Source organism: Heteronotia binoei, chromosome 1 (genome assembly GCF_032191835.1).
Source record: "Heteronotia binoei isolate CCM8104 ecotype False Entrance Well chromosome 1, APGP_CSIRO_Hbin_v1, whole genome shotgun sequence".
Classification (NCBI taxonomy): domain Eukaryota; kingdom Metazoa; phylum Chordata; class Lepidosauria; order Squamata; family Gekkonidae; genus Heteronotia; species Heteronotia binoei.
The window spans coordinates 54,867,244-55,011,422 of NC_083223.1; the positions used below are offsets into that span (position 1 = coordinate 54,867,244).

Consider the following 144,179-nt stretch of genomic DNA (forward strand, 5'->3'; position numbering starts at 1 on the left):
TAGGGCTACCTGCACCAATTGACTTAATTACTAGATTACTTAGCTATTAACTGCAGCTGATTTCTCAGTGTAGGTTAATTTTCATTACTAATTTTAAATTTTAATTAGTGGGCTTTGGATTTTGGGAACTCTTGATTTTGCTATGTGATCATAATCATAACAATCAGAATATTAAAGATAGCCTTTCCTTCCAAGAATGAATAGTAGTGTTTGTGTGCTAAATTGTAAGTTCATACCTCTTTCTACTAATATGCCACATATGTGGCTTTTTGGTAGCATGAAAATGTATTTGAAAGACAAAGGATTGCTCAGGTAACTATTCTTTTTTCAGATAACTATTTTTTAAACAAAAGACCCCCCCCCCTTGCAAAACTTGAAGACACTTAAATGAACAGGGACTTACAGTGCAATCCTAAAAACACTTTCCTGGGAGTAAACCCCACTGAACAAACTATGATAACTTCAAAGTAGACCTGCTTAGGATTGTTCTCTTAGTCACTCTCTTTCTCTGTCCTTCAAACATAAAGAATTGCAAACTAGAGGAAGCTACTGATTTTTTCTCCTGTCACGGTTTTATTAGATGCAAATGAATGCCACTGTAAATACCTTTTGTGAAAGGATAATTTTGTATATTCTTCTTCCCCTATAGATGGTGCTAAAATGTCTGTTGTTTCTTACAGAGAAAGGAAAATCCTTTCCTATGCAGACAAAAGAGATCACATCCATATGAGCAGAAATCATTCTGTGCACACGGCTAAGATGCAGCAAATTTGTGCTATTCTTCTATATTACTTAAAGTAGGGAAAGTGAGGCAGATTTTCTAAACTATTAGCATAATATATATTACAAAGTTTGAGCAACTGTTGCTGCAGGAAGCAACAGAAATATTAAAAACCCCTGATTTAAATAAAGTATCAACTCTTCCGCTTGTCATCCAAAATATGGACAGCTGTTCTATATAGCTTTGAAGGATACCAGCATAAAAATGATGATTGGAGGAGTGATGAATTTCAGTGGGTCTGTGACCAGTTTCAATGGATCCAAAAAGAAAAGCATCTTTTCCAAGAGAGCAATCTTTGATACAAAAGTTATACACTTCCAAACTGATAAATAGAGAGCAAGTGATGTTCCACTGATATGGTTATGAACATCCTGATGGAAGTGTGTAATTGTCCATTCTTGGCAAGATGAGAGACCTCAGCCATCTGTGCCTCATGGCAATATGAAAAAAAAAATCCACATCCATTTTCTGAAATTAGCAGGTGAGTTGAACCTTGTAGATGCCTGGAGAACCAGATTTCCTACATCAAGAGACTACTAGTGGTGGCGAACCTAGGGCACGCATGCAAGAGGGGGTACTCAGAGCCCTCTCTGTGGGCATGCGCACTGTCGCCCCAGCACAGAGTTCGCTACTAGAAAGCCAGAGAGACACGGGGCCAGGCTGCTCCCCTCCTCAAGCATGCCTGAGGACATTTCTCACCCGCTCCTCTGCACAGCAGCCCAATGGGAGCGCTTCCGCTCTTGATTGCTGAGAAACTTTAAAACTTTTCCGTTTTCCAGGAAGAATCCATCGGCCAAGTTGAAGTCAACTGAGGAGCCATGGTGCTTTTCTGGGCGCCCACCAAGTGTCTTGAGAAAGTGGGTGTCAGAGCCAGTTTGGTGTAACAGGCGGCTCACATGCGGTGTGAGGGTGCGGCGCAGACAGCAGCCTGTTGAGTCTGTGATGAAGATGATTCCCGTGGTAGGGTTGGAAAGGAGTTAGGTTGGAGGGGAGCATAGCTCACAGTGTGGCATAGCTGGAGGGAAGCAGAGCACACGGGCCACAGCACGGGCTTTGCGGCAACAGCCCTGCACATGCCACTGGCCCTGCCTTGTTGCTCGCTAGAGGCTTATCTGTAAGAACATCACACAAAACTATTTTTTCTATGATCTTAAAGATAAACCACAGAATTGCTTCTCCAATCCTACTGGAAAAGAAATGCATGCAGAATTTCACATAGCTGTGAGTGTTCATGAAATACTAGGATACTGCTGGCTTAATAAAAAAATAATACAATCTTGCACAGTATTACTATTATTGACAGTATTTATATTTCACTTTTCTAACTGTTCCCTGTCCCTAAGGGGCTCACATTGTAAAAAGAAGCAGAAGAACACTGTGGAGAAACGCTATCTTAGTTAATAGTGGTGCTTGGTTGGGAGGGAACATGAAACTGCTAAGGCAGGCTTTGTGGCCTAGCCTTCTCTTCACTCCCTCCTCCCTTCCGGAGTTAAACTATCAACTCTAGGGGGAAAGCCTCCTAGAGGGGCAGGAAGTTCTCTTTTTTTATTGGAGTGAGGCGGGTAAAGGTCAGTTCTCGGCTGGCCCTCAAGGAGAGAGGTTGTCAGTCTGTGGGCCCCTGACTGTGGGAAGGCCTTCTCAAGAGGGAGGGGACTCCAGGCAGTCAGACCAAGGAAGTCATCCACAAGGCAGGGCAAGTTTAAACCAGGGACGGAAGAATGCGTTTAAATCCACCTTTTATTTGTCCTTCAGGTCGCTGTTCAGGTGCTGTACTAAACTGTTACATGCAACTGCTTTTGTTTTTTCTTTTCTTTTTCTCTTCTAATTAAATATTTTAACTGTTTTGAATGCTGGCAGTCAAACTTTGTACCACATAGATCCCCAACCGCTTTAGACCACACTGCTTTATGAAGGGGGCCCCGGGCAAAGGGGGAAGGCATGTAGTTGGATAAGGCACCAATCCTCCAGGGGTTCCCCAAAGAAGTGCTGTGGTCTCTGTGATACCCAAGTACAGGGTGGCAGAGGACCTTGAGGCCTGGCCTCAGAGCTTGAGAGGGGGATTGGGAGTCCTGTTCCTCTCAATCCGAACCCCTAGACTGAGCAGGTGGTGGCAGCGAGCCCAAGTGGCCGGAGGAGAAATAGCTTCCTCCAAAAAGGGGAACGGGGTCTGGTAGGCAAACCAGGGCCGTTCCATCACAAACACCAGCAGACAGCCACCAGAAAAGATACTGCTGGGGTGAGGAGGATCAGTTACTCTCCCCCTGCTCAATGTACACAATGTACACAGTAAGCACAATTGCCCAGCGTGTAATTAGCCTGTGGAACTCCTTGCCACGGGATATGGTGATGGCATCTAGCCTAGATGCCTTTAAGAGGGGATTGGACAAATTTCTAGAGGAAAAGTCCATCACGGGTTACTAGCCCTGATAGGTATGTGCTACCTCCTTATTATAGATGTGGGCCACTGTGACATACAGAAGCTGGACTAGATAGGCCATTGGCCTGATCCAGCGAGCTCTTATGTTCCTACGTTCTAGCCACTCAAACAGCCAGCCAGCACTCTACACTGCACAGCACAGGCTGAGGGAAGCAGCACAGGACGTGTCATCAGTGAGGAAGAAGCTGGTGCTCATATACCTGGAAATAAGCAGGAGTGAGAAAGCCCAGAGGGAGTGAAGAATCCCGAGGGAGTGTAGGATCCTCAGAAAACTCAGGCTGTCACCCCATAGCAGCAGGTTGCGTTTTCCTGACATCACATGCTTAGTGTGCTGGGATAGATTGGTGTGCAGGGTTCAGCTCTCTATGGCCTTTGTTTGTGCTATATGAGAGGATAGAACAGACATGGCGCTCATTGTACTAGGATTGCCGGGGGAACTTTGTATTGGCTGCTGTCCATAGGAACCAACCTGGTCTCCTGCTAATGGGAAAATGAGAGCTTGTATGGATAATCAAGGCCTGCACGCCTCCTGTGTGTGGGAAATGTGCACTACACCTCCACTTCATCTTATTTATGCAAATTCCCCAAGAAGTAGGTCCAACGCATATACAGCAGAGGTGAATCAAAGGTAGGAAATGACTCAAATGCCTTTTTCAGAGCAGGCCAAAAGCTGGTGGTCAGTGGAACATAGTCCCCTTGCACTGGTGGTCAGCAAATTCAAAAAGAACACCTCAGCTGAGAATCACTGCCGTAGATTGTTGATTCAGGGAATATCCATTTCTTTAGTGCTAATTAATAGTGTTAGCTATTTTTGGTATAGGAATAGATTTGTATTGGGTGCTTCATTTTTTTTTATTTTGTGTTTTTGTAGACTCCAAGTCTTGAACACCCAAAAATAAGTACAGCAAAAAAAGCGAAAACAGATAGTGGAAGATCATTCCAAGAGGTCTGGACAGAGTCATTTGGAGTAATTGAACACAATGGAAAAGCATTACGTATTCTGTGTAATGAAAGTGTTGTGTGTCGCACATCAAGTGTCAGACAGCACTTTGACACCAACCACAAAAGTGTTGCCAAATGTGAAACTGACAGAAAAGAGTTTTTTGAAGTGAAATTGAGGAAATATCATTCCCAGTATCTGTTTTCGCAACTATCTTTCTAGAACAAATCATCTGACGGCTGCCAGTTTTCAAATTTCACTGTGCATAGCAAAACATGGTAAGCCCCTCTCTAATGGGGATATTATCAAAATGGCCATGTTGTCTAGGAGTAATTCCCTTTTTCATGATTTCCCAACCAAGGATAAAATTATTCAACGCATCTCTGAGATGCCACTTACAGAAATACTGTTAAAGACTGAGTCCGGCGCATGGCAAGTGATGTTAGCAGCTCACCACTGACTTACAAAAGGCAGCATGTTACTCCATGTACTTGGAGGAAAGCAAAGATATAAATAATCATGCAAGGCTAGCGGTAATTTTGTTATGCTGTTGGTGACATTATGAGAGAAGAGCTGGTGAAACTGGTGTCTTTGCCTAAAAGAACACAAGGGATAGATATCTACTACAATGCTGTGATGGAGGCTTTTTTGTCACAAGACATAAGACCAGAAAAAGTGGTTTCAATTACTAATGATGAGGCACCTTCTATGGTGGGGGCAACATCTGGTTTCATACAGTTCTTTGTTAAAGAAACAAAACATCAAGTCATTCAGTTCCATTGTATTATACATCAAAAAGCTCTTTGTGCCAGGGAAAGCAGCAAAAAAATTGACGATGTTCTCAAAGATGTCACAAAAATGGTGAATTACATAATGGCTCATGCTCTGAATATTCGACAGTTTCAAGCACTTCTTGAGGAGGTTCAGGCATAGTATAATTGTTTACTTATGTACAATAATATCTGGTGGCTGAGCAGAGGACAAGTCCTGGCGAGATTTATGTCAGCGTATGTGCAGGTGACAGACCACTGCTGACACCAAAGTATCTAATTGACATTAGATGATCTGGCTGACAGGGGCATCTGGAACACGGCCAGATTGCATCAGCCAGAGTGATGTGACCATGACTAAGCACTAAACTTGATTGGTCACTTACCTAGAGGACATGTATAAATGTACAGTAGTACTCTGCTGGATGGTGAATTGTGTGCGGAGAATTTTGCTAGTCTGTATTATAGTTATAAATAAATGTATATTGCTAGTCTAATCACAGCTGTGTACAAGACTTGATTCCTTTGCGTCTTCAGAAACCTCTCTCACTAAATGCGGAAGACCAACAGGGTTATGGGCCCAGCACGCTTCCTCTGCGCCTGAGTGCCGTGAGTAGAGGAGGTGTGTGTTGGAGAAAGATGCAGAAGTGCTTCAGAAGTGAAGAGAAAGCTGCATCAGTGGAGGAGAACAGCAGTAGCAGAGAAGCAGGTGCTGAGCAGGATGGCTACAGCGGCGGCTACGGTGCTGATAGATAAGCTGACTCCTACTAACTACAACATGTGGGCGTTGCATATAGAACATTTTCTTAAGCGAGAGGGGCTGTGGAACTGTGTATCAGCTCCTCCTGCGGACCCCACACCTGAAGATGCCATCCAGGACCAGAAGGCTCTCACAACCATAATACTAAGTATATCGGATGATCAGTTGGTGCCCGTCGGAGCAAAACAGCAGGCGAAGGAAGCCTGGGACGTGCTCAAGGCTGTCTACGTGCAGACAACAGCCGGCTCGCTGATAGCACTGATGAGGAAGCTGTATCGGAAGAGAATGCTGGCCGAAGAGACGTTGAGAGGCCATCTCAACAACTTATCTGCATGCTTCCAAGAGCTAGAACAGCAAGGTAAAACAATTCCGGAAGAAGATAAGGTGTATATAATCCCGAGCTGTCTGCATGAGAGTTTTGATATGTTGTTGATGGCATTCGAGGGCCAGGAAGCTGATAAACTTACTTTAAGCTACATAACTGGGAAGCTCCTGTCAGAAAACCAAAGGCAGCAAGAGTGCAGAGAGCAGGCAGCCCACGCTCGTCAAAGCCAGCAGAAGCCAGAACCTGAGAGCGTGGGAGGTGCCTCTAGCTGGCAGCAGTCACCGAAGGAGAGAGTGTTGCAAGTAAAGAAAAAATGTTTCTTTTGCAGCAGTGAAAAACACCTGAGAAGGAGTTGCCCTGAGCTATGGAGAGGCAGGCAGAAGTCTTCGCAGAACCAGCAAGCAACACCGGTGAGGACTGACTCAGGTCTGCAGAGAGCACCGTGGATTATCAACTCCGGGGCCACCCAAATGTTCTGCTGCAAGGAGAGACTGCTAGAGGATGCTGAGCCTGCAAGTCTTCGGTTCGTGAGTCTAGCTGATGGCAGAAAGGCTGAGGTCCTCTGCCAAGGAACTGTGTACTTTCCTGAACTAAAGCACAAATTTGTGAACGTGCTTTGTGTACCTAGTCTAGAGACAAGCCTACTAAGTGTCTCAGCATTAGCAAAGGCAGGCTTTACTGTATCCTTTGATTTAAGTAACTAAAATATTTAAGGCATGTAAACTATTGGCCAGAGGTGTATTGAGAGACAATGTGTACATGCTGGATCAGAAAGGAGTGAAAGCACAAGCTGTATGTAACAAGCAGCCTCATAACAAATGTATTCATAGGTTGCATAGAAGGCTGGGGCATGCAAGTTACAACACTATTAATAAGACCCTGGCCATTCTACAAGGTGAAGAGGTCGAGTCCTGCAGTGCCTATGTTGATTGTAATGTATGTAAGCAGGTAAAATCTAAGGCCTACACAGTGGCCAAAGTAAGCAAGAGTCTCTGAGAGGTCCTTACAGCTAATTCATGCCAACGTGATCGGCCCTTATGCCCCCAGTGTAACTAAAAACAAATATGCTTTAATCTTGGTTGACGACCACAGTTGCTTTACTTGGGTGTATGCCATGAAACAAAAAGAAGTGTGTTCAGCATTCAGATACTGGGTTAATCGTGTGCAAAGGCAGTTAAATTGTAAGATAAGTGCTTTGCAGACGGATATGGGGGGAGAGTTTGTAGGAAAACAATTTGTCTCCTGGCTCAGAGACCAGGGAATACATCACAGAATTGCTAATGTTTCTGCCCCAGCAGAAAATGGGGTGGCAGAGAGAAAAGGGGGAGTACTTCAGACAATGCTTCACGCTACGTTGAAGGATAGCGAGCTAAAAATAACTTACTGGGGAGAAGCACTGAAGACAGCATGCTTTATAACAAACAGGTTATGGACTCAAGCAATAAATGACATTCCATACAGGGTGCTGTATGGGAAGAAACCATGCTTAGATTTCTTTAGAATCTTTGGCTCCAAGGCTTGGGTCACTGTACCATTAGATAAAAGACAAAAGGGGGTGCCAGAACAAGGAAATTGCTATTCTTGGGATACCAAAATGGAATGAAGGCGTACAGATTCGCAGATGAGCATAATATGCTGCGATTTAGCAGATCTGCCTCATTCTGTGAAGACGAAAGTTGGAGCAGGGTACATGCAAATGAATTGCCCAGTGGTATAGAGTTACCGGTGTCTCAGCAGAGTGAGGAGGGGCATGTGAATATTAAACAAGAGACTTCCTCAACAGAGGAGCAGCTGAGAACTCAAAGCTCTGACAGTTCAGAGGATGTAAAACATGAAGGCTCTGATGGTTCACAGAGCACTCAGCCTAAAATCAGAGAGTCAACCAGAATAAATAATGGAGTGCCTCCGAAGAGGTATGGGTTTGACACAGCTATAAATTATGTGCACGCAACAGAGCCACAATGTTACGAGGACGTGTTAGTTCTAAACGATAAAGAGCGTGCCGGCTGGCTGCAAGCTATGCAGAAAGAGTTCAACTCACTAACTGATTATAACGTATTTACACCTGCCAAGCTGCCAGCTGGGAAAAATGTAAATGGCTGTATAAGCTTAAACAGCTTACAGATGGGACGCTTCAGAAAAAAGCTAGGCTAGTGGCTAGAGGATTTACCCAGCTAGAAGGAAGGGACTTCGATGAATGTTTTGCCCCCACAGTCAGACTCGAAACACTAAAAGCAACACTATGTAAGGCTGATATCAGTGGCATGGCAGTACATCATTTTGATGTGACCACAGCATACCTTAACGCCACCATAAAAGAGGAGCTGTACCTGCAGCCAATCCCCGGGTTCCCCAATAAAAATAATATGCCTGTACTTAAGATAAATAGAGCATTGTATGGCCTTCGACAGGCAGCCCATGAATGGAACAAGTGCCTGAGTACAGCACTCAAGGGCTTAGGGTTTAAGCAAAGTGTGGCAGATCCATGTCTGTTTAGCCACAAGGTACATGGGCAGGGATGCTATATATTATTTCATGTGGATGATTTGTGCCTCCTTTGTAAGAACAATAAACAGCTGGAATGGTTTATGGAGGAAACACAAACATTATTTAAAATCAAGTATTTGGGGGAAATACAACATTATCTTGTGATGGAAATTACCAAGAATACAGAAGGGCACTGTCAAGTAAGCCAAAAAGAAAAAAATACTGAAACTATTAGAGATATATGGAATGACTGAAGCCAAAGTAGTTCAGAGCCCCATGACTACTGGTTATGTAAAAGAGGAAGATGACGCTTTACTAGAAAATAAGCAGTCCTTAGTTGGGTCATTGCTCTATTTAGCTTGTTGGACTAGACCCGACATCTGTATGGCAGTCCACCTGTTAAGCCAGCACAGTGCAGAACCGAAGCAGAAGGATTGGATAGCTGCCAAGAGAGTACTCAGGTACCTGAAGGGTACAATAGATCATAAATTAGTAATGAGTACTGATAGCGATCAAGTCCTGGTGGCATACAGTGATTCTAGCTGGGGGGAAAGACCAGATGGAAGGTCCACCTCAGGTAGTGCAGTGTTCATGCACGGTGCACTAATAAAACAAACTCACATCGCCATGAGCAGCTGTGAAGCAGAATACTCGGCAATCAGTGACACCATTATACAACTAGAATGGTTAACTCAATTAATGAAAGATCTGAAGTTACCAGATCCAACACCTGTAGAAATGCATTGCGATAGCACAGCAGCTCAACATTTAGCAATGGCAAAGGGAACAAAATGCAGAAGTAAGCATATCAACATACGTTATCAGAATGTCAGAGAGGCAGTAAATAAAGAACTGGTGACGTTGACGCATTGTAAATCTGAATGTAATGTTGCTGACGTGTTCACTAAAAATGTCACTGTGGAAAAGTTTGTAACACTAAGGAATATGCTGAAACTAGTAATCTGCACCTGAAGAGGGGTGTCAGTGTATGTGCAGGCGACAAACCACTGCTGACACCAAAGGATCTAATTGATATTAGATGATCTGGCTGACAGGAGCATCTGGAACACAGCCAGATTGCATCAGCCAGAGTGATGTGACCATGACTCAGCACTAAACCTGATTGGTCACTTACCTAGAGGACATATATAAATGTACAGTAGTACTCTGCTACTTGTTGGAGGTTGGATGGTGAATTGTGTGCGGAGCATTTTGCTAGTCTGTATTATACTTGTAAATAAATGTATATAGCTAGTCTAATCGCAGCTGTGTACAAGACTTGATTCCTTTGCGTCTTCAGAAACCTCTCTCACTAAACGCGGAAGACCAACAATTTATAGCCTGCTTGGATGAAATCTGGCTGTTTATGAATAAAAAGGGCAGGAATATCCACAGCTCACTGATATAGCCTGGCTTACCAACCTCATGTTTTTTTACAGATTTTACACTACACTTCAATGTACTGAACAAACAACTACAAAGTGTAGGGAAAACAGCAGAAAGGATGTTTTGTGAGATCAAAACATTTGAGAGAAAATTGCAACTTTTTGAAAGAGACCCTGAAAGTGGGCAGCTGAAATATTTTCCAAATCTAAAAATGCACTTAGGAAATTCTACAACATTTGCAGACAATCCTACAAGCCATCAGGATAACTACAAGGAATTTTTCTACTATTGTAGCAGCTGCAAAGGTGAATTTTAGTAACAGATTTTTACAGTTCTGTAAAATGGAGACAACTCTGTGTTTTCTTACTTCTCCAGATAAAGCCAAATTTGAAGAACTTTATCTTTCTTGCTTACACTGGTTGAATTTAGGAAATCTGGAAATGGAGCTATTGGAATTTCAAGAAAGCTCTATCTGGAAAAATAAATTCTATGACCTGCGTGAAACACTTGAGAAGATAGAAGGGATGACAAAGGACAGCACAGTTCTGAAAATGAAATCCTTAAAGTGTGGAACTCTCTGCCAAATAATTTTAAGTCAATGAAAGCACTTGGGATTGCTTTCCTTATTTTGTTTGGATCATCTTATGCTTGTGAGCAGCTGTTTTCAGCTATGAATTATATCAAATCTGACACCAGAAACAAACAGATGACCTTAGTGCTGCATGTGTTGCTCTCAAATTTACAAACTATGAGCCAAGGTTAGACAAATTATCAGCATGCATACAACAGCAAAAATCAAATTAATTATTCAAAAGCATGCCAAATGCAAACTTTTACCTTTCAATAAAAAGTTGTTTGTATCATTGAAAGCTCTGTTATTGTGTAGTGGTGTAGGGAGGGGGGGGCGGGTCGCCCCAGGTCTGGGGGGTCCCCGCATTGCCAAGGAGGGTCCCAAAGAATGGCCGTGTTGCTGCGCTGCGTCATTTTGTCGCAGCAGGCTAAGGCTTTTCTGCCTCTCTCCATAGCTTTTTCTTCCTTCTCTGAAACCAGCAGACAGGCAGGCTTCAGCTGCCTCCCTGGCTCCGCCCCCTGCTGATCATTGGCTCGCTTGCCACTGTGGTGTGCAGGAGCAGTCTGCAACATCAGAGGGCGCCAGTTTCAGTTTGCGTTCTCTGTGCTGTGGAGCTTGACTGCTTGGAGAGCTAGAGAGAGAAAGAGAAAGTGAAACTACCGGCGAGGCCAGTAAGTTTTCGGGTCCCTATAATGGCTTTCACATGATTGGGAAAGCTTTTGTTGTGAGGGGGGGGGCATTTTCGGGTCCCTATAATGGCTTTCACATGGTTGGGAAAGCTTTTGTTGTGAGTGGGGGGGCATTTTCAGGTCCCTATAATGGCTTTCACATGGTTGGGAACGCTTTTGTTGTGAGGGGGGGGGGCATTTTCGGGTCCCTATAATGGCTTTCACATAGTTGGGAAAGCTTTTGTTGTGAGGGGGGGCATTTTCGGGTCCCTATATTGGCTTTCACATGGTTGGGAAAGCTTTTGTTGTGAGTGGGGGGGCATTTTCAGGTCCCTATAATGGCTTTCACATGGTTGGGAAAGCTTTTGTTGTGAGGGGGGGCATTTTCGGGTCCCTATAATGGCTTTCACATGGTTGGGAAAGCTTTAGTTGTGAGTGGGGGGGCATTTTCGGGTCCCTATAATGGCTTTCACATGGTTGGGAAAGCTTTTGTTGTGGAGGGGCATTTTCGGGTCCCTATAATGGCTTTCACATGGTTGGGAAAGCTTTTGTTGTGGGGGGGGCATTTTCGGCGTGGCTCAGCGTGGCTCGCCCTGGCTTGTCGCCGCCGAAGCAAGTAGAGAGCCGTTCGCCCCCCAGCCTGCCACAGCAGCGGGTCGGCGAAGGCGGCAATTTGCGCCGAGCTGCCCGCCGCCGAGAGCAGCGAGAGGATGGGGCCCCCTGCCTGCCGGGGCAGCGGGTCGACGGCGGCGACAGGCAACGGCAAGCCGCACTGAGCCCCGGTGGCGTCGAGCCGCTCGGCAATGGGTCAGCGGCGGCAGCGAGCCGCGCCTAGCCGTGGTGGGCTGCCCGCCGTGAGCAGAGAGCCGCTTGCCCCCCGCCTGCCACGGCATCGAGTCGTTGGCGGTGACAGGAAACGGAGAGCTGCGCCCATCTGCCCGCCGCCGTGAGCAGAGAGCCGCTCACCCCCCCGCCTGCCACGGCAGCAGGTCAGCGACAGGCGGCGGCGAGCCACAGCGGGCGGCCCAAGCTGCGCATGCGCCCGCTGTTGAGCGTGGTCTCATGCTCGGCGGCGGCACAGGCGTGGCGGTGGGCCACTCCTTGCCCCACCTGCGGCTCTGATTCACCATAACATGGATATTGCTTTTGGAACACCATTAAGAAACTGCCCCAGGAAGTTCCTGTTGCGCTGCATTATATTGATAATCCGCTTTTAGACTCCAATTGGTGGTAAACAGTGGGTGATCAAAAAACAAACCACTTAGCATATCTTTTTTTTTTTTTTGTAATGAAGCCCAGGCAATGTGGGGGGGAACAAAGAGCCAACAGGTTTAGTTGCTTTCCAGTACCTGTACCCAATCACCCAGTCCGGTTGTTCTTTTTTTAAAGGGGAAGCCAGCCTCCCTTTGCTTCTAGCATTAGACCACAAGAGTTGGTCTGGGAGATTCCTAAAGCTTTAGGAATGGAGCCTAGAGAGAGGGCAATTTGCACATGCTCAGATGAACAACAAGGTTAGACTTAGCAGTGAGATAAATCAAAAGCCTAGCAGCACATTATACACTTAATATAATTTATTTCCACATTGGATTCAGCAACTCACTTCATGAGACACATGAAATGTTCAACTCTTGGGCAGACATCACTTTTACTCAGAGTGACAGTGCCTGAATACTTACTGCATTTGGCAGCTCAACCCTACTGAGGCTCTGGCGCAAATCAAAACTTTCAGTTGTCAATTGTGAGAGTTTCAAAACCAATTCTTCTTTTATATTTGCAAAACAAAGCAGCGACACAAAAAAGTGATGCCTAGTTCTTGTTTTCTGTGTGTAGGCTATTTCATTATGTCACAGGAGGGACATAAGCGGCTCAGTGGTGCCCAGAAGAGGAAACAAAAAAGGAAAAGAGAAGAGGAGGAGCAACAGCAGAGAGGAGCTATCCATCAGTATTTCCCAATGGTCAGGCCCCCAACAGAAGACATGCCTCGTCTGTCCAAAGTTCATGCACCTGGGACATCTGAGAGTCCTGTTTATTTTGGGGAAGTTACATCACTGGCCATTTTGGGGAAGTTACATCACTTCCTGTTTCTAGCAGGGCTCCCTCGCAAGTGGTGGCCATCTTGCGGAAGTGACATCATATCCTGTTTCTGGCGGCGTGCACACACATAGGGGGGCCCACATAAATCTTGGGCCCCAGGCCCCCAAAGCCCTAGCTACGCCCCTGATTGTGTTTTTCTTTTAAGACAAAAGATGTTAATGTAGGAGTTGTTTTTTTCTAAACTAAAACCTCAAGTATTCAGGTTAAATTGCCATGTTGGCACTTTGTGATAAATAAGTGGGTTTTGGGTTGCAGTTTGGGTACTCAGTCTTCTAAAAGGTTCACCGTCACTGTTTATCTATCAATGTCTCTGGAATGTGTGCCCTGATGTGATTTATCCAAGAACAGTGAGACTGCTGCATATGACAGCTGAGGTAAACATGGCTAAAATCTGCTAATCCTAATCCGCTACCATCCTTTTTCATTCTTGTTTTCCTGTGTTTTCTTCCTTTCCTTCTGCCCTTCAGAATACAGAGCAACTCTCTCCCTTTCCTTTTTTCTTTCTTATCAGCTTAACCATTTAATGTGTTCCCTTGATGTTCACGCAATGGAAACACTGCATGTTAAAAATGCCTAACAAGTTTCCAATTGCAATTCTGTTCTGTCACCTATACTTCGTTACTTCACTAACCTACAAGTTATGATACCTTGGTAAAATTAATGTCCTATTTACAGCACTGTGTTCATAATGCTGGAATTGGTCACTATTTAATAAATATTCACCTATAAATCCTATGTTATGTGCAGCGGGCAGGTGGTATGATCGAGTACTGTCAATGGCTGGCTATTAATGATTTTATTTTGCTTGACATCCCTGTTAAAAGCCTATTTATGTGGCTTTTGGTGAGTGATGTCAGCATTTCATATTTTCCCTACGGTGTCCATACTCAACACAATATGCATGACATGAAAGGTAATGTGATATGTGCTTCCCTTACTTTCTCTGTTGTGACCAAATAAATGGTGCTTGTTTTCCATTTTTGATGGAGCAAAATACCTTGCCAATATTTCAGTCAGCTACAATCATTAGGGATCATTTGCCTTCAGCGTCCACTTTTTTCTTAGTGTTCAGGGGAGGAGCTGTATATTGCTGGTATACCTTTTGATACATTCAAGAGGTCACTGAACAGATCTAGATCCATGCACAAAATTCTGTGATTGTCATTGCTCAAAACAGACATAACAACATTCATTGCTAATTACAGGTCACTGAAGGATTTGTAGAACTTGGATTTTTTCTGATGCATTGGAGTGGTCCACAGGATTATGCTGCCAAGATTGTCATCACAACTTGGAAAATATGGACCTGATAAGACAAAGCTAATTCTTCTTGGAGTGGTCGATTCAAAGGGGAGACTTATTAATGTTGACTTAGCAGAGATTGACCAACATTGACCACTTAGGTCACCATTAAATTTTCCTTCAATCGTCTCTGAAACAGATTCCGACACCTTTGCTCCAGGGCTCCCAAATTTTGAAATTGACTGTGTTATTGTGTCACCTGTAATGTTGGCTGATTACTCCTAAGCATGTAGGCGTTGACTAATGAAACCTCTAGGCGTTGGCTAATAATGCCACTCTGAACACAATTTCAATGTTGTCCATTCATGTTGCTACAGTGTTGTTCATGCTGCTTTAGTCCAGTTAACTTCCTGCTGGAAGTGCCTATCATCATCTTTCTGTATGGAAAGAGAAGGCAGTGTTAATGGTAAAACCTTGAATTGCTCTCCATAACTTAGGTTTAGATTTTGGAGCTATTAGTGTTTGAAAGAGCACCTCTGTTCTGTCCAGTTTTCATGTACCAGTATGGTGCTGAACATCATTTGAGGTGACAAAAGAGGAGGTCCTACAACTGATAGACAAATCACTGGGCCTTCAGGCCGGACTTGCTGCCTTTGTTGTTCAAGGATAGAGCGGGTCCTCCTCAGGTTTTAATTGTTCACCTGGGAGGCAATGATCTGGGGTTATTGAAGGGCAAGGCCTTGGTGTGGCAGGCCTGGGACTCACTTTGTTGCCCATAGCTGCTGCTCTGCTGGCTGTACTGGCTTGGAGCCTGGCTGTATGATCCAGTTGGAGGTGGGTAACTAGTGGGGGGCTGCTGCATGAAGCTTGTCTGCTGCCCATAGCTGTTGACCGTAGCTGCTTTGCTAACCATAGCTGCTCTGCTGGAAGTAAAAGCTCTGCTCATAACTACTTGGCTGTGATGAGGAATAGCTGAAAAGACAATTCAAAGGAGGAGGAAACAGCTCTTAATAAAACACAGTTAAAACTATTTCAACATAGATAATGCTTTTCAATCATTGCTAAACATTTCTAAATACCTTACAATAGCCCTTCCCATTCTAAAATAATTGCATTAACTTAGAAAGCAATTTTATAAAATGGACAAAGTAGGAGAATGAGTGCTGAATTATTCCCCGAGTGCATCAGTTCACAGAACTCTGCAGTTTTGAGGTAACTTCCCATGGCAGACTGCAGCATCATTCTGAGAAGCAGGGGTCCAGCCGGGATGTCTTCCAGTGCCGGGCGGGGCGTTGCGCTTTAGACCCCGCAGCTATAGAAAGGGCCAGGTACAAAGCTAACAAGGAGATAAAAAAGACGCTTGAAAAGGGGTTGGGCCACTATTTGCCCCATCTGGACATTTCAGTGAAATGTCCTGGCCTCTACAGAGGGGACGGGGTCCATCTCTCAGAAAAGGGTAATATGCTTTTCCTGAGAGATTTGCAGCAAGGGTTGCGGGTGGCCTTGGGCCTCTCGGTGGGCGCTAAGCCCTAAGTAGAGACTTGGCCTTAGTTGTGGCAGGTTTTGGGGCTTTACGGCACTATGCGGCCAGGAGAGGACTGTGAAGCATCCCCCTTTTGGGGAATTTGGGGTCTGGCATGATCAATCTTGGGGTTAAAGACCCGGGTTTGGAGAATGCAGACTGCCGGGAGACTCAGCTAGAGGGTGCCTTGCTGCCGAGACGTGCGTCTGGGTTTGGGCCCTCTGGTGCGGGCCTCCCTGCTGGGCCTGCCTGGAGGGAGCTGAGTTCCTCAGCTCTGGCCGGGGGGCTGGGTCTCTCGCCCGTTATGGTAGGGGAGCGGTCGCGGTGATCTCTAGCCCTGACCAGGCCGCTGGTGGGGTACCCTTGTTGTTTATGAGGATATTTAATAAAGTGGCCCAATTTTATTCCAACGCTTTGTGTCTGACTCGTTATTTCATCTTTGGGGGGCAAAACAAAGATGCGAGCGTTGCACTTATATATGTGTGTGTATATATACACACACACTCATATATAATTATATTTACTTATGGGTTAATTTTTAGTTAGCTTTATCATTACATACTTTAGAACTTTCCATACTTTAGCGCTTCCATATTATAGTTTGCCTTGATACTACCCACTTAGGTGCTGACTGCCGGGAGACTCAGCTAGAGGGTGCCTTGCTGCCGAGACGTGCGTCTGGGTTTGGGCCCTCTGGTGCGGGCCTCCCTGCTGGGCCTGCCTGGAGGGAGCTGAGTTCCTCAGCTCTGGCCGGGGGGCTGGGTCTCTCGCCCGTTATGGTAGGGGAGCGGTCGCGGTGATCTCTAGCCCTGACCAGGCCGCTGGTGGGGTACCCTTGTTGTTTATGAGGATATTTAATAAAGTGGCCCAATTTTATTCCAACACTTTGTGTCTGACTCGTTATTTCATCTTTGGGGGGCAAAACAAAGATGCGAGCGTTGCACTTATATATGTGTGTGTATATATACACACACACTCATATATAATTATATTTACTTATGGGTTAATTTTTAGTTAGCTTTATCATTACATACTTTAGAACTTTCCATACTTTAGCGCTTCCATATTATAGTTTGCCTTGATACTACCCACTTAGGTGCTGATGAGGCGTTAAACACCAACTCTCTCTTTCCAGAACTGAATCCAGACAATTGATATTACTGCTCCAGCTTTTTAACCCTAATGATAATTAGACGATATGAAAGTGGTGCAAGTAAAAGAAAATGTTAAAAATAACAAAAAAATATATAGACAAACATTTAAAGCCAAACACATCATTTGACTTTGCATACCCGATGTATTGGAAACATGGGGAAGAGAACTGTAATCACGAGGAGTTAGGTTGAGGTGTCTCATTTCTCTCACATGCTTTCTGGAAAGTATGCAGATTTATGGTGGTATTTTGTTTATACAACGGGAATGTGTTATCTCTAAAACATAACTTTTTTTTCTGTTCTCCTTATGACTGCTGAGTACCAGGTGTAGGCATTTGGGAGGATCCCAGATTGATTAGGCTGTTTACGGCAGGCATTGGCTCAGGGGGCAAGTGATGGGAATGAAGGTGTTTAGCTTAATGATAAAAGCCAGTTGAAACCCTGAATTTGGAGCTTCAACACAGATCAGGCTGCCGGATGCTGTGTGACTGACTTGTCTCTCTTGCTGCTCTACCAGGTCTCCCAGCAGCTGAAGGGGAGATAGATACTTGTGAGGTATATGTTATTCTGTTTGCCTGCTGACTTTACCATTGCTGAATAAAGCACAGCTTTTCCTTTATCTGCTAGCGTGCTCATTCCCTCCAAATCTAAAAAGAACCCCTGCCCTTGGCAGGACACCCGAAACGAAAAAGTTCAACTGCAGATGCAGAAGATTCAGATGCATTACTTGGCACCCAGGAACATTTGTCAGGAACACTTAGTACCAGTGGCACCCAGGAACATTTTTTAGTAACTCTAAGTACCAGCGGCACCCCAGAACCTTCGTCTGTAAATCCAAGTACCAGTGCTACCCAGGAACATTTGTCAGTAACTCCAAGTACCAGTAGATCCACAGACACAGAAGCTTTAGTTTCCCCCACCAAATGTACAGAAGCGAGTGTTTGCTCTTCTACTGATTTCATTGTCAAGAATGATTTAGGTTTATGGACCACATTAAGAAATTTCATACTGGATAGAGAAAGGCCCTTTGGAATGTCAACACTGGGGTGGACCTTTCACAACTTCGAAGAGAACCTACAAAAACAAAACTCATTCTTGCTCAAGAAGTTTATTCTTCTCCACTAAAATAAATGGAGAAACATATGTCAGCATGTACAAATGCTCAGTAAGGCATTAGGCTAGTGACTCCAGAAATCATGCTGATCTGACAGTCAGTGTCAATATGACTTCAGTGCTTATCAGGTCTCAACAAGGTGAAACCAGTTCTGACTGGCATTTGGTAATGAGTGCAAAGGTCGAGTGACTCAGCACTTGTAACCCATTGGTGCATATCCTATGTAAAATATGTATATAAGCAATGACGTACTGTTCACTGTATCCTTCTCTAGATGGTTTGCTTGGCGAAGCACTTTGACGGTGGATGTAAATTATGTAAATAAATTGTATATAGTTAAGCACAGAGTGTCGTTAGACTGTTGCTTGCTATATTGACTCACCTACCAGGGCTAACAATAACAAAAAAAATGACAGGGTTATGGGCGCAGTCTGCTATGCTCTGGAGGCTTTAGGTGAGGCCAGCCTGCTGTGGTAAACCGAGCCAGAGTGCTGACATTTTTGAGAACGAGAGCGAGTTCAGTCAGACTTTGAACAGCAGTGCAGAGAAGACATCAGCATGGCTCATATTTCAACAGCCCAGCTTGTCAAACACAAGAAAGTGTTTGATAATGATACCTATGAGCAGAATGATATCTATGAGCATATAATCCCAGTGTGTATGATCCCACTACTTCTACTTTTGAGAAAGTCTTATTGAGAGACATTAAAATGACTGAAAGTAATTATAAAGGCAATTGGAGTAATTTGTCAAGGGCGGAGTCCAGCGCCTTAAGAACCTTGTCAGAAGATACTAATATAGTAGTAAAAGGGTGGGGGGATTGTTATTTTGAATAAAACCCATGCTGAAGCAGAATGACAATTATCAGATAGGGAAAATTATAAATTAATAACCTATGATCCCACTCAACAAATAGCGAGGTTGATTAAGGCTGATTTGATGGGGATTATTAGTAAGGATGTGTACAGTTTTCTTAAAAATGATCATCCAAGAACCCCTGTGATTTACATGCTTCCGAAGATACACAAACCTGGACATCCATCTCCAGGAAGACCAATCATTTCTGGCTCCAATTCAATTCTAGAGCCACTGTCGAAATAATATATTGACTTTTTTTAAAAACCCTATGTTATTAAGTTAGATTCATATATTAGGGACACCACAGTTTGTACAGCTAGTTGAGCATTTGCTTATCACAGAAGAAGCCATTCTCATTACTTTAGATGTGGAGTCCCTTTACACAAGTATTCCTCATGAGGAGGCGCGAGCGGTTGTTGAGAAGATCTTAGAAAAACGTAGTAACAAAACCTCACCTACTTATTTCCTTATTGAGTTAGTTGAAATCGCATTAGAAAAAAATTATTTCCAATACAAAGATTAATTTTATCTGCAGATGAGAGGTGTAACGATGGGTTCTAGCTTTGCTCCTAGCATTGCTAATCTTTTCATGGGGAAACTTGAGGATGAGTGGATCTGCAATAGAACTAATAATCCCTTTCGAGTGATTAAATTTTATAAAAGATACATTGATGATGTGCTTCTGATTATAGAAAATGACAATTGAGTAGAGGAATTTATAGAATGGATAAATGATACATCTCAATATAAAATTTTCAGGGACGTATGATAAGTGTCATGTAACCTTTTTAGATACGACTGTGTATAAACATTCAGCAAGGCATTTGGCAGTCCAGACTCACCATAAGGCTACAGAAAAAACATCACTTCTTCATTTTAGATCTTTTCACCCCATGAGATTATGGAATAATATCCTGTATAGTCAATTTCTTAGAATTAAACGGAATAGTACTGAAGATAAGGACTACCAGACAGATACAGTAAGCAGCTAGCAGACCAGTTTCAGAGCAGGGGCTATCCATGACAGATTGTTTGTAGAGCGAAATCTAGGGCGGATAGTGTTAACAGGCAATCTCTCTTTCAATTATGAGATAAGAGAATAGTAAACCAGATTACATGTGGTTTTGACAACACGCCATTATCAAAGAGCATTTGAAAAAGTATACGAATAGACTCCTCCAGCTTCCACACATGTAAAATGGTGTTTCTCAACAGAAGCAAACAGCCTTTAACTGGCATTCTTAACCTAAACATGTAAAAAAGATGGATGATGAAGACAGCCCTCAGCCAGGAAGCTGTTGCTGCAGAATAATGTCAGCTGTCAGCAAGATTTTGAATATAACAGCCACAAGCTATATCTATACAACCACAAACTGTACGATTCCCACCCCTGCCATCCTCAATTCCAGAACATAGCCCTTTGAAAAAGGGTCCAGCATTTGAGGGTGTTCCAAAAAAATCCATTGAAAACAGGCTAACCTTCAAAATTGTATTTGGACAACTACAGTTAATGGTTATCTTCAAAAAATTAAATAAAGGATCAGTTAAAAAAGAAAAGAAAAAGTGTATGTCTGGCTGTGAGCATCCTCTGTATATTGCTTTAAGATAGGCTGGTGCATTCAGAGATGGGCATGCCTGTTCCCTCTACGGAAGCTGTTAGAACATTTTGCGTTCCTGCTCCTCTCTCTCTTAGTAGCTATTGCTGCTCCTCTCTCTTGTGTCCTCCTTCTGGCTGAGTTGCACTGCTTCTACTGGGGAAGAGATCTCTGGGTCCCACCTGGAGGCTGACATCCCTGATGAGGGAATATATATATCTTCTTTAAAAAAAATGTTGTTTGGGGTGGGCAACAGCAGGGACCAGTGGACAGATGGAGCCACATGCACGGCCTGCTAGGCTGGCTCTGCACCGCTTTCTTGGCACAGCTTCACCATTTAGGCTTCTGAGCTCCTGCTGTCTGCCTCACTAAGGTCTCCGGGCAGAAATGGCATGCAGTTCGGGCTGGGGGAGGGAGCCAGAAGCTAAGCACCGGGTGACAGAATGGTCTGAAAGGGCTGAGGTGTCAAGTCTGCTGTATTTTGGTCAAACTGCATTATCCTAACTTTGGTTCAGAAGTAAAGGGTTCTGGGTAAAACACACTGAAAACCGAATGCTGCTAGCTAACTTCCCTCACCCCCTCTCCGGCCCTTTGTTGTGTAGCCTGCTTTGAAATGGTGATATGGGAACAAGATAGTGGAGCCTTCTCAGGCAGGGTGTCTGTGGGAGTGTGAAAGCACCAAGGCCTCAGCTTGGGAACAAAGTAGTAACATCCTGATGTGAATATACACTGCATAGAATGCCCCTCCCTCAGGAATCCTTTTGATCTATACCTTAAATGCTTGGTTAATGTCTATGTACCCCAGTCCTTCAATCTTTACCATGGTCTATAGTTCTGTCTTCAATAAACTAGTAACTTTGTTTCAACCAAAGACTCGTTATTGAATCCAGCCGACTTGACATGAGGCCCAAGGAGCAGCTTCCCAGGTGTTTGGGCAGTGACAGCAGCAACATGCAGTTCAGGCCAGGAGAGGGAGCCAGGAGCCAAGTGCAGGGCCTGTTGCCACTTGGGTGTGGTAGAGCAGGCTGGAGGGGACGAGGCCCACAGAGCAGGTGCTGGGCCATGGCCTGGCTAAGGTGTCTGGGTAGTAGCATGCAGTTTGGGCAGGGGGAGGGACCTGGTGGCTGGACTGGTCTTGTTTTGGGCTAGAGAAGCAAGGCCCAGAGCAGCTGCCCGTCCATTGGCTTGCCAAGGTCCCTTGGCAGCGGCTGCATGCAGTTGGGGCAGCCCGCGGTGCCTCTCTCCTGGCAGCATTATGAAACCCAGATAAGGACCCTTTTCTGTGCTTTTTAGTTGCTTTGGTTTGATGGCTGCAGGGAATAGAGGGGAGGACTTCCAAAGGACCTAGGCTAGCTTTGCAACTCTAGTAGACCAATGATGGCAGCCCCTTTGCTGCCCGGCATCTGTTCCAGTGGGAGTTTGACCCTCCCAGTTTAGTGAGGGTCTGCCCTCTGTCCTGCCCAGGGCCCTCTCCTTCCTCTTTGCGACTTCTTTCCGACCTGAAGAATATAATTTGTACAGGTAGAAAGGTATGCAGATGTACCCTGGCCTCTTTAGCAGGAGAGGAACAGACTGGAGACCCGGGGGCAGGGGAGTCAGCCTCACCTAGCAGTCATAAGAACCCATTATTTTTGTGCTTCGTTGCTGGAAGCACTTCGCAGACATGATCTCAGTCACCAACTGTTTGGTTCACACACTCAGATGTCTTAAATATAACAAGCAAACCTGGGCTTAATGGGGTAACTGTGACATAAGTGCTGCTTCCTAACACTCCAACATCCACATGGTGCCCAGACTGGGGTGCGGTGGAATCAGCCTTACCCAGCAGTCATAATAACCTAGCAGTCATAACAACCCAGTCTTTTGGCTCTCAGGGGATCCGTTATGGCTCATGAGAAGTACTTGAATGGGAAGGTCATCAAGGAAAGCTTGTGTGTAATAACAAACCTCCTCTGCTCATCTCTTGCCTTGAAAAACCCATGGTTCTGGGATTGCCATGAATCACTTGGAACACAATTAAGACAGTGGCAGCCTCAGGGGGATGTGCTTCCCCTTTGGCAAATCCAGTTACAGCTGGCTAGCATCAGAGTGCATACCTACTGCAACTCCTTTCTGCTCCTTTTGGGTTCCCAGTAATCTGGTAGTTAAGCAGAGAGTGGCTGGAATCATGTGAAGAGCTAATGGGGTGATTTTGGTCAGGGATCCTGGAAGGCTTCTTGGCAAGGAGCAGGGGTAACTGGGGGTTGGGCAGGTATTTGTGGATTTCCTGCATTGTGCAGACAGGGTATTAGAATAGATGGCCCTGGAGGTCCTTTCCAATTCTATGGTTCTTTGGTTGGCTGATGGAATGTTAGGAAACAGCACTTGTGTCACAGTTACCCCATTAAGCCCAGGCTTGCTTGTTGTATTTTTACAACTATTAAACTCCACCTAGGAGCTTGGCCATTGCCTGATTGCAGTTTAGGGAACCACTAAAAGGGACAGCCTTCCTCAAATGATAAAATGCCATGTGCAATTGAAGATAGGGGGAAAGCACTGTTACAGCTAAAATCGAATAACCTGGATTTGTTTGACACTTTTAAAAAACTATCCACTGCAGCATTGTCTTGGCAAGTATGTGGCTTGGTAAGACATTCGCAATTATGGCATCTTTGAAGAAGAGAAAAGTAAATGAAATGTCATGTTGTCCAAGAAAAATGGAGAAGTTTTTATTTTTTTGTAGAAAAGAATGGAAAACCAGCAATTTGATCTGTGCACAGCAAATATGTTTCCAAAGAGTACCATGTTCAGTGTCACTATGAAACCCATCATGGTGGAAAGTATGATAAATACAATACAGTGGAAAAGAACGAGAGGAAAAGGCTTCTGAATTGGAGCAGTCGCTGAAGAGACAGCAATCACTTTTCAAAAAGTCACATCAAATGAATGAAACTGCAGTTACAGCAAGCTAATGAAGCTGCAGTTAAGGCAGCCTCTTCCTCCTCCGTGCTCAGTTCTAAAGCAGACACAAATGGGATAATAATAATTGGGAAAGATTCTCCACCTACTGGAAATCCAAATGTATATTGTTTCTAAACTGTAGGATGAGCAGTTAATGGATAGTGCAAAATCATTACATGGCAGAACAAAGACAATGCATTCTCCCCACAGAATAATGCATCCCAGTCCACCTGTGCCCATGCAGTGGATTACTCCTTCCACTCCACCACCCCCAGCCTCAAGTCTTCCGTAGACTAGCAAATTAAAGGCCCCAAAAGTGCATGATTGCTGGACAAGAGAATGGTCAGGAGTACAATGAACAGAGAAACATGTTTTTGCAGGGGAAAAAAAATCAGTGACCTGCCAGACATTATAGTTGTGTCCTGTGTGGACTCTTCACCTCCTGTGATGTGCTCCAGTACCAGCATGAAAAGCTCCTCTGAACCTGGTGCAGGGGATAAAGGAGGATCCAGGTTGATGCTTGGGAGTTGAAGTGTGGTGATAGCTGTTGGGCAGTCTTCTTGGTTTAACGCCAGTGTCCCCTCACAAAATGCTATGAAGCTCATCATAGTAGGGCACATTGCCCTTTCATTGCCTGAGATGCTGTGGTGAAGAAGGGTGCGCTTGTAGTCAGAACACAGGCTCTTTGTCTTCGTAAGGCACTCAAGGGCTGATCACCTATGCCCCCTGGCTGCCATCCCTCTGTCAATTGCCCCATAGGTGCCATATTTCAGTGGCTCTGCTGGATGGCATCTTGGACTTTTTGCTCACCCCAAAGGACAAGTATGTCTCTTTGCCATGAGATTCCTCTAACCCGCCTACCACCATCTTGAGTGCTTCGCACCACAGGAACTGGGGATGAAATGAAGTCCTGGATCAAAATGGCTGCTGCAGTGGGAGAGCAGGGACTATTTAACAACTTTTTATACATGTCTTCTTGCTAGTGGGTATTCTGTGTAGAATACAAACATGCAGTACTGACCTCCATTGCCCTGATGAGCCACTCTCAAAATCAGGTGCTCAAACATCTGCACATTTAGAGTTAAACTGCAACATTGATCTGCTCATGCACATATTGCCACAAGATTTTTAAAAACTGGATGAAATACAGTATTGGGACTCCAAATAGCAATATGAAATTGGTCTGGGAGGAAACGGTGTACATAGGTAAGAGTGCATTCTGAAACCAGAAACAGCTGCAAAATACCATAATTTCCCAGAGAAAACCACCATGAAGGAGGGCTGATGGCGAAAGTGTTGCAAATTTGGGATGGGATACAGATGTCACTGTCTGATCATGCAAGTAAGATGCTGGGGTGAGTAGCCACAAAAATGACACAAAATGACTGTGTAACCACAACCCTAGTATACTTCCCCCCTTGGAATAAAGAGCAGCCATTATTAATGTATAACCTTTACATTTATTTTGAGAATATTTTAGTCAGAAAGAGAACTTGTTCTAAAGAAATAAGGAACAACAGGGGCCCAGACTGGTGTGGTAAACCTGATTTGCATTCTTCCATATCAAACTAAGAGACAGATATTTTTGACAGTCCTAGGGGAAAAGAATTATCCTCCCCATATGTGTCACTGGTTTCACTATATTAAGCATAACATCCCCACCAATCAGAATGCACAGCCAGTCCTCATATCTAGCTTGGGGGAAAAAAATACAAGAGAGCCAAAATAAAAAGTGGGCTACAAGATCACCTAAAGAAGCTTGCATTGCATATACATGTGTTAAGTGCTATCAATTCAATTTCCAACTTATGTTAATCCTATGAATTCATGATAGCCAAAACATCCCATCGTTAGCAGCTTTAGGTCATGGCTACCTTTATTAAGTCAATCCATCTCATGTTAGGTCTTCCTCTTTTCCTGCTGCCTTATCCTATTTACTATTTACACAATACAGGAAAGCACATAAATGACCCAGAGTGCAGATTTTCATACTGTTTGAGTATAAGAAATGTATGAACACAGAGAAGACCCTAGAAACTGTGGGAGGCATATATCTTATATTCATAGTTGATCTTTCCAGCATTAGAAGAACATAGAGCCAGCCATCTTTTTTTGTTTCCCTCATCACATTTTTAAAAGTATGAACCAAGCCTCACACAGACTCAACACCACCTTACTTTTACTATCGTATTTCTTTCCAAAAATGAAACAAGGCAAATTAAAATACTATGGGGAAAAACAAAAAGAAAAAGGGATGCCTCGAAAACCGATCTGTTCACCAAGTTTCCTCTTGCTTCATTTCATATCTTATTAATGATCACCATTGTCCATGCTCCAGATTTATACAAAATAATATCCCGGGGGTGGGGGGTAGATAGTGAACAGGTACTATCGTAAATTTTGGCAAGCAAGTCTATTAGCACACAATGCTAATTTGAGGTAGCAGATCTTACCAAATCTCTTCTCAAACAGTAAGAAATGCTGTCCAACAATTTATAAATGTGCCTGTAAAACTGATTCTACCAGCCAATGCCAAAATTGCTGGAGAATGAAGTACGGAGTTCCAGTTTTCCACACACTTTTTAGGAGTTTGAATTTAAAGTTTCTCTTTTTTTGCGGAAATTCTGTGGAGTCCAAGCCCCACATGGGCCTGTGGCATCTACTGCAGAATCAATAAGGTAGTCTGGGGTCAGCCACCTCAGGAACATCAGGAAAAGGAAGCTTAGCACAGATAGAAGAGCAAAAATGCAACCAGTCACAGGGCCACAATGTGAGATGAGTCTGTCAAGCCGTTTTCCCATTGGCAATACCATTTCACCTGCCACTCGGTCATACACCTAAGGGGGAAAAAATACACATACATACATATTAGATGTGTCGTCAGCACTTAGACTGTATTAAGTGATAGGACAGAATAATATTCTATGCTGATATGATTCTAATAGCAGCTAGAGGTGTGCATGTGAATCTTCAGGGCTTAATAGAGCCCTCAGCATAATTCTACAAGGACAATTCTTTCTTCCCCCAAAATGTGTCATTCAGGGAACTATATGCAGATGTTCCATCCTACAGAGCATAGTGCTGTGACATGACTGGCTCAGAAGTATGAAGTCAAAAATATCCAATTAAAGAATACCCACTTTAAAAAAATATACAAGGAGATTATATCAAAAAAGTTTAACTGTCTCAAAGTCACCCAGTGACGTAACTAATTAGGGGAACATTTTTAAATTATATAACACAACCAGGGGTCATTTTGTAGAAAAATAGGTGGTGGAGCTCATCCAGGGATTGTTATACAGCTGCACATACTATTCAATGGACAAGTTGGTGGAACTCTCAGAAGGAGGAGGTGGAACTCTCAGAAAGGTTCAGGAGCTATGCTGTGAGCTCCCACTGAATCTGAGGCCTGAACATAACAAGTCATCACATAAAATAGATAACATCATTTATAGTCCTGTCCCTACAGATCTCATCCCACTTAATACACTAACCTGGTCTGTGGAATTCACTAAAAATAAAGATCTAGAAGTAATAAAGGGCCATATAAATCACAGAGTATGTAAAGTTACCTACTTTTTCAGTTCTCTCTGCAACATTTCTCCAAGTATAAAAAGTTTTAACTTGGTTATGTATGATTTCTGGAGATGGCAGTGATCCTGACTTCAGCTGGGTTATAGCCTTTTCCAGTCCATTACTCAGAGACTTCACTGAAGGGTCACACAAGATGATAAGATTCTCTGGTAGCACTTCAGGAATCCCACCAACTTTTGTACTCACAACCTAAGCCAACAGAAGAAAAAAATCAGTCTTACACAGGTTTGGCAATTAATTTTTCAAAAACACAATTGCACTGTATGATTGATATAGTTATTAATTTTATTTACTTTGAAATTCCATTTCAAAGTAAAGGACATAATCCCACACTAATGAGAAGGAATGGCTCTCTTAATACAAGATTCATTTCTCATTTAAAAGTGGATATAAGTAGCAGTGACATAATTATACAATGATTTTAGATGTCTGCATGACAAAATATATTTTATTATGTTGTCTCTTACAAACAGCACGCATCACAGCATGTGTTAATCACTTCCATTTTAAAAAAAAATTCCATTCTACCATTCCCTATAAGTTAAAAAAAACCCTAATCAATGTTTTCCACATTCCTGGCCCTTCCCATCAATTTGACATTAATATGTTCAGGCTGTTTTAATAAGAGTATGACTGCCAGTCATCTTTGTAGTATAGTATCTTTGCAAAATGCTTGTTAAGTTCTCAGTTGTGTTCAAGTTCTTGTTTTTGTATTGCATCATTAGACAATGGTCCAACTACTTCTAAAGAAATTGTTAACTTTGTTTTTACCTGTAAACCACAACTGGCTGCTTCCACAATTGCCATGCAGAAAGCTTCTGTGAGGGAAGTGTTGAGAAAAATGTGTCCCCGGACTAAGACATTTCTGACATCCTGATGCTCTAAAGCTCCCAAGAGACAAACTCTGGATACAATTTGAAAACATATTTTTAAAAAGGTAATCTTTACAAAAACTTTCTTATTGTGATCCCAGTCAAAGTCAATTGTACAGTCCAATAATTGCAGTGAAACGGGTTTAAACACAGTGAAACAGATTTAATGATCTATATTTAAAAAGATAAATATGTTCAATTCTAGTCAGAATGCCACTGAGTGCGAGAACAAGCTGTCTACTCTTCTCTGAGGTTTTCAAGAAAAAGGAAGATGAGTGTGTACCAAAAGCTTCATTTATAGTCAGCTAGCCTCAGCAAAGAGGGCTGCCTTGGATGTCCAACAAGCTCTTAATCCAACTATGAAGACCTAAGAGATGGTTTACAAATCTATGTTCATCACTTATTACTGCAACCAAAGTTCCTTCTAAGCTTTGTAGTCTTGTGAGCAAAAATTCTATTTCGTGAGCTACTGGCATTAAATTTGTGAGCAAATGATTTGGCTACTGCATAAATTACTTTGCTCTGGGGCCATTTTTTCCTGAGCTAAGTCAAAAATTTGTGAGCCAGAGTCCAAAAAACTGTGAGCTAACTCAGCTTAGAGGGAACACTGACTGCAACACTCAAACAGAGCCATCTATAAGTGAGACTTCTTGGCTCTATTATCACTGATAGAAATTTCACCTCAACCACAATGCTTTCTAAATTGCACTACTGCATTTCATAATGTGTGAAATTCAGCCAACAGTATTCTTCTTCCAATTTCAATGGATGGGACACATGTTTAAATGCCTTACTGAAATTAAAGGAAATTCTGTGCAATCCTTTACAGTTATTTATCTAAATCCATTGATTTCAAAGATCAAAATAGGGTTGCACTGAAAATATGTTTAAATTTGGCTGGATCCCACTTAAATATGGCACAGCTGAAGCACACAAAAATGAACATAGCTGCATGAGTGAAAACAGTTCTGGGTGCACAGACTCTATTCCATAAACACTTTACCAAAACACCATGTTATAGCTTGGCTGACATTTTCAACCATGTGGTATCACATTTTAAATGATCAGAATTTCTTTTTACATGGTTTATAACGATTTTTATGCAATTCAGTTCATTGCTGTTGTCACTGCAGTCCCACATGGGTACCATCATGCAGGCCAGTGCTAAAAGATTTTTTCAAACTTAGCATGGCAACAGGGTGGGATGAATTTCCTCCAATCAGAGCCAGTATATCGCTTCCTGCCAAAATGGTCACATGCTCTAGGAGGGACTCTATACACTCCCTCAGTTATCTTTTTGGCATTGCTGAAAGAGAACTTCTGTTTGTTAGCTCATGACCACTAAAAAGAGAGAAAAGAAAATTAAGTCAAAAGGGCCCTTTACTCTCTAGTACAGTGACCGTGTCCTCCTTTTAAAACTACTCATCTTGTTCCATCAAGATGCTGTCTGATGAACATTCCCTCTGCCTGTTTTGCCTTGGTGAAGGGCATTCTGTAGAGAAGTGTTCCATCTTCTCTGAACCTAATTGTATCCACAGCTACTGAGGTATATGATCCCTTGTTGAGCCCTTCTAATGCTCAGCCTCACTTGGGAGAGTTCTCGTTCCTGGCAACTTCTTGATCATGATATAGACCCGTATAGTTCAGAGATGGATTAAGTCTTGATTACTCTGCATCAGTACGGGACAGAGATTACCAGGGTGATCACTGAACATATCCAGAGTGGGAACCTGAGGCTCTTCAACTCCCTTACGAATATGACGGCTGTGAGTGCAAGGGTCTTATCAGATCTATCCCGAGAATACATCTTGGGGAACCCTGAACTTGATTCACTCAATTAAGGTTTCCAACTGTATGTGGAACAAATGCTCTGTATGGCACAAGTTTTGGAGATTAAACCTGCTGCTACAGAATAAGATCTTGGGTCGCCTGTATAGCAACTCACCTGGTTCTACAGCTTTCCCTGATTGAGGGCTTTACTGAGATGGCTAAGGTGCCTGGGAAAAGCCTGCATCTATCCTGTCAGCTTCTTGTCAGGATAAGAATACATATAAAACCTTGTCTGAGGACTGTCCCTTCTAGTTCTCATATCCTTCACCTTCTTCACTCATTGCAGAGGAGATGCAGGCCAAACATCAGGTTGGACAAAACAGAGGAAAAGATAGATATGGTTGCCCTAAAGAACTATGCCTCTTCAGTGCTGACCCTAAAAATTCCAAATTATCAAGTGAAAATGTCAGCATATCAGCTGTTTTTATGGAAGAAGATGATACCATTTATAGACCAACTTCCAGATTACCAAAAGGTTATGCCAAACATTTTTGTCATTGAGACTCTAAAGCTGTCAAACAGCAACCAAATGCCAGCAAGACTGCAGCTGACGCCTCTGCATGTGCCATGGCTGCCTTGGTAGTCTAGTGCAGCATGCTTGACTACAGTCATCTGCTTTGCCAACAGAAATGCACTCCAGGGTTGAAGATTTGCCTTTTGAGGACTTGTGCCTGTTTTCAGAGAAAACTGATGATCTTCTGCACAAGATCAAGAAGAACAGACAGACTCCTAGATCTTATGGCTTGACTTGAGCTCCTGCCACTCAACAGCACCAGAGATACCAGTCCCATTATACACCTTCAATTTCAGGTCACCAATGCCGTTATTATCATAACTGGCAGTATCCTCCACAGCGTCCACCTCCTCAGGCCATTCAACAATCTCAGTGTGGGTCCCCCTCAAGCAGTGTTTAGGACAACGAACTTCTGTTGGTGTAAGTCTACTGTGAAGCATGCTTAGACTGGGAGCATCTAGAATGACAGGTCTGATCACATGACTGATATAATCTCTGCAATCAGGACAAGACAAATCTGGATATTCACAGTGAGTTGGAATGAGTCAGCAGTATGACCTGATTGGCTGACCGGACTATATCTACGGCTAAGTGTTCAGTGTGCTTATCTCTTGTTTTGGACGGAGGGCTTGCGAAGCACTTTGACTCTCAGGACTGTTTTTTGTAAATATTTCACCTCTGTATATATTTCTGTATAATACACCATTTGCACTAAAGAGGCTGGTGTGTGGCTCTTCTTACTGGCGTTCCTATCGAAGGAGACTTCATGCTGTGGTTTGAGAGTACTCTGCACATGCTCCAGCCGACAACTTCTGCCAGGAATGCTACATCTTCCCAGAAGCATAATTTGACTGTTGGTAACAAGTGAGCCTCAACTTTTGTTAGGATAAATGGTTAGCTGTGAATATAGTGTTATAGGATAGATTATAGTTTTAAATATGTGCTGTTTTTGATTTTTCACTAACCTTGTTATCTGCAAATAGTACTTTTAAAACAATTTAGTAATTTTTTTTTTAAAAAGCCTCAGCGTTTAATTTTTGCTGATGGGCTCTCTAAATTCTTGCCAACTTGGAAGTTGTTCAACTCTGTTCTCTGGGTACTAACGATCATTCAAGAGGATTTTTTCTTAGAATCTTTGTGTTTGCCTCCATTGCATTCCTCTTCTTCTGCTGCTGTTACCATTTTCCCTAAACTCTCAGGTGAAGTACTAACATTACTTAATAAAGGGATAGTAAAACACACTGTTTCTAATGTCTCAGTTTGGGTTTCAATTCTCATTTCTTTTTCACTGACAAAAAAGATAGTGATGTACATCCCATTTTAGATTCGAGAAATCTGAATGCTTCTCTGTGAAAAATTCAAAATGGCTACCCTGCAATTTATCTCCCATCTTCTGAGCCCAAGAGATTGGTTTGCTGTGTTAGATCTACCAGGATGCATACTTTCATATTCCCATCCATCCTGCTTGCAGATGCTACCTTTGATTCCACCACATCCCATGTTTTTATGAAATTTCCGGCAGTGGTGGTTTTCTATTTGAGGCTGCAGGATTGTTCCATTTTCCCACCCCTAAATGACTGGCTTTTTCCAGCCCCACCCGCTTCACTCTTGGTGGATCACATAGTATTGGCTCTTTAGACCTGTACAGACTCGCCTTAAGTGTCTCGCCAGAGGCAGAGGAGTCAGAATTCCACAAGCAACAGTGAGGAACAAGCTCGGCTGGTTACATCATCTGCAGCGTGTGCTGGGTCACCGTGGATACTAGACTCAGGAGGTATGAGTCATCTTTGCAATGAGAGAGGTCTGTTGCGGGACTCTAAAGATTCCAACTTCTCCCACGTGCGGCTGGCTGATGGGTCATCGGCTGCTGTGCAGTGTGAGGGAGTTGATTTTCCTTCACTGCGCTGTAAATTAAGAGATGCATTATGTGTACCCTCTCTGAGATTGAATTTACTGAGTGTCAGTGCTCTGAATGATGAAGGGCTTGAGGTTCTGTTCACTCAGAAATGCTGTAAAATTCTTGGAGGAGGGGGGAAGTTGCTGGCTACTGCCCACAGGATAGAAAATGTTTATATGCTGGCGAGTGAGTCTGTCAGGGCTGCTCAGGTTACAAATGCGCCTGAACATGACAGGTGTGTGCATTTACTCCACCGCAGGCTAGGGCACTGCGGCTTTCATGCTATAAATAAGACCCTGTCCTTGCTGCCAGATTTAAAAGTAAAGCCATGCAAATGCTTTTTGGATTGCCAGGTGTGCAAGAAGATTAAAAGCAAGGCTTGTGCTATAGCAAAGCAGAGCTCTAGGGTGACAAAGCAGGCTCTGGAATTGCTACACCTAGATGTGATGGGGCCTTTCCCCAAGAGCCATTCGGGGAACAGGTATTGCTTGGCCGTAACCGACAACCATTCCAGGTTCTGTTGGGTGTTCACAATGAAACACAAGTCCGACGTGTTCCAGTGTTTCACACAGTGGGCAAAGGCTGTGAAACGGCAGCTAGATTTAAAAATCAAGGCTGTTCAGTCAGACCGTGGGGGTGAGTTCACCTCAAATAGCTTTGAGAACTGGTTAAAGAGCAGAGGGATTAAGCACAGGCTGGCAAACCCTGCTACTCCTGAGGAAAACAGTCTGGCGGAGAGAAAGGGAGCCGTTCTCCAAAGTTACATGTATGCCATGGTGGAGGATGCTGGTCTACTGTTTACATACTGGGCTGAGGCTATACAGTCTGCAGCCTATATTTGTAACAAAGTGTGGACAAAAGCCACAAATGACATTCCCTACCGAAGGTTGTTTGGGAAACTGCCTAATTTGGGGATTCTGAAAGTATTTGGTATCCAGGCATGGGTGAATGTACCTTTAAAACACAGGAGGAAGGGGGGGTGACCGGGCGAAATGTTTAACTTTCCTGGGCTATGAGCCAGGCATGAATTCTTATCGCTTTTGTAACAAGCAGGCTAACATACAGCCAGTCAGCAAACTTTAATGAGCACTGCAGCTGGAAAAAGCTGCACGGCTCGGAAAATGAAAGTGTTATTTTACTGCCGTGCTCAGAGAGCAGCTCTGAGGCAGAGCAACGGGAGGTAAAACTGGAATCTGAATCTCCAGCTCAGGAGGTGGTATCAGGAGGGAGTGAGCCCAGTACTAGTCAGGGGCCACGGGTATCCTCCAGAATAACCAAAGGTATTCCTCCTGAGAGATATGGATTTCCAGAAGTAAATCTTGTTAGTGTGCCTGGGCCTGACTCCTATCAGGAGGTGTTAAAGCTGGAGAGCGAAGAGAGGCAGGCATGGTTTACAGCAATGGAGAGAGAGTATGCCTCCCTGCTGAAAAACCAAGTATTCTCAAAGGTGCCAAGGCCAGCCGATAAAAATGTTATAACATGCCGGTGGACCTACAGGGTCAAGAAAGCCGCTGACGGAGCTGTGCAGCGGAAGGCTAGGCTGGTGGCCAGGGGGGTTTCCCAAAGGAAAGGGTTTGACTATGAGCAGGTATACGCTCCAACCCTGAAAGCTGAGACTCTGAGAGCAGCACTGTGCAAAGCTGGGTGCTCGGGGCAAAAAGCTAAACATGTTGACTTTGAGACCGCATATTTGAACTCCCCATTGGACCAGGACTTATACATGGAACAGATCCCTGCGTTTGGGGAAGGGAATGAAGTATTAAAGCTGCACAAAGCTTAAAGCAAGCTGGGCATGCATGGTATAAATGCTTACATGCGGCTCTGGTGAGAGAAGGATTTAAGCAGCATCTAGCCGACCCCTGCCTGTTCAGCAGGGTGGTAGGAGGGTCTAAGATAGTCGTTCTTGTCTTTGTGGATGACTTGATCGTACTGGTGGAGACTGACCAACAGCTGCAGTGGGTTCCTGGAAACGGCTAGAAAACTCTTCACAATTAAGCATCTCGGCCCAGTAAGTTATTATCTGGGAGTTGAGATAACTAGAGATGCTGACGGGTATTTCGAGCTATGCCAGAGCAATAAAGTGAAAACACAGCTGGCCCGACATGGCATGGAAGGGGCAAACAGTGTGCAAACCCCTATGGCAACTGGGTACAGCAAGGAGCCAGAGGATGAGTTGTAATCGGTTCTCTGTTACATTTAGTGTGCTGGTCCAGGCCAGATATCAGTTATGCTGTACACCTTCTATGCCAGAACAATGCAGAGCCCCGCCACAAGGATTGGGTGGCAGCCAAAAGGGTGCTTCGCTATCTTAGTGGAACGGCAGAGCAGAAGCTGTCCCTCAGGGTGGGGGAGAGGCCAGAGGTATGTGCCTACGCCGATGCCAGCTGGGGCAATCGGCCCAAAGCAAAGTCAACCACTGGAATAGGAGTATTCCTAGGGAACGCATTGCTGCTATGGAAAGCCACAAAACAGACATTGGTGGCATGCAGCACTTGCGAAGCAGAGTACGGGGCACTAAACGATTGTGTTCTGAATATTGAATGGGTAGTGCAACTTATGAGGGACCTTGAGGTACCTGTCAGCCTACCGGTCACAGTATACAGTGACAACTCTGAAGTCAAGGAGCTGGCAGAGAACCAGGCTGCAAAAGGAAGAAGTAAGCACAAACTCATTAGATACCAGAATGTGAAAGAGGCAACAGCAAACAATCTGGTACAGTTGGCAAAGTGCAGATCTGAGGAAAACATTGCTGACGTATTTACAAAATGTTTAAATGTAAATGAACACTGTAAGGTTGCAAAGTTACTGGGCATGCTATGTTCATCGGACTAGGAGGTGTGTCAGTGTATTGAGTCCTCCTTCCACAGCATGACAGAAGCAAGAAGAAGAAGGTGGATCTATCTGACAGGTCAGGTCAGATCAACCTTGTGAGCAAGCCAGTTCTGGCTGGACTGTAACCAGGGGAAAGCACCTGAAGTCAGCAACTGTATGGACTGCCGTGATTGGCTGACATGTATATATAAGCACTACAGTGCCAGACTGTATTCCTCTCAGTCGAGAGTTGGTTCCTGGCGTAGCACTTTGTCACTCAGTTTAATGTTATTCACCGCACTAGTTGTATTGTATATAGTCTGTAAATACACTACTTTTATACTAGGTGCTGGTGTGTGGCTCTACTTCTTCCCGGAGTATACTCTTGAGCAGTTCTCTGTATTGCACTCTGCACATGCACTGCCAATAATTCCGCCATCATACATACTTGCATCTAATAGAATAGCACCAGAAATGTTAACTTTAAATTGGAATGTTTTATGTTGAATGTTGATTTTAAAATTGTTATATAACTTATTGTATAGATTGATTATGTTGTTAGCCGCCCTGAGCCTGCTTCGGCAGGGAGGGAGGGATATAAATAAAATGTTATTATTATTGTTATTATTATTACAGATCTGGGTCTACAGGTTGGTTTGAAAAAGTCTGCTTTACAACCAACACAAATACTACCCTCCTTCATTGGGGGCACTTTGGATTCCCGGTCGGCTATGATATTTCTACCTGAACATAAAGTTACAACAGATAGCTGCCTTGAGCCTAGCTTTTTCTGAAAATCATTTCAGATCTGCCTGGAAGAGTTTTAAAAATCATCATTTTGGGGGGGAGGGCATGGCAGCAGAACTTTTCAGCTGCCCACACTCTCCTCTCTCTCTTGATGCTCCCTTTGGATAATATACAATTGCACTATTGTTTTGCATGTACTGCACAAGGCCTGTGATGGGAAGAACTAAAGGGAAAAAAGGTGGTAAAAAAATCCCTTCTTGGAATTTCAGCAACTTTCCAGTATCTAGCATATAAAATTCTAGCCACAGTGGCAATGTATAGCAAACGTTTTTTTTCTAATTTGGGGAGTTTTTCTTTTATTATACCTAGCAAATAAAATTCTGGTGTATGCGGGAGATTTATTTTGAAGATTTTTTGGCACCAGATATTGACCTGGGCCCAGTATTTTTTGGCAAAGGTACACTGCCACCAGATGTGAAATAAAGTTCCCTTCACCTTGCCGCACTTCCAGCACTTATCAGAGTAGTTTGGGTAGATCTTGGCCAGTCTCTCTGGGGTCAAGTACCATCTATAGGCCATCTTATACAGATTTTCTTTAAATTCATTGGCCGAGGTTAGTTGGAGATTATGTTTCCAAATATTTTCCCATTCTTCCAGCTCCATATTATATCCAAAGTCACTCAGCCATCTGATCCAGCTCTCTTTGACTGTTTCGTCTTGCATTTTGTTCATTAAAAGCCAATTATAAATTTTAGATATCAGTTTCTGTCCGTCATATATTATCATGTCCAAGTCATTAGGCTTTTTATAGAAACCTATTTTTCTATCTGTCTGGAATCTGGAATTGATTTGTGTTTTGATCCACCAGTCCAGTTGGATGTTGTCTTCTAAAATCAAGTTATGAGTGGTGTCCAACAAGCCATTATAGTTATAATTGGTTTCCCATGAGTAAAGATTTGGATGCTGGGATGCCTCAACTGGGGAGAGCCAGAGAGGGGTCTGTGTATACGTCGTTTTCCTTATTTCGCTCCACGCCTTAAAAATCGGCTTTCTAATAACACGGCGAAAGAAGTTGTTATTTTCCGATGGGGGCTGGTACCATATGTATGAGTGCCAGCCCCTAATTAAGCCTGCCCCCTCTAACAACAGCAATCTCTTATTTTCCAGGAGTAACCATTCCTTTGCCCAGGCGAGGCAACTGGCTTTGTAGTAAATTCTCCATTCTGGCAAAGCTAAGCCTCCTCTAAGTTTGCTGTCTTGAAGAGTTTTAAGTTTTATTCTTGGTCTTTTGCTTTGCCAGATGAAGGCCGATGTCATCTTATCTAGCTGTTGAAAGAAAGTCTGGGGGAGTGAGATAGGAATCGTCTGGAATAGGAAAAGTATTCTAGGGAGTATGTTCATTTTGATGGAAGCTATTCTTTTCCCAGCAAGGAGATTTGTAAGTCCTTCCATCTGATCAAATCAGCCTGGATTTCCTTTAAAAATTTTTCATAGTTATCTTTTTGTAGTGTTCTCAGATCGCTTGTCACTCTAATACCCAGGTATTTCACTTTCTTCTCCCATCTGAAGCCTGATTTATTTTCCAAAGTTATAATTTGCTCTTTTGTTAAATTTTGTGTTAAGAATTGGGTTTTGATTTTGTTTACTTTGAAACCGGATACTGCTCCAAATTGTTCTAATCTCTCTTTAATATAGTCTATTGAATTTATAGGATCTTCTACTATAAGTAGAACATCGTCTGCGAAGGCTTGAATTTTATACTTTTCATCTTTGACTCCAGTTCCTTTAATTCGATGGTCTTCTCTTATGCTTTTAAGGAGAAATTCTAATGTTGTGATAAATAGCAGGGGGGATAGTGGGCAGCCTTGCCTCGTACCCTGTTTGATTTCAATCATATCCGATAACTGACCGTTGATGTTAATTTTTGCGTTTTGTCTAGTGTATATTGCTTCAACTAATTTGCAAAATTTTCTTCCGCATCCGATGGCTTCCAAAGATTTTAAAATAAAACTCCAATTAACGTTGTCGAAGGCTTTTTCTGCGTCCAACATAATGCCAGCGAATTGTTTATCCGGATGTTCACGGTAGTACTCTAGTACATTTAAAAGGTATCTTATATTCTGGCTCATCCTTCTCCCTGGAACGAACCCTGTTTGGTCTTCGTGTATTACCGAAGAAATAACTTTTTTGAATCGATTCGTCAGGATGGTAGCGTATATCTTGTAATCTACATTCAATAAAGAGATAGGTCGGTAGTTCTTTATTTCTTGTGGGTCCGTTCCTTCCTTATGTATCAGAGAAATCACTGCCTCTCTCCATGATGCAGGTATAACGGCCGAGTCTTGAATTGCTTCAATTACGTTTTTATATGGAATCAATAGGGATTCTTCGAATATTTTAAAGAATTCGGTTGGTAAACCATCTGGGCCAGGCATTTTATTGCTTTTCTGTTTTTTTTATTGCTTCACAAATTTCATGAGTGGAGATCGATTCCTCTAATGTTTTCTTCTGTGTTTCTGTTAATTGTTGTATTCGGGCTTCTTGAATGTATTCTGACTGGAGTTCTTCAGGAATCTTACGTTCATTGTAGAGGTTCTGGTAGAAATTTTGGATAATTACTTGCATTTGCGACATTTTAGAGACCTCCTCATTCGCCTCGTTCTTAAGCGATCTAATAAGTTTCTTCTCTCTTTCCTTTCTCAACCTGTATGCCAACCATCTACCAGGTTTATTTGCACTTTCAAAGTAATTTTGTTTCGCCCATTTCAGTTTTCTTTCCAATTCATCAGTAAGTAGGAGGTTGATTTCATGTTGTATGGCGTATACTCTTAATTTGGTTTCTTCTGAGCTTCTTGTTTTTTGCTGTTGCTCTTGTTTACTTAGTTCTGATATTAGATCATTATAGGCTTTCATTCTTTCCTTCTTTCTTTTTGCTAGATAGCCTATTGCGATTCCCCTAAAAAAGGCCTTGAAGGCGTCCAATATGATAGGCATCGGCGTGTCCTGCCTCCGATTAAGTTCAAAGAACGTTTTAATCTCATTCTTCGCTTTTTCTATAAAGGGTTCTTCTTTTAAGATTTGGAGATTCAACGTCCATCGGGTCTTGGGGCGAAGGTCGTCTAAAATTATTTGCACAGGATTGTGGTCTGCATAGGTTTTGGGTAGTATATGTGCTTGGGTTACCGACAACCCTAAGGTAGCAGACATCCAGCATGTATCTATCCGCGACCAACATTTGTGAACATGCGAAAAGTAGGTGAAGTCACTAGTTCGTGGGTTTTTTGTTCTCCAAATGTCGATTAAATTAAACTCATCCACAATTTTTAAAAAGGACCCAGGTAGCAAATTTCGAGGTTTCTTCGCTTTAGTGTTTTCATATTTTTTATCTTTGGTTGCATCTAGAACTGCATTGTAGTCCCCTACAATACAGAATTTCTCAGAGTCATATTCAAGCAGTTTGGAGTGCAATTTTGAGTAGAACTCTTCCTGAGCATTGTTTGGTGCATATATATTACCAAAAATTATTTTTTCTCCTTTTATTTCTATTTCTATAAGTACTATTCTGCCTTGATCATCACTATACAGCAACCTGGATTGCACGTTTTTTTGTACGTAGATAGCAACTCCTTTTTTTCCCAGATGCACATGAATGGTAAAGTTGGCCAAATTTCTTGTTATGCAGAAGTTTTAAATTCTCTTCTTTGATGTGGGTTTCCTGTAGGCATATTATTTGTGATTTGGTCTTTTGTAATTGTAGGAAGATCTTTCTCCTTTTTTTTGGTTCGTTCAGGCCGTTTACGTTGACCGAAATAATCTGTAGCCCAGATGTAGCCATCATTCAGTTTTTGAGTTTTTTCCAAGGCTCTGTTCTTTTAGCAATTGCAGTCTGGTCTTGATCCTTCCACCATTCCTTTTCTGCTCATCACTAGAGCCTGGAGCTCTGGAGCTTCAGAAATGAAAAATGAGTTCAGCCAAGGTACTGACTGTTTAAAGGGGGAGATTGAATACTTAAAAACAGAACTGGGAAACTCCAGGGAACTGCTGAACCAATGCAGAAGTAGTTTGAACAAATGATGACGACAAGGTCCGGCCCCTTCCTAGCCAAGCCGGCATTGCCGGCGTTTAGGCTGGGGGCCGTTTTGCCTGCCCGGAAGGAGGGAGCGGCAGGATTGACGGCCCTGGCGCATCTGTGTGCTTCAGCAAGGCGTGGTGTCGGGGCTATATAAGCCCCGACCCCGCCCAGAGGTGCGCAGTTTCTTTCGGGCTCTCTGAGGGAGAGCCACGTGCGGGGAACTGCGAAAGGAAAGCCTCAGAGCACCGTGGGACGTAGCGGAGAGGCTGCTTCGGGTCGAGCTCAACGTGGGCACGTGTGGTGGCTGGCAGGCGCAAGCAGCGGCGTACTCCGGCGTTTCCCGGCTTTGGGCGTGAGCGGGGCTTGAGGCGCCAGCGACGGCTGGCAGGCACAAGCGGCGGACAAATCCGGCGGTTCCCGGTTTTCTTGAGGAAGCAAGGGGTGGTGGTATTTTGGGGAAAGGGGTTGTGTGGGTGCTTGACTGGGTGTCGCCCCCCCCCCAGGACGGGCGTTTGGAGGAGTGCTCCGTCAGCCCAGTGTTTTAGTGGGCTCGGGAAGGGGCATTTGTGAATGTCGGCTTCAAATGCTCTCCTCAACTCCCCCCCCCCCCCACCTATACCCAGGGTGGAGCCTGGACTGGGGTATTGCAGTTGGGTGCTCAAGGGGCTTTGTGTGCCCGGCTTCTGCCTGCTGCTACCCCCCCCCTCCATTGTTGCTTTCTGCTTCATTTTGTATCAGCCTTCCCAGGACCCGCCCCCCCCCCCCGCTCACCACGTGGGAGGAGTGTGGCTGTGGTAATTTTGGTCCTGTTGGGAAGGTTTATTTGAAGGGGGTTGGCAGTGGGCGCACCCGGGTGTGCCAGTAGGACGACAGTATGGCACCAAAAAAAGGGCAGGGTAAACCCAAGGGCAAGCAACCTGCCCAACCCCCCCGGGGACGGGGACAGCAGCTTGGCCCCATTGAGGACCCGGGGCAAGAGACCCAAGTGAGACCCCAGCCATCTCATCTTTTGCCATCACCTCCTTCTTTTGCCTTCTGTCTTTCCCAGCATCAGGATCTTCTCCAGTGAGTGCTCCCTTCTCATTTGGTGGTCAAAGTATTTGAGGCTTCAGCTTCAGCATCTGACTTTCCAGGGAACAGTCTGGGTTAATTTCTTTTAGGATTGACCATCTCACTAAGAACTCCAAAATGCCACAGTGCAAAGTCCCCATCAATTAATGTGCAAGTGGCGGCTAAAACGTCAATGCCACCAACAGGCAGTTGAGCTCAGATGGTGTAAAAACCTGTTCATGGATTTCTCAACACGAAAATATGAACACTTGATCTAGTCTCTTCCTGGATCCATGTTGCTCTGGCATTTGCCTATGAGGAAATGTCCATTACAATTCTACTGCCTTCTTTTAATATACAGAGATTTGCATGCAAAAAAAGATACTAAAGACCAGATCCTGTGAATGAGTTTCATGTGCTTTAGAGAATCTCTACAGAACATTCTGCTGCTAAAACTTTAGTTCATACTGATCAACAGTTTTCAGTGGGTCCTTATGTAAATGGAAGCTTTAGCAGAAAAGGAAGCATGCAGAAAAGACTATATAGCACCCACAGAGCCTATTCACAGGATCCACACTGAAATAATCTTGGGGCATTTTAACTATATAATCAACACTTTCAGCAGCTGATTTGAGGCTCCTAAAGCTAAGAACACTGTTTTAGCATCTGGCAGCAGTGAAGATTATATACAAAGGACCTATCAAAGTTCTTCACATCATTGTTCCCTTGCCACTTCATTTAATCCAGCAGTATCAAAATGCACACAGGGGACATACCTGTCATGAAGCTGGTATCTTTCTCGTACTTCTTCCAATACAATTCTCTTTGGTCCTTCTCCCCCAACTATGAAGTGTAGGTTTGGATACTTCTGACAAAGCTCAGGAATTATACCACTAAGCAAATCTATACCTGAGAAATAATTTAAGAAACAGATTGTTGATTTAGTAAAACAGCCAGTCATCTTCCTAATAATGCAAAAAAAAAAAAAGAAGAACAGGAAACTGTAGGCTTTTAATAAGTGTTATTTTTTTTTTTTGCATTGTAAAATCTCGTAACCATAAACAAAGAATTATCATTAGTAAACACTGGATTTCAGATTTATGATTAATGTTCGCTGAAGTCTAAAATTTACCTGTTCTAAAGATACAGTCCGTAAGGGATATATTACTGACACAGTAGATTAGCACTGCACCATTACCAATATCTATTAAACTAGAAGTCCAATAGTGCAATCCTAAACAGACTAACACCCTTCTAAATCAATTGAAGTCAATGGGCTTGTGAAAAGGCTGAAATCCTGCTTGCAACAATACTGTAAGTACAACAGCTGTGGGTCAAGAAGCACAGAGCCATCCTACAGTATGACTTGCCCAGTGGCAGCGGCAAGTATATAGAGAGATGAAAGCAGATCACAGTATCAGAAATTAGTAGCAGTTGTACAAAAGAAAAATGGTTTGAATAATTGCTGCCAACCAGCACTTACCCATGCTTTGTTAACCTGAAAGGTAAGGATTACAACCTTCCAGTACACAGCATTGGATTATGCACCATGTCGTATCACTATCAACTGTCAGGAGAATAAAAGGAAGGACTGAAAAGAGATGTCTGGTCTAGTTGGAAAAGACACTAGCCTTACACAAATCACTGCAGGTACAGGTTCTAAATGGAGTTTCTAGATCTTATATATACACAAGGTCTAGCTAGATGCAGGTGTCTTCATTTTCAACTGATCTTTCCAATCTGAGAAATACACCCCTTGTTTGCTCTTGCTACTCTATTAAGGTGCCCAGCTATTGAAAGCATACATTTTAAAAAGTATCATTGTGATCAAGCAGCTGCCTCCCCACTCCACCCCCCCTTCAGGTTTGCCTGGTGTCTACCTTGCTGTCTTTTAGCCATCTAACCAAAACATTTTTCATCCAGGCTTTTAATCAGAGGTTTCCTCTTTCCAGTTCTTTCCGGTCTGTTTTATGCGTAACTTTATGCTGTTTTTATCTCCAATGGGCTTGATTTCATATAGGGTAACTTATTCTAATTATAAGCTACCATTGGCAGGGCTCTGGAAAGGACACACACAAAGTGTCCTAAATGAGCCACACAATCCTACCATGTTGCTTGCAAGCCTCCACCCCCCAGCACCTGTATCAGAACCAGGCTCTAGACTTGTAAGTAAAGTGGGGCACCTACTAGGATTTAATCACTGTTCTGTCATGCAATAAAGGTTAAATGGCATTTCAATATGCAACTAAATCTCCCCCCTCCCCCACCCAAAAATCTGATCATCTCCATAAATTGTGCAATACAGACATTTTTAAGAAAAACTCAGAATCTGGAAACAATTACCTTTTCTATATACAAGTCTGCTAACAACAACAATCGTTATTGTGTTGCTGTCCCGCTGAGATGGATCTGGAGTAAAGTCTGTGGGATCAACAGCATTAGGGATGACAGAAACTATCTCAGGATTCAGTGCTGCTCGCAACACAGTGTTCTCTTTGCTAGTGTAAGAAACACAAATGATGTGGTTTGTGTCACACAGAGACACAGTCAAGAGTTTATTTGTAAGCACCGAACTGACATCAGCAAATCCAAAAAGGGAATGGTCTGTAAAAACTGTTTGTAGTTGCATTGTCTTGGCGTGAAAGAGTGCATCGTGAGCCATAGCTGAAAATGAACTATGTGCATGGACAATGGTGACTCTCTCTCGTACAAATATATACCTGAGCAGAGGCATACTGTGGAAGAGAGTTGTTGCTGTAGATTGGTTGTACATTACTCTTAATGGCAAATAATAAACTTTTAGTCCATTGGTCAAGTAACGAATGCCTTTGCGGTCTTCATAAGCATGAGTGATAATGATAACTTTGTGTCCTCTTTCTATCAGGCACTGCGATAGTTGATAAATGTGGCTTTCTACTCCTCCCATATTTGGATAAAAAAAGTCAGACACCATGCATATTCTGTGAGCTCGATCTGTACATACAGGAGACTTATGACAGTTCAAAGTACAAGATGAAGTGGTAGAGAAACACTGCTTGTGATTCCCTCTTTTACAAGCCATATTAAGTTAGCTATCAGCACACTTGGAACCCATCCAATATAAGAATCGACCTGGTTCAGAACCTAGGAGAACAAAGAAAACATATGTCAGTCAAACTAAAAAAAAAAATGTAAGAGATATTAGTGTTTTCATTCCTTTAAGCCCAAAGAACGCTTAGCGGATTTTAGGCTGCATTTCTGCAATATATTATGGCCTCTAAATTCCTTCATACTTAAAAAAAAAAAAAAGTAGAAAGCAAAGACATCCTAGAACTATAACTTTCTACGCCCCTACTATAGTTGTGTAAGATACCACTGTGATAGTATTTTACAAAAGTTTTCTCCCAAACTTGTGTTACATTTCAGAGTAACATTCTCCCAAAGCAGAGTTCAGCAGTCATGGTTGCTCAATCTCAACAAGACAAATTCTCGATATTAAGGATCACAAGTTGCAAGTTAGTAAATGTGCCCTGGAGGTGCTATCAAGAGAACTGAGACTCATACATTTTGACTGAATATTAGGAAGACATCAAAGTTACTTTATAAGGTGTCTAATTACAATTTTCTTAAAAACAGGCTTGTGTTCCCTAGTTGGAGAGTGGCTACAGCAGGTGTCAGCGGCTCCCTCCACACCACCCAAGCCCAGCATCATCATGAGTGCTGCTGGTAGGTGTCCGAGCGTGGCCTCGCCTTGTTCCCTCCAGCTCCTACCACAGAAGGATGAAAAGGAGAGGGGGAGCTCCAGAGCCATTGAAGGGGCTGCAGTACAGGCCCCTCACTGAGAGGATGGAGGTCAAGGCAAGGGGAAGCAGAGCCAGGCTCAGACAGAGTTACTCCTCTCCTGCTTGCATTGATTGCCCCTGCCACTACTCACCATTTCAAGCAAGAGACCCTTTCCGTATCTGATTAGGCAATAGGGAATTTTTAAGGGAGGACGAGAGACCAACAATTGGGGGAGGGGTATGCATCTGTCTCCCATGAGCTTCAAGCACTTTGACCTGGATGTAGCTGGAGCAGAGATCTGGGCTCCATCTCCTCCTTGCCAGCTGCCCCTTCACTCTCCCCCCATCTCCCTTCTCACCTTTCTTTGCCCTCAGCTTCCCTGCTATTCCTCTCCTCTCTCCATCCCCAGTACAAAGGAATGGGAAATGCCAGATTTTTTGGCAAGGCAAGACTCAAGAGCAACAATCCAGGATGTGGGGGGGGAGCCGCCCAGAGCCCGCTTGCAGGATAGGGCAGGGTATAAATCAAAAAATTAAATTAAAATTAAAGGAAGAAATTGATCAAATCCCACAGGAACTGAATTTCTGAGCAAGTGCCCCTTTCTTCTCTTTTCCAAGACAATGCTATCTTAGTTTTGTTCCCGGGAAAACTGATTTATCTAAGGCACAGGGTGTTGAACTCATTTGTTAGGAGGGCTGGATCGGACACAAATAGGACGTTGTGGGGCCAGGCCATGTGTGTCTTAAAATATGTGAGGTAGCAGACATATAAACTTTATAAAGGACACTAACACAATTAAAGACATGTTTCAACTTAAATGCAAACATGCTTAAATCTTGCAATATTTTGTTTAAAATGGAAAAGTGGGGGAATAGTAAGATCTGGCAATGCAATTTTTAAAAGAAAACATCAAGAAAAACACATGGATCACAGCAGAAACTAAAAATATAAAATGCTCTGAGTCTGAGAAAACAATGAAATGTCATTGCAAGCTTCTCTCTCCTCCCACCGCCCCCACCAGGTCTACTCAGATTGGCAATGTCTCTCCAGTATAATATCCTCCTTTGGCTGTGGGTTCCTAGAGGCCAGGTCCATTCAGCAGAGGCAAGCTGGCTTAAAGCATCAACCCTTTATTCGCAAGCACATAACTCCAGGAAGCATGAGCTTCAGCTGTCTATATAAGAATGCTGAAAGTGAAATGATCTCCACTCCAGTGAAACACACTGCAGCACAGTTGCAAGGAAAATATGAAATGGATTTTCCATTAAGGTTTCTGGGCCCTATCTATCTGGGCAGGGACCTTAATGGAAAATCCATTCCATGTTTTCCTTGCAGCATTCCTTCCTGTGTAGCCTGCTAAGACAAAACAGAAAAGGCAGGGAACTGAAAGAGAGTTGGGTACTTTTGAGGACAGAAGGGAGAAGGGGAAGAAAAGAGCCTCAGAGGGCTGATTAAAGTTCTGGATGGGATGGTTCTGGCCCATGGGCCAGACATTTGACACCCCCTGATCTAAGGTCTTTAGAAAAAAAAATGTGATGGCTGGTCAATGGATACTGTCCCAAGTAAAGCATATGCTGGCTCAAAGCCTTTCATGGTTGTCATCCCGTCTCCTTCCCATTTTGTCCTTTTCTCTGCACCAACTTTTGTAAGCCCTTCATGGATTACATGTATGTCCCCCCCGCCCCCCCCCCCCCCCCCACATTTCATTACAAACACCATTGTAATTTCTTTATGGGGCTTTCCTCTGTGCTGGAGCTATGTATTCTGAGTGCTTTGGTTTTGAATGAGGGGAGAAAGAACGCTGGTCATTTGGCAATGGCAGTTTCTCAGAAATGTTGATTCGTGAACAGTTTTTTTTAAAAAAAACAACCGTATTTTTCGGTCCATAAGACGCTCCGGGCCATAGGACACACCTTCCTCCTGGGGGGCGATCTGCTGCCTCCACTTCCAATCCCGGCGCTTCCCCCGTGCCTGCCTGGCTCCAGCTCTGCTTCCAGCAAGCGCTGGGATCGCTCCACACTGCCCCCACCGCAAACCCAGCGCTTCGCGAGTGCCGGCTGCAGAGGGGGCAGCGTGCTTCCTCCGTGCCTGGATCCAGCTGACGCTTACAGCAAGTGCCAGGATCACTCCCTCCGCCCTCCAATCCCAGCGCTTGCTTTAAGTATCAAAGCTGGAGCCAGGCAGACAGGCACAGAGAAAGCACGACGCCCCCTCCGCAGCCGGCGCTCGCGAAGTGCTGGGTCTGCGGAGGGGGCGGGTGCTTCCTCCATGCCTGTCTGCCTGGTCCAACTGATGCTTAAAGCAAGCGTCGGGATCGGAGGGCACAATCCTGGCACTTGCTGTAAGCGTCAGAGCTGGAGCCAGGCAGACAGGCACGGAGGAAGCACGCTGCCCGCTCCGCAGCCGGCGCTCGCGAAGCGCTGGATTTGCGGTGGGGGCAGCATGGAGCAATCCCAGCACTTGCTGGCAGCAGAGCTGGAGCCAAGCAGGCAGGTGCGGGGGAAGCGCCGGGATCGGAGGCGGAGGCAGCGGATTGCCCCCCCCCCCGAGGAAGGTACGTCCTATCATCCCTTCGCTCCATAAGACGCACACACTTTCCCCACTTTTTTTGGGGGGGGGAGTGCATCTTATGGTCCGAAAAATACGGTAGATATCTGACGTTTTGTGTATTCCTGGTGTTGTTTCAGAGAGAGCACAATATGAAAGATTTATGGTTCCTAGGGAGACTATCGTTATAGTAAACCAAAAGTCTGTTTGGAAATGGAAAGAAAAACTGCCTTTCTCTTAAGTACTTTCTACATTAGCCATTTAATCTTCTCTTAGTGCACATTTCAAAGTGACCTACATTAACTAGCACCTTCAGTTCTGTCTTCCCTCACAGTTTCTTGTAGCTTCTACATTCATTTTGCGCAACTAGAACTCACACCGATTTCAGCTTCCTTTCTCCCTGTGGTTTCAAAAACTTCTTTTGGGGCAGACCTTTTGCCAGCTGTTTGATCTGGGCCTCTTTTTATTAGTAGAGTGTCTCTGGCAGATCTTTGAATCCCACCCATTGCCCTCCCCTGTAACGTCCTCTCTCTCTCTTTAGGTCTATGCTCTCTACCCATTCTGTTTTCTTTCCCTCCAACTCCAAAGACAAAAAAGAACGTGTCCTCCCGGACAGGCGAACTTTAAAATAGCCAGAGAGAGCATAAGAACGAATCAGTAAATACAAAAGACTACTCACTAGAGGATTCCCTCCTCCCTGCCCTTTCTTTTTGCAGAATCATGGAGGGGGGGTAGCTGAAAGATGCTTTCTCAGGGCATTAGAATGAGGATTCTCTTAAAGATATTCTGTCCTGTTCTTTCTTCTCATACCCTGTCAGAGGAAAAAGCCATCATGATTCAACCAACTTCCCCCTCCCTTACTAGTAGTTTTATTGATTTTTTTAAACGGGGGGGGGGGGGTTCCCCCTGGCTTCGCTTTCTGTGGTCTTGACTTTCTATTTGCTGCCATGGCAACGGGAACTTTTCCACACAGACTAGCCAGATGCAGATCCCCCACCATGGGGTAGAGAAAGCATAATCCACAGAGGCATAACAACTTCACTACTGAGATACTGTGGAGTAAAAACAGAATGTAGAAAGGCCCCTAAAATCTGTCTCTGATTAAAAGATGGGTAGTGTCAAGTGTGAAATGATGTCTTTGTGTTCTATGTTGTTAGATTTCTGTAGAGAGTATATAGCTTTACAGACGACCCTAGAGAAGGGGTTTAAACTTTAAATCTCCCCATTCTATCCTATGGGCCTACAGGAGACAATGGAGTCCATTCTGCCCTATGAGCCCATAGGGTAGAATGCACTCCATTGTCTCCTGTGGGCCCATAGAATAGAATGGGAAGACTGGGCGCTGCTGCATCTCAGTGGAGCCCAGGTATACCAATGGTGGGTGCTGCTGCACTGTTTTGATTCACTATAGCGCTTTAGAGCTCTTAGACAAATGTTCAAAAAAAAAATTGCAGAAATTGCATGCCAGCCGGCAAAAAAAGGGCACGGAAACCGCTGGTGCTCTCGGAAGTGCTATGGGGCATTTCTCACAACCTGCCGTAGTGATGCAGATCTGGGAGGAGGCACCACATGGAAGCAGTCTTTAATAATGACACCTCAGTGTCATTGCGCTTAGAGACCAAGAGGGTGATTCTTAGCGACGCAAGAATGAAGGCTGTACACAGTAGCTGTAAAACCACTATATACATTTATTTACAACACCACTCACTCTACTGACTGACAATATGCTCCGCTGCACTCCAACTCCTTAAACCCACAATCACCACAGTTACTCTGTACATTTATACATGGGACAGCCAATCAGCAACTTGCTGTGTCATGCTGACTCTGCTGGCTGATGCAAGACTTCTGGCAGCCAGCCACCTGCTGTCAGGTAGATCATCTAAGCCTCTAGATCTACTTTCAGTTCTGCAGCACGTGCTATAAGCTGTCTCTTTACACATAATAGTGACACTCAGGCACCGCCCACTACTGGGACAGTTCCGAGATAGTCTGAAAAGGTAAAAGTATTTCGCTGGCAGCCAATTACTATAATGGGTCTGTCTGAAATGACAGAAGAGAAACCTGTTACAGGGCAGTAACTGACCAGCTATCATTCCAGAATACTTAGGGTGTGCAAAAAAGACGTTTTTTGTCACTGAGCATTTTCGCACTTAGTGTTTGCTACCGATATTCCGTGGAGGAATTCTGTCCAGACCATTTCCCTCATTTTCGCACTATGGTCTCTTTTGCGCAGTTGGTTTCCATGTAGCCCCGAGTCAAATCGTTTTCGCACTAGCATCGACTTGACTTCGAGGCCCTGTCAATCATTTTTTTAAGCGCATGGCTGGTTGCGTTACTGCGTAACAACGTAACAGAGAGACGTCACCACTGTTCCTCCCCCTTTTTTTCGCAGGCAAACCGCATCACATGTGCCACTTATGCTTAAGTATTGGCTGCAGCTGTAGCATCCTCCACAGCCCTGTATTGGCAGAAGCATTCGCAATGGAGAATATGGATAACAAGACTGTGGCGTGTCTTTATTCCACAGTGGAGGTTCTGCTTTTGTGCCTGTACGCCGGACGCCAACTCATTAATGCACATGCAAGGAGATCCCGGAGACGAAATCTTAGGGCTCTGCTCTCTTCGGAAATGTCCGATGGCGGCCTTGGACTGAATGCAGGTGGCACTCGCTGCCATGAACTTAGATGGCACTATCTGGCAGGATTGCGGTTCTCACCCAGGTATTGGGTATTCCCCCGTGAAGTGGGTTGGTGGGAGAATTTTGTGCTTGTCTTCTGGGGTGACTAGCAATGGATTGAACACTTCTGGATGAGCAGAGGAACCTTCATGGAGATTTATGCCACTGTGAACGACAAAATGGACAGAAAGCACACAGATGAGGTCTCCAGTCCACTCTAAAAAACAGCTCGCGGCAGCACTCTGATACCTCGCAAACGGATGCACCTATCGGCTTTTGTCAGTACCCAATTTGGTATCGGTGTTTCCACCGTTCATGAAATTGTGATGGAGGTTTGCGAAGCCCTCGAGTCCCGTTTTCCAAGGTCGTATGCCTCAGTGACGATATTGGAAAGGTATGATTCTTTTTTTAAATTTCCTTCGTCAGTTTTGCGTTATAACACAATATCGATATGTCAGAACGTAATGCTGTTGATTTCCTATTGCTAATATATTGGTCGTTGCATTGCACTACGGTGATAATGGTGACCTGATCCACTGTGCTCCATTTCTCAACAGATTATGGATGGTTTCGGAAAACTTGGGGTGCCGCATACCATTGCTGCTTTGGATGGGTCGCACATTCCGATACGTGCGCCTGGGGGAAAAACTGAGGTGTTCTGCAACTGGAAGCAGTTCTGTTCGGTGATACTCCAAGGCACGGTCGATCACACCGGACGCTTCATTAATGCTGAGGTTGGGTTCAGCGGCAGGACCCACGATGCCTTCGTATTTGCCAACAGCAACCTATACCACAGCATGAATGCAGGAATCCTCGTTCCTGGGAACCCAAAGGTGACTTTTGGCAATGTAAGCATCCCCGTGCTTGTATTGGCAGATGGAGTGTACCCCCTTAGGCCTTGGTTGATGACTCCATTCAGGACACCGAGAGGGGCCATCCAGAAGCACTTTAATAGGAAACACTCCAAGGCCAGGAACGTTGTGGAGCGTGCTTTCAGAAGACTTAAGGGTCGCTGGCGTGTGCTGCAATCGAGACTCAACGCACAGTACGCCAACGTTTTCTCCATTGTGGTCGCATGCGTTATTCTGCGCAACATATGTGAGGAAAAGGGTCATGAGGTTGTACTTGATATTCTAGAGAAGGGGACAGCTTTCTGCCCAGACCCGGGAGAGGCAGACTACAGGGCTCTTAACAGGAGGCAGTTAGAAAGGGGGAGGATTGTGCGGGACGCTGTAGCGGAGTATACGTATCGAAGGAGATGATTTTGCAGCTTTCTGTCCATCACATCTCTCTAAGGAGTCCCGCTGCCGCCGTCTGTTCCTGAAAGCTGGACCTTGTATCTCGCGCTTGCTCGGGTGCGTTGTTGCGTAATTACGCCAATTCAAATAAGTGTTCCCTGTCTCCCAGACACTATATCAATGCAATAAAGTTATCCATGCAATAACTGCCCATTTATTAAAGTTATGGCATCATTCGTTCAGTGACAGCTTTTTCTTACAGCCTTAAAGTTTTTGGACGTATAAATGGAAGAGAACTATGTCTTTATTTTTATTTCTTTGGGGGGAGGGGAAGTAATATTTCCATACACAAGGGGTTCTTAAATGTGCTCCTGCCTCCCTTAGTTTGTCCTCTGTAGATCAGCATATGCATTGCTGCCTGATTGGATAACTCAAAAGAAAAAGGGGGGGCACAACCTCTCTAAATCGAAAGTGCATTATTACAAAATGGCGACCAGAAGAAGACGAGGCACATTTTGGCAGCGGGAGGAAGTGCTTGCGATGCTGGACATAGCTGAAAGGAGCGGGCATGTGGAGGAGCTTATGGCCAGCACGCACCTAGAAACAAGGCATATATATGAGGCGATAGCCAGGAGGTTGCAACGGAGGGAATATGACCAGACCGCAGCCCAGTGCCGGTCAAAATTCAAAAGGCTCCATTTTGACTTCATGGGCAGCCTGCAGGCCTGGGGTGGGATTCCAAGGGCGTCCGGGAGGACACCCTACCACGACGCAATGCTGCGTTTGTGGGAGCTCGCAGGCAGACCCCGTTAGGAGGATAGACACCATGATTGTGAGTATGATCACAACACACAAACGCCACCCCCCCTTTTTATTAATGCTGTAAGGCATGAGATGATTCCCCACCACCACCTCCATTTATGCTCTGATAAGGCTTCTTGAACCAAAAAAGGGGCCCTGCAAATTGCAGAGCAATTTTAAGCACAGAGTCAATGCCCGCATGGGCCAGCCTTACACTCAACAATGCAATGGTGTTGACTCTGAAAGTTTTCGTGCACACACAGGACTTCTAAAATGTATATTAAATGCACCACTGCTTATGGCACTGTCATTTTTTAAGCACTGATCAGCCTGTGTGCTTGTTATCCAATGAAGGCCCTCACACGTATCATGTGTTGTCATTCACATTAACTGCATGTATGAGTTGTATTCCTTGGTTTTTTCCATCACATACCACAGTCGACAACCGTCCACGAGATCGAGGGGAGCAGCCAGGCCAACCCTTGCAGGAGGAACACGAGGATCCGGAGGGTGATGGTGATCCCGACAGGAAGGGTCCCCAAGTGCCGGTGGAGGAGCAAGAAGGTACATTACCTGACAAAGCAGCCACTTCTTGGGTGCTGCACACTAAACACAATAAGCAGTGATGTGCGCAGGGGTTCCCAAACCTAATATGCATCTTAGCAAGCAGATGTGGAATTGAAATGGGCAGTAATGTGCCCTCACGTGCGGAAAATCAAGCATTGCGAATATTACTTCTCATGCATTCATTTATTGAGCAAGTGAGGGTTGGTGAGGGGGTGAGGAAGGCTTTAAGTAATGCATGCAGGAAGGAGGGAGTGTCTGAAGGATGGCAGGTACGTAGCTTGCCTGGGGAGGCATGAAGTGAGGCAGAGAGGGCGGTAGGCAGGAATGCATATATACGCGTGCAGATGAGTTCCAAGCTCAATCCACCTATGCTCATGCAATGCTTGAGGTATTCCTGCTTCTCCAGGATTAAATGATTTATGTGACACATCTTAGGTGGCAGTAGCCCAGGAGGCAGATCTGCAGAACGGAAGCTGTAGGGCCTGCAGCACACGAAGAAGAGGAAGCAGGTGGGTTTGCCGGGGCGTGCAGAGGAGCTGCAGATAGAAAGCAAAAGGCATGGTGGTCGAGGTGGAAATAAAAGTGATGTGCATCACATTGCAACCCTTCAAACCGCTCTGTGAGATGATTAAAGTAGTGCACTGCATGCTACAATACTAATGGTCCTTTATGGGCAATGCACAAGCACCACCTCCAATTTGCTATAAGTAATTGAAGTAGGCAAGGTTTACGTAGGAAGCGTTGTTACGCAATGCGTCGCATGTGGAAAATTTTTTAATATGCATGGTGTGCTTACGTTGCAGGGCCATCGGGAGGACCACTGCAAGCTGCGCCAGTGGTTCTAGATGAAACACCCCTAGCCGCCATCACACGCCTAGAGGCCCTTTGCAGGTCTACATGAGTGCTCAATATTTTGCATGATGGGTAGTTCTTGAGAGTGCTCTGCATGCATTTCTGAGGACGTTGCACCTACTAGGTTTTCTCCTAAATTAGTCAGCACCTTTACCAGACGCATCGACGCAATGGAGGCGGATGCGTTGCTTCGAAAGGGAGCCATGCGTATGTTTTTGAATGACCAGAGGGGGGAGGGTTGTTGGGGAATAGGGTTGTTTACATTGTTATAATAAATTAATTATTTTTATTAAATCTTAAGATATGGCTGTGCATTATTTAAGCACGAAAGTGGGACCTGTACAAAACATACCTTTATTACAAGTGCGGTAACAGTGTAGTATTGCTCCAGCTATATCAACCTGAGAAGAACATGACATCAGCTTTTCAGCTGTTGTATATTAAGAATTAAGATAGGAACACCCTGGCTGTGCAGGTATAACAAATGAAGTACCATCATCGATAACAGCAGTCATAACAAGTAAACAATGGCTGCAACTCATTGCCTCCCTTGATGGGCATTCCTTCTTGTACTCATAAAGTGGCAGTGCTGAAAAACGCAGCGAAATAAATCGGCAGAGCAGCAGGAACTGCATCTGTCATAGTTTAAGTATTGCATGCGTGAAGTAGCCAACCAATACTTAAGGGCGTTATCCTCAGATATCCCTAAGGAAATGGTTTTAGGGCTCAAAATACACCCTCTGCTTCCCTGTGCAAGATCTTTTCTTGCCCCTATGGGAAGCCACCACACTGCCACTTGAGCAGGGCGCAGGACACAGGAGGCTATGACTCTCAGGCATAGAGTCTTCTGCCGAAACTGGGTAAGCTATATCTGAGGGCAGTGCTCTCCGAATATTGCTGCAGTCGCAGGAGAGGTGTAGCTGCCTATGTGACAGATGGTGATGTTGCAGTGGCTAGTACCTCACCTACCCTTGCCTGTGTCCTACCTTCCCTGATAATTTGGGCAATATTGCCTAGCATCTCCACAGCTGCCCTCATAACATCCACAGCCTCCTTTGTGGCCTCTTTCAAAGCCTGCCTGTCATGCTCCCCCTCCCCCTCTAAGAAAGAGAACTTGCAGTCTTCATTCGATAGCAGTCTGTCAAAGCGCTCCATGGTGTCAGCATGATCCAGACAACTTTGACTCATCATCTTTGCAGCTACATTATTCAGCATGGCAACCCTTCCTTGACGTTGACCTTCGTTCTCCAGATTCTCATCCTTTCTTTGCTGTGCTGCTGATTCAGGCCGCTCCTCTCCTGAAGCATCTTAAAGCAGAAGGATGGAAAGATTACATTGCCTGAAGAACTGTTGCCATACACCCCATGTTTGAGTAACTATACAAGTTCCCATCACTGACATGTCCTACTCTACTGCAGCTATTGGCATCGCTGCTGTGGATTAAGCAGCAAGCGCACGAACATACCTCCTTCCCGTTCCGACAGGACAGCATCTCCAGATACTCGCCTTTCGATAGTGCACCCTTCTTCCTCATCGACATCATCTGAAATTGGGACATGACTCCTTCCTCAACCTGCTTAGTGGTCCAAAGCCCATGCTTAATTTAAAATACTTTCATGTGCCATCTCTTCAGGAACGCACATCAAGGAGTTCTGCTCATACATGAAGCAGTAACCGCAGCGTCCATGACATCTCCAACATGCACTGATCTTTGTATGCTAAATTGTGTTGGTAGGTTTATTGGTGTCAAGAGTTCAGCAATGAGCACATTGAATTTTAACCTGGGCAATGCTTCTAAGTTACACGAAAAGCTTTCATATGCCACATCACAGTTCTCCCAAGCACTGCATGCTGCACTTACCCCGCAATGACTCCTCAGCGCTGGCTGGATGTTCAGCAGTCAAATCCTGGTCCTGGAATGCATTGCTTGGGTTCACGCAGCTGGAGCCTATAGTAATGTTGCAAAATCAATGCTATTGCGCTAGTTCAGGGAGGGTAGACAGAAGCCAGAGAAGTGGAGCAAGTATAATAAGGCAAACAACCACGTTGCCCTTCATTAAAGTGTCCCCCATCCGCATCACGTGGGATTCTCCAGTCGCACGTTGGATAACAGTGCATCCGAAGCACTGGGAGGCGAGTTGTCATTCGACACCTCCACAGCATGGCTTCCTATCACCGGCCCCCCCACAGCAACCACTCTAGGTGTGGAATGTAGGGAATGCTGGACGCAAATGCAGAACTACGCTGGAGTTAAGGTTGGAGTACATGACTAAGTTATAGGAATCCCTAACGTGGGTTTCATTATGTGTAAAAAGGGAGCCTAAATCGTAAGCAGTACACAGCAGGGAGCACTGCATGGTCTGGATGCTCACCAGGAGTTGATTCAGTGGTGTGCGTCCCAAGATCAGCAGTGCTAATTGTTTGGAGGTCCGCGGAATAGATGTTCTCTGATCCTTGATTCGGCATGTTTTCCTTATTTGCCCTGTAAAACTGCATCTTCCAGCTTCTCTTGATGACTGGGGGACGCACGAATTTATCTTTCTTAAGGATGCGGTCCAGCACATCATAGTGAGGGCAGTAAACGGGATCTTCCAGTCTGCGCGTTGTGGCTAACGCATCTCCGGTAGTCCCCACGTAAGCCCTTCGTCTTAGTGCGGCACTCACGCGCCGACCTCTTGTGTCCCATGGCATGCATTTCCCTAGGTATTTCCTCATAGACATCTATGTTTTTGTGGTTAGCGGCCAGCGCCTTCTGGATCTTATCCTCAGTCCAAATGGACAGCAAGGCTTCTGTTTCCCTCTCACTCCAGGAAACCCCACGAGTGCCGATCGGCTTGCTGTTGGATGCCATTGCACGTAGCTGCTGTGCGGTGGTAGAGACAGCAAGCTGTGCAATGGCGCCCAGTAATACCGGTCCCTTCTTCCTCCCCGTGTTCTGTTCGGCTCACGCAAATTGTGACGATCGCAGCCACTCACATCCTGATTTGTCACTCCCATAAGAAGCCTCCCAGCATTGGCTAATTCACAGTGATGTGGGCGATTCCCTGATCCTCGTACAGCAGTCGCAATTCTCACGAAATTCCCCCCCCCAAAAAAAAACGTATGTCCGCAGGGATTGACCCTGATGTATGTTGCATTAAAGATATGATGAAATTCCGTAGTTGCGAAATATCGCAGTAACACAATCAAATAGAAGTCGAAAAAAACCAGCGTTTATATTTTCTATATTGATATAAATGTAAACTATGTGTCTCTCTCCCTTTTTTAAAAAAAATATGGTTTAGGCTTTTACTCAGCGCAAGAGCTCAAGGGAAAATGCAGGAGCTGTCTTGAGGAGATGTCTTGGCTTATATTTAAACCCTTATGGAAATGGCACTTGAGGCAGTTTAACATTCAAATAAATATATTAAAGACAGGGTATTGATTCCTTGAAATTTCGTGATTTCGTAGCTGTGAAGTATCCCTATTACGCAAGGAACTAAAATGAAGGGGGGAAAAATGGCCGGGCGGGCACGTTTCGGAAGCACCACGAACACACACTAGTAGGTTATACAGCTGATGATTGGCCAGCAGAGTACATGATTTGCATTGCATTGCACGTCCCAGGGGGATGGAGTGGGAGGACTGAAAGGCAGAGGAGGGTGCCGCCCCCAAAGCAGTCGATGCGGAACGGGATGAGTTTCCCACAACAAACTCCGCGGAGTGGATCCACAGGTTTTAGGAAACTCCGCTAACATGCGCATCCAGATACTGCGCAGTGAAAGTGCTGAAGCCGCGGATCAAACTGTGACTGCGGAGCAACACGTGCAAAATCAAGCAAAAGATCTGAAGGTAAATGGGATGCCACCCCGGGGTAAACGCTAATGCGAAAACGCTCACTAACACAAAAGTGAATTTTGGGGAACAGAAGTCAGTGTGCCACAAACTTAAAGCAGCTTAACAAGCGAGTGACAGATGTGGGATGCATCTGTACTTTCACAATTGCCTTAAATGGAGAAAAGAGCACTGGGTTTTAATGTGGAAGACTTTGTCACACAAATATACAGTGAGTTCTCATGCTCAGGCAAAGTACAGACTTCCTGAGGTCCTTCTTTGAGATTGTATAAGCACAGAAACATGATTTGGCATAGTCCAATGTAGACAGTGATTGTCTCTTGTGCCTGCTGTTGAACAGGTTCTTCAGTGCTGAGGGTATACTTCTTGTTGCTGTGTGAGGAAGAAGAATGTGAAAAAAATTGTATGGAAAGGATTCAGTCCAGAACAGGAGTAATCTTTTCCTCTGTTATATATACTTCCTACACAATTTAATGGAATTATTCAATTCCATTGTGAAAAAAACTGAGAAGTGTCTACATTAGCTGTGTAGAACTCCAGAAAATCCTGGATGATCTTTGTGAAAACCATAAGGGGAGGAGGCAGAAACAATTCTATGGAAGATCTCCTATAGCCATTCTGGTCAACTTCTCTGCATCTCAAGGTGCAAAATACCAAAGAGAAGCAGACCAGACATTATCAAGGTTCATTGACTACCTTGAGAAATGGTATAATTTTGATATAACAGACACTGAAAAGCTGTTAAATGATGTCGGCATTGTTTCAAAATGCCAAAGAGATTTCCTCACAGGAAAAGACAATAGACCGAAGATGAATAAAGATGTTCAGACAGGGATGACACCCATCTATTGAAGTTGATCTTGTGCTGTCTATCTCTGTATCCAATTACTACTGTGAGGGTGAGGTCAGATGTTCATTATATCCCGCAACCGGCATCAGTGGAGTCCGGAATCATGTTGGATTTTACCTGGTCGTTCATACGTCAGCATCTGTAAACGGTGCTTAGCTCGTGCGAGTCCCGCGCTGATGCGTCTTGCTCGCAGATTACCTTGATACCGCTTTAAATCCGGTTCATAACGCTTCCTGAGCAGATTTTCTGTGTTTGAACGTGCAATCGTTGATGAGTCATCTGATACGCAACAGCACTTCCCGCCACAAGCAAATACAAAGGATATCACTGCGCGATCGAATGAACGAACCTCGATAAATCGCTTATTAGCGGCTGTGTACGTAAATAAAAGTAAGTTTTGAAAATAGATGTTAACTGCATTAACTAAGGATGTGAGCAGCTTAGAAATATTGGAACATTTTCCGGCATGTGAGGCGAACATTTCCGATAAGTATTGCAAATGGAGTAACACATCTGTGAGTGAATCGACACATTTAAAAGCTATGCGTGCATCGCAGTCCTCTAGAACGAGATCATGGCTGGTGCACGAGGTCTCTCGTGGAGAAGGGAGGAGACGCTGGATCTGCTTGCCATCTGGGGCGAGCAAAGGATACAGAAAGCGTTACGGCAGTCGCACAGGAACATAGATCTTTATGAGGAGATTGCTGCCAGGATGCGTTCCCGCGGTCACAATAGGACTGCGCAGGAGTGCCGGAACAAGACTAAATCCCTGAGGCTAGAGTACAAGAAAGTGGTGGCACTTAATTCAAAAACCAGGCAAGACAGAAAGACTTGCCCATTTTATGAGGAAATAGATGCTATACTGCACGGAGACGCAGATGTGTGGCCCAAAAGGGTGACGCAGAGCTCAGAAAAAAATCCTCCGAGAAACCGCTGCCCCGAAGAACCCAAGGCGCCGAAGGAAACGCTACTACTTTTTGAAACAGAACCGAGTGGAGATGAGACGGTGCAATCCATAATCACGGAGGCTACCGATGGCGCAGGTGTGTCCTGAAGAATGAAGTTTTAATGGCTTTGCTTAATGGGGGGGCCTCCCCAGTTTTTTGCAGCACAGGAATTACATGGGAATGAATGCTTACTGCTGGCTATGCTTCAGCAATTGTGATCGGAACTGTGTATTATTTCCTTATTTTAGATGTTGTGTACCTGGTGTCGGACATTACAGAGGGAACGTTGGAAGATAGCGAGCAAACACAAATAGATGTTCTACTGCAGGAAGGTGAGTCTTAGCAAAGATTTTTCAATAGCTGCTTTATAAGTGGAAGTAATGCTGACTTCTGCTTCTCTGCCCAAGGATGGCTATCTGCCAAGCCAAGGAGAGCTTTCGCCCCAAAAACGCCACCCCGCCACCTCTCCGCGAGGTGGGATTACAGCAATCCACTGAGAGAGTCTTCAGTTTAATGACGCAGCTCTGGAGCAAGGAAAGAAACCAGCTGACTGATAGCCTTTTCAAAGAAGAACCTTAGGTGAAACTGAATTTCAGGATGCACTGTGAAGAATCCTGCAACTCTATACAATCAAGACCAGAGCTGCTGAAAGCAGCAAGGAATCAAGACAAATATCACTTTTTTTCCTGAAATCAGCAAGCAGCATAACCATGAGTTTCTCTTGTTTTGTTCATTTGTTCCTTATGTGCTGTTTTGCTTAGTTTTTTTGTTCTAATTGTTAAATGTTTGAAGTATTTTATCTTAACGTTCTTTGTTATTTTTGCACTGGAAAGAGACCTCAAGGCATAGAGGTAATGCAAAATGGGGGGAAAGTGGAGGTGGGAATATATGGCAATGTTATTTAAATCTGAATTTTGAAATAAGGAAATGACTTCAAAGAAGAGGGTTTGAGGGAGTGCCCTGGAAGAGACATCACAGAAAGAAGGGGTTTTGGTGCAGTGTGCTGAAAGTGGCAGCATCAGAAAAAGAGCTTACTCCATTGTTGAATACACCTTTACCTATAATAAAGAGGTTATTCCAAGGAAAAATACAAATGATGTATTTTTTTATTATTGTATATGATTTTAATACACGTATAGGATTGGAAGTGACATATGTTAGTGAACTGTGTCTTATTAGTTTTGCTTAGGTTGTATTATATAGTATACGTAACTTTGTAACTTATGTTTATTTTATTCCCTTTTAATCTATAAAGTTATATTTTTTGATAATAAAATGTTGAAATTACCAAATAAATAAAAAAAGGACATGAAATGTTTGTTCTCACAAAAATAAATGGATAAATTTACCCAGACCAAAAAAGAAAAAGAAAAAGTGGAGTTTGGGAAGTGACATCACTTGATCTTTGACCTGGAAATGACATAATAGTACATCACAAAGGTGATGCCACATCCTTGCTAGGTACCACCCCCTAAAGTCTCCAGGCTCCATTCCCAAAGTCTTCAGGTATTTCCCGACTTGGATCTGGCGACCCTACTTAAAAATGTAATGCAGCCTGCTTGATCCAGGGGAACCTTGTATTGCATAGCCCCATGCTACCAGACTAAAACCAAGGACAATGAAAAAGAAACTAAGTATTAGGATACTAACCTCCTTTGAGGAGAGCACTACAGAGACTACACTTTATCTCCTGCAGCCAAATTAGCTGTTAAGAAACTTATTAATAACAGAAATGTTGTCATGATAACAGATGGAACAACAGTAAATAAGGTACAAGAAAAGCTAAAAGATACTAATTCCCCCTGGGAAGTGACAGAACAGTCTACTGGTTTACTGTTCAGATCTTTATTTAACTGGAAATTGAGATCAGCAACATAGAACATCAGATTTGTATCCCAGAAACAGTTGTTATATTTCAAAGTATAGTGATCTACTGAAATCTAGAAACAAATGAGACGAAATTACCAAGTCGGCTATATGTAATATCTATTATGCAGTGCAGACACTTCAATGCATACACAGTAGACTATCTGTGTATTTTTCTGCTGGTGGCAGTTCTGAGAGGCTATGACCCTGTGTTTATATTGTCACAAGCAGGGGACCAGCAAGGACTCATGGGAGGGATTTCACTACCCCAATGGATTCTGATATCCCCATTCTTGAAACCATCAGTGAAACCTTTAATCAAGAAAAGATACTGATTTATAACAAGGGAAGAAAACTTGAGACTCCTTTATAAATTATACTATTGAAAACATGAAGGAACCACAATCTGCCCTTAAGCTGAAGACATGGCAACACAAATCAACTTATCAAGAAATTCTCTTTAAATGAGAAAATCTAGGCTTATGTTTTTATAGTACAATAAAATTATATAAACCAGTGTAAATGAGCACATTGCACACAATTACATACAGCAGTCTTTATAATTAACCTTGTGTTTTTTGATATTACTGTCCTTTAGTATTCACTTTATAAGTACAGAATTGAATTCTGTGCCTTGTTTCTGCTGCACTCCGGTGCTAGGTGTTTTGGGCTCATTTAAAGATACTGATCTCCTGTGAGTGGAAGCAGCAGGGGAGGACCTGCAATGGAAAAGGCTGGGGTACATGCAGAAGCAAGGCTTTGGGTCTAAGCCATACCACTGCCTAGCAAATAAAATAGAGAGACATAATGGCAAATCCTTATCAAATGAGCTGTACCAAATGCAACAGAAAAGCTTCGCACGATTTGTCTCTTGTGAGACAAATATATTGGCTTCAGAAACATTTAAAGCAAGAGGTTTTGAATGATGTCTTAACATAAACTTCTCCAGGGACCCATGGCAGCTCTATTCAGTGAGTTTCTTTCCAGAAATGTTTCTTCTCTTTTTGGTCATTTTAATAGAGAAGAAGCTTACTTTTGTGAAGCGTCAACTATTTCAGACAGGCCAACAGCATGCTAAATCATACAAGTATTTTCTAAGTAGTTGATAGTTTATTCCTCAAATTATATAAATTTCACATACACCAACATATAGAAACTTGACTATGGTATGAGAGTTCTTTTAAAAATGCTTATTGTTTGTGTTTTGCACTCCCTGCACATGGCAGTAATACACACACTGCTACATGTGTAACACATATTTCTTAACAATATCATTGGCCCGTTGGTGGAATAAAGATGTTTTTATATCAAATGTGCTTGCTGAATAACACTGTTTCTTTTCATTATACTCGTGTCTTAAATCTTCCAAGAATCCCACTTTCAGCTGATTGAGTTCCTGTGCCAAACTCTTCATCTCACTTGGGATAAGATTATCTTTTGCATTCTTCATTGTTTGAGAGACAATTCGCCTGACTGCCTGGTCAGCTTGATGAAGGACACTGGCTGCACAAAGAGCTCGATCAACTTCCTTGAATTCTGTATTATCTTCCAGCTGTTTCACTGGGTTTTCCAGAGTAACAGACAACAAATTGAGTACCTTAAGATTATCCTCCAAAGAATATTCTGTACTCTTCAAAATGACACTGTACTGCTCCCATGTGTATTTCTCTGGATTTGGAACTTCCAGCTTCTGTGCCATTGCATGTATGGTTTCCTCAGGTAATGGCTGAGTTCTCTGGCAATTTCTCTGTATACAGGCCTCAACCTGACAGTCTAAAAACAACTGACAGAAGCCCAGTGAATATTTGCGAGCTAATTGGTAAACTTCATATCTCATACTTCGATAATAAAAGTTGTCATCTAAAATAAAATATGTTGGTCTGAGAGTGGCAATATTGATTAAATGTTGACTAATTGCTGTGTCTTCTGCTCTCAAAGATATTAAGCCTTGATCTTTCAAACAGCAAACAAAGTTTTTCCAAATTACTTCAGTTTCTTTTGGAGGAAGCAAATAATGGCATCCTTTAATAAGAGCCTGCAGGAGGCATTCAAGGTACATCAATAATTCATGTCTGTAGAATTTCCAGTTTGATGCCAATGACTGCTGTCCCTCCTGTCCTGAGCTCATCTCTGATTGGCTGAATGCTTCCGGAGGCATAAGTTCATCATAGGTGAGGTGAACACAAAGCCAACCTTTATGCTTCTTCAAAAAATCACTGAGTGCTTGTGCCATTGTTGTTTTGCCTGCAGCTGGTAGGCCACAAAACACACACAATCCCATTGGCCACATTGAGGCATTTTCTAACTCTTGTGTCATAGTTGCAATTCTTGTGCAGCTTCCACTTCCATTACCAAGGTCGGCAGAAAAAAGTGTGCATATTTAGTAAGGGATATACGATTGCAAGGCACTTCCACGTTCTGTTCCAGGAAACTGTGGGGAAGAGTAAGAAATTCTCTCTTGAGTTCCAGTACAAAATCCCAAGGAACATCATAGCCTTTGCTTAAATAATTCATCCTGGTTAAACGAAATCACTGTATCAGCTACTTAAATTCTCATGTGTTGTTAGCAGCAGAAACTCTTCAAAACATCTTTAGTACTCTGAAGTCGAGTAAAAATCTAAATAGTTTACCATCAGTATATTCAAAGATAGTCATGAAACCTTGTGTTTTAGTAACAACAAAATTGGAACCAGGGAAAATTCACAAACTATTTCCAGTCTACAACGGATCTCTCCTTGGAACCTAATGAAATTTTAGTACATATTTTCCCATATAATAATTTATATTTCTCTTGGAAAACCTAGAGAAGTAGGGACCACCTAAGCTATTTATCTAATTAGGCTTACTGATAAGATTGTTTCCCCTCAAATTAGACCCAAACAAATGGTAACCATATAAACTAAGCTTATTATCCCTGTTTGGTCCTTGATTCTGTTAAACATCTTCATTATGTTGTATGCTAATTTACTGCTGACCTTCTACCTATATGTACAGACTCATAACCCATTTCTGCAGGGGTTCTTTTGTACAAAAAGAGGTGCTGGAGCTCATTAGCATAACTCATTTGCATAATTTATTTGCATCTGCCACATTCCCGACATCACTGGCCAGATCACTCCAGAGCCCACAGTGTCACTGGCAAAGATCTGGCTATGCGCATATCACTAAGAGCTAAAAGAAAATGGCACTGCAAGGGAAGAAGGCTTCCTCTTCCCTCACAGTTTGATGGCACTATAATAATAATAATAATTTTATTTTTATATCCCGCCCTCCCCCGCCAAAGGCGGGCTCAGGGCGGCTCACAGACATGGAATTCCATGATTCAATAAAACAATGCAAACAGTCTCAAATACAATCAATTACATAATAAATTATTTAAAATAGATAAAATATATAAAATGGGTGCTAAAATATTGTAAGTCATAAAACAATCAGGCATCGAAGAAAGCACACTGATCTATTTGTGCTGGATATTTGCTACGTCAGAAAGATCGTCAAAGAAGAGGAGTGAGAACAGGAAGTTGATGACCCCCTAAAGATGAAGCCGTCTGAACACACATTTCAAATCCATGCTTGAGAAGTACTGATGGCACATCAGATGGGCCATCTGAACACAGCCTAACTCATCTGCAAAAACATCTTATGACCTTTGGGCAAATCTCACTAACATCCTGTAAAGTCTGCCGTGAAAACATTATGAAAGCAGCATCACCCCAGAGTTGGAAACGACTGGTGCTTGCACAGGGGACCTTTCCTTTCCTTTTCCCCAGGTCTCAAGTGTAATAAATAAAAATTTTGTCTTCTGTCAATTAACACATGTTCACTGAAGCAGATATTATCACTAACTACCCTTTCAATTGACTAAGAATCTACCATATTTAGCTATCCATAAACATTACGATCTCAAAGACCTTGTCAAAGTTAATAAAATTCAAAAATTTCAGGAGATACATTCTAATCTTAACAAATGGAATAAACAATCCTTAACTTTTCTCAATAGGCTGCATCTGGTGAAATCATTTGTATTCCCCAAACTGCTATTCATGTTTTATGCTAATTCCCACCATTTTGACCTCTGATCTCTTACTTAAGTGACAAACCACGATTAGAAACTGGTGCATTGATCCATGTATGAATGTTTTTTCTTTGTGGCTCCACAAAGAGATTACTGTTAAATGGGATTGAGCTGAGGAAGATACGGAATCATTTAAATGTTCTGGAAAGATTTATCCTCTCTCCCTTTGTGATATTTTCATTCAGTGGATTTCCTTATCAGTACCTTCCCATCATTTTAAAAAGAAGCTTGGACTTTGAACTTCTGCAACAACATTGCAAAGAAGGGTTTTCCTCTTACAAGTTTGGGCAACAACACTTTTAAAGGAAAGTACAAAATGGAATCCTAGGACTGCAAGCTATTATGCAATGAGAATGGGGGGGGCGTGGCATGCTCAGCTGAGAGGAAGACGTGTTTTGTTTGAGCTCCCGGTAGAATGCTAAAGGGAATTAAGTATTCCTTCTTCTGGTGATAAAAATAACAAAGCCTTGAAGACTTTAATATAAGCTGGTGATAGTTGTATAGTGGGAGTCTGGAAGTTGGCTAGAGGCTAAAGTTAAAGTTAAAACTAATTGGTGTTGAGAGAAACGGCAATGGCGACCTCGGACTCAGAAGCTGAAAGTGAAGATAAGTTAATGAATCCAAAAGATTTTCAATTAGAAGTTAAGAAGGCAATGGGAGCTGCCAAACACAGCATTATTAAAGCAATAACGAAGATAGTGGATGAAAAAATAACTAATTTAGCTGAGGCCGTTGAAGCTATGGCAGAGACTGTGAATAGTGCATGGGAAATGGCGCAGCTAAATGAGAAGAAAATTAACTTGTTGCAAAAACAGTCCAGACAGTTGGAAAAGCAAAATAAATACTTTAAAGATAAACTGATGGACTTGGAAAATCGGGCCAGAAGGTCAAATTTGCGGTTGAAAAATATTCCAGAAACGGAGGATATGGATAATGTGATTAAATGGATGGCTGAAATGCTCCCAGACTTAGAAATTTCAAGGGAAGTTTTGGACCGTATTCATCGAGTTGGGAAGCAGACAGCTGAGTGGAAGTGGCCGAGAGATGTGGTAATGTGCTTTGGAAAATATATATTAAAGGAGCAGGTGCTTAAAGGCATGAAGGCCTTGGATAGGCAAGATAAGTTACTGTATAATGATAAAAAAATGTTGGTTTTTGAAGATTTATCACAGGAAACAATTAACAGGAAGAAAAAGTTAAGAGTGTTTACCAAGGTGCTGCAGGATAAAGGAATGAAATACAGCTGGAGAATGGCACCCTTTGCTCTGAAAATGCTGCATGAAGGAGTAGAGTTTGCAGAAGATCAGAAGCAGATGGAGGAGCTATTTAAACGTGTGGGGCTGCAGCTGCCTAAGGATTACAAGCATTTCCCTGACCGGGACTCAGAAGGGGAAAATAGTTTGGAAGAGGAAATGGGGAACACTCAGAAACAGAAGAAGGGGGAAAAAAAGGAGGAAAAAAAGACTTGGGACTTCAGGGAAAGGACTAAGACTAAGAAATGATTAAGGGAAGATGGATTAAGGAAGAAGGAAAGAAGATAGAAGGACCGGAATAGCTCAACATGAACAGGTTTTTTTGGGTTTTTTTAATTGTTGCTGTTGCTCTTTTTGAGTTTACAGTGTGGGAGAGATGTCTTTTTTCTCCCCCCTCCCCAATATGGATGTCAGTGGTAGCTGGATGTCTGATGTGTTTAGTGGTATGATTGGAAAGAAGATGTGTAGATGGTGGCTGATTGGGATGATGTTGGTATGTTTGGATGGTGTGATTGGGGTATGGATGGATGATTGGGATCTAAGGGGTGAATGGGTGGATTATGAATGGAGTAAGAAGGTGAGTGAATGCATATTGGGTAGAATTTTTTATACAAGAGATATGCCACGAGCATTGGCATATTGCATTTCTCTTGGATGGGTAGAATTGGTGATGGAGGGTAGGTGGAGGGTAGATAAGCAACATCAGGTGGGGCTGGTTAAGGGTTGTTGGGGTTTAGAATTCCAGGCTGGTAGAGAACAGAAGAGATATGGGGAAGAGCTATGGTTAGGTATAATATGATAAAAAATGTTAATGTTATATGTACAACTCTTAATGTTAGAGGGCTAGGAAATCCAGTGAAACGGGCAAGAGTTGGGAGATATATTCAAGAATTAAAAGCAGATGTGCTGTTTTTGCAGGAGGTATATAATGGCGGGGAAAGAGAGATGAATTTCCCTGGATTTGGGAAAGGTAAGAAATTTATTGCTCCAGGCTCCTCGAAGAGCAGAGGGGTGGGAATAGTATTTAATTCTAAAATAGATTTTGTTGCAGATAAGGTAATGAGAGATAAGGATGGAAGGTTTATTTTTGTACAGGGTCATTTGGAGGGTGAGCCGGTGGCTTTAGCTTCTTTGTACCTCCCTAATGTGCATCAGTTGAATGTATTGTATAGATTTTTGCAGAAGTTTGAAAAATTTTCACCCTATACTAAAATAATAGGGGGGGATTTTAATATTGATTTGCAGGGGAAAGGCAATGTTAAAAAAAGAAAGGCAGAGAAATTTAAAAGAGTGTGCGGGAAATTTGGTCTGCTAGAATTATGGATGGAAATGTTTCCTAATGATGATGTGTATTCTTTTTACTCTGCCGTGCATGGAACTTATTCAAGATTGGATGGAATCCTAGTCTCTCAAGAAATGAGGAATTGGGTTAAAGATATGGAGATTGGGATGATTAAGATTACTGATCATGCCCCTGTTTCAGCCTTTTTGCAAATAGGTCATTGTAATAGATCTTATAATTGGAAGTTTAATCCATGGTTAGTGGCAGATGAAGAAAGTAAGTGTAATATTAAAAATGCAATGGAAAGATATTTTGAGGAGAATAGGAAATCAGATACTTCATTAACAATAATATGGGAAGCAATGAAAGCCACTATTAGAGGTGTGTGTATACAGAATTTGGTGAGATTGAAGAAAGGTAAAGATAGGAAAATTAAAGAAGTAGAAGAAGAAGTTAGAGTATTGGAGGAGAAATTTAGGAAATCTAAGAAGGAGGAGGATAAAGAACAAGTAGTTAGGAAAAGGGAAGAGTTGAATGTATTGGATGTTAATAGGACTACGTTAAAATTATGGTATAACAGACAGAAGTATTATGAGTTTGAAGGGAAAGGAGGAAGAATTTTAGCAAATAAAATTAAGAATTTTCAGGTTAGGAAAAATATTAAGGCAATCAGGAACGATATAGGGTTTTTGGAAACTGAACCTAAAATGATACTGGAGAATTTTATAGAATTTTATAATAAATTGTACGCAAACAAAGGGATTAAAAAGGAAGATATAGAAAAATTCTGTGAGGGGTTGGAATTTTTAGAATTAAGTGAAGATAGTAGGAAAGAATTAGATAAGGATATAACGGAAGAAGAAGTTAAGGTGGCTATAGATTCTATGAATATGCAATCTGCACCTGGACTGGATGGTTTTAATGCGGTATTTTATAAGCATTTTAAGGATATATTGGTGCCTCATGTGACTGAATTGTTTCAAGGAATTTTGGATGGATCTCCTACACCGCCTACATGGTTGGAGTCGAGATTGGTGTTAATTCCGAAACCTGGAAAAGATCAGACTTTAAGAGATTCTTATAGGCCAATTTAAATTACCAATATGGATTATCGAATATTTGCAAAGGTTATGGCAATGAGACTTAAAAAATGTATAGCACAATTGATAGGGAAAGAGCAATTTGGGTTTATGCCTCAAAAGTATTTAGTAGAGGCAGTTAGGAAGGTGATGGGTATGGTTTATTTAGCTAAAAATAAGGATTTGCCGCTTACGCTTTTGGCGTTGGATATTTATAAGGCCTTTGATTCTGTGGATTGGACATACATGAAGATCATATTTCAAAAGTATAGGATTGGGGAGAAATTTCAAAATATGATTGAGGCAATATATTCTAAATCTAAGGCGTTGATAGGAGTTGGTGGATCAGTAGAGGGTTATGTTCAGGTAATGAGTGGTACGAAGCAGGGATGCCCTTTATCCCCTATGTTATTTATTTTAGCATTGGAACCGTTAGTGAATAAATTAAAAAAGGACAAAAGAATTATAGGCTTTGAAGTTCCAGGGAAAGGGAAAATAGATGGGAATCTCTTAACAATGTATGCAGATGACATGATGGTGACAATTAAGGATGTGGAGCCCGCAGTGGCACCTTTAAAAAAGATACTACAGGAATTTGAGGAAGTGTCAGGGTTAAAAGTGAATTTTTCAAAATCTTCGATGATGTGTGTTAATGTAAAACCAGGGTTACAATTAGCAGCTTCAAAAATTTTGGATATTCCCATAGCAAATAAAATGGTGAAATATTTAGGGGTTAATATTCCTAGGAATATTAAAAAAATATTTGAGTATAATTATAAAAGAATCTGGAGTGGAATTCAAGTTAAAATGAGAGACTGGAGGAAGAGGAAAGAGTCAATTAGTACAAGGAATGCTATGGTTAAAATGTTTCTAGTTCCTAGGTTGACTTATTTATTTTATGTATTGCCTTGGCATATATCAGAATACGTACTGAAGAGATGGCAAGGAGATATAGATAGATTTGTTTTTGCATCAAAGAAACCAAGGACAGCTAATAGGTATAGATATTATGGTATTAAAGATGGGGGATGGGGGATTCCCAATATAATTTACTATTATGATGCATATCAATTAAGGCACTTAATGATTTGGTTGGAGGGAGAATTAGAAGAAGAGCTGAACGGGATAGAAAAGGAAAATTTAGAGGTAGTAGGAGGAAAGGAAAGTTTATTTGAGAGAACGAAAAGGAGGAAGAAGATAGGTGATAAATTATCAACCTTTATGGGGCCCAGTAGGGTATGGGGGAAGTGGAAAAAAGAACTCGCTCCGGAGATATCATCTATTACTAAAATGTGGTATTATGATAAATTTGCTCCATTAAGGGGATCGCTGTCAAAGGAAGTAGGAGATAAACTGAAGATTACGATTCGAGAATTGAAAGAGGTTTGGGGTACTGATGGGGTGAAGAAAGAGGAGTGTAATATTTTGAATAATATTAATTGGTTGTTAAAAAGTCAAATCTCCTCATTGCTGAAGGAGGAAGAACTTAAAAATATTGGTAAAAGAATTAATACTCCCTTTGAAAACTTGGTGAAAGAGTATAGCGAAGATAAGTCAAAAATAGTTTCAAAATTGTATAAGATTTTATTAGGTACAGGGAAATCCCCGAGAGAATTTTTGAAGGAACATTGGGAAACAGATATTGGAGATAAAATTTTAAATGAAGATTGGGAGAGGATGTTTAGATTACCTCCCTTTGTTACAACATCTAGGTTAGTGCAGGAGCAGGGATTGAAGATGATACAGAAATGGTATTATACATCCATTAAGATGTATTATATCTCTAAATCAGGGAGTAAAAATTGTTGGAGGAAATGTGGAGAAATTGGAACTTTCAGTCACATGTGGTGGGATTGTCCCTTAGTGAAAAAATTCTGGTTGCAGGTTGGCATAGAGATGACAAAGATTATGGGATGGAAAATAAGTATATCTAAAGCAATGGCAATTATTAATTTGGATGGTGTGGGATTAAGATCAAAAGAGGATAGTAAATGGATTAATTTGATGATAGTAGCAGCAAGACAAGTGATAGCAAGGAATTGGAAAGAAGCTGAGGAATTGACAATTAATCACTGGAGGGATAAAATGAATTATATAATTATTTTGGAGTATTTAACGATGAAGATACGAAGAATGAACGGATTAAAGGTTAGGGAACAGGAGGAGGGGTGGTTTAGGAAGATGGTGAGATATTTGGAAAAGTTTAAACAATTTAAGACGATTGGTTGGTTAATAAGAAAATGAATAGATAAGATGTTTAAATAGAGTGATGGAGTTGTATTTGGATGAAATGTTAATAGTTATAAATTTATGGAATATTATAATGTATCTACGGCCTGGGACTCTCACAGAGGTGGATTGGTGTTGGAATATATAACAATAAAAAATTAAAAAAAAATAATGCAATGAGAATGTAATGACTATGGAGGTTACATTTTTTTAATTGTATGAAAGCTATATACATATAATTAATAGTGTTTTACACTCTAGTAAATATTTGCATCTGTTTCAAGTTGCTCTTTGGTGATTAAATTGACATTTGCCAGATTAAGGTAATCTGGCAAATGTCAATGATCTAACCTCAACAACAGGACTACTTCCAAAACAAATGAAGAAAAAACTGAATCATCCCATTTCATGGTTTTTCTATTTGTAACTCAACCACCTACTAACCTTCAAACTTCAAATTTTGTGTACCCCCAAGATTGCCTTTGAAGCTCTACTAGATAATAAGAACCACTCATCTAGAGAACTAATTTTTAAAGACTACAACATCGTAATTCATCTTGAAAGTACCAAGGAACTACACTTTCGTCAAAAATGGCAAACAGACTAATTTTATGATCACAGATGAAATATGGGATCAAGTTTGGTCTTCTAAACTAATCAACTCTCCATTTGTTCACACCAAGGTTCAAACATACCAAGTTCGCTCACCCAGTAGTACATATTACTCCTCCAAAAAATTACCTTCTCTATCTCTACTTATTTCCTACTATGCTGGAAGAAATGTGCAGAGTTGTGTTCCTAAACACACTGCTGGTGGGAATACTTTTTAGAATGAGGTTTTCTCTCAAATTCATCTCATCACTATTTACAAGATCTTATTTGCACTGGAACTTCCTTTTCTTAATATCCAGCATGATGACTCCATTCTGATCATTACACATGACCTTATCTCAAGCCTTATAATTGCTGAATTAAATTTAATTATTGTTAGCTAGGATTCATAGCTGGATTAGGGGGAGGGTCTTAAATTAAATAACTAGGGGCTATTGGTAGTGGTGAATTATTGGTCGGTAATAATAAGGTTGAAGAGGGAATAGGTTTAGATACTGCTGGTAACGAGCTGGTTTCCACCAGTAGGAGATGATTGGCCTGGGGATTCCAGTACTCCTGGGAAGGGGAAGGTATGACGGTGGGAGCAGGCAGACCTATAAGGGAAGGAGGCCGAGACATGGTAGTGCTCGACCACCTTCCTGCCTGTGTCCCATCCCGATGGTGAAAGGTAGTGGGGCCAGGCGAACTTACTCGCATCCGGCACTGGTGTTATGTAATGCCAGGTCCATTAACAATAAGACCACTGTCCTTCGGGATTTCCTGCTGGAGCAGGAGGCGGACCTGGCATGCGTGACCGAGACCTGGGTGCGCGATGGGGAGACCGTAGCCCTCTCTCAAATGGCTCCCCCGGGATACTCGGTCTTTCACCAGTCCCGGACTAGCGGGCGGGGGGGAGGAGTGGCACTATTCATATGGGAGGCTTACTCCTTTAGGGCTCTCCCGGCCCCGGAGATCAGGGGCATTGAATGTGTCGGTCTGATGTGAGACACTGGGGAGGGGTTGGCAATCTGGCTGGTGTACCGTCCGCCTAATGCATTGGCCGGTGCCTTATCATCCCTGATGGAGGACGCGGCGGGCTGGGCATTGGAGTACCCAAGACTATTGGTCTTGGGTGACTTCAATGTTCATGCCGACGACGTGGCCTCCAGTCGGGCGATGGACCTGGTGTCATCCATAGCGACGCTGGGACTCTCCCAAATTGTTACAACGCCCACTCATCAGGCGGGGCACATATTAGACCTGGTCTTCGCGGCGGGAGTTTTAGTGAACGATATTACTGCTAAAGCAGTGCCGTGGTCGGATCACTATGCCCTTAAGGCTCGGGTGGATGTGCCACCCCAAACCTGTTTAGGCGGAGAGCGTATTTTAGCTCGCCCGCGGAGCCTGATGGACCCGGAACGGTTCCTGACGGCCCTGCGGGATCTCGGGCCCCCTGGCGATTCCTTGGATGATCTGGTGGAGTTCTGGAATGATAGACTCTCCAGAGCCATTGAAGAGATCGCACCTAGGCGCCCTCTACGCCGTTTGAAGTCAACACCCTGGTATAACCAGGGGTTGCGACAACTAAAACAGAGACTTAGACGACTAGAGAGACAATGGCGGCGTACTCGAGACGAAGCGACTCAAACATCTTATAGAGAGATTATGAAGTCCCATGAGGTGGCAATCAAAACCGCAAAGAAAACATACTTTGCGGCTAAGATTGTGTCCACAATATCGCGCCCGGCACAACTATTTAATATAATTCCGAGTTTAACAACGCTGCCTCAAGGCAGACCAAATTCTAAAGAATTGGAGATTGGCTGTGAGGCTTTTGCAAATTTTTTTGTGGACAAGGTCGCGTCGCTTCGCCCCGACCCCCCTGCCATATTAGAGACAGTTAGCGAAACCGAGGCTCTGTGCCTGTCTTCGGATTGTGTTCTGGATGGTTTCGGCCCTCTCAGCCTGGAGGAAGTTGACAGGATTCTCTTATCTGCATGCCCAACAACATGTAAATTGGATCCATGCCCCTCCTGGCTTATTAAATCTTGCCAGAGGGAGCTTAGATATCCTGTACAGGATATCATAAATAGATCCCTGACGGAAGGGCACTTTCCAACACCGCTTAAAGAGGCGGTGGTCTCTAATGATGTGACTAAATTTTGGCAAAGGATCTTGGAAAAGGTGGAGGAATTATGTTAAGGTTAAAGTGGAATAGGGGCAAGTGTTACTTATGGGAATTTTGGGGAACTATAAAACAGATAAACCCTATCAGGATCTATTTAAAGCTATGATTTTAGCTGTCAATGCGGTTATAGCGTTTGGCTGAAAAGATGCTACAAAATGGACTATAGACAGATGGAATGGGTATTTATATGAATGGATCCAGTCAGACATATTATCAATATTAAAACAGGGAAAGCCAGGTGGGGATAAGATTGTGGAAGTTAAGAAGAGGTGGTTTGAGAATACTACATCGGTAAAAGCAGGTGAGGCCAATAATGATACATTGGTTAAACTCCAAAAGGTGTGTTTATGGTTAAGGTATTACTACTGGTCATTTTGAGGAGGGAAGGGAAATAAAAAAGGGAAAAAGAAGCATTTGATGTATTAATGTATGTTATATATGCTATGTATTGCTTGAGTTATTATGGAAGCAGGAATCAAATACTTCAGTAAACAAATTTAACAAAAAAAAAGTTATATGGTGCCCCCATCTGGATTTCTGGTTGCCATAATCGGCTCGCTATCTTTTCTGCTAGATTCTTTTGAAGAATTACAGGAGCTCCACGTTGTGTGGCAGGAACCATACAAAAGCTGAACTAGGTGTGTGCTCCCTACAAGCAAGGGGGCCTGGGCATCTGCTTTTAGATTTTGGTTCAAGCTAACTTTTGCATCCTCAGAAACAGGTGGGGCTTTTTTAAACTGAGGATGGATGCCTTTAAAACAATCTGGCAAATCGATAACCTCCCACCTGGATTGCCAGGGGATTTCCCCTGTATGACCTCTATAGGAATCATGATTTTGAGTCATCTTTATGCTTTAGATTAGTTTGGTACCAAAATCCAAGCCCGCAAAGTTTATTTTCCTTTCTACTTGGGAGTGGCATATCCAAAATCTAGCCCAGAGTATCTTGACTACCTGGACTTCCTAAATACTGATGAATCTTTGTTGTCTTATTTTAATTCAATCCCAAAACCAAAATTTTTGTGACTGTTTTGGAAGGATTCCATTAGCTGACAGATTTTACAGATGCAACACAGGAAGTCTGCATATCTTGCTCCATTATTTAGTTGATTGTCCAAAATTCCACAGGTATATAAACATATTTGTTTCTCTCTTTTTCAAGGATCTGGCTCGTCTTCCAGCCCATTGTAAGTTACAGATTCTTTTGGCTAGAAGTGATCATACTACTACTCTGGCAGTTGTTAAATTATTTTCCTACGTAATCAAACTGGACAACTTGGTGCTCTTGTTATTATGCTTGCATTTCCTGTTACCATTATCATTGTTCTTTTGCTGTTGTTTTGTTGCTGAACTGTTTATGCCCAAGACTGTAGTCATTAGAGAATAAAGAAACAAAAACAAAGCTCCAGAAAGTGATTGTTTGCCATCAATTATATCAAGTCTTTGCCCAAATATTTGATTATCCACTTCTGGCTGCTATAAACACAATTTCTAAAGCAAATCTGCTGACATTTATGTGGAAATATAAAATCACTGCCATTCAAAATCAGAAACCAGTTATTAGCTCATACAAGTCATTTTTTGAGTTAAACTATTATAAGCTTCTGACCTCCATATTAGCTAACAGACTAAAATGAATAATTGACAAATATCTTTTTTGACCATACTGGGTTTATATTAGGGCATTTAGTAACTACTAAAATAAGACAAAGATTAAGTCTGTGAGGTAGCTAAAAGAATATATTTGCTTCTAATTTTCTTCAGTGCAGAAAAGTGTCTTCAATAAGATGGAACACCAATTCTCATTAAAGCATTTGAGGCTTCTAGGTTCATCCATTGTCAGGTTAATCAGTGCAAAACACGCCGCTACTGGTATAGGATGGGTGCCTTGCTTTTTTCTTCACAGCTACTGGAAATTATTATACTCCAGCCAAATAGTAGAAAATGAATTTAGAAAAAAACACCATAAATTTATCTTGCATGCTGAAAGCACTGTTATCTATTTAACAGATAGTGATAGTTCTAAAAGGGCTTCACAAAATATCAGAACCTATAGTATTGTTGTTGGATAGAAACTGAACTTGAGAAATAAAGACCTATAATAGTAATGTTTCAGAATTACTGGGTTATCCAGTTTAACACTAAGAATAAAAGGATTAACTATTTGCAAATTGCAATGGGACAAAACAATAGAGACCTTGATAAATATAATTTTGATAAATTTATAGCATGTATTATGGGTAAATTAGCTTTTACTGGTGTGGGCTACTAAATCTACATTTTTCCCTATATGCACAAATGTTTTTTAATGTAAGTTTTCCCATTTCCAATTGATGCTCATTTTTCTGATCTCTACATATGAAAAAACTAAAACCAGAATAATTTTGGGGCTGGTGTTCCATTAACAAGCAGCTCTCCATGCTACACTTTCTTGACTACACACCAATCTTGAAACTCGTGGCATTTACTTCGTATCTAGCACTACGTTTTTTTCTGTAAAGGACGTTGCTTCATGCTTCTTTTTCCTCACCTCATCCCTATCTTATTTCAGAAGAGTAAGAGTATAGGCCCCTGATGAACTAGGGTCGGTAGAACAGGGCCCTGATAAACTATAGACTACTACTAAGCAATCTCTAAAATCACCTCCTTTAAAAAAAAAATACTTCCCCATTTTAGGACAGTAAATACTGAGAGACCTTCTACCTTCCCTCCCAGCTAATTTTAAAAAAAATTCCCTCGTGCACAAACCCCTCCACTACCCACCCCTGCCCAACGGCTCTAAAGAGGCGCGTGCTTTCCCAACCCTATATATACCCTCCCAATAAAGTATCGCGAGACGCGGCGACTCACGGTTAGAAGATAAACTAGCATTCTGTACCCTTTCTTTAAAAAAAAAAAAAAGCCCCTTTTTTTTCCTTACCAACACTCTTCTCCCAGACCCCTTCAGGTTTCTCATGATATTCTCGCGAGAATGGGAGGCTGCTTTCCTCTGTAGAGATAAAAAGACTACGGTAACGCACCTTCCATGACTTCCGGTTGGATATCTACTCTTCTGTTGAGGGGTAAAAACTTAGCGTGGAGGCAAAAGGACAAATGGGTCCTTGGAGAAAATGGATCTTTTGGAGCGTGGACTCAAGTAGTCAGCCGTGTTGGTCTGAAGTAGTAGAACAAAATAGGACTCAAGTTGCACCTTTAAGACCAACTTAGTTTTATTCAGAAAGTAAGCGTTCGCGTGCTCTCTAAGCACACTTCACCAGACAAGGAATCCAGCACAGTGAGCAGAGCCATACATAGCTGGTAGGCAGTTTTGTTCCGCACCTCAAACGCAGCTATGAATAACGAAAGACTACGTTCCGGGGCTGTCCACTCTCACGCCACCAACAGACTGTTCTATAGGGACAAGAGTGGATGTCAGACAGTCGTAAGCCGCTCTCCTTTAATATATGTTGTGGATGTGGAGGAAAGCTTCAGCAAAGCGGATTTTACTTGCTAAATGGGCAATCGACGCGAAGAAATTCAAGCATAGCGGGGGTGGGGTTAACCGCCAAGAGGCTTTTCCCCCCTCATATGGCGGCCTCCTTCAACTTGAAACCGGAAGAGAATGTGAGCGCCCTGTGCTGAGTGCTTTGTGGGACTGCTTTCGCTTCGTTCGACTATGGAACCTCCAGGGCGGGTCCCCGTCGGTGTCACGAGAATCTTGACGGTAATTCACCCTTTCCGTTTTGCTTTTCTTGCTCCTCCCACCGGCAGTGGAGTGGAAGGAGGGGTGGGGGGGCTAACCTTTCTGGAACTGCAGCCAGGCCAGGGAAGCAATGGAAGGAGTCGTGCGTTTGGTTGTGCAGGGAGGAAAAGAAGCGTGCGTGGAATTGTTTAAAAAGGCTCGCCTGCCTGCAACGTTTCCTGCTCTTCAGAGCGGTGGGATAAACTGGATAATTCCCCCCCTCACTTTTTGGAGAGGAGCAGATCGTCAGCTCTTGGCTTCGGCGGGGTGGGGGGGGGGGGGAGAGGTAAATGTATCAAAAAAGAACCTACCTCTTCCCCTGTTCCGTTCTTCTTTGCAATATAATATCAATAAAGGTTCAACAGCTCAGCAGAAAAAAGTCTGGGTGATCGTGGGCCGGTCTCTCTCTCACACATGGACTTTTTCAGCATCAACTTACCTCACAGAGGTGTTGTTAGGATACAATGAAGGAGAGGAGAATGATGTTATAAAGCCGCCTTGTGTCCATATAGGAACGTATAGCATTAAGAACATATGAGAAGCTATGTGGGATCGGGCCAATGGCCCATCCAGTCCAACACTCTGTGTCACACAGTGGCAAAAAAACACACAGGTGCCATCAGGAGGTCCAGTAGGGCCAGGACACTAGAAGCCCTCCCACTATGTCCCTTCCCCAAGCACCAAGAATACAGAGCATCACTGCCCCAGACAGAGAGTTTCATCTATACCTTGTGGCTAATAGCCACTGATGGACCTCTGCTCCATGTTTATCAATCCCCTCTTGAAGCTGGCTATGCTGGCAGCTGCCAACACCTCCAATGACAATGAATGCCATGTGTTAATCACTCTTTGGATGAAGAGGTACTTCCTTTTATCCATTCTAACCTTACTGCTCAGCAATGTCATTGAATGTCCCTGTGTTCTCGTATTGTGAGAAAGGGAGAAAAGTACTTCTTTCTCCTCCTCCATTTTCTCCTCTCAAGTAACTTTTTGATGTAGGTTAGGCTGGGAGAAAGTAACTGGCCCAAAGGCACCCAGTAAGTTTTGGGGTGTGGTGAGTACTTGAAAAAGGGAGGGGGAGGAGATGTCTGAGGCTGTGATCTTAAGGGCCTAATTTTGTAAGCATCCTATGCAAAATGCTGACCAGTGTATACAGTATCTGAGTATGTAGATTTAAAATGGTGCTGTCAGGTTGCCCTCTGCCCAAATGGAAAGGATCCATTGGAAAACAAACAAAGTTGATCAGATTTCTTTCTGGCAACAGGCAGAACACACAGGTCCCTTCCAAGGCTGAAAGCAGAGAGGAAATGTGGTTGTTGTGTTTTCTTCATAATCCACTCGCAAAATAGCTCTTCTGTATTTGGTTGGTGAGAGGGAACCATCCTGTGTCTTTTATCTCTATAATCTGGAGTTTTCTCTGATGTGGTGAATGGTCTCCATTACCCCTCAAGAATTATGTTAGTTCCTGAATTGCACGTGTCCATTAACAGAAATACGTCATTCTTTCTGGTTAGGTTTCTGTAAGAAAACTGACAGGCAGGCCGCAACAAAGAAAACACTCCCACTAGGATAATGCAGAAAATATAACATTGCTACACTTGTACTTATTGTACAATAATCGTTCTGCTCAGTTTATGCCAGTATATTCGTGTATATATGAACACTGGTTTGTAAGAAATTGTTGGTGCATTCAAAACTAAAAACAGGGCCAGATAAATGTGGGGTTTAATATGCATTTTCAGCTGGACATGCATTGACTGTGCCATCTTCATGTGTTAACTGTAATATATGAACGGGGTTTACAGCCGAGGTGGTCAAACTTGGTTAATGTAAGAGCCACATAGAATAAACATCACATGTTTTAGAGCCACAAGACAGGAAGGAAGGAATTAGATGGGAGGGAGCGGTGGAAAGAAAGCAACTTTAACTTTAAATACCTTCTCCAAGCTAGCTGACAGGTGGGGGGGGGCTTCAAGAGCCACACAATATATGTGAAAGAGCCACATGTGGCTCCTGAGCTGCAGTTTGGCCACATCTGGTTTACAGTCTTTGTGGTCAGTGGGGCCAGGGGAGATGATTCAGTTTTTAAATGCTACCCCTTCTTCAAGGAGCTCAGGGTGACATGTCGATTTCCTCCTCATTTCATCTTTACAACAACTGTATGAATCTCTTGACTCCTTGAAAAATATATACATTTATGGGGTAAAGAAGATGGGACTGAAGTGCAGAACCAGTGGTGAGTCATGCTCTGGGAGCCATTCCAGTTGAAACAGGCTACAGTAAGCAAGTAAATAAACAAAATTACAATAGTCTAAAAATTGAGTTATTTTTAGAATACCATGGGGTTTTTATTTACTTGCTTCCAGTAGCCTGTGTTTCAACTGGATTGGTTTCCAAAGTAATTTACAGTAAAACTTTCCAGCTAAAACAGCGGAAGTTTAGAAATGTAAAACACAGTGGAAAAAACTCTGTTCAAATATCTGCAACAACAGGACAATCAAAATGGTATTAGAATAAATAGACGTAACCATGCTTAACTGTTGAAGGTGCAGCAGAAAATGTTCTCCAAGTTTACACTTGAATATAATCAGGTTTCAGAGGACAAGATGAGGGAAAACATTACAAAAGGGTGACAAACCTGTCAATGAAACAAAGGCAAGTGGTCCATTTCTGCAATGATGACAATTTGCTAATATGTATTTCCCCCCTGTGTTTTACTCCTAGGACACAGACTGGTCTGAACCCTGGCTCATAGGACTTGTCTTTTTCCATGCAGCATGCCTGTGTCTCACTTACCTTTCGTTCCGCCACTATCGCCTACAAATAGGGCATTTTCTCACCCTCAGTGAGTAATGAAGAATTTTTATTACATTTTTGTTCTGTCTTATGTTAGGATCTAGACTTACTTAAAGGCAAAAAAATTGGCAATTCTGATAGTCTTTCTAAACCATATGCTGTGTATTGATGCTGATATGTATTTATTAATTAAAGTAGCGTACCACACTTTTCTGCTAGTGCCTAAGGACTTAAGGCAAATGACAAACTTAAACTAATAACTTACAGCACAAATTATGAAAATAAAATGTGTAAAAAATTAATATATTTGTTTTAAATCACAGGCATACCCTCACATAAACAATATTTCTCTGGCTCCCAGGCATAAAGCCAGCCTTTACTTTAAAAAAAAAAAGCTCATTTTTTAATGTCTGCTGATGTTGATTGTCCACAATTCATTATACTTACAGAACAGTAATTCAGAACACAATAGAACTCAACACAATAGGCTGTGCAGTGCATGAAAATGTCAGTAGTTTAAAAAAAATTACTAAATTTCTAGTCATGATTTGGCAACCAAATGAAACCAGTGACAAACAGAGTTTTATTTAGATTAAAACTGAACACAATGTAATTAGCTTAAAACAAAATCATTACAAAATTGTCAGTGATCCAAAACTACATAACGAGCATGACATTCGGCTGGTTTTCAGCATATGACTCTGTCTGGCATATCTATATGAACAAAATCGGAGCCAAATTCCCTGATTTACATATAACATTTTTCTTTGCAGGATCAATTTTTTTCCCCTTTAAAAGTGTGGGGTTCCAAATGTTAGCTGAACAGGGAAACTGAGAAAGGATGGCATCATTACTGAATGTGTGCAAAAATACAAAGCTTTAAAAAAAAAAGTTATCCTTTTACCTTATGCTAGCTAGGTCAACGCTCTAGGTCAGATCCAGTGATGCATGAGCAGTAAGAAAATGTGCTTAGCACAGTTCCATATATACAAACAATACCCCAGTACCTGCAGCAACATGTAACACTTTAATATAATTTTTTTAAACGTAAAAATAAATTTTATTTAAGCAAATATCAACATAACAAGAACAGAAGGAAAAAAATGCAATGCAGCAAGCTCCATAAGATGAATATATAAGTAGCAAATAAACAAGTGTACAAACAATAAAACCTTCAGTGAAAATTTTAATATAATTTTTAAAGCACAACATCTGCTGGTAGTCCCCAACCTGAAAGACGGCTGCTTAGCTTCAGCCAGGGCATTTCCGCCCTGGCCCCAGCGTGATGGAACTTGTTCCCACTCGAGATCAGGGCCCTGCGAGATATACTGCAATTCCTCACGGCCTGCAGGTCAAAGCTGCTCCGCCAGGCCTTTGATGAAGCGGCAGATATTTGAAGACCTTGGCTTCCCCTGCCTACACTGTCCAGATGAATTGTCCTCAAGAATCATCTGCTGAACTGGACTTTGCTATTGGTTTGGTATGCCCTGCCTAGACATTGGGGGGCACTAGACATGGTTATGTGCTGTTTGTTTAAATTTTAATCTGTTGTTAATTGTAGTTGTTGTTCTTTTTGGTGTGACCAGCCCTGAGCCCGCTTGTGGAGAGGGCAGGATATAAATCCAAAGGTAAATAAATAAATAATGAGACAGCATTGCGCGTACAGAGCAATAGAATGTTCAGCTCCTAGTTTGCCTGATTTCATTAAATTTGGAGTTAGAAATTTTTCGAAAAGAAACTCCTTGGGCGGTGGGCTTGTGTGACCAGCACAAATAGCAGTGAAACAGTGCCCCTCCCTTAGTGCAAGTGGACAGCAAGGGAGTAATTTTTTATTGCTTCTGCTTGTTTGGGGACTGCTGCGCATATAGAAATCTTTCATCTCACTAGATCCACATTCCCAGGGCTTTTATTTGAGCAGGAACACACAGAAACACAGTTCTGGCTGGCTTGGCATCAGGGGGTGTGGCCTAATATGCAAATGAGTTCCTGCTTTATGAAAATGCCCTCCTGATTAACAAGACAATGAAAGTTGAGAGCCTTCCTCACCTCCACCGAGCAGGAGCTGCAGCAGACAATACTTGAGCTCATTATGATCTATCTAGTTGTTAGTTTTATAACCCACCCTGAATGCCATATTATGGCAAAAAGGCAGCACATAGACATTATGCAGGCAAAGCATGCACTTTACCCTGCAGCTATGGGCCCTCCAGGTAATATTTTAGGACAGATAGCTTGATTATGGTTTATATGTACTGGATGCAACATTATGTGCAGTAGACTTCAATTATTTTAAAACTGCCATTGTTTTTTCTGTTGCAGTGATCCTGGTGTTCTGTGCAGAATACATCAATGAAGCTGCTGCCGCAAACTGGAGGTGATGACATGAATGTTTGGATTTGCTAACTAAATACTTTTAGTTATAAACGCCCCCCCCCCCAAGTCTTTTCACTTCTCGTTCTTTTTAGCTGCATGTTGTTACGGGTACTTTACAGTTTTCTTCTTAACAAAAGCATCAGTCTAAGTGGGTTTGACATCCCATTGATTTCTGCGGGAGAGGCAAGCATAGGCTCAGCTGTGTGGCACTGTATGGGCCATTGCTCATATGCTTAGTGTTCTGGATGGTTTTTTTTTAATTGGGAACAAGATTGTTTAGTCCATACCATAATACACATACAAAGGTTAAAAAAAAGGTAGTCCCCTGTGCAAGCACCAGTCGTTTCTGACTGTGGGGTGACGTTGCTTTCACAATGTTTTCACAGCAGACTTTTTTTTACAGGGTGGTTTTGCCATTGCCTTCCCCAGTCTTCTACACTTTCCCCCCAGCAAGCTGGGTACTCATTTTACTGACCTCGGAAGGACCTGGTCATTTACTGACCTAAAACCAGCTTCCGCTGGGATTGAACTCAGGTCATGAGCAGAGAATTCAGACTGCGGTACTGCAGCTTTACCACTCTGCGCCACGAGGCTCTACACATACAAAAGTCTTCTGTAATTTAGGTGTAGTCTGAGAAACTGAACTTTATTTAATCTTGTCTGGGAGCTGAGTAGACCCCAAAGTTGGTCACAAAAATAAGAAACTGTAGGAGTTGTATTACATCTGCCACCAGTTGCCGGTAAGGGGGGGAGGGGAGCATCCTTTTATACAATAGCAGCCAAAATGAGAAAATACAAAAAAATTGGGAATGCGTAGCATCTTAAAAATTTTGGCCTATATGTTGCTTTTTTTGCAGTGTGCAAAAAAATGCCATGCAGAAGTTCACATTGCTATTTTTAAAAATACCGGGGAGGGAGCATGAAACTCTTCAGGGCAACTAACTTCATACCACTTGAGGATAACATGGTGCGGAGATTGTGAAGTTTTATCATGTATTTTTCCCCCATTGCTCCAGGTCAATTTGATCCCAGTTCTGAAGTGAGAGCAAGAACTATTTTGTTAAAGTAATGAAGAAGTGAAATAGGGAGCTTATTTGAAGCAAGAAAAGCCCCCCCCCCCCCCCCAGTTATTGCTTATGCCCAATGTAGCATTTTCAGTAATTGGGCTTCCTGACAGAGAAAAAGCTACTGCTGAGCAGCCAGAGTGTTGCAAAGGTGTTTCCAGAGTTCTCACAGCTCTCATGGCTAAGTTGAGCCAAATGCTGCTGGGGGTGGCAAGGTGCAAGAAGCAGGTGCTAATTATTTACTTAGGAAAAAAAGTTTTCAAACTTCAGTAGCTAAAATTAAGCACTCGGGTCTAAAGTGGCACAATTTCTTATGACACCAAGTACCTATGGCTTTAAAATCACAGCTGTGGTAATGATGCATGTGGCTTGATAAAGATATTTTTATGGATGCTTCATTTTGCAACCCTATTTTATGGTGTTTGAAAATAACCTTATAGGATAAGAATTGGCAGTTCCCCAGAATAGGTGGCAGAGCTGTGGAGACATGTGCAATGCACATTCATTACCTTTGCTGCGTTGGATTTTCAAGGGTGCATACTCCCAACAGGTGACCCACAGAAAACAAGAGCATGCCACTGGCATTCCTTTGGAAACCACTGCAAAACTGTGTTTGGCTTTATCAGAGCTGGATTGTACCTAAACTCCTCAGTCTAGAGATCTCTGTCTCAACTCCCCAGCTTACCCTTAATTTGAACATAGGTGGACAATTTGTATGCACGTTTAATTTGCTTGCGTGGTTCAGCTCTGTCCATTGAAATGAATAAGGACTTCTGTATACACTTCTGCACATGCATCATAGAGGGCATTCAATTTTGCATTCAGAAAGAAGATTGTACAGATTAAACATAACTGAAATCGGATGTACAGTTATTGTTGTGTAATGGTTGTATTCCTTAGGCTTGTGGTAGAACTACTAGAACTTTGAAAGATAATGAAACAAGTTCTGCTGATAGATTGAGGGTTTTTTCCTGTTCCTTTGCAGGTTGTTCTCAAAACACCAGTACTTCGATTCAAGAGGAATGTTTATTTCCTTAATATTTTCAGTGCCCTTGCTGCTAAATGCTATCATAATTGTGGTAAGTGCTAATCTGTCACTTTACAAACACAAGCACTTGATAGCTGTCGGTCACATCACATGCCAATATTTTGCTTTGATTTCCAGATTGCATGGGTTTATAAAACACTGAATGTAATGACTGAACTAAAGACCTTGCAGCAGAAAAGGAAAGCAAGAAAAGAAAATAAGAAAAGTAAATGAATCAAATTTTCTTCCGGGAATTTCCTTGGGAACTGCCATACTGTTGTCCTTCGCAGTGTGATTTTTTTGAGAAGATCTGCTTGTTTGTGCTGACTTCTCTTCATTAATTCACTTTCCATTTGAATGCCAGTCATACCAAATCTTCTGTTGGGGTCCATTATGTAAAATAGCTTTTTCTGAGCAAGCATTAAAGCAACTTCAATTATACACTGTTTGTAAATCCACATTTAAAAAACTGAGGTACCAGTTCTGCATCCAGGCTAATGATGGATTTTGTGCAGCAACTATGTCAACATTCTACTGAGATGCAAAAGAACCCCTTTCTGAATATATTAGTGTTTTAGCTGTTTTGTTTCCTGGTTGAATGATAACTTTAAAAAACATGGGTACCACTTCACCAAGCAACTATAAACTATGCTTATTTTCTGTTCTGTGGCAGCTGCGACACTGAACAAATTTGTGAACTGGACTATCCTCCTTTTTCAGTTTGCAGAACAAGGGCAGTTCCTTCCTTCTACTGCTGATCCCCTCAGGGACCACTTTTGCTTTTGGGGGGCTCAGTAGGGAGCAGCAGGAATAGGAAGGTGAGAAGATTCCCCTTCAACTAGGTAAGGCCAAGATAGGATCCAGATCCAGATGTGTGGTTAAGAGCATGGATACTAACCTGGAAGAACCAGGTCTTATTCCCCACTCCCCCACATTCAACTTCTGGTGTGACCTTGGGTCAGTCACAGGTTATTTCAGAGCTCTCAAGAGCAGTTCTCAAAAGAGCTCTCTCAGGGTGTCTGTTGAGGGGAGGGGAAAGGAAAGGAAATTGTAAGCCACTCTCAATGAAGGGTGGAGGGTATAAATCTTTTTCTTCTCTCTCTCTTTTTTGACCAATTTCACATTTTTTTTGTTAATTGCTTATTTGAGCTCCTCTTTAAAAATCTCACTCTTAAATACACTTAAATATGAAAGGGACATCCTTTTCAAAACTAAGAACTTAAAACAAAGAAAAAGAAATGAGGAGAATGTTCGCTACTTAGACTTTTTTTAAAAAAAAATTCAAAACATTCATGAAACTAATTTTAGATTGAAATTTGACACAGGTCTTAAAAATGGCTTCTCAAAAACACAAGGGAATAAAAAAAATCAAACACTCAGCAGTATATTCAAATTACTTCGTATTTTCATCCTGTTTTATGGAGAATATTTCAATTACTCTGTTGTAATTACAAAAGAAAACGGCCCCCAGCTTCTTGTCAGCAGTCTCACAGGGTACAATTTAGATTTCCAAGCTCACCATTCTTCCTGAGAATTAAGGATATAGGTCACTTCATGGGACCTCCCCAGTATTACATGAAGCATTCACATTTCAAATGGTGCCACTCCTAAGCCAAATGCCGGGGTGGGGGTGGTTAGACCATGTAATGTTTGGTATCAATACGTGCCTAGTCCATATTTGATACAGTTTGTGAAATTATAATGATGATAAATTGTACAAATTGAAATGTTCCCAGTTTTATTCAGAATATTCCATTTCAGACTTAGAGCAGTTTTAGCATAACAAAGTAATGATTTCCAAATTTCAGAAATAGAGCATTTACCTAACTTTCAGAAGGTTATTATGATGATCCACTATAATGCTTGTAGCAAAACTAGATTTATGAAGTGGCAGAACACTAAACCTAGTCTGACACTCCCATGCTGACAAATCTAGATTAATTACATCATAAACTTGGAGGCATATGTCTCGTTTATTGTTTTAAAAAATTCACAAGCTGAGGCATTGCTGGCTCTAGCCGTAGTGCAAACTAAGCATGCTTTTGCCTAACAGTTTTCACAGCTGTTGGGAAAATGTGCTTGTCCTGCTATAATGTTTCAGAAGAAGAGAGAAATTTGTTTAAGGGTTTTTTATGAAGTTGGGTTGCTCTTGTGACAGACAGGTTAGGTTCCACCTCTCTCTAAGAGTGGCCAATGGGAGCTGGCAGAATGTTGAGGAGAGGAAGAGACTTAGTTCTGTGGAAAGTTAGTCTGGCTAAGTGAAGCTGTGGAGAAGAACAACTTAATACTCACTAGAAAAAGGTCAAATTGTAATTTTTTTAAAAACCCAAATGCTGAGTAGAGAAATAGTTTTAAAGTTCTACTGAAAGCAGCATTGTAACCTGTTTAATCTACTCCACTGCTATGTTTAAGTCAGTTAATTCCTTGTTTAATCCTGTGAGCTGGTTGTCTCAAGGGAACACACACACACAAATAAATGGTGGCAGTGTATGAATGTTTGAGTCCCCAACCCCAGTAGCTCTGTGCAGTGTCTGAAGGACGGGTAGTAATTAAAAGGGACTGGCTTGCCCTGTCTTGTAATATTTCTGTAAGACAGAGGGCCTGGTATGTGAAATAGTCATGGCTCTCTATATATTTTAAAAGAAGCAAGACAGGTAGTGAGTGACATGCGACTTCCTGACCTACCTGTAACCCTGAACCTGTGGAACAGAGAGAGTGGAGAAAGGTCATCATAGTTCTGTACAACCAGCACAATAATGTAGGGCAGTTCGGCATACCTGCAAAGTATTTTCCTGCACCATTATATATATAATTGATAAGCTAGAGAGGGTAATTGCATCAGTATTGTAGCATGCATACATTGTGAGTAGAGTGGATGTTCCCTGTAGCCCTCTGCAGAATACAGCTGTCATTATACAAGCAGTTTCCAGTTGTTGCTTTCCCTAGAACAACAGCATCCTTTACTACTTGCAGCCCAAAGCAGTGTGTCCTTTCTCTTTCACATGGTATTCCAGTCTTGCTCCTAGTATTTAATTTCTGTAAGAAATTTCAAGATTGTGTGGAAACCGTGATATACAAGTTCTGTTCAAACTTGATGTTATGTTATGGGAGAACTTCCAAGGGTTCCCCACCTGAGATAAGGAGGGATGGGAAGGAATTAAGACAGGAATGTAGCCCTAGAAGTAATTCATTCCCCCCTTCTGTGGTTTTCCCTGATCTCCCCCCTCCAGCTGCTATAAACCTACAGGGGAAAATAACAAAAAAAACACCACCCTACCTTATTAGCTATACTCAGTCCTTTCACTTCTTCTGTACAGTTTGTGTAATTTCACTTTAATTCAGGGTGGTTTGATAACGAATATTGTCCACTATGCCTAATCCACCACATCAACCAAGCTTTCTGGATTTTTTTTTTAAAAAGACCCATCTACTGAATATGGCTTGTTTAGTGTCTCCTAGTAGAAAATTAAGTAGCAAGAATTTCTCCCAGAGCCCTTCCCCCCCTCCCAATTCAGTGATTAATTCTGCCCCCCCCCCAAAAAAAGAGAGATGCTGGGAATTAAGCCTGCCTGGAGTCAGACTTTTTATGTAAATTTGATCTCAGATTTTTTTAAAGGTTGAGGGAAATTTACCTGTGCAGGCCCAGGGGCATTTTTTTTGTTATTATGTCGCATGGGAAAGCAGCACTGAGCTCTCACAATCTCGCATGCTTCACTTCCTCTCTCCAAAATACTGGCTCTGGGATGGTCAGCTCCAACAGAATCCTGCATCTTTTCCTTCCAGTGGGATTGGCCCTCAGTGCTGCCCTTACACGGAAGGATGAAGAGATTCATAACTGACTGTTTGTCTTTGTGACAGCAGTTACAAAATGTACACAGACACACAACCGTGCATTGAAAAGTGGTAGTGATTGCAGACAAACTGGTTATATGAGGATGTTACAGGAAGCTCTGAAAGGCAAGTAGGTTGATGCGGTTTGGCTTATTTTGTACCAGATTCACACAGCATTTAGTCCTACACAAACGATTGTTAGCCTCATTGGTTCCAGTATGCTGAGGATTTAGCATCACAAACATAGTTTGGATCGGGTGCTAGCTGAATAAATATATTTCGCTTAAATAGGTCCAACACAGTAGCCGGAGGGGGTGGGGGGTTGGTTGGTATGTATTTGATTCAAAAAGCAAGTAGAAGATAAAATTGATTTTTCAATCTGGCCAGTAAATAAAACAGAAAGCTAGGAATTGATTTTTCTGTTCCATTACCATCATTATGTCTGAATGCTTAGTGACCTTGAGTAGCATTAAAACAATGAAGGGGGTGATTGAAGTCTGGAACTGGACTTGAAATAGCAAGACAGAAACCATCAAGACTTGTCCCAAACTAAAGCACTCAGTTACTACTCAGGTACTAAAATGTTGTTCTTGTTTAACATGTGCGAACCATTTAACAACTTGGTTCTTTCCTGTTGTCCACCTCCCACATTTCCTTTTGCACTTTTTACACTGCCTCTGGCTGGTGCACACAGTGCATCAGACGGGAACGTGGAGCACATGCGATCATGCTCAGTAGCTGCTATCCGTGTTTGGAATGCTCGTCCCTCACTGTACTTGGCCCCCTGAAAACAAGGCTGCTTTTATTTCAGAAGGCATTGTGTGGCCAGGGTAAGGATTAGTTAATTAAGTGGTGTGTATTTGCTTCCATATCTCAGCCTGATTCAAACTGCAAAGTACTTCATGAATTGGAAAATGCCTTTGAAATGATTCATTGTCATAAATGTTGACATTTGCCATTACTGTTCTGAAACAAATGGAAAGCCTGTAAAAGCGCAACTACAAATCATGCATATTATATTTTCTGCTGTCTCATTTATTTATGCTGAGCCATAAAGCTAAATAAACATTCATAAGCAAAAACTGGATCATTTTGTAGCACACTTTACAAGACCAACCACTGGGTGATGCTGTTCCACATGCTTTCTCAAAACAGATTTACGACATTTCTCTTTCTCTTTCCATCTTGAAGTGTTAAGGTACCCAACAATGCTATGTATAAACTCTCAGTAGAATTTAAAGAAAATACAAATTAAAGGTAACACTGGAAAAATGTGATGCTTTTCCAAGTGAGACATATTCAGTGTGCTGTTGTTGTCGTTAAGCTGATCATTGACATTACACTGTATTCAGTCATCATCTAAGATGGATTCAGGTGGGTAGCCAAGCAGCAGAACAAAGTTCAAATCCAGTGGTATCAAAATTATACTAATATGGTAATCCTACTGCACTCTGCACAATGGCAAATTCAGATGGTACCTACACCGATCCATTTTGACGTGGAGACTGGAATCATGGCAGTGGTTCATAATTACGAAAACAGCAGCACTGCCAGAAGGTATGTAAAAAATTGGGCATAGCCTTATCTGAAGCCAGGACTTCCACATCTGTCAAGTTCCACCACATTTGTCTTTTTTTTTTTTAAAAAGGATTTAGATCCCCACAGAGAAGTTGGAAGGAGATAAGTGGACATATCCCAGTGATCCCAGAAGTGGCACCTTTGGGAACCATGGTACTCATCATTGCCTGGTACCCACTTCCCTCTTCCCAAAAGCATTTCTTCCAAGGGTGTAGCCAGAAAAATTTGGGTGGCAGGGAGCTGGTGGAAAGGGGGAGGGAGGGAAATAAGAGAGTTGGAAGCTCCCAACAGAACAGCTCCCCTGCCTGCAGCCCTTGTGACTCTACTGGCTTCCTTGTCTACATGAGTCAGAGAGGAGGGAGTCTCCAATGCTTTCTCTTTTGCATTTTCATTTTAATTTATTTTGCATTTTTAAAAACCTATTTATTTCCTGCCTAGAAAAAAGAAAAATGAGACTGGAGCTTCCCTGACTGTGCATGGAGTTAGGGTTTTAGAAATCCCATGTACATCTTAAATTTTTAAAATATATTAATTCTTTTTAATCTCTTATTTTTTTCTCTGTGTGGGCAGCACTCATTTATGGGGCATTGCCCACAAATGCCCCCATGACTATGGGCTTGATTTCTTCCCCAAAGTAAAGAGCCTATTCTGCCTCTTCATCAATGGAGCAGGAGCTGCTTCAGAAGAGTCTTGGAGGCATCTGCTTTCTTTTGTAGGTCTCTCTCGGCTTGACTTCGCGAACGAAGATTTAAGAAGGGTGCAGTAGTCCACGTCTGCTGCAGGCTCGCTGGTGGCTGACAAGACCAATGCGGGACAGGCAGATCCGGCCACAGTGGCTGCAGAGAAAAGTCTGATTTGGGGTTGGTGCTGTAGCAGTGAGATTCTTTGTTATTTTTTGACCGCAAGTAAGGATGCCTGTTGACCGCGGCTAGCCAACTGGGCTGGGGGAGACGAGCTTTGTTTAGGCCACCTTTTCTAGGCCCCTCTCCGTGTGGAGCAAGCAGTGCTGTCCCTAGATAAGGCTGCTTGGTCGTTCAGGGTGCTGCCGAAAGATGCTTTCGTCTCCGGGTCAGCATCAGGCGACCAATACCCTGAACCGCCTACATGCAGGATCGGGACTGCGGCTTCCAGTGGCATCTTCCACCTGCCGTTTCGCCCCTTGCCCATCGCTGCAGGACTTGGTGTGTTGTGGGTTGTGGATGTGGATATGCCCTTCAGGCCTGTGCAGAGGAATTTTTAGGTGAAGCATAGTGTGCGCAGTACTGGCTCCACCCTTTCACCTTGGGGTCATCTGCCATGGCCCAGTAAGCCGGGACGCCGGCAGCGAGTCCTCCAGGTGGTAGGTGTTACATTAACGAGCTCTATCTGCCTGGGTTTGATGTTAGAGTTTTCCTTCTCTTGGCTGGCGAGGTTGGTGAGCCCAGCCTGCCCATCCGGTTATACCGCCGGACATTCGGTCGCACCATGACGTGGCAAACTCTGTGAGAAACGGGGGGGACCAGCGAGAAGGTGTTGCCATGGATGCAGTAATGCAGGAGAGGCCATTGCAGTGACCATCTGCCAGGCATAGCTGGACAGTGACCACGCGGCGTTCACTACACCGGGAAGGAGAGGCTATGTATTGCGCATACACTTTCCCTGGGGGGGCAGGATACCCAAGAGGGAGCCCACCCCTCCCCCCCAATTGTAGGGCTACTCTTTTAGAAACAGCTGCCTCAATCATAGGAGGTACTTGGTTTGGAACTTCCCAACATTTTGTGACTGGCCAAATTAGCTCTTCTCAGAATCCAAGAGAGACCCAAATTTAAGGTTGGGGACCCCTGTCCTAGAGATACAGAAACACACTATTGTCTCCTGCCTCTGCCTTAGTTCTTATCAACAACTACAAAAGGTAAATGTATGTGATCTGGGAGAAGACTGGACAGTGATGGTGCCACTACCACAATAGGCTGTAAAGTGATAAACACAGCTAAGGATCCAGGGGCATGTAGAGAAAGTTCTATATAACCTGGAAGTTCTGTATAACCACACTTTAAATCACCTTGCTTTAGTTTTTTTTTGCCTAAAATGAAACTCAGGTTCTTTCCCACCTGCATTTTTTCTGCTACTTGTCAGATGCCACTGAAACGTGGATTTACATCTCTGTGGACAGGCTATAAGGTTCATAAATCACCTCAACTAGAGTTGTTCTGCCTTTAATTGCTGAATGTTAGGAGAGTATGTAGCAGGACCACCTGTCACTATAAGGAAGAAACCTCGGCATGAGACCATCTGTAGAACCCTTTCCAATTTCAGACTGGCAGGTGTCAAGGAGCCCAACACTGAACCCTGTGGATTCCCAGGTAACCAAACTTCACTTTGTTTTATTAAAATAGTCTAAAGTTTTAATGGCTGTTAAAAGGATTTATTCTACAGACAACAAGATGCAGTAAAGTCATACAGCAGAAAAAACAAACAAAACTAGCTTAACTAACACTTTCAGAACCTGCATTAGATAGCAAAAACCTTAAGTCCAAGAGTCAAAGGCCATAGCTCGTGTTTTCTACATTACTAGCTATTGCAATATAAGCATATCATAATCCAGGCCTTCAGTCCATCAGAATCCAAGCTAGCCTCTTTTCTCTAGGCTCTTAGGTCAATTATAGCTTTTTGGCCAAGCATTTTCAGGTGATGATGACATCCAGTCAGAACTAGGTCTTTATGGAACCTTCTCAAAACTACCTTATCACTCCTGATTCTCCCCCTCCCATCTTCTGGGCCATAGGTTCTCGTGTGAAGCTAATTGCCATACCACATTTCCAGCTCTGGTCTTGAAGATGGTATGGGCCATGTAAGCCGAGAGTCCGATTAGTAACGCTGGATGGAACAAGCCCGTAACCGATGTGGCCAATCCTCCAAAAGCTTACAGAGCTCTTCTTACAGGGCCTACTGTAAGCTCTTGGAGGACTGGCCTCACCAGTGGGGGGTAGCCTAATATGCAAAGGAGTTCTTGCTACAAAAAAAAGCCCTGGGGATTTCTGAGCAAACCATTTAGAATCCCTTACACTGCAGTAGCAGAGGAACTCTTACAAAGGAAAGGACTCCACTGCATCATGGAGCACTTGATCCATTTCTGAGGACTGCATCATCTGATGCACATCGAGTGCCTTATTAAGCACTCCAAGCAAAGCACATTATCCATCCCAGAACAGAAATATTGATAAATACACAATACACATTCCACTGGAAAGGACGCTGACCGTCCTTGTAGTAAATAGGAAGAGAAGCAACCTTTGAAAGTGAGTAGTAGAACTAATCTCTGATTTGATATTTAATACCTTCCAATGCTCCAGAGCGTATTTGCAAACCTTTAACAGAACTCTTCCCAGCAATACTACATCTCCTGGCATGTATTTTATTAAGGGGGCGTGGTGGTTAGACTAGTGTTCTATTCTGTTATTGCATTCTTTTTTTGTGGTACATCATGAGGACTGAGCATAAGTGGAAAGAATGAGAGTCGTTTTTACTTTTATTTCAAGCAGCTGGTGACTTGAGGTAAAAGGTAATACAGAGCTGTCTCTAAGCAGTCACAGAGGGGAAAGTCCCAAGTTCCTTCTGGCAGAAGGAAAGTGGCTCAGCACCATGCAGGTGTCCATTACCCACTTGGCCACAAAGCAGTTTCATCTTGAATGGTGCTATCCATCTTCCCTTTCATACAATCCTTCCTCTTGATAGTAACAACATAGTTCTTTCTCTCACATGGTCACCATGAGATAGTGTTCACTAAATATTACTTTTCACTTCTCATCCCCCCTGAATTAAAGGGGGGGATATTACCCAGCTTGCTGGTCTGATGATCCTAATTATTTATAAATATGAAATTCCCAAAATGTAAAAGTTTGCTGTGCCCAGGTGCTGATTTCCCCACTCATCTCTACTAAGGTTTCCTACATTTCCCCACAATGATTTTCTAACCAGCCTCTCATAACTCCAGTATTTCTTCTGTTTCTCCAGTTATTGTTCCTTTAAGAGAATGTACCCTCAAAAGGAACCAAATAGAGCATCTCCTCATAGTTTTAGAGACTGAATAAGTGATCTGCCTCAACTAAATACATTTTTATAATTTATATATAACCTCTAACTTTGAATCTGGCACACATTTATAGCAGTTTGTAGATTATCCCTTTTATGACCATCTCAATTTGCTGCTTGCTTACAAAAATTTGGGTGACAAGCTCCAGAAGTCAGAATACTGACGTGGAGGAACTTATAGAAATGTGCTTAACAAATCCTTTTAACATTGCTGATGTGTGTGTTCCAATATCAGTTTTCACATTATATTCTTTTTGTGTTTCAGTTGTTCACCTGGAAATGTTACAAAATCTCAAGAATGCATAGAACAGAGGAACTTATAGAAATATGCTTAACAAATCCTTTAACATTGCTGGTGTGTGTGTTCCAATATCAGTTTTCACATTATATTCTTTTTGTGTTTCAGTTGTTCACCTGAAAATGTTACAAAATCTTAAGACTGTATAGAGCAGAGGAAAATAGAATACACATAACACACACACACACACACACAGCTCATTATCGTTTGCTGTAGTAAATATGACAAACATGTTAATCCTAAAAACTTGAAGATTAATAATTCAAGGTCAATAAATTCCAAACTAGATGACAAATTAAAATTACTGGTGGGAGTTGTTATGCCCTTTCCATTTGTAGGTGGTTTTTAATAACTCCATTAATTGTTTCTGTCTCTTTCAATCAGACACATTGAGAGTGGTCAGACCGAGAACCAGAGGAGGTATCTTTAATAACTTGTCTGGCTCTCTTGACCCTATCAGTATCAGCTCATTCACCCACTCCTTTCTTTTTGATGCATTCATATAAAAAGATACCTTTGTGTTAGAAATAGGGTTGCCAAGTCTGATTCAGGAAATATCTGGGGACTTTGGGGATGGAGCCAGGAGACTTTGGGGGTGGAGCCAGGAGAAAGGATGTGACATCACTTTGTGATGTCATATCCTGTGATGTCACTTCCAGGTCAAAGGTCAAGTGATGTCATTTCTCAAGCACCGCCCCTTCAAATGATGTCACTTCCAGAATATTGCATCCAAACGCCTTTCTGTGACGTCATTTCCCCCTTCCAAATTTAAATTTCTCACTTTACATTGATTTCTGACCCTCAAACCTTTGTTGTAATAGCAGGGGATCTCCAGCCACCATCTGGAGGCTGGCAATCCTGATTTATACTTTACTTTTAGTGGGAACCCAAGCTGCTTCCATCAGAGGTTGAGAGTATTCCAATGTTACCCAGCAAGCTTCCTTGGCAAGGTAGAGATTCAAACCCAGGTCTCCTAGACCCTAGTCCAGCACTCTAAAGCTGGAATCCAAAGGATGGGTACATAATATGAAGGGAAAGAACTACTCCATGCACACCAGGAGCTTTGCTTGTACTCTTCACTGCAGGAATTTCTTTTGCTAACCAGGCAAGGTGTACTGAAAACTGCACAGAGGTTTGTGTTTGAGGGCATTTGGAACTAATTGATGCTGAGAACTCTGAAATAAAATTCCAGCTACATAGGCAGTTCTCTTCTTTGATTTCTAAATAGTTAGCAAAACTGATTTACTGTCTTTTCCCCACCCCCAACCCCAGCTCCAAATGGCTGTGGAATATCTTTGCTGACCATTGGAGAAGGGTGGGCTGCAAGATGACAAAAGATACAACCTATGCTTGTCACCTTCTCTCCCCAGGACTCCCCTGCTCATTTGGTATTCTAAAACCACCAAACCAGAGTTTTGAACCAGACCTGTATGTTTAATAAACAGTATTCAGAAATATGGAGATGAACACTTAATAGCAAAGAAATCAAAGAATGCTACTTAGACATCAACTCATAGAAATAAGCCCTCCTATTAATTCTGAAGTTCTCATTATACGAATAGAGAAGTCACAACTTTGTATGCACTACTAAGACAGCAAGAAGAGGAACTGCTGAGTTCTCTGAGACAGTGAAATCTTGAGAAAAAATGACAATAGTAGAGCTGTAATGAAATCCACTGCTTTATAAAACTTTGTTAAGTTCAATCAGTAGTAATGTCTTAACACAGTAGCCAATATACTGTTGAAGTAAATGGAGGAATGGCTTGAAATCTGTTGCTCTTCAGTTACAGACTCTTTATTTCTATCTAATCTTTAACAAACTTTTAAGAAAAGCTAAATATGTAATTAGTACTAAATATGTAAAGACAAGATTGTCCATAGAAAACAATAGCAGAGCCTGGATTGTCCATAGGATATAATGGGCTTCATTGAAATACATTGAAGCACAGAAACGGCTTTAGCAAAAACCTGGAATGGATTCTTTCAGGAAAGTCAAAAGATACTACAAGTGTCCTGGGGGAGGGTGGGTCGCCATACTCTGGGACTGCATTGCTAGGGGACTGGATTGTCAGGGGGAAAACTAATCTGAAAACTTTAGGACTGGATTGACAGGGGAAAAGGTAGTTTTCCATCCTCCAGGACTGGATTGACAGGGGAAAATGTACTTTGCCAACCTCCAGTCCCCAAGGCTGCCCTTCTACCCTGTCCCCTGGCAATGCAGTCCCAGAGTATGGCAACCCACCCTCCTCCTGACAATTCCATTCCAAGACACTTGTAGTATCTTTGAATTTCCTGAAAGAATCCATTCCAAGTTTTTGTTGCAGCTGTTTCTGTGTTTCAGTGTATTTCAATTAAGCCCATGAAAGTCAATGGACAATCCACGCTCTGCTATTGTTCCCTATGGACAATCTTGTCATAGGTTTTAGAACATCCCCGACACACACTCAGGGAAGATCTTTGTTGATTTGAAAGAAAGTGGAATAGGGGGAGAACTGAAAGGCGCTGGAACGGGAGGGGGAGAAACAGAGACGACAGTCTCCCTTCCAACACACACACAAACAAACAAATACCGGAAGATTTTTGTTGATCTTAAAGAAGCTGGAATGGGATACCGAGGACACACACAAACAAATCAGGGAAGATCGTTGATTCTAAAGCAGCTGCTGGAACGGGATGTTGAGGGGGAGAAAAAGGACACCTCCAAACATTCACTGAAGGGGGAAAAAACTTTGTTGGTGCTTCAATGGGATGAAGGAGGAGAAAGGAGAGTGAGCGTGCATGGCTCCCCCCCCCACTTCCATCCATGGCTCCCACACGCTGCGGCTGGCCCCTTAGCAGACTCTCTCACTCACGCGCACACACTGGCCTGCCCCCTCCCCTTCTGACAGACCTCCTCACCTCAGGACTGGAGGAGAGCGGAGCAGGCCGACGACGCTGTGCGCTGCTGCCCGCTTGCTCTTGCTGCCTGAGTCCTGGCCTGGCCTGCCCCCTCCCCTTCTGATAGACCTCCTCACCTCAGAGGACTGGAACAGGCCTCCGCCGCTGCGCGCTGCTGCCCGCTCTTGCTGAGTCCTGCCCTGCCCCCTCCCCTTCTCTGATTGACCTCAGAGGGGAGGGGAGCGGAGCAGGCCGACGCCGCTGCTGTGCGCCGCTGCTGCCTCTTCTTCAACTTGCTGCTCCAAAGGACCCGGACTCGCAGCCTTTGCGCCATTCCCCTCTTCCCGCCCCCCGCTTCTGTTTTTGGGGACAGCGGGGGAGGAGGGTGCAAACTCAGGGGTCCCCCGCCAGTGCGGGAGGGTTGGGACCCCTAGTTAGAAACAGCAGCCTGGATTCAGGCTTCAAGGCCTAGACTGCATCCTGTAAAATTAGATGGGAGAATTCTGAGGAGGTAGAGAAAGTGTTATACTTTGATGGGAAGAGGTTCACAGTTTAAACGGTTCACATTTGAAATGTTTCTCCATATAAAGTCTCCCTGGAAATCAAAATTTAGGGCATTGAACAGAGAAAAAACTATCTTAGCCCTTTTCATTGTATATACATTTTCTGCTTATGGAGAATTATTGCTGTAGAAGAACTTTGAAAAAAGTTAATTTCTCACCTGAAGTCTGAGTCTGTGCCATCCATTCTACCACTACAGCTCTCTCACACATCATTATGCTCAGGGCTTTTTTTGTAGCAGGAACTCCTTTGCATATTAGGCTACACACCCCTGATGTAGCCAATCCTCCAAGAGCTTACAGTAGTCCGAGCCCTGTAAACTCTTGGAGGATTGGCTACATCAGGGGGTGTGGCCTAATACTCAAAGGAGTTCCTGCTACAAAAAAAAGCCCTGATATGCTGTATAATTTGACCAGGCCTCACATGTCATTAGATTTTCAAACACTCACCAATTCTCCCATGGTCCAGCCAGGAGATCCCTGGTCTTCAGGGCTCTATCTGCTGGCCCCAGCTGGCCAGCAGGGGAACTCCCACCCCCAAATCCAGAAGTTATGTAATTGTATTGCCAATGTCATACAATGACATTCTGGTTTTGGGGCAAACTCTATGGTTTTGTAGCAAAAAACCATAGAGGTTTTGCCCAAAACCTAGGTCTACCTGTTCTAAAAAAGTGTGGATGCACACAAAAGATTATACTCAGAAGTAAAAAATTTTGGTCTTAAAGGTGCCACTGGACTCAGACTTTGTTCTCTTGCTTCAGACCAATATAGCTACCCACCTGAATCCTCACCAGAACAAATCTAGCTGCTATTTAAAGAAAGAAGACTTGTATTTGGGGTAGTATGAAAGCATATTATGAGAAAAAATTAATGTTATTCCAACAGTTTGCTGCTGCCATAGTGCTGAAGCACCAACAAAAATTGGGATAATCTGCAAAAGGAAATTAAATGAATTCTCTAGGATACAAGAGAACTGAGAACCAGTTTGGTGTACTGGTTAAGTATGTGGACTCTTATCTGGGAGAACCGTGTTGGATTCCCCACTCCTTCGCTTGCACGTGCTGGCATGGCCTTGGGTCAGCCATAGCTCTGGCAGAGGTTGTCCTTGAAACAGCAGTTACTGTGAGAGTCCTCTCAGCCCCACCCACCTCACAGGGTGTCTGTTGTGGGGGAGGGAGATAAAGGAGGTTGTGAGCCGCTCTGAGTGGAGGGTGGAATATAAATCCAGTGTCGTCGTCTTCTACAACCAGCCCACAACTAATTGCTATATAGAGTTCAGACAGTGATCACCGAATAGGACACAAAAAATGCAATCCTAAACAAAGTTATACCCCTCTAAATCCATTTAAGTTGGTAGACTTGGATGGGTGTAGCTCTGCCTAGGACTGCAAAGCAGTGTACCTTCATTTCTAGAAAGTCAGTTTCAGATGGAGAGGTCGCTTTCCAAGAGTATAGTCTGGAAAAAAATCATTCCCTTGTCTTCAGACTTTAAATCATAACACTTTCCCGTAGTTCTCCAAGCTTGTAAAATACAGAGAATTCTGATTTCAGATGACACAGAAAGACTAATAAAGACCATTAATAGATCTCTGTCTTTCTGGCAGCAGTTCAAAGAAAGGGGAGAACAAGTTGTTTCTGCCTTAGAAGAGTGAAGGTGCTATTAAGGTTCCATTGCCCTGATCACCACCTCATGGAGGTTTGTGAAGAAGACAGGGCCACAATCTACTTCAGATAACAGTGCAGTGCTTCAAGAAACCCTCACTCCACATGATCAGAAGCCTTCTCCACATCTATAGAAGCCTCATGACTTTGTTGGTTGATTTGTTTGATTAGCAGTAATGAACAATATCAAATAACTGATGGCACTAAATGGTGTCACACGTCTATTTTTTGGCATTTTTAGGTAGATAGTGGAATATAATTAATATAATTAAATTTAACAGCCGGGGGGGGAGGGGTGGAATTGCTGTGAATGTTTTGTGGGCTGGTATAATTTCTTCAGAAGGTTTTAATATGAGAATAACTTTGGACTGTTTTCTAGGACAACTGTAACCAAGTCAGATGTGGTTACAAAGGTGATGAACAAAAATGTCCTGCAAATCATCTTCATTAAAAAAAAAAAAAAAAACAGGCTGAAGATAGGAGTCCTGGAAGAAAGCAATTTCTTGCTGAGCAACAAAACAACAGCAGCAATAATAAAAATAGCAACAAAAACAAAGAAATCACTGTATTCCAGAAATCTTGTCTTTAGTTTTTTTAAAAGAATATCTTAAATCTCATCTAATGTAATATCAGCCCATAAGCTTTGAGCTGAAAGAAGTGTGCATATATTTTAAAGTTTATTCATAAGATCTGGTATGGTTTTCTGTTTTCTAAAACTTCTTTTTGGGGAAAAAATCTCCCGCTGATGGTGTCACATACAATATTGCCACTCATAATTACAGTGCTCTGCTTGGCTTGTAATGTGTCTGTCAAGATCAGGAACAATCTGCCATGGTCTTTTTTCATAGAATGTTTGGTTGAAATACATGGCGGTGACTTTAACTTTGGTTATATCTAATAACAGGAGATACATTTCATGAAGAATGACAAGAATAGAGGAACACTAAAGAAAATTAGAAGGCAACAGTAAAACAATATTGCCATCTAGTGGCCTAAACCATAGCTGTATTAGAAATGAGAGGAAAAAGTCAAAACAGGTCATTCCTGTCTTCTCAAATGCATGTTCATAGAGAAATCAGTGAGCTACTTGTTTTGGATTGGGGGGGAAAGGGAAATTTTCCCTGTTCCCTATAGTGCAATAGAACTAAGCTACTCAAGTTCTGGGATGGGTGAGGAGAAAATAGGGAAGTGGTAATGATTGAAATCTCGGTAGAAATTGAAAGTATGCTGTGCTGCTTTCATGCTGCCAGGGTTTGTGGACAGCAAGAATATGCAGTTTCTGTCATTGGTTGTGAGAGCCTTCTTTTGTTGTGAAACTTAGTATACCCAAGCCTTCTCCCTCACAATAGGCCTCTGCCCGAGGCAAGGGATATATTTAATTTCTTGATTTCTTTAATACACTTACATACTCCACAGACAGAAAGTCTAAAACTTCTTTCCCGCATATGGTAGATCTACACACCAAACAAGAAAATCGAGAGAGACCAGTGATGAGAAATGATCAGATCATCTCTCTGTGAGGGAGAATTGCTCCTTCATGATCTGAAGGTTCTCCATGGCTGTACCATAATGTAAAACCACTAAATAGATTTCCCTTTTCCCTGACAAAAATCCTTTCTCAGCTGCTATTTGCCCCAATACAGGGGGAAAGGCAGGCAGCACCTCACGTTTAAAGGTATATTTTTAACAAAACCGGAATGAATGGTGAGGGGGATGTGAATGGCTCCTCTGTATGAACAATATGCAGTTTGTGTCATGAGCTTCTTGGCCTTTGGGCCATGATGAAGTGAAGTAAGGAGATGTAGGTAGATGTTTTCCTCCTTTTACAATAAATTTTATGGACACTGTTGAGAATCAGGATTAAAACCACACCATTCTAATAGCTATAAAGATTCTCCCCAGCATGAACAGTCTTGCAAAGGTCTTGGAATTCTTCCAAAGGAAAGCGTCAACAAGATTTTCTTCTTGTTGGATCAGGGAGGTCAACAGATGTGTCACAAAAAGGGAGGAAGGAGTGGGCTGTAGCATGACTCCATGCCAAGAAGAGGTGAGAGCTGCCAGCTAGGGTCATCATTAGAAGAAAAATAAAATGGTGCCTGATAAACAGTCAAGCCTAACAACCTTCAGTGTCTCAATGCAAATGGAACTCCTCACTCTTTCTCATAAGTTTAAAGTCATAATATAGATAAGACAAAAGGTACAATCTCTTGTTAACTGAAATTGCTTCTCAACAGGGAACAAAAGCTCCTTTAAGGAAAAACAAACAATTTGTACATTAACAAGTTTCTTTATGCTACTTTTGAAAAACAATATTGGATTGTAGATTAAAATTGATGAAAGAGATTTTTACTGATTTCCCTTTTCATGAAAGTCCTCTAAAAAGTCACTTTGGGTGGTCAGGGAACCTTCTAGAACATCATAGAGTGTAGCAGGGGGGAAGATATAAAAGAGAATTGGTAGAAATTGGGCGAGTGGCAAAAAAAAAAATTCAGCAAACTAACTCCACTTGCAGTTGAGTTTTTCAATCCAACTCAATGTCTTATCCGAATGTCCCAATTCATCTTTACAACATGTACACATAAAACACTGCCTTCCCCCATGAACCTTGCTTATGAAGATTAGATTCATTCTAGATAGTACTTTACTGCCACTGACCCTGATAGCCCTATCTTGTCAGATCTCGGAATCTAAGCAGGGTCGACCCTAGCTAGTAATTGGATGGGAGACCACTAAGGAATACCAGGGTTGTGGCACAGGGGCAGGCAATGGCAAGCCACCCCTGAACATCTCCTGTCCTGAAAACCCTATGGAGTCACCATAAGTCCCCTGTGACTTTACAGCAACAAAGAAAAGCAGTTTACTCCTGCATATTGGATGAACACCACACAAAAAGAATCTTGGTACTCATACAAATGCATTGAGGTTTGTTTTTACAGTGTTCTACTAATGTACACCCATGAACTGATGAGGAAAGAAAGATGCAGCAAACTTAGCGTACACAACACTCTGTACAACATTTGGAAATAAAGGCAAAACAATGAAGAACTGCTAATTCATCAGTTCTACTATCCCAGATCTCCCAAGTCATAAGAAGAATGAAGAATAAGAACATCACAGAAGTGTCCTTAGCTACAATTCTCCTCCTTGGTTCTCTTTTCACTGCAGAACCTCTGTTTTCTGGAAACAACCCTGATTTAGGGATACTCATTCCATATTATAGTGCCATCATGTGAATTTTTCCACTGTTGCCAGCTGGGGGCATGGAATGGGAATGGACCAACACACAGCAAGAGAATATTCCCCCTCAGAGTGCCATTTTCAGCAGCAGCCCCTGTGGTGGGCATAATGGACCGTCTTGCTCTGAAACAAAACAAGATGGTGACCACATTCTGCTCCAGCCTGTTCATTCAAGACTGCATCCCTTAGACATATAAGGAACTTATTATCTGAATTACAATACAGCTGAAAATCAAACTTGATGCCATGGATACTCGCCTAATCTTAAAATCATCATGCTTTAAGTCAATTGGATATATGATTTTAGAAAGGGGATCTAAAACCCATACAATCCTACTCATTCTAATCACTTACACATGTCAAAGTAAATCCGTTAATAATCCATTTGTCATGCTTTTATTATTCTTGCACTCATCAACAGCTTTATTTTTCCTGTTTCACCACAGTAAAAGTTTTGATGGCCCATTACAGTCTTCATCCCCTTCTCCTCTCCCTTTCCTTCAAATGTGGTTCCCACACTGTAATAGGAAACATTTACAGTAAAGTCTGTGAAAGGTATTTGGTACTTCTATTGCAGCTGGGACTCATTAGTTAAACTCTCCCCCCTCCACTCCCCCCTCCCAGGAAAAACACTGGATGCCAACATATTTCTGTTTCTTTAGTCAGAATTTAACTAATATACATTTCACTTGCAGTGCCATTTGCTGATGCTGTTTGAAATGCTAATATAATTCTCATTTGATGTTGTATGTCACCAAACTGGGCACCATGCAAAAATCAAAAGTGTCACAGCCTTACTTGCAAGCTTACAGTCAAACATGAGATTTAAGGAAAGGAAATTAGGAGGGAAGAGGGGTAGTGCCACCTGTCAATCAGGAAAAGTAAGAAGTATCATGACCAGAATGCAAGAGTGAAAAGGAGGGGGAAACACAGTTGAACAGTTAGAAGTTAGAACAGCAGGAGAAAAAAAATATGAAAGAAACAACCCTTTTGAGGGATTATGTTTCTGGCATTCCTATGTCATGTACCAGGAGAACATACTATGCATGATCTACTCATTATGCTTTGTTGCCATTTTGTGTGAAATGGGCAACACATATAATTTTCCAGCCATCACATATATTACCCAAAATCTGGATTTTGTGTACCAAAGCTGCAAAGCTGCAGAAATACTTTCTGATCAACATAGTGATTGAGTGTACTGAGAGGTCCACAAGCAGCATGTACTCCCTGCATATGAGACAGGAACACCAGAAACATAATCCCTGAAAAGGGCAAAAGATACACAGCAATGTTATTGGCACAACAGCAGTTGAAAAGGGAGTTGTGAGAAGAGACAAAAAAAAGTGTGTGGGGGGGGGGGGGCTGAGATCAGAATCTTGATTAATATCAAGAAGGAAAAAAAAGAGCAATTGACAGAAACCTTCAAAGAGTGAAATTCGATCAAAAAGAAACCAAGGAAGAACAGAAACCCTAAAATCTGATGTGAGATAACAAAAACATGATCCAGGATTTCAAATGCAGAAGGCCCAGAAGCATAAGAACAGAGAAAAAAAAACCCCTCTTGATTTAACATAAAATAAGATAAAATAAGAGAGGGTAGTGTCTGTACACAGAAATGTAAGGAAAGCATGAAAGGATCATGAAGAGAAGATGGAAGGAAGTTTATATGCTGGAAATAAATTATCCATTCAAGGTGCTGAGAGGGGAATAATTAGGGCAATTGCTAGACAGAAATGAAAGATTCACATAAACTGATACCACAACACATTTAGATCAAGATGGTGTTAAGTCTGTCTGTAGCAGTAAGAAAGAGCAAGAGTCTAGTAGCACCTTAAAAACTGTTATATATGTGATCTGAAGTGTGTCCAATATATGAGGTTCTTGCCTGGCTCATTGGAGCCTGGGGGCTGAGCTTGGGGGCTCGGGAACAATGGGCAGCAGGATTCGAATCTCTGTTGTCCTGCTCCAATCATGGGCCCCCTGCTGATTTCAATGGTCCAGTAGTGTGCTAGCGTGAGAACTTTGTGTGTATATATAGGGTGATTTCCCACACAGCTTACCGAGGAGCGAAGTCCCTCCTCACCGCGCAGCGTCTGCTCGGATTTCCCACCAACTGCTCCGCAGATTCAGGAAGTGCCGGACCTTTTACATCTCAAATGGAAATCGCTAAAACCCTAGTTTACGTTAGCAACGCAAAAGGTGCGGCACTTCCTGAATCCGCGGAGCAGTTGGTGGGAAATCCGAGCAGACGCTGAGCGGTGAGGAGGGACTTCGCTCCTCGGTAAGCTGTGTGGGAAATCGCCCATAGTTGGCCCTGTCGGCTCAGTAGTCAGTCTTTGAGTGGAGCTAACAAAATCTGTGCCAAGGTATGAGCTTTCATGAGCCACTACTCACTTCTTCAGATACAGCTAGAAGAGGACAGATGGACTCACATTCTAGCTGTATCTGAAGAAATGAGCAGTGACTCATGAAAACTCATACCTTGCCACAAATTTTGTTAGTCTTTAAGGTGCTACTGGACTCTTACTCTTTTCCATACAATACATTTGTTAGTCTTTAATATACAACAGGGTTTTTTGTTGTCTTTGCCACAACAGCCTAACATGACTACCCATCTGAAAGGATCTGATGAAGCCAGGGAGAAAGGATAATGAAGCTATAGCTTAGTTAGATTTGAGTCCAGCAGTATCCAGTGTTCCCTCTAAGCTGAGTTAGCATGAGCTAGCTCACAGATTTTTAGCCTCCAGCTCACACTAATTTATGCAGTATCTCACAACTTTAAAGCCAGTACCTCATAACTTTAATGACAGTAGCTCACAAAGTAGAATTTTTGCTCACAAGACTCTACAGCTTAGAGGAAACATTGCTAGTATCTTAGAGCAGTAATTACTATCTTTTTTGGTATGGTGACCACAAGTCCAAATTTACTTTGTAAGGTGACCCATCTAGGGTTAGCCCAAGGTTTTTTGATGTCAGTGCCATAGGTAAATGATGACCTTGGCACCCATCTGTTTCAGTATTCCATTTTCTATGATGCTCATCCAGGTATTTCTGAGAAACCAACAAACTTCACACCAAGGGTGGCACTGAGTTCATCTCTTCCTCCACTGCCAGCTAGGCTAGAGCAGGAGTTTAAGGACATATGCTCAGAGGTGCTGGGTTGAGGAGATGCACGAAGATGACTGATAGTGGTGGAGAGGGGGGCAACAAGGGGCTCAATCAGTACATCTCCCACAGCAAACAGAAGACACTGACACACTGCAGAGGGCTGGGCAAAGGTTGGGCTGCTGAATGGACAGCAGTGCTAGAGCCAAAGCACACACATGCCTCTTTGTCTTCTCCTCTGGTTTTTCCATGGCATTCTGAACAGCTCCCATCTAGAGTTCCCTCTAAGCTGAGTTAGTGTGAGCTAGCTCACAATTTTGTAGCCTCCAGCTCACACATTTTTATCTCAGCTCAGGAAAAATGGCCCTAGAGCAAACTAACATATGCAGCAGCTCACAAAGTAGAATTCTTGCTCACAAAACTCCACAGCTTAGAGGGAACATCCCATCTACTCTCCAACCTTCCCCTGTACTTTTAGCCACTACTGTGAAGTTACAAGCAGTCGGATAGCTTTCTTACCCTCATTATTGTCACAAAAAGGGAGGGGAAATGAAAACATGAAATGCTGGCAAGGAGGAAAGAAGGGGGAGAATGCAAAAGAAGCTGCTTTTAGTGATGGCTGACCTATAACCCACTTTTGGAGACTTTGGGCGTTTTCGCACTTACCTTAAGCCAGAGCGATGTCCCTCTTCACCGCGCAGCGTCTGCATGGTTTTCGCACGAATTGCTGTGGAGCACCTGGAAGAGCCGCAAAGTCCCGCGGCTTTTGTGGCGCAAATGTAAACCGGTTTTTGGCGGTTTACATTTGCGCCGCAAAAGCCGTGGGACTTTACGGCTCTTCCAGGTGCTCCGCAGCAATTAGTGCGAAAACCGTGCAGACGCTGCGCGGTGAAGAGGGACGTCGCTCCGGCTTAAGGTAAGTGCGAAAAAGCCCTTTGTAACTAACTGTTAGGTTTCATGTCGGGAAAGATGGCATTAGAGACCAACAAGGTTTTCAGGATATAAGCCTTCAAGAGTCAAAGCAGTGCTCAGATCTAGCTGTTCTAATGCAAATCAACATGACAACCCATCTGAGAATATAGCTTGGTTATAAGAGGTATCAAAAGGACCAGAAGTTAAAGAAATGTTTTAGTTTAAGACCAAGAGGAAAGGAGGAGACATAAGCTGAATAAGAAACCACGGTGAGAAAATGGCTAAGAGGGCAGTCTGTGGGTTTCTGAGAACAGACTCGGTGTCTGAACATAAAATAGGTATGGAGATGGAGAAAGTAGAAAACAAAGAGACTGGTGAAGAAAACCAAGACAGAATCAGTCTTGGCACATAGGAGCAAAATGGTAGAGATTATCCAGCAAGAAGGAGGCCTCATCTTAATGTTTATAGCTTAATTATGGGAAGGCTGCTGAGGTCAGGGATGTTGTTCAGTGTGTTACCATTTCTCTCCCCTGTATTTCCCCCCTTTGGCAAAGCAGCTTTTTACTGCACAAAATTCTGTACCTTCTTACCAGCAAATTTAAAGTTTCTATTCACACATTTATTATTCATCAAACACTCTCAATGCCATTTAGCCAGTGGCTTGTCTTTCCAGATGTATGAAATCATTGTTATAGGTTCCAACCTTGGCATCGGGGTTGTGCTAACTAATTAGCACTATCAAAATAACTGCTACAGAGTTCATAATCAGACCTATGCTTTGCAGTCTACATCTGCTACCCAAATGGTAAATAATTTAAAATGCTCACACTCGGTATTAGGGATGTACAAAAAAGGTCATTAGTCTTATCAAAAAGTTTTTACCTCCCTTAGGAAAAGTAATGAAGCATTTTTTTCCTCTCAGATTTCATGTTAAGCAAAGCTCCATGGCAGTTTAGGGATATGAAATACCCCCGTTAACTTTGACAGTCCTTATCCAAACTCCTTTTCTGAGCAGGAACTTTGAAACTTTCCTTAGAGCACTGTTTCTGATAAAAAATCAGTAGCAGCTTTACTGGATGAAGAGCACTTTAAATGTTTGGGAAAGTAATATTTTCTGAGTCCACTCTTCATAACTTTATTTAAGACTGGTAAGAGCTTTATGGGTGTGTGAGTGTGTGTGTGCGTGATATTTACAGTAATAGACTTTGACACTTGGAAAGATACATTCGTCATGCTACCTTCAAGATTTCAAGCCTCTTTAAAAACACATGCAGATTAGATACAATTTGGTTCATATGATATTAATTACATTACAACTGCTCTGCACTGAAACTTTTCTATTGCCAGGGATCACTGAAATAACCCTGAGCCACACCAACACAGTTCTTGATTTATGAAATCTGTTTTTAAAATAGGGTTACCAGATGTCCTCTTTTTAGAGGATGTCTCCTCATTTTTGTGTGTCCATCCTCTTTTGGACTCTTTTTTAAAAACAAACAAACAAACAAACTGATGAAAATGTCTTCTTTTGGGGTTGGAAGGCTAGGAATATTCCTAGTTAGTAGCAGTTATGATAGTTTAAACAGTGCATGTAAAAGCTTATATATTGAATAAAACTTTGTTGGTCTTAGAGGTGCCACTAGACTTGAACTTTGTTCTGTGCTTCAGACCAACACTGCTACCCACCTCTCTGAAGCAGTTATTTGGGAAATATGTCCGCTCTTTTGCTTTTCAAAGTATGAAAAGTGAAGTCTTTTAGCCAAACTAAACTGTATTAATATTTGGGTTTTGCTTCTTTTCCTGGTTTTGACATACAAAGAGAGGACTGATGTCTGTCCTCAAAATACCCTGCAAGTTTCAAAAAGATTGGACCAGGAGGTCCAATTCTATAAGCCCCAAAAGAAGGTGCCCCTATCCTCCATTATTTCCAAATGGAGGGCAGGCATTTAAAAGCTGGTGGTCCCTTTAAATGTGATGGCTGGAACTTCCTTCAGAATTCAATCATGCTTGTCACAACCTTGCTCCTGGCTCCACTCCCAAAGCTCCCAGATATTTCTTGAGTTGGATCTGGCAGCCCTAGGCCCAGGAAATTCTTGAGGGATTGGCTGTGGTGCCTGGGGAAGGAAGATTTTGGAGTTGGGAGAGAGCTCAGTGAAGATGTAATTCTATTGAGTCTGCCCTCCAAAGCTGCAACTTCTGTCGGGGGACCTTATCTCTGTAGTCTGAAGATCAACTGTAGTTCTGGGAGAATTCCAGGCCCCACCTAAAGTTGGCAGCCATCTATTCTTTTCTTCCTAGATGGGAAATCATTTGGGAACCCTACGGAAGCCACTCCGATAATTTCGGAACAAGAGAGCAGAGTACAAATAAATACATGAACCCATCATAGAACTAGAATGTCAGATTAGCTTACTATTGGATCTGTCCTCTATATATCATTAAGGCTATATGTTAAACATACAAGGCATGATCAAGCTCAAGATAAGTATTTTTCAGTCTCATTGACTTCAATAACAGCAAGTCATGCATGACAACCTTGACTGGATACTGTTTAGGCTCGATTATTTGTTTTCCCTTAACTGAGCTTACATTGTATATTTCCCTGTGCTTTCAAATACAGCTCTGCAAAATGTCACTTCTGTGTAGGTTCTTGTACATATGATAAATGCACACATATCTGGTGTACATTCATCAGAGTGTATCTCTATGCACATTACAGTTGTGAGTATGCACACTTTTTCCTAGGATGAAGTTTAGGGGAAAGCTAAACTTTTACAGTACATGGGGTTTGAAAGTAACTGTTTCACATTCAAGAGGTAATCTCACTCCATGGATTGAGTCCAGTTACTCCCTTCTGCAAAATGAGGAATTTTCCCCTGATGCAGTAAGTCTTCCTACGTTGGAACACAACTTCTTCGTTTTTTTAAAAAAAATCACTCTTTCCCCAAGGAACTCTAGGAAATATATGTGCTTCTCTGTTTCCTGTTTTATCTTCACAACAATTCCGTAAGGCAGACTGGGCTAAGAGAATGTAACTGGCCCAAAGTTACCCAGCAAACTTCATGGCAGCAGGTTACCCAGTTGCCCAGGTTTCCATTATATCATGCTGGTAAGGTTCCTTACTTAATGAAAGGGATTCATTGGATCCAACTCTATGGAATTTCATCTGCCAGCTATCACTTGCACGTTCTCATTCTGTCCCCTGTTGAGCACGGCTTGCTCATTCATATTCAGTCATCATGTATTCCCATGTTCTGAACCAAGCAATTACTGCTCCCAAACAGTGACTGTTATGTTATTACTTGCCATGCACAGTAGCTTAATTGCATATATCACATATATTAGTTGCTAGGAGTTGCAGCTGATGATAATCTCATGGCAGCAAAAAATGTCTCCCTATGCTCACAGAGCAAACGACAGCAAATTTCATCCCAGTACGTTCAAATGATTTAGCTTGCTCATCGGATCAAATGGTGGCGCCTTCCCATAGTGGTGAAGCACATCATTGGATAGCAGAGCTCAACCTAATATATATGGGGAGAGGTGCTGACTAACACAGCTGGCAGGAAAAAAACCCAGTAGATTTCCTGCCCCACTCTATACAATTTCCAACACCATCCTCTGTGCCTCATTTGCATTAAAGCCCATCTAGAGAACAGAGGAGTGCTTAACAAAGCCAATGATACACCATCAGCTGACTCAGATTTTACCGTGTCTTTGTCCTTTACCATCCAGACACGAAATTATTAATCTTTTGACCATATGGGTAAAATTGGATAAGCAGAAAGTAGCCAAACTAGCAATTTTTTTGACAGCAGCCAAGTTAACCTGTCTTTTAAACTAAAAACAATAAAAAGGATAGTTCCTTCAGCCTGATCCCTGGCCAAGGTAAATTGGCACAGGAAGAAGAAAAAGGTGTAGCTGAGATCACAGCCCATTAATGGTGACCCCATCCACACAGCGTTCCAGGCAAGAGATGAGCAGAGGTTGTTTACTATTGTCTTCCTTCATGTAGCAATCCCAGCATTCCTTGGGGGTCTCTCATTCAAGTACTAACTGTGGCCAGCCCTACTTAGCTTCCAAGTTTCTGCAAATTCAGGCTAAGCTGGCTTTTCAGGCTCCTAAATTGGAAAATACTTTGTTAAAAATATAAACCAACAAGTCTTACTGCGGTTTCTTGAAAGTCAAGTAGTTTCTTAAAAGTAAAATCTTGTTGAACCAACCTTCCAGAATGTTCAACAATATATAGGTTACATTTGTATTATGTATTTAGATTTCCACAACCTTACTGATGCTAAAGCTTCCTAAGAAAAGAGCAACAAAGGAGGGCCCAAAGCTTTGTCCATAACTGGTTAACCAATGGAGGATATGAATAAATGACCTGTTTTCCTAGCTTTAAAAATGGACTGCCTCAAGATTTATGCTAGGGCAAGTGCCATTTAACTTACTCATAATTTAGCTAGAGTCAGATATTGTGGTAGTGAGGACCATAGAGTCATCTCTGTCCAGTCATCCAAAGTAAAGTTTGATCAAGCAGAAAAACTCATGGAAGGAATTCACAGAGCAGTTCTTTCCCTATCTTCCCCTTCCATGAGCAGCCTGCTGTTTGCTTTGGGGACTGAGTGAACCTCACAGACAAAATGTCCAACCATTTTGGGTGCAGCAGTGACAAGGTGCAATCAAGTAAATTGCCACCTCCTTCCTCCTCTGCTCACGAAAACTGCGAGTGGCAGAGGGAGAAGGAAGCAATTTTACCTAATCCCCCCAGGGCTGCACAGGCAGGCTGTTTGAAGAAAAGAACAGCAGAGAACTACTGACTCTGAACTTTCCCATTGCTGCTAATTGTCAGGACCAGCCACAACTTTGGAGAAAGACTCCTCAAAGGAAGATTCCTCAAGGACTGTTTCTCACTACACCCATGGTTCCCTGCATTAGCTTCTATGGGAAGAGCCACTACCTTCATGAAGGAGAAAAACACCACTCTCTAGAACTTTGCAGGGTCAAGGATCTCTCTTTGGGTACAGGAAGGGATGGAATTATCCACTGAACTCCCTTCCATTGAGTTCTGCTGGTTCAATAGCCTCCCACCAACATGGTTCATGCTACTCCTATACAGTTCCATAGAATAAGGCTTCAACTCCTACACCAAAATCCACTCTAGTCCATCTGCCAGCTGGAGGTTTCATGCCTTTTCCATTATATGGCCAGGTGGGGAACAGGACTCCATCTTATGACCAGGCTGGATATGCTAAGGAAATACAAACACTGGAGGACAGCTTACCTCATCAAAAGAGCTGGGAAGAGCAAGAAGTGAAGAGGCATCTCCCATAAAGCTTAGAAGCTTAACCATTTCCACCTGTATGGAGAGGTGCCAGCTATTTTTCTTCTTCGTTGATACACTGTCTTTCTCCCCATGGGGATCCAAAATAGCTTACATTATTCTTCTTTTATCTTCACAACAGCCCCATGCAATTGGTTTGGCTGGTTTCCTATGATCTTCTCTCAGAATGCCAACAGGAATGAAAGTATGATGGCTCTTCCTACTTATTGAGGGAAGATCCCTTCAGCTACTTCCTAGCTGATGACACAGAGCTGACTTGCCTTTTAGCTGAATGTCTCTGGCATCTCATGACTTTGTGTCTTCTAGGATGAAGGTGATGGCAAGAGCCAACATGAGCTTCTCAGTGATCAACAGAGCAGCAGATGTGATTCAGTGCAAGTGAGTGTGAAAGTGATTCACACTTGGCCATAACGTTCTAATTGTGTCTGTAGACTGATGGATTCTGAAATAAATGTGACTAATCAGGAAAGTAAAAGAGCCCCGTAGCGCAGATTGGTAAAGTTGCAGTACTGCAGTTGGAGCCCTTGGCTCACAGCCTGAGTTCGATACCAGCGGAAGCTGGTTCAGGTAGCTGGCTCCAGGTTGACTCAGCCTTCCATCCTTCAGAGGTTGGTAAAATAAGTACCCAGCTTGCTGGGGGGGAAGTGTAGATGACTGGGGAAGGCAATGGCAAACCATCCCGTAAAAAATCTGCCGTTAAAATGTTGTGAAAGCAACGTCACCCCAGAGTCAGAAACAACTGGTGCTTGCACAGGGGACTACCTTTACCTTTAATTAGGAAAGAGATCTTGGCATCATGTTTTAAAAAAAACTTCGATAAAACTCAGTTGTACCATAACAATAAAGATAAAAGGCAAATTCAGTGTTTAAATTATTAGAAACAGAACTTAAAAAATAAAACAGCAAGCACTACAGCATGTACCTTTGATGCAGTCACTGTCAGAATATCGTTAGGATCCACACATAGTTGGATATAGCAGTATCATTTCACTATAGCGATTGTTCGTAACAAACCACTCGGATTGCAAACAGTGGCTATAGAGAAATATCTCACAACATGTGGATTCAGTCTAGCCAGAGCTATAACAGTTCTGTGAAGAGCAACTAAAATTTTAAAGAGCTGAAACATCTTCCATCAGCATATGAAAGGCTATAGTGGATCATTTTTAATAGAACAACTAAAACTCCCCACTAAGAATTGGATGTAATAAGAGGTTTAGAAAATAATGACTGGTGTGGATGGAAAGAGATGAGAAATCACTTTATGGCTGACACCCCATATTGAAAGGGCAGCTTTGGTTAACAAATGCTTAATTCCACAAGAATTAGGTACACATGTGTCTATGTGGCATTCCAAAATGCAGGAGCTGAGATTTATTAATAAACTTAGGTAAGGGGGACTCTTTTCAAGGGCTGCATTGTACCATCAGTTTGGGCTTTCTCTAAGTGCAAACATGTTCTGAGTCACTGACATGTAGTTTGTGGAGAAGGCTATTAAAAATAGGATTAAAATAATTGTGTTCCTTAGTCATGTAGCATGAATCATTGGTATCCAGAGTCTTGACTTTGTAAGTTTCCTTATTGTTTGTTCCTGAAGCATCTTAGCTAAGATTGTCTCCCTGTCTATTAGAAACAACAATGCACAGAAGAGATTAAGATGACATATTGGACAGTCAAAATAGAGCTGGTAGCATAATAGAATGAAATGTTTTGTCAATTGGAACATAAGAGATTAGGATAAAAATACATTTTTAATATATTTCTTGGAATTTTAATATATTTCTTGGAAATATGTAACTCACAAAGCTTCACAACTGAGTTGATATTTCCTGATCAATGGTATCCAAAGGCATTTCAAAAGCAAATAACAAGAATGTAGGCTTCGTATCTGGAAGATTCATCAATATGACAGGTACAAGTTCAATTATCCTGCCACATGGAACCAGGAGACTGGTGGGAACCAAATTAAAAAATATTGGCTCATTGCTATTTTTTTTAAAAAAATCTTTTCCCTGCATGAGTAAAATTCATCACAGGATCACAAATGATAATACCATTGAAGTTTAGCATTTTAGGGCACAATTTATCCAAAATTCAGAAACTTGACTTAAATGGGCCAAATAAATATGCCCAAAGCTTTGTAATCAGTAGAATTTGGGCAGTGTTTTAGTCAAGCATTTGGCTGAGTATTCCAGTTTTCCTTTAGATTTTTACTGTCCTACAGTTAGATTTATTGTTTTGTTTTATTGTGAGAAAATGCACATTTTTGAGAAGAGGATTATAAATTAATTACTTTACCTTTAAAATAACCATCATTGTTCCATGGCAGAGTTGGTGCTTAAATTTCTCCTTACCATGCATATAAGTCATTCTTTGATCTTTCCCCTGTCCTCTTTATGAGTACACAGGATCATGGATGTGATCTCAAGCTCAGACAGATTAAGACAGTATACAACTTGAGTTTCACACAAGATCTTATGCATATGTGTGGGCAGGGGTAACACCACCAAGTAACAGCCCTCAGCCAGGAGATGCTGTGGACAGGCCAGGTGGCTTACTGTTGGACTGCTGCCTTTGGCTCTATTTTTTTCCCCCATTCCACTGTTACTGGTTGCCTCTATTCATTCCCATCGCTTTCTTTCTTTCTCTCCCAGGCCCTGCAACTTTTCCATGTGAACCTCTGGGTGGAAGGGCCCTGCATGTTCATCTTGCTTAGCACATCATTTATGTGCAAACCAATATGTTCTAGACTGGCTGGAAAGCAAACAATACAGCAACCTTGCTGAGATTAAGAAGGTACGGGCACAGTTAGTGCCTGAAGAGGAGTATCTGTGTCATCTCACTATGCACCTGGAAGACACCCAGTACAGCAAACCTGCTGAAATGAAGAAGCTCTTTATCTGTTCCATGTCTGGATTGCAAACTTCCTATGAACCTAATGTATATAACATTGAGCTCCAGGATGGAAAAAAAACAGCATATGAAAGTAAATTTTGTGAATACATATACAAGTTCTTTATATTTGCATGGATTAGAAATGTTTAGGACACATGTTTTGATTCATGACTATCCTTGATTAATACAAATGTTTAATACTACATACTGACCCACTGGAGCAGAAGATAATGTGAAAGCAGTAGCTGCACAGAAAATTTAATTTGCAGATTTTTATTTATTTTGACTCCTAAATGCATGCTATGGATTTGTAGTACATGTAGTATCATCCATTTGTTTTGATATTATGCTAATTCTAAATTCAAGTTACTGCCTGGTAAAGTCTTATTTGGCTGCAGTGAGGTCTCTAAGTGCATTCTTAAACAAAATATGAAAACAAAAAGGCTGACTAATATGTACATTGAATTAATTTTTTTGGGGGGGGAGATACTAACAGGATCAAGCAGCTCTTCATTGGTGTTTTTTAAACTTCTGTAAAAAACTGGTTTGTTTTTTGCAATGTTTTCAAGGCTAAGGCTGCAATCCTAAACATACTTACTAGGGAGAAAGTCCCATGGATCTCAATGGGATTTACTTCTGAGTATGAATGTTTAGGATTACATTGCATAAGTGTGAGTGAATACATTGTGTGTTAATCCAACTGTTTTGTCTTCCTGTGCTGATGACACAAGTTGTATTGAAGGAAGGGTCTGAATGGAAGCCATTCTACTATACAATGCCATCTTTTCATCTGAACAGCCTGTGGGACATCTAAAATCATGTGCTGATAAATTAGAGCATAATATGGTGTGGTCACATCAATAGGAGTTCATGGAAGTTCGACAGCACTTACGTTTCTTCTTTTCTCTCCATTTTGCTCTTCTGTGCTTCCACATGCCAGTTTTCTTTGTATTTACAAAAACAATACCAACAGTACCACTATTAAGGGAGGGGGGGGAAGAATCTTAAAAGTTTACATTGGCAAATGATCACACTGAGGGTGCAAAAACACAGCTGGAGTATATATAATGAGACAACTTTATTGTGTACCCAGAAGATCGTGTTGTCAATGTGGAAGAAAATAAGATAGGGTATATTTATACCAACTTAATGAGGCCCTACTTAACATCCAGCTGTGAAAATGTGATTAGTCCTCTGGGCAGAAAAAGAAAGAAAATATCCTGTGTGAAGTCTAATTTGCACATACATGGAACTACATTGTGCTTCTTATCACATCTGATATTGTGCTATCCAAACCCATTCATATCACATCGCCTTTCAGGCAAGCATGTTATCTTTTTGATTCTGAATTTCTCCCTATGATTCCCTGTTTTCACTCAACTTTATAATTCCTGTTCCCCAATTTTCCCATAACATATACACATTTTTCAACATTATCTTGCATCAATAAATCAGCATTACACATTATATAAATGGAGGGATATGGCAGTGGTTTATAAAATTCTGTGGGGCCTGAAGAACTTTTTTCTTTCTCTCCCAAACCACTAGAACTCATGGGTACCAAATGAAATTGATGGGTATATTGTGCAGGACTGGATGGAAAATAAGTATTTTGTATTAGTATGTGGAACTACCTGTCGTGGACAATGGTGTTGGTGGTGGTAGCTTTAAGTAATGGCTTTAAAAGGTCATTAGCCTTGTTGACTAGATGGAACCTCCAGAGGCAATATAATTCAGAACGCTAAATGACAATGGCCTACACCAGGAAGTTGTTTCATAGTTGCTTCTTTAAGTACAGATGATGATCGGAATTAACAGCATCTCTTGACAAGACTTTACCAGCCAGGATGGAAGGGTGAAGCAGAAAAGTGATAGGTTAAACCAGGGTTTTTTTGTAGCAGGAACTCCTTTGCATATTAGGCCACGCACCCCTGATGTAGCCAATCCTATAAAAGAATGTATAGTAGGCCCTGTAATAAGAGCTTTGTAAACCCTTGGATGATTAGTTGCATCAGGGGTGTGTATCCTAATATGCAAAGGAGTTCCTGCTACAAAAATAGCCCTAGTTTAAACCACATCTCAAGGGTCAACAACATCCTCTGGTGTTAACAACAACTGAAACTTATCCAAAATGAACAAGGCAAGAGGAGTCTCTGGTGCTTTTGCTATAGGTTTTGTTGCTAAACTAGAATCCAAGTCAGAAAGAGACTGGTAATTTTTAATTCCTGTAAATTACTCAGCAAAATTGCCAAAGCAATTCTATATTTGCATTATCTAAAGACCTATACAGATAACTGCTAAATTGGAACAAATCTTACACGAATTAGAAAATCTCTGCTAGATGAAACTGTGAAGATACAGAGGGAGGAAAAGAGGTTTCTTCACTGCTTTCACTACCACAATATAGGTCATCAAAGAAACACTAAGCCATGTTTACTCATTCATCATGAGTGAACTAGTGTGGCTTAGTGAATCAGGGCTTTATTTGTAGAAAAAGCCCAGCAGAAACTCATTTGCATATTAGGTGACAACCTCTTGACATCATCAGAAGTGACATCACCCATTCAGTAGGTTACTTTCTGCATACTGACACAGAACAGTAGAGTGTCATCAGCTGCATTTCATCAGATGTGTGTTCTCATGAGAGCCCAATGGGAGGCCTTGTTTTACACACACACACACCCCTAAAAAAACCCCACAGACCTGTCATCTCTGCATATTGCTCCACAACCAATTCTTTCAATAGAAAGCAAACCAATCAGTCATTTATAAATAATATGTTTTTAAGAAGTATTAGCGTTTGGTGTTCATTTTAGTTCATGTTACTAAGTCAGCTCATGTTACTGAGTTTTCACACAGTATACTGGGAGATGCAGTCCCCACATAATATCATTACTTTACTCTTACTTTAATTATAGTCTGCTTTTCTCACTGGGACTCAAGATGGATTATGGAGTGTATACATAATTCTGAATATGGCCCTAGATGCAGACTGATAAATTCACAGAACATGGCCACATAAAAATATGAGAAATATTTCTGCGAACTTGGGAGGACACCCAAGGTTGCAGAAAAATCTTATACATTTAAAACATTGGAGGAAGTGTTACACACACACAACCCGCCCCCCCCCCAAACCTCAAAGGAGAAATGTTGCCATTGCGAAGGCCCAGATTCTCCCAGGAGGGGGCGCTCATGGGCAGCTCTGTGTCTCTCACTGTCTTCCCAAGCCCGTTGGAGGCTGGAGGTGGCAGAGAGGACAGAGCATGCAGTCTGGGAGTGCGTGATTACATAGTGCCTTCCCTCTGTTCGAAACCTTTTTTTGAGCCAGAGCGCTGGCCAAGCCAGCCAGAACTGTGTTCTTGTGCATTCCTGCTCAAAAGTAACCCTGGTCTGAATGTTGGGCTACAACTGAATAAAGATCAAGGTTCAAATCCTCATTGAGCCATGGCACTCCCTGATGACTTTCAGCCAGACACTCGAATTTATTTCACAGAGTTGTTGAGATAACACTGCAGAGGGAAGAACCATGTATGCTGTATGATCTTCACTGAGGAAGGGTATGATAAAATATGGGGTGGGTAAATAGATGCTTCAGTACCCACAGTTTAGTGGTAAACCAAGTCCCAAACTGAAATCTAGCTGATGAGAGAGGGCAGCTAAACAGTATAGTGTGAACTGTCTGGATGAGCTTCTGTTTTGAATAACTGACAGAGACAGCCCAATAGTCTCCTTGGGTTATTTGGAAACTCCCAACAGCTTTCATGGGCAGACCATTCTACCTGGCTGACTCTTCATCCTTGAGAAGGTGGGAGGGAAAGGTAAGTTTACTTTACAAACTTAATAAACATTTGTTTTAAAATTTCAACAGATTTTTCTGTGTGATGGATTTTAGTAACAACTGGTGTGGAGGCACAATTGGTGTTGGTTGCAGAGTGGTCATATCAGCAGAAGGCACAGATGGATTTAGCCTCCCCAGCAGTCCATTCTGACCCCAGAGAAGTTGATTCCTGGGGATGTGGGACCTGGTGGATTCATGGCTATGGCTATTGCTCCTCCTTCCTCTTCCACCCACAGAGCAGCACCCATGGAAGAGAGAGGAGGTGACGTGTACCTCCCTTTCCTCTTTTCAGCACAGCCCCCCAACCTGCATGACTATTAGTCCATTTGGATTCTGTGACCTGAGGGATCAAGTTTCCTAAGGCTGGAGTAGCCTTCAGTGAGGAGAAACAAAGACACATGCTCCCATGGTAACAGATAACTGAATCCAACCTTATAAGATTGCTTTGCTCTTTGCATTTTCCCTCCATTGCCTGCAACAGTAAACTGGTAAGAGGACAATAAATAATAAATAAGCCTATTATTGCGAAGTACAACAAGCCTAGCAAAATGAGTATTTCATGTTGAGGGTTTGTCACTTGTTCCCCTAAAGTACACTTACTAGGATTGTAAAAAAGATCAATACAGGCAAAGCTAAACAAATAAAGAATCATTCACAATTTAAGCGCTGTGCTGCCAGCATCAGACCAGGCAAGTGCAACCACCTTCAAATCGCTGTTTCCGTCTTTGAGGAATTAAAAGAAACAGGAGTATTTTACTTACCTGTTGTTGCTGTATCTAGGAAAGAAGAGCAGATGTCTGTGTTACTTTGAAGGGTTTCCATGAAACTGTAAAAATAAAACAGAAAGAGGACAGAAATGGATTGCTCAGGAATCAGGATCTTTGTTTTGATGTATCTGATCTGCTGGGGTCAGGGGGTGACAGGACAGAATCCCTCTTCAGTGCCAGCGAGGTCTCTTGGGTTTGATGTCCAGTCAATGCACCCCTTGTTGGAAAGAACACGTGTCTTTACTGGATAAATGTCACCCGGGAATGTGATTTTTAACTCATTTTTAATCAGCCTGTGGTTTGATTATCAACTGGACAAATAAGGAGCCAAAGTAGATGTTACATTTTTTAAAGAGTTGAGTCTGGGGCCTGGACTCAATTCTCTGTCTCTCTGCAGCCACACAGCAGCTGTGGGGATTATCTGTTTAAAAATAAAGGAAAGTCCAATTGATCTGGGAACTATGATGTGTAGGCGGGGCTTTTATTGTAGCAGGAACTCCATTGCATATTAAGCCACACACCCCTGATGTAGCCAATCCTCCAAGAGCTTACAGGGCTCTTATTTGTGAGGAAAATACCTCTACTTCCAGAACATCGTAGACACCCTCTTGGTTGCCAGGGTGCCTGGAGACTCAACTCACACACATCTGCCAGGAGAACGTAGGTTTTGTCTACCAGACTGGAAGGGACTTATGAGTACTAACTGCCACAATGTTTCAGCAGCTCTCCGTGAGGGCTAACCAGGAGATCAGATGGTTTCCAGTCGCTCCGTGCGATCGCCATCTTGGCCATGTAACAGAAGAAGGTGCGCTGCCAGGAACTGTCCAGGCAAGCGGTTTCCAGCCTCAACCATAGAATCCATCTTGGGAGGCTAACACCATCAGCAGCTTTCTTCCTGGAGTGCCAGACTCCATTACAGTGAAGTGGGAGGCTCGCGTACTCAACAGATGTCACCTATGCATAAGAGCCATCAAGCTTATCTTAGGCGTGGATCCTGTCAGACCGCCTAAGCCTTTGTCCAACAGAACTCAAGACAAACACTGGTGCCAGTAGAAGATTGAAGAGGAGGAAGAACATCTTCACCCAGAGCCCAGTTCCATTGTATAGACCGGGTGTTACCTAGGTAGCAATTTGGCCATCTATTGTCACCTTTTTAGATAAGTTTGATAGACTTAAGAACCCCCTACCTTAACAATTTTTTCCCATTCTTTCCCTTAATGGTCATCCTGGAGCCTTCCCCTTGGCCCTTTGTTACCTGGAAGTCCAGTCAGGTAACTAAGGCCAAGTCTGCTCATTGGCTAGGTTTGAGCAGCCAATAAGGGGCTGCCAATTAACTGGCTATTGGCTACTGCAGAAGTCCAGCCCTTATGATCACTGCAGAGGCTCCCATTTTTCTGAGGTCATGTACCAGCTGACCACTGTCATCCACCCCTATACCTCCCATCCCCTGAGGGCTCAAGGTAGTCCTTATAACCTGTGACCCAGCTCCTCACAGGTGTGCATATAGCAGTACCCCAGTTCAGCTGTCTAGATACATCCCCGATTCTTGGCCAGTTGAGGGTCCCCTCCCCCTAGTCCTTGTTCATCGCCATTGGAGCCTTCCTTGAAGACTACGATTGGTAATTATCGTTTGTCCATCCTTGTGTTGTCTCTGAAACTCTCTCTATTTTTCTTAGGACTGTATGTATGTTTTACAAGTTTATTGTCTTGTATGTGTGCCTATATTTTTCTATAATGATTTTAATTGTTTTACTTAATTTGTGTCCCTGGTAATTTTAAGCAATAATTTCTGGACGTGTATCCTGCATACATAGATTAAAAGATCCTTTTTAAGCCAGGTGCCCACCTGTCAAGTCCCCAACCTCATTTTGAGGGCATTTTGGCTTACATATTATAGGGTCTACTGTAAGCTCTTGGAGGATTGGCTTCATCAGGGGGTGTGTGCCCTAATATGCAAAGGAGTTCCTGCTACAAAATCCCCCCTGTGTGTAGGGAAGAATGCCTTTTGGCTTCCCATGCCAACCTCCAGGTGACTGATCTCCAGATGATAGAGATCACTTTCCCTGAAGAAAATGGCTGCTTTAGAGTGTGGACTTTATGGTATTGTACCCTGCTGAGATCTCTCCCCTCCACAAATCCTTCCCTCCACAGGCTCCACCCCCAAAATTTGCAGGTATTTTCCAACCCAGAGCTGGCAACCCTACATTTGTACCTTCTGCCCTGAAATTGCACCAGGGATGATGGAGTTCTTTCTCCATTTTGGCTGCTCCAGGACAAAATCCCGAACCAGTAATACAATTTCTGAAAAACCAGGCTAATGAAATAAAATCCAGATCTGAAATTATTACCAAAAAAAGTGCATATTCCTATAGATCATACTTGGCTTACTCTTTGCTTTTGTACAGGCGAATGAAAAAGAGTAAACTGGAGAGAAAGTTGCATCCTTGACACTCAGCTTGGCCAGAATAGTCTTTCTAAACAGTTTTGCCTATTTATATGATTGTTTATATGAGGCATATATAATTTTCAAAGGCGGTGTAATTGTAGAGCTCCACTTGTTTTGCACAGGAGAAAGCCCAAGTCATTGTTTTTCAATTAGTCTCACAGGCATCTTCATATGGGCAAGTGAACATTAATTACAAAAGGACATTTCAGTGCCAGCCTGAAAACAGGAGACTAAAATGTTATATAATGAGACATAAGAACATAAGAGAAGCCATGTTGGATCAGGCCAATGGCCCATCCAGTCCAACACTCTGTCACACAGTGGCCAATAAAATTATATATACACACACACACACACACACACTGTGGCTAATAGCCACTGATGGACCTCTGCTCCATATTTTTATCTAACCTCCTCTTGAAGCTGGCTATGCTTGTAGCCGCCACCACCTTCTGTGGCAGTGAATTCCACATGTTAATCACCCTTTGAAGACGTACTTCCTTTTATCCATTTTAACCCGACTACTCAGCAATTTCATCGAATGCCCACAAGTTCTTGTATTGTGAGAAAGGGAGAAAAGTACTTCTTTCTTTACTTTCTCCATCCCATGATAATCTTGTAAACCTCTATCATGTCACCCCATAGTCAACGTTTCTCCAAGCTAAAGAGCCCCAAGCATTTTAACCTTTCTTCATAGGGAAAGTGTTCCAACCCTTTAATCATTCTAGTTGCCCTTTTCTGGACTTTTTCCAATGCTATAATATCCTTTTTGAGGTGTGGTGACCAGAATTGTACATTAGACAGTATGCAAACAAAAGTCAATACCGTGTATCTGAATGATTTAGAGATGAAAAATCGATATAAGATGTCACTGGAAACCTTATTCTCCAAAGGATATTATCTGCAGGTTGGCCAAAAACCATTGACAGATTGCCAACTGGAAGCCATTGGGCAATGTGTGTAGGATGCACAGAAGTCCAAGGGGTGATGTACTATCTTGACTTGGAGATAGGGCTAATCAGTGTTCTAAACCAAGATTAAATCCTAAAGCAGACCTCTTAAAGCAAATGAATGATCTATCATTTTGTCTCATTTTGATCCCAGTCTCCTTCCAAGAAACTCAGGAGAGCACACAAGATCCTTTCTCCTGTGTTTTATCATCTCACTATACCATGCAGCAGGTTGTGCAGAGATAAAGCAGATGACTCGCATTGCCCAGTGAACCTGCATGGCAGAGTGAGGATGTGAATCCAGGTCTCCCCATTCCTAGTAGCTGGGCACTCATGTTACCTCTTTTTTCAATCATGAATTTGCTTTGAAACTTTACTTTGTCTCTGGGAAGGTGACAATATTCACCTGAGTGCCCAGGCTTTACAGTCTGAAATATCTTGCCAACAATATACCCCTGCAGGTGAGTAAAACCGAATAAAGAGAGCTTTCTATTTCAAAGATACTGTTTAATGCACACTTCATAGCCGACTGGCCGCAGGAGTTACAAAGTATTATTGTTCACAGAAGGCCCTGGGTAATTCCTCTGTTGTGACTAGCTGACAGAGCTGGCTGGCTCATTACTTGACAGAATAAACATAAGAGAGCCTCCAGGGCTCTTTCCCTACATATATTTTGTGTTCTCCCATTGAGCAACAGTAATTCTGCAACCCTGGTAAATGTTTGATTGAAATGATATTATATAAATCTGATTTGTCAAACACAGCCACATTTGTATTATTCTGGAGGCAAGACACATAACTTCGCTGGCAGGCAAAGTGGGGCACACGGATGGGACAGAGAGTGGATAAGTGCTCTGGTGCTATAGAAGTGTTGTGGTTTTTGCTCAGACAACTCAGAGCCTATATTAGCCTGAAAAGCTTGTTGATGAGAAGACAGGGGCTGGCGGATCAGAATTAAGAACTGGGCAATGAGGGGGCTAGGTTCCTTTCCCATCATTTGTTATTTATTTATTTACTTCACTTATACTGCACTGTCCTCCGCAAAGAAGACCAAAAGCCTCTTACTCCTGTTTTCAATTTCATCCTCTCAATAACCCCCGTGAAGTAGATTAGGCTAACAATGTGAGATTGGCCCAGGGTCACTCAGCAAGCTTCCACAGCAGAGTGGGGATTTGAATCTGGATCTCCTGGATCTTAGTTTGATACTGTAACTCAAGAGTCCCCAACATGGTACCTGTGGTTGCCATGGTGCTCCCCAATTCCTTTCCTGGTACCTACCAAGCATTTTCAGAAAGTGGAACTACACCTGGTGGTTGCCCAGCGGGGCTTCTAACTGGCCACTGGAGATCTAATTGGCTGGGCAGAGTAAAATAATGTTGTTTTAGCAGTACCTCCCACCAGTTTTAGTTTCATTCATTCTCACTTCTCTTCCTCAGTGTATTTTTGAAATTATGCTCCCCTGCGTATGCTCCCCCTTTGTGTGTGGGGGCACTGCTTCCTGCTGCAGCCATTTTGTGGTTGGTTCCGACTCCTGTGGCTGCCATTTTGTGGTTGTGCCCCCCACCCTATGTCAGAATTCCAAAGAGCTCAAAAAAGATTGGGGATCCCTGCTCTAACCTCTACCCCACACAATCCTAAGAACACTCTCATGGGAGTGAGATCCACTAAATAAAATTAGAGTTCTGGTTGCTGCCTGCCTTTAGTGTCATGGGGGGTGCTGCGGCATGGTTGCTTATGCATCAGCCACAACATGATCCATGGTCGCATGGGAGGAGTTCATACTGCAATTCCTTCCAGGATGACTTTGGCCCAGCTTGGAGATGGCGACTTGGTGCTAAGGAGCCCTTCGGAACAAAAGTTCCACTTTTAACTATTTCATATCTTTCCCACACACCTTCTCATCTGCTCACCCCTTAATCCACTGTGATCCCTGTGAAATGTAGGAGAAGAACAGAAAAGACACCTGACAGATGCATCCAGCATCTTCATACATTTATCAAAATTGCCCCCAAGTACAAAAAACCATGATAATTTTCTATTCACCTTAACTTTTAAAAGTTGCCTTAACTTTTAAAACTTTTAAGGCAAAGTTAAGTTGCCTTAACTTTTAAAACTCCTTATCCTTATTATCTTTTTATTCCGAGATTTATCACAGAACCCATTAAGGGGGTGGGGGGAAATAGCATGTATCGCCTTCTTAATTAGAATGAAAAAAAGCAATTGAAAGGGGCTGTGTTATCCCAAATCGTACTTTGTTTAAACTGCAGATTATTACTCTGGGCACTAGTTTTTAATCTTTGCAGCTGTGGGTGGACTTGGGGTGAATCATAGGACTAGCTGTTAATCAATCAAATTTCTTTGTCACTTGGTTTCCGTGTGACATGTTTTCACCTCCCCTCTCCCCAAACGGGCTTCAATATATCAGCTTTAGACAATGCATTGGACAGCTAAATATTGCAATCATGATTAAGCTCAGTTTTCACAACAGGGCTCACAGAGCACTGATGAAAATTAATTAAAAGTGGAGGCAAAGATTGTTATAACTTAAATCTATTTTTGCATACAACTGTTCATTGAGTAGCAGTGTAATCCTAAACAAAGTTGTGCCCTTCTAAGTCCATTGAAGTCAGTAGGGTCTAGAGCAGGGGTGTCAAACATGTGGTCCAGGGGCCAAATCAGGCCCTTGAGGGCTCCTATCAGGCCCCCAAGCAACTGGCTGTTGTCTGCTTTCTTCTCCCTCTCTCTTTCTTCTGCATCACAGCTCGCTTTGCCAGGCTTGCTCAATCATGCAGGAGCTACAGAGCAAAGCCTCTATTTTCTCCATTGGCTGAGGTGCCTCCCTTGCAAAGGAAGAGGGGGAGGGAGAGCTTGCTTTGCCAGGCTCTCTCAATTGCACAGTGGAGCTACTGAGCCAAGCCTCTCTTCCTTCTATTGGCTGAGGCTCCTCCCCCTCCTGGTCCTCTGAGGAATGAAGGGAAGAGCCAAATCTTCCTTTGTCCAGCTCCCTGGATCCCATGGGAGATATATAAAGAAAGCACCAATGTGCAAATTACAAGGACATGTCCTTTTAGTAACATTTTAAATGAGACTTTGCATATCAACATAGTGTAGTGGTTAAGTGCAGTGGACTCTAATCTTGAGAAACAGTGCTAATATTTTAATCATAAGAACGTAAGAGAAGTAATGTTGGATCAGGCCAATGGCCCATCCAGTCCAATACTCTGTGTCACACAGTGGCCAATTTTTTTTTAATATATATATACACACACACACACTGTGGCTAATAGCCACTGATGGACCTCTGTTCCATATTTTTATTCAATCCCCTCTTGAACCTGGCTATGCTTGTAGCTGCCACCACCTCCTGTGGCAGTGAATTCCTTATGTTAATCACCTTTTGGGTGAAGAAGTACTTCCTTTTATCCGTTTTAACCTGACTGCTCAGAAATTTCGAATGCCCACGAGTTCTTGTATTCTGAGAACGGGAGAAAAGTACTTCTTTCTCTACTTTCTCCATCCCATGCATTATCTCGTAAACCTCTATCATGTCACCCCGCAAGCGACGTTTCTCTAAGCTAAAGAGCCCCAAGCGTTTCAACCTTTCTTCATAGGGAAAGTGTTCCAAATTTTTAATCATTCTAGTTGCCCTTTTCTGGACTTTCTCCAATGCTATAATATCCTTTTTGAGGTGCGGTGACCAGAACTGCACACAGTACTCCAAATGAGACCGCACCATCGATTTATACAGGGGCATTATGATACTGGCTGATTTGTTATCAATTTCCTTCCTAATAATTCCCAGCATGGCGTTGGCCTTTTTTATTGCAATTGCACACTGTCTTGACATTTTCAGTGAGTTATCTACCACGACCCCAAGATCTCTCTCTTGGTCAGTGTCTGCCAGTTCACACCCCATCAACTTGTATTTGCAGCTGGGATTCTTGGCCCCAATGTGCATTACTTTGCACTTGGCCGCATTGAACCTCATCTGCCACGTTGACACCCACTCACCCAGCCTCAACAGATCCCTTTGGAGTTCCTCACAATCCTCTCTGGTTCTCACCACCCTGAACAATTTAGTGTCATCTGCAAACTTGGCCACTTTACTGCTCACTCCCAACTCCAAATCATTTATGAACAAGTTAAAGAGCATGGGACCCAGTACTGAGACCTGCGGCACCCCACTGCTTACCGTCCTCCACTGCGAAGACTGCCCATTTATACACACTCTCTGATTGTCTTGGGGACTGTCCCCAAGACAATCATGTTTTGTTTTAAATTTTTAAAACATCTTTAATTGTGTTTGTCTGTGTTCTTTATAAAGTTTATATCTCTGCTACCTGGCATTACATTTTATGACACAAATGGCCCGGCCTGACAAGGTCTCATTTTTATGAGATTCGACCCTCATGAGTTCGACACCCCTGCTCTAGAGGGAGTAGGACTGCACTGTTCAAAGGAATGCTATGATGGTATGGGATTCCTTCTCACGTGATGGGAAGGAAAAGTTCAACACTTCAAAGAATTTTTTCTTTTGCAATACCTCACCTACATCTTGTGGTTTGACCCAGTCCCCAAGACAATCATTTTGTGATTGGTCTAATCCCTCACGTCAGCCATTTTGTGACTGGTCCAGCTCCTCATGGCAACCACTCCAATTTGGCACCTTTTTGAACATCAAGGGTGTTTTTACATTCAGTTTGATCCAGAGTTTTAGTCTTCAAATTGCCTGCCACTGTTCCGCTTTAATTATTCTCCTTTTCCATTTGTGGATTTGCTCTGCCCATTTTGCGTAGCCAAACTTCTATATTCCCTGCTGAAAGCATTTCAATTTGGTGGGGGGGGGCGGGGTGGTCTCTGATCAGAGGACAGACAGAATACCAGTGCTTAGTTAAATGTATACGATTGCTTGGAAATCATGTCAACACTTCAAAAACAATACAAATTTAAATTACAAGATGAGGCAAGCAATGATATGTAAACATTTCAAGTGCTGTCTCAAGTTCTCGTGCAAAGTACTGCACCTTGTGGCTTTTGGAGGAGTCTTTTAAAATGCATGAAAACTTCTACAATACAAGTTTGAAATGCCTGTAGAGAAAAGACCAGATCAAAACTAGTTTTGAGAAAAATGTTGCAGCAGCAGTCATCTCACCAAAGAAGAAGATACTGGATTTATATCCCGCCCTCCACTCCAAAGAGTCTCAGAGTGGCTCACAATCTCCTTTACCTCCCCCCCCCCACAACAGACACCCTGTGAGGTGGGTGGGGCTGGAAAGGGCTCTCACAGCAGCTGCCCTTTCAAGGACAACCTCTGCCAGAGCTATGGCTGACCCAAGGCCATGCTAGCAGGTGCAAGTGGAGGAGTGGAAAATCAAGCCTGGTTCTCCCAGATAAGAGTCCGCACACTTAACCACTACACCAAACTGGCTCTCCTCTACTGCTCTAGAGGGAGTAGTTGAGTAGGTGAGTTTCCAATGCGGTGATAGAGAGTCACAAACTGTCAGTGTAAAAACACCCCAAGTCACTTATGACTTATGGAGTTTTCAAGGCAAGAGAGATTCAGAGGTGGTTTGCCATTACCTCCTTCTGCATCATGACCCTGACTTCCCTAGTGGTCTCCCATCCAAATACTAACCAAAGCTGACCCTGCTTAGCTTTTAAGATCTGATGTAAGGCTAGTCTGGTACCCATGAACTATTCTCAAAATTCAAAAAGTGCTCCCACATTTTAAAAGACTGGATGATACTTTATCATCTCCAGCAGTTCTTTGATAGCTTTAACTGGAAAGTTCTAGCAGGTATATAGTGAACAAATACATTAGCACCCCCCCCCCCACTTTGTATCTGCCTCCTAATAGTAAATATGTCACAGCTGTGAAAGAAGCACTTCATTCAGTTCAGCACCTCAGGAGAATGCCCCTGAATCCCACTTTTCCTTCCTTCCTTCCTTCCTTCCTTCCTTCCTTCCTTCCTTCCTTCCTTCCTTCCTGACAAGGCAGACAAACTCCTACTGTAGTTTCTCCAGTCTCCAGCAGTGGGGGAGCTCAACACATCTTCCCTTCCACTGGAGCAGCTCCCCACAAGGGCAAAATGGAAGGAGTATATGAATCAAGGCAAGTGTGCATGGACTAGATCTAGAAAATTGTGGGCACATGGACAGCTCACTTAGGATTTTGAAGTGTGTCATTTATTTAACCTGTGTTTACAGGGATGCTTGTTATTTTCCATCCAGTCTAAGCAAATTAGGTAGCTGACGGGCACAGGAGATCAAAGCAAACCACTTATTAAGTTTGGTGCATCATGAGAAACCAACACATTCATCATTCAAAGGACAAGTTCCAGAAGAATACGGTATGTGTTCTGGCTATCAATTAGAGAACTGGTAAACTTTTGTAAACATTCTGAGCCTCCAAAGGGCAAACTGAATTCCTATTTGGATTTAGGAAGGACTTCCATTTAATATGTGTACATTTTGTGCACATTGTGGCTTTGTCACCTTTTTTTTCTTCTTCACTAGAAAGCTTGTTAAAATTTGTGGCCTAAAAGAGATTGCTGTCATGGGAAACATTAGACTGGCTGGTTTTTACAACTTAATCCCATGACCTAATTTGCTTAGGCAGCAATTCCTGGATCCTGTGTTAAGAATCTGTGCTATTCCAACCCCGTCCCCTCCCAGTAGAGTTTTACAGATAAAAGTTAAATTTTTTGGTAAGGATGGATGAGTTATTTTCTTGTGCTAATTCTGAATGCTCTGATAAATGAAGCAAGGTGCCATTCACCTGTTTGATATATTCATTACAAGGATAGATCCTTTTAGTAAGATTTTTAGTGAGATTTTGCATACTATTTCACATATCAGCATGGTGTAGTGGTTGAGAGTGGCAGATTCTAATCTTGAGAACCAGGTTTGATTCCGCACTCCTTCACATGAAGCCAACTGACTGACTTTGGATCTTTCACAGCTTTCAGAGCTCTTTCAGCCAAAAAATTAAGTCTAGCTCACTACCTAGTGAGGCATGAAGCAAAAATAGTTTGAACTTAAGGCTGCCAGACATCTTGCATCTTTTATAACTGACCTTTCCCTCCATAGGAAACCAAAACAGCTTACATCTTTCTCCTCTCCTCCATTTTATGCTCACAACAATCCTGAATAATAATAATAATAATAATAAATTGCAACAGTCTCACTTCAAATCTATTGCCAATATTCTAGACAACTTCTCTGATTCAAGGGGGTTTGCACTTCAACATTTCCTCAGGATCAGAGACATTTTACATTGTTTTTATGCCACCCAGTGGTCAAAGAAATAACGAGTACTGGTGAATGAAATTTAAATTCCCCTGCCCCCAACCACTGACATAGTGGTTCAAGGTCCAGATTTAAGCAAAATTGGGGAGGGGGGCGTATTCAGATGTGCTTATTTTGCCATCCCAAAGATTCAGGTTTGATTTTAATACATTATAATATATTTTACCCTTACAACAACCTTGTAAGATAGATGAAGCAGAGAGCAAGGCCACTCCATTTAATGGGTCTTTGCCACTCCCTGCTGTTTATAACCTTTTCCCCCTCCATAACCTTATATCAGGGCTAGCATTCACTTCCCTTAAGTTAGAGCAGTTGCCCAGCAATACTACTTGGACCCACCACTGTTGACTCCCCACCTACCCCCACATTCATACCCTTCCTCTGCCTGCTTGCCAGTGCTTCATCACTCACACTCTCAGCTATATAAACTGCCTAGCACTGCAAGGGAAAGGGCATGTGGGTGATCACACAGCTGAGGCACTCCTGGTGGCTATGACAATGGCACTCCCTGGTGCATGTGCTGCCCAGCGCCATCTGGGGAAAGGAATGCAGGCAGTGTGGGCAGCTGTAACTACAGACAAGGGCAAAGCTTGCAAGTGCATGGGGAAAGGAGGATAAGCGAGTTGGTAGGCAAGGAGGGACCTTGCTATTGGGCATATGGTTCACAGTCCCTTATGCAGATAGAAATCATACTACTCTTACAGTAATGTATAATTCAAGACAGAGGAGAAATGAAATAATACATTAATCTAGTGTGTGTTACTTATTACACTAGATAATATAAATACAATAACCAGGATCAAAAGAACTGTGCAGTTAGTTTGATAACCACAAGTGGGCTTTGAGCTTGTGTCTCTAGCCATACCTTTCCAAACTTCATGGCAAAAGACTTGTAGGAGTGAATGGAAAATGATAATATGGCATTAGGAAAAGGGGGAGTCTCTTAGTCATAGCAGAGAGGGAGTCAAATATTCTACTGTGGATGATGAAGCCTTTGAGTATTCCTGAAACAGCTTATTAAATCCTATCCAATTCTTGTCAATAAACCATGTTAGAATATGTGTTGCATATAGTTACAACAGAGCTGCCATTTTGGTTCTAAGTGGACAGCATTTCTGTTTTGTAATTGCTCTTTTTGTAAGTAAGTAAGTAAAGTAAAATTTTATTTATATCCCGCCCTCCCCCGCCACGCAGGCTCAGGGCGGCTAACAACAGCAAAACAACAATACATTTAACAAAACATTAAATTAACCCCAAACCGATTAATACATTAGTTAAATTAACATTAAATTAACCCCAAACCGATTAATACATTAGTTTAAACAGTTTGGAAATTGATTAAAATTCTTTTAGCTGGATGCAAATGCTATGTAAATACAAATCCATTAATTCACACTAGGAAGGCATGTACTAATGTGGTAGCACAAAACATATGGGAAATAAATAGATCTTCCTCAGGAAGCCCACCTGTTACTATGTTGCACTCTAGTAGTATGTATTTAAATGTGTAACAAAGGTTTCCAAAACATTATGTGCCTTTGCACTATTTTGTTGTTTCTCCAAGCACTTTTCTTTGTTAATAGAATTTTAATTTCTTGGTTTTAAACATTAACTATTGCTCTTTTGATTTGTTCTTCTATTTCCTTTTACTGTTCAAAGTGTATGGCATTATATATCAATAAATCATAAAGATGATAATGTGATCAGTGCATAAACTATTTTTATGCTATTAGTTCTACTGTTCTGAAAAAGCCTTGCCAGGATTTTATATCAGACTTAGGGTGCGGTCACACTTACCATTAAATCCATCTTTAACGCGTTTCTATTATAATCCATTGCACCAATTCCCTGATCAGACAACAGTCAGGTTCCCATGCTATCCCGTGTTGATCCCGTCGCTGGTCGATCAGAGCACTCTACCGGACCTCTTTTCAAGAGATGGCGATCCGCATTAGCGTGGTGCGGTGATGTCCGCTATTGCTGTTTGGTTTCATTAAGGGCGTTTTCGCACTCACCTTCAGCCGGCGCGACCCCCCTCTTCACCACGCAGGATCTGCGCGGATTTCGCACGTAAAGCCACGGAGCAGCCGAAAGAGCCGGAAACTCCCGGCGCAAAAGCCACGCAAACGGAAACTGCTTTTTGGTGGTTTACGTTTGCACCGCAAAAGCGCCGGGAGTTTCCGGCTCTTCTGGCTGCTCCGCGGCTTTACGTGCGAAATCTGCGCAGATCCTGCGCGGTGAAGAGGAGGGTCGCGCCGGCTGAAGGTGAGTGCGAAAACGCCCTAAGAGGAAGTAGAATCAGCATTTCAGCGCATGCGCATTTGCACTGGCTACTCGGTTTGCACTACTTTTTCAGAATGAGCGCTTCGCATGCTGCAAAAAGTGCAGGATTGCAAAATAGCTCACATCCATAGTTCATGTAGTTAACCTTTATTTTCAAAATTGAGCTTTATTTCCGTAAATAGGGTCAAATAAGCGATTTATCGAGCCAACATTTGCTCGATCATTCAGTTGCGCAATGATATCCCTTGTAGTGTGCTTTTGGCGGGAAGCGCTGGTGCGCTTCCGACAAGTCGCCACCGATGGCGCGTTCAAACACAGAAAATCCGCTCAGGAACCATTTTAAGTGTTCTGTTCTGGATTTAAAGCAGTATCAAAGTAATCCACAATCAAGGCGCATCAGCACGGAACTTGCACGAGGTAACCACCATTCGCAGATGTTGACGTATGGACAACCACTGAAAATTCAACATGCTTCCGGACTCCACTCATGCTGGTAACGAGATATAATGAACGTCTGACCTCACCCTTAGTAAGTGCATGGATAAGAACTAAGTTTTTGTAAACAAATTAATTTTACAACATTAGAAATCAGCAACAATAATAATAAGAAAAGCTTATGGCTGACATACTGGATGAGGTTATTCTCACAATAAGGCCTTTTTTGCTGATCCGTAATTTCTTTTTCTGAAATCAAATGTATTTTAGACTGGATCTAACTATTTATTTATTTATTTGATTTGTATCCCGCCCTCCCCACTGAAGCAGGCTCAGGGCGGCTCACAGCATAAAACCTCACAGAATTAAAACAATACATATTATAAAATAGTGCATGCTATAAAAGCATCAGTTGTGGAAATAACCCACGTTTGTCACTTTTTTGCCATCTTTTAATGCTAAGCTGCACTTGCCAAAATTCCTGCAACTACTAAAAGGTCATTTTTGATGTTTCTTCCACTGTGGAACAATACCTTTTGTCCAAATCTCTCTGTCCTTCAGTGGAACCACAAAAGAATAGTAGACATTAATGCCCTGTTTACCGTGTAGCTTGTTTTACATAGGAGAAGAGAGTAAAGAGAGTACACAACCGCAGAGAAATAAAATCCTTTGTTTGCTTATTGCTAATTAAAAACAATAAACTGATGAAGCACCATTTGTAAATCCTGGCATAAATGCATGGATTTGCATGTGCCTCAAAATAACCTTAATTTGCTCAAGTCAATATCTGAAAGGTAATGTACATTACGTTTTGTGTTAAAATACCACAAACAACACTTTGGAACCCCAACAGATATGAAACATTCATGAGGGCTACATGATACAATATCATCTATGACTAAACAATTTAAAAATGAATGAATCTCTTACATTGAACCCAAATATGTATCTTTCTAAACCACATTCTGTATTTTAAAATATTAGGAATGTATTTTTCATTTACAGCACTGATTTCTTACTGCACAAATTATTTTATCTGCCCGTGAATAACTGAAAGTGTTCAAAGCAGTATGTGCTTTGAACTTTTGCCAATAGCTTTGAGTTATCAAGTCTGAATCCAAGGAACCATGTGACTAGTTCCGTGTGCCCAATATAGCTTTGGTCTAGGACTGACAGCCCCTCCCTCCCTCATGTAACAAACCTCTTTGGGAATGTGAGACATTCAAATGCAGTTTGGAAAATGACATCGGAACTGCTTTTCAAAGTGGAAAAGTAAAAAATCCTATTGAAGTTGCAGAAGGCCTTAGTCAGAGCTGTTGCTTAGAAGAAGAAGAAGAAGATATTGGATTTATATCCCGCTCTCCACTCCGAAGAGTCTCAGAGCGGCTCACAATCTCCTTTACCTTCCTCCCCCACAACAGACACCCTGTGAGGTGGGTAGGGCTGGAGAGGACTCTCACAGCAGCTGCCCTTTCAAGGACAACCTCTGCCAGAGCTATGGCTGACCCAAGACCATTCCAGCAGGTGCAAGTGGAGGAGTAGGGAATCAAACCCGGTTCTCCCAGATAAGAGCCCACACACTTAACCACTACACCAAACTGGCTAGGAACAACGAATCAGGGAGTGTGCCCTGGGCCCTATGCTTTGTGTGCAGCAGGAGCAGGTTGAGGTCCACTGCCTAATTCACTGGTGGTGGTGGGCTGAAAGCACCTGCCACTCAAAGCCGTTATCAAGCAGCTATGCAATGGTTGTTTGCTCAGAATTAGCTGCTCCACCCAACCCTTCAGCCAACTGCAGATGCACTCAGAGTTTTGTGAAATCTATAAGGCTTATGGGGATGAGGTTGTCCCAAGACCTACACCTCACCCTCCAGGGGATGGCCCTGCCTTTAGTCACACAAAAGCAGCTCTAACTTCCAGCCAGGGTATCTAGCAAAAATCCCAGAGGCACAAGCCAACCAAAGTCGAGTCCTTTGAATTCTCACTAGTTATACTGGGGAAAAAATAAACATGTATTTACCTTTCCTATTGAAATCCAAAAGATTCAAACTATAATTGAAACATTGCTCCACCATTTCTGGAATACGGTTGAAAAAAGAGCTTCTATTGTAACTGTGAAGTCTTATTGTTATTTTATGCAAGTCTTAGGGTGGCAAGAAGGAAGACTCTTTCACTAAGAAGTCCCAGTCATTCCCCCCAGCCAGCCCTTCAGTCCAGCAGTTTGACAGATGTAGCCTGTGATTTAACACTGAATTAAAACAATGCTGGTAGGAAGGAATGCTCAAGACTATAGTCATGTCTGGTGTTTGTACAGTGCCTGTAACACTTTCATTTGTGAACATTAAATTGGAGCAGCCTAGCAGGGAGCTGGGGGAACCAGGGTTTTGTGCGACATTCTCCAGAGACTAATCCAATCCGGTCCCTGTGAAATGTCAGTGACCCACCTCATCAATTACGTACGACAGCTGTGGGTGTATGTCGCTTCTCCCGAAAATAAAGGGACAAAATATGTATCCTTTATTTATGTGCTAATCAGGCCAGTTCTAGGAGCTTTAAGTAAACAGCAATGGCTTTATAACTAATCAAGAGCAAATCTTTATTGCACAAGGAAATTTATGTGCTGCGAAGGAGGAAGAAAATCAACATCTCTAGCTGTTGGGAACTTTCCGGATGTAATTAGAATTTATGGCTTGAAAGAACACAATCATTGACTTAAGCTCAAAGTTTTCTTTCTAGAAGTTAAGATAATTGTCTAGAGTTAGAATCACTTTTGCCATTCCAAAAATGTCGAGCTGTTGGAATCTGGGCTAACATAATTATTTGGTCTATTTAAAAAAGAAACACCTCACTGGATGTTTTTGCCTTACCCAAATCAATGCCAGCACCAAAACTGAGATCCAGAGGCCTGGCTAAACAAAAAGGCTGTTATTGTTAGCTGTGACAGAGGAAATTCCATGCACCCATGGCAGGCTCTCATTCACTGTTGCCAACAATAAGTGGGTCTCATTTGGGCCTGCACCATGTGGGTATCTTCTCACTTCTGATGCACCAGGAAGGAAAAGGAAGATGTATGGGGGCATTGCCTCTTGTTCTTGGCTTTATCTCACATATCATAAAATAGGAAGGGTGTGGCAGACACACAGGGGCAACTAGCCCTATTGCTTATTTATTCAGCTTATTTATAGCCCATCTTTGTCACTTTGAATCATGCGAGATTACAGAGTAGAGAAAGAGAGAGAAAATGTAATCATGCAGCATAGTACATCCAGTGAATGATGCAATAGGACTAGGAATACAAAAAGGTGAAGACAATGCAAGCAACAAGGAGAGTGGCAAACTGCCTCAGACAGGTGGGGATGTTAGGAACAGAGCAGAATGCAGGGTTACAAAAGGTAAGAGACAAGGCAGTCAAAGCCAGAGGAAGCCTATAATAACGGATGATGCCAACAATAATCATTGCAGTGGACTACAGACCTTCTGGACTGTTCTATCTTAATACAATGCTGATTCCTTTACAAGAATGAAGATTTCTGTTTTGCACATTTCATAGAATGAGAGATCTCTGGCAGACAGCACAGTGGGAGACAGCACAGAGAATGCAGCTCTGGGCCTCAGCAGTGCTAACAATGGCACTGTAGCCTACTTCTGAGCTGAGGGGCACTGCCAGCCCTGCTAGGGCCACTGGAATCGTTTTAGGACTGCTTTAGAAATCTCAATCCATCTCTGACAACATGGGCATGTAATTGTATCAGTGTTTATGCTTCCTTAGCTTCTAGCTCCTCCTGCTTCAACACACAAGGGAACGTGGATTGCTAGACAAGTAGTGGCACTGCACCAGTGCACAGCCAGAGCAGCTAAGGTTTCCAGCAGTCCTGGAGAAAAATGTCCTACCTCTTTCATAGAGACATAACATTTGGGAATGTGCAGCTGAAGCTATAATCAGGGGTGGCCAACGGTAGCTCTCCAGATGTTTTTTGCCTACAACTCCCATCAGCCCCAGCCAGCATGGCCAATGGCTGGGGCTGATGGGAGTTGTAGGCAGAAAACATCTGGAGAGCTACCGTTGGCCACCCCTGCTATATATAACATCACCTGGTAAATAACATTCCATTGAGCCTTTATTAAAAGGACAGGATAGTAGAAGTAACTTGAGGCCTTTAAGAGACATTCATTTTTCAGAAGAGATGGAAGCAGTTTCCCCCTTAATGTTAGCCCCTGTCCAAGCTAAACATTTTACTTTTATCCCACCCTCTGAGGAGTTCTGAGCAGCCAGCAGGCTTGGTTTTTCTATTTTATCCTCACAAGAACCCTGTGAGATAAATTAACCTAAGAGAGAGTGACAAGACCAAGATCTCCCAGTGAGATTCATCACAGAGAAGTAGTGATTGGAACCTGGGTCTCTCAGCTCCTACATCGGGGGAGGCCAAACTTGCTTAATGTAAGAGCCACACAGAATAACCACCGGAGGTTTGAGAGCTGCAAGACATGAACATTAGATGTTTGAGAGCCGGAAGGAAGGAAAATAGATGGGGGAGGGGGAAAGAAAGCAACTTTCACTTTAAATGCATTCTCCAAGCCACTGGCTGACTTGGCTTGGAGAAGTGATTTAAAGAGACAAATGTCTTCTCCAAGCCAGCTGACAGCTTCAACAGCCACACAATATGTATGAAAGAGCCACATGTGACTCCCAAGCCACAGTTTGGCCACCCCTGTCCTAGAACAACAATACCATTACACTGTAATGACTCTTGATGCTGTAAGCAATAGTATGACTATTGCTCAGACTCAGTGAAGGGAGCTTGTTCACCCTGAAAACAAACCAATCAGCATTGTGTGCCCCAGTTTTAGAAATGGGTAGGCAGGCAGCAACACACGTCCTTCAAAGGAAAACAGTATCTTGATTCAAGGCATGGAATTCAAGTCAAAGATGTCCTTCCAGTCACAAGAATAGTAGACTTTTAAGAACCCAAGTCCTCTGCTATTACAAAAAAAAAAAAAAAAAAAACTTGGGTCAGCCAAGGTAGAAAATAAATGTTCAGAAATGGTGAGCATTGCTGTGGATGATGGATTAGACATGTTCAAACTTTCCACTTATGCAGTAGAGCAGAAAAGCTTTCATGCATGAAGTTACTGGGGGGGGGGGGGGAGAGAAGCTAAACTAGGCATTTCTCAGAAAATCCAAAAATTGCCTCTGGCATGGGTAGGATGCTTGTTTTCATCATAAATGCCATTGTCAGTATACTAGTTCTCTTTATGAACAAATTAACTTTGTGAGAGTCCAATTTTAAACCATAAAGGAAAAATAATAATTATTGCAACAGTCTCACTTCAAGTCTATTGGCAATAATCTAGACAACTTCCCTCATTCTTTTTGTACCCTTAGAAGTTCATTGATTCACAAATCCTGAGCAGCCAAAGACATTTATTTCTTATTTTTGATTCAATATTTCCTCAGGATCGGAGATAATTTACATAGTTTTTATGCCACCCAGTGGTCAAAGAGAAAAAGAGTGTCATGCATGAAATTTAAATTCCTCTGCCCCCAACCATTTGACATCAGTTTCTCAAGGTCCAGATTTGAATTCTTTTTTTTTTTTTGGGGGGGGGGGCATTTACTTTTTCTTCCCAAAGAATCAGGTTTGATTATAAGACAATTATTTTATCCTTACAACAACCTTGTAAGGTAGAGGAAGCTGAGAGCAAGGCCACTCAATAAATTCTGAATCTAAAACTGAATCTCTCTCATATAGAAACCAAGCATTTTAGCTAAGGAAACACACACACAAATCCAAATGAAGGGGTGAGCAGGGTGAGCTGGGTTGTGGGATTCCACAGGGCTTGATTCTATCCCTGATGTTATTTAATATCTATATGTACCCTCTTGTGGAGCTTGTCATGAGGTTTGGAGTTTGGAGCCACCAATAGGTGGATGACAGCTTTTCTTCCTGCTGGATAAAAAGTCTAAGGTGGATCTCTCAATCCTATCCCAGTGCCTGGGTGCTGAAGGGTGGCAATTGCTGAGCAGACCTCTATGCGACACCCACTTGAATGTGGTGTGCCACACATTCTCTCACCAGTTATGTTTAACATCTATATGAGCCCCCTTGCCCAGATTGCCCGAGGTTTTGGGCTGGGTTGTCACCAATATGCAGATGACACTCAGCTGTATCTGCTGATGGATGGCCAGCCGGACACCGCCCCAGACCACCTGCCCAGGGCCTTAGAAGCCGTGGCTGGATAGTTGCAGTTAAACTGGCTGAAGCTTAATCCAATTAAGACGGAGGTCCTGTACCTGGGTCGGAGGGGATTGGGATTGGGCATTGGGATCGGTGCCCCTTTGGTGCCAGCCCAGCAAGTGAGGAGTCTGGGGGTGATACTGGATGCCTCCTTTCCATGGGGGCCCAGGTCACTGCAGTTGCACAATCTGCCTTTCATCATCTTCGGCCGGCCAAACAGCTGATGCCCTGTCTGATGTCCCAGGACCTAGCTACAGTGATCCATGCAATGGTCACTTCCAGGTTGGATTACTGTAACTCACTCTATGCAGGCTTGCCCCTGAGACTGATCCAGAAACACCAACGAGTGCAGGGCGCAGCAGCATGGCTCCTGACTGGATTGCCTGAACCGACAAGCAGTCGACCAATGCTGCGCACACTGCACTGGTTACCAGTTCAGTACTGGGTCTGCTTCAGGGTTCTAGTATTGACATTCAAAGCCTTAGATGGCCTGGGATCGACATACCTGAGGGACCACCTCTCCCCATATGAGCCCCAAAGGCAGCTACGATCTGCCAACCAACATCTTTTGGTTATCCCTGGCCCAAGGGACGTCCATCTTGCCTCGACCAGGGCCAGGGCTTTTTCGGCCCTGGCCCCAACCTGGTGAAATCAGCTCCCGGTGGAGATACGGGCCCTACCGGATTTGTTGCCTTTCCGGAGGGCCTGTAAGATGGAGCTGTTCTGCCAGGCATTCAGCTGAGGCGGACGGACGCCCTTTGCCCTATTGCCTATACCATCGGCTATCCTCCCCCACAGTGATTGGAACTATGGTATCTGGGCCACTAACTATACCGTAACCTGTACTATGAGCCCTCCGCCTATGTCATACTGTATTGGGCTATGTCGTTGTTTTTAACTGTATTTATTGATTTTATTGATGTTACAGTTTTTATTGGTTCCATTGTACTGTACCTGTTTGATTTTATCTGTATGTGATCCACCTTGATCACATACAGATAAAATCAAACAGGTACAGTACAATGGAACCAGGCCCTACAGAAGCCGGAAATCCTACAGGACCCAGATGTCATCTGGCAGAGAGTTCTACCAGGTAGGTGCCACTACAGCAAAAGATATTTTCTTTGTTAAGGAGAATCAAGCCACTTGTGTGCTAGGCACCACCAGCAGACCACATGAGGAAGAATAAAGTGTTCCTAGTGGGACATATAGGGAGAGGCAGTTCCATAGGTATAAAGGTCCTAGACTGTTGAGGGCTTTAAAGGTCAGAAGCAGCACCTTGAACTTGATTTGGAAACCAATAGGCAACCCAGTACATCTCCTTATGTATTGGTTGAATATGGGATGACTGCTTTGTATTGGTCAACAACCTAGCAGACACATTCAGTTACACCTGTCATTTGTGAAGCTTGCCTCAAGGGCAGTCCTGCATAGAGTACGTGCAGAAGTCCAACCTGGAGGTGACTGTGGCACATATCACTGAGGCCAGATCTGACTAGAGACAGATAGGGGGACAGCTGACGAGCCTAGGAAAATATGCCAAACTCACCACTGAAAACACCTATGTCTCCAGCCAAACCCCCAGGCTCTTCACAGAATCCACCATTAATAGCTGGACCCTGTCAAGAGCCAGGAGTAGCAGTCCCCTCCCCAAACACCCAGTCCTCCACAGCCACAAAACTTCTGTTTTTGCTGGCTTTAACTTCAGCCAGCTCTGCCTCAGCCAACTTATTTATTATTTATTTATTGGGTTGACTGCTAGTTTATGAATTGGAATTTAATGTTTTTGTAACTATTTTTATTTATAGATTGTTTTGTTGGATGTTGCGAGGAACCTTGAGCCCTGTGACCCAGGAGTGGGCAGGGTATAAGTCTCTTTAAAAAAAAAATCCCTTCTGCTATCCCTAAATGGATCCCTATTGGAATTGTGCTACATGTGCACATAGTTTACTTTTTTACAGACCACAAGACACCTGCAGTATATCTCATGTGTTTTTGTCTTAAAGTTTTGAAACTTATTCTTCTGGCTGCACTTGAGGGTTGCTGATAGCTGAATGGTATTTTCCAACAAATAAATATTAAGCCATTGCCTATTATCCTGATAGTCCGCAAAATTTACACATTTAGATTGGAATTTTCACTAGAAAAGGTCAAATATCTATCCTTTGTGTATGTTTTTTTTCAGATTTAATGGCATCTTGTAGGAGTGGGTGTAATAATGACATTTCCACATTATACAAAAAGTTTGAAATTGAACTAAAACTACCCTGATAAGAAATGCCTTTTCCGTTGTAGGTGCAGGTTTGGGTCCTTTTTTTGCAGGGAGAGGATACTTCATATCAGATTATGCACTGAATATGAGCCATGTCATGCAACTCACTTTTGTCACTGAAAGACAGCTTTCCTACCTTTTCTTGTCCCTAGAGCTCGGGACTGGGTGAATCACTCCAATGAGTCACAGCTCATTATTTGGACACCATCCCATAGTGTAGACAAGAAGAAATTAATAGAAGCAGGTGAAGTGCTAATCAACATCCCCTGGAAGAATCTGCTCTACATCCTGCTTTTACCTGGTGCAGACACAATTCTAGCATTCAGTGCCCTTGGCAACAAAATCCTTAAGAGACACCAATCCTGACAACACTTACAGGCTGAGACTGATCTTCATTGCTCAGATTCTTGAAAATCATCTCAGAACCATAAACATTCCTGACACAATGAATGGTCATAAGCCCCTGCCTGGGGAATAGGAAGCCCAACGATATCCCCCTCTCCACACTATATCTTTCCTCCCGGTAGCCCTGTCCATATCCTCAACTTTCTATGTTTTCTCTGCTTCCTAATCACCAACCCAGCTACCTTTTAACTGGCCCCCATCTTCAACTATATTTATTGATTATTTACTTCATTTATACCCCATTTTTCTCCCCAATGGAGACCCAAGCAGCTCACTAGGTCACTCTCAGTGAGCACCATGGCAGAAAGTGGAATCAAACTGGATCTCCTAGATCCAAGTCTGAAACTCTAACCACTACACAATACTAGCTTTTATGGGGTGGCTGATGTTGAACAGTATCAAGCAGCCAGGTCTGAGTGAGGCATGCAAATTGCATGGTGTTAAGCTACCCAGTGATTACTGCCAGTCCTGGCCTCAATGAGTCCTCCCTTAAATATCAAAACAGCCCTGCCCCTCCCCCTTCCTTTTACTGGCAGAAACCAAGGTTGGAAGGCTTGTGGTTGTGGCCTAGCAATAGCCACTGAGGCTACCCATTAATTACAGCTATGGCCACTCCTTTTATCATTATGGGAATTTAACCTCCCTCCAATGTATTTTGTTAAAGATTTCATTTTTTCTGGAAATCTGTCCATCTCTGCTTAGTAGAAAGATCTGTCTTGTTTGTCTATGGCCACAGTCGCTGGATTTAAGTATCCACAGATGGGAACACATTGAGAATTGGCTATATTGATATTTATTAACACTTAGTGGCTAAATTGAAGACATTTTATTTAGAAGGCACAATAGGAATGTATTCAAGGAAGATGTGCTTGTGTGGTATGTTTCGAAGATGAATGTCTGGCTGAGGGCTTATAAACTGTGAGGCACAAATAAAATCGAGAAGTACCTTTGCTTTTAAGATGTGGCCTTCAGAGGTATCATGTTCAAATTTAACAGTACAAAGTTTCAAACAAGACAAGAGTGTGTTTCTGTAGGCTAAAAAGGATGTGAAAATAATAATGGAAGTTTATTTCTAAGAAAAGAATGCATAGCATCAAGCTAAAGGTAAGTGTAGAGTCATAGCTGGGAAGGATTCTATCATAAGGTAGAACTGGGTAAACTAGCCTGTATGCTAGCTGGGGGTTATCACCAATTGCAATAAATTATCAAGAATTAACCATTTTTTTTAAAAAAGATTTTTTTCACATTAGTAAACAAAACAGAGCAAGAAACAAGAACACCACCAATTTTGAACCATTCAAGACACAAGAATATAAGGAAATCTAAAGCAAATCTAAGCTACTATATAAAGTTATATGGCAAAAGCTGTAATTCAATAGATGAGTTTGGAATAATTGACAAAGCAATAATACTCATTCAACAATTGAGCAATGGATCGAAATATGAGAAAGAATCAGATCACAATGGTTAAATTGGGGCATTTTCAGTATTTTTTTTCAAGGTAAGGATTTGTCAAAACACCTAAGCAATTTTACTGAAATACAACAAGCATGCAAATGTCTACCTCCTGGAGCAGCAGGTGGCATAACAAATCGTTTTGAAGGAATCTCTAACCTTACAATTTATGAATCAGTATTCCCTCCCAAATAAAATATGGGCTACATTGGGTAGAGATTCCCCATTGAAGAGGAGCTGGATCATAGAACTCTTTAATAAGGACTGTATTAAGGCAGCCTGAGTGGAGATATTTTTAAAACCTAGCTTTCTAAATTTTAGACATGCAGCTGTGGTGCCTATTTTTGCATAATAGAGACCTTTGAGATAGCAATCAGAGAAGAATTTGCAAAGGCTATTTATAAAAAGTTACTTTGCCCTCATGCAAACACAGTTTTCGCCTGCAGAAAAATTATTTGAAAGCTCTGATCTGACTTTTACTTCATGCTTCCTAATTTCAAAGGCAAATGTTGATGTTAAGCTGATAATGAGGCAACTTTCGTGTTTATGACAATGTGTTGCTGACCATAAAAGATCTGTAAAAATGTCAAATGATAATATGATCCAGTGCTGCAGAGTCAGTATTATGCTTAGGTTGCACTGATAGCTTAGAATGAAAAGATTTTTTCCCCCGTACATGCTACCCTCATCATTTATTTATTGCACTGAGATCCCATCTTTCTTCCATCATGGAACTTAAGACACACAAATAGCATTCAGT

At 42.5% G+C, this 144,179-nt stretch overlaps 3 protein-coding genes across 4 annotated transcripts; 1 reads left to right on the plus strand and 2 right to left on the minus strand.

Moving 5' to 3' along the window:
• Positions 1 to 25,084: 25,084 nt before the first annotated feature.
• Positions 25,085 to 76,684, minus strand: PIGA (phosphatidylinositol glycan anchor biosynthesis class A). Its single transcript, XM_060234622.1, has 6 exons — positions 76,592 to 76,684; positions 43,375 to 44,154; positions 41,808 to 41,940; positions 28,010 to 28,142; positions 27,221 to 27,427; positions 25,085 to 26,481 (listed from the first exon to the last, which is right to left on the minus strand). Exons 2-6 carry the CDS (start codon positions 44,090 to 44,092, stop codon positions 26,227 to 26,229), a joined length of 1,446 nt encoding a protein of 481 aa, XP_060090605.1. The 5' UTR covers positions 44,093 to 44,154; positions 76,592 to 76,684; the 3' UTR covers positions 25,085 to 26,226.
• Positions 62,066 to 77,084, minus strand: PSTK (phosphoseryl-tRNA kinase). Its single transcript, XM_060234654.1, has 2 exons — positions 76,592 to 77,084; positions 62,066 to 63,406 (listed from the first exon to the last, which is right to left on the minus strand). The coding sequence occupies exon 2, from the start codon at positions 63,290 to 63,292 to the stop codon at positions 62,216 to 62,218; it is 1,077 nt and encodes a 358-aa protein (XP_060090637.1). The 5' UTR covers positions 63,293 to 63,406; positions 76,592 to 77,084; the 3' UTR covers positions 62,066 to 62,215.
• Positions 76,700 to 85,093, plus strand: TMEM18 (transmembrane protein 18). Of its 2 annotated transcripts, XM_060234642.1 has the most exons (5): positions 76,700 to 77,374; positions 80,117 to 80,237; positions 82,508 to 82,562; positions 84,611 to 84,704; positions 84,791 to 85,093. In XM_060234642.1, exons 1-5 carry the CDS (start codon positions 77,327 to 77,329, stop codon positions 84,884 to 84,886), a joined length of 414 nt encoding a protein of 137 aa, XP_060090625.1. In that variant the 5' UTR covers positions 76,700 to 77,326; the 3' UTR covers positions 84,887 to 85,093. The 2 variants fall into 2 exon arrangements, with proteins under 2 accessions (XP_060090625.1, XP_060090617.1); XM_060234634.1 differs by having other exon boundaries at positions 77,237 to 77,374; positions 84,611 to 85,093.
• Positions 85,094 to 144,179: the final 59,086 nt, after the last annotated feature.

Coding starts and splice junctions, on each gene's coding strand:
- PIGA (XM_060234622.1), bottom strand. CDS start 44,092: ATGGCTTGTAAAAGAGGGAATCACAAGCAGTGTTTCTCTACCACTTCA. Junction 28,143..41,807: donor AGATACCAGCTTCATGACAG/GTATGTCCCCTG, acceptor AATTGTATCCAG/AGTTTGTCTCTTGGGAGCTT. Junction 26,482..27,220: donor TTGCAGAGAGAACTGAAAAA/GTAGGTAACTTT, acceptor TTTCCCCCTTAG/GTGTATGACCGAGTGGCAGG.
- PSTK (XM_060234654.1), bottom strand. CDS start 63,292: ATGACACAAGAGTTAGAAAATGCCTCAATGTGGCCAATGGGATTGTGT.
- TMEM18 (XM_060234634.1), top strand. CDS start 77,327: ATGGAACCTCCAGGGCGGGTCCCCGTCGGTGTCACGAGAATCTTGACG. Junction 77,375..80,116: donor GTGTCACGAGAATCTTGACG/GTAATTCACCCT, acceptor TTTTACTCCTAG/GACACAGACTGGTCTGAACC. Junction 82,563..84,610: donor GCTGCTGCCGCAAACTGGAG/GTGATGACATGA, acceptor GTTCCTTTGCAG/GTTGTTCTCAAAACACCAGT.